The following is a 144,179-nucleotide window of genomic DNA, read 5'->3' as shown; positions in this document are numbered from 1 at the left end:
CTTCAGGATTTACATAATTTCCAGAAACCACATGGTCTAATTTGTGAAATTTCTATATGGCCTTTTAATTTTCTACTTCGACCCTTTCATATTCTTTCTAACCGGCCCATCTCTTTTCTATTTTCTTATTCCAGCCGATTTTCTTCCTTTATTGGGCCGACCTGCTAGCATTGGATCGGCCTAGCCCATTCTAGCCCACGAACCTCAATTCTTTTTCTTGGTTGTGAATGGGATATTGGCCCAATCCACCCAGGGGTTAGGATTTCCACCTGGTGGTGGCTGCTGGGCCCATCCCGTATGGGTGGCGATGTGCTGCTCAGGGAGCATGCGTGTGATGGCGGCTTCCGGTCGGGTGAACAACAGCACGGGCTACACCCTTTTCCATCTGTGCCGTGATTATCAGCAAGAGCGCGCGGTTGGGGCCTCTGCATAGCGAGGTCTTCGGCCGGCTTCCCTCTCCCCCGCATCGTGAATAGCGACGAGCCTTGCTACGTGCGTTAGGCCTCTGCAAGAGATAGCACGGCCATGCACAACAATGAGTGGTCAGGCCTTGAACAGCACAACGACACACATAACGAGGCTCAACGGTGCATTCCACGGCTAGGGCACACGGCAAGACAGCGCAGCAAGGCTTTGGCCTGATTGTTCTTTGGTTTGCTCAAAGCAGCAGTGGGGCGGCATCACTACAGGGCTGCATGGTAGGTTCGTGGAGGCGATGCGACAGCATTGCAGGGGCACGACAGTAGGCCTGATCGGAACAAGATGCATGCAATCATCCAGATTGAGACGTGGTTAGTGCCTGGATGTATGTCCTTCACGTCAAACAAGATTTGGTGGACAGAGGTGCGTGTCCTTCATGTGCAGATACCAGCACAGAGGTGCATGTCCTTCACGTGCAACAAGATTCGGTGGACTGCAGTAGGGGCACCAGCTTACAGGGCGGTACAGCGCAGCAAATCAGCGGTGTGCATGACAGCCTGCAGCAGCACCACGGCTGGGGGCGCAACAGTCAAGGGCATGTCGGCCTGCAGGGCAGTTGGCCGGCCTGGTCATCATCGGTGGCGGATAGATCGACTTTGGGCTGGTGGAGTGTCAAGACCGGTTCAAGAAAACAAACCAATTTCATCTATGCGCTGAGCCTAGGAGTCAATCCCAACACATAGTGACTTCATTAATGATAATCATTATAATATCCATACTTAATTGAATTAACCATCTTACAAAAGTGACCTTCAAGGGTCGAAGAACAAAATAAACTGCAGCGGAACTAACTAAACTACGAAGACTCTAATCCTTTATGACTCTCCCACAGGCATCATCGACGTAGTAAGCATCTTAGAATGATCCACCTTCAGCGTACTCTTCAATACCTTCTCCAACTGAGTGTTTGGTGATAGCAAGAGTGAACACTTATCGTACTAAGCAAGTTGTGAAGGAAATAGTACGCATATGAAGGCTTTAACAAGAATATGGCTAAAGGGCTATTTTGCAAAAAACAACATTTCAGTAAAAACATTTAAAAAGCAATAGTAATTAAATGAATAACAAACCACCTCAAGATTTCATCCATCCTAACTTAACAAACTAACCAACACCTCAACCAAAGTTCCATCCACTAAGGTTGAACCCTCAATCATAGTTTCCACCACTATAATTGACCACTCTCAACTATGATTCCCACCATCACAGTTGACCCGACTAACCAAAACATCCAATTATAATCATGGTAGGTTTTCAGTGCCGCTCATGATTGTGAGCATGGCTGAATATTCAGTTTTAACTCTGCAGAGGTTGTACTTTACCCACAAGACGTATCATCCCATTTTGCCGAGTATCCGTTGGCCGACGGACAACTCTTACACACTACAGAGGTGTGCGCTAGGAATCCACTACAAAGTCTTTACAATACCCCTTCTCAGCACATGTTTACCTGCTAAGGTTTCACTGCCACGTGATTCCACCTCAACAACGGAAGCCCCCTCTTGCGCCTTTCGGATCCTAAGACATCGTTCATTCACCGCTCTTCTACTTGGTCTACACTATGCTGAGAGTAAGCAAATTACTTGGCTAGGACTGACCCATTCCAGACTTGTGGTTGTACTGTAAACACAGAAAGGTCACTCCATGAATCGGTCCTTAGATTTGAGCCCTTAGATTTGAGCAAGACTACCACTTTCCCATCACACACCATCCTCAACATACCACTTGCTCAAATCCCTATGCCATGTTGCTAGAAAAATTATTCCATCATATTTTTATCATTGTTGCATATGACCATTATCAATTTCGTAGAGCATTAATCATGATTACCATCCCAAAGCAAGGCTAAGCATCATCTACCCTTCCATAACCCAAAACCATACTATGGTGACAAGGATGATAAGAAAAAACTAGGGTAAAATCTAACTCTTGGGATTCCCAATAAATTATTAGCATGCATATTTATAAAACAATTTGCCTTCACTGAACTCAGTTATGTCTTCAAAATCTTGATCCTGCAGACCTTCTAGCTCCTCCAAAATATTGGCGTCTACTCGCAACATACGTAGAAAAACAACAACACATAAACACCAAGATCCAAAAAGAACCAAATATAACTCAACAAACATCATCACATACAAGATCACACTAATCCTGACAATCTGGCGAAAGAATGGGTCAAAATAGAGCTACAGTTTACAAGTTTTGATTTTCTATAGATTAAAACTAGACTAAAAAGACAATCTACAGATGAAATTATGTTGCTAGGAATTTTTTAGGATTTTCCAAAGCCATCTATGATTTTTTGCTATTTTTCTGGAATTTTCTAGCATTTATTTGAATTATAAAACTATTAAACAGAATTAAATAAACCTATAAAACATTTTTAGAAATTAATGACCTAATTATTATTATTTTTTAGAATTATTTTTCTACTGAAAACTATTTATTGCACAATATTTAACTATTATAATGTCATCAAACAATTTAAAAAGAAAAACAAATGCTGACTGGGCTACTAGCGCTGACGTGGCATCGGCTGACTGGGATTATGAGCTGACACGTGGCACTCTCGGATAGGATCTTGAAGGGGTACGAGGGGGTTCTAATCTCAGCTCTTGATCTCGGATCGGACAGCTCACACGAAAGGCTCTTATCTCCGGCAGACCAGAGGCGGCGGCGGCGGCGATTCCCGCAGCGGCGCAGCACCGGAAACCCACCGGAACAGCGCTCCGGTGGTCTAACTACTCCGACGAGTGAAGGAAAACGATCGGGGAGGCATGGGGATCATACCTTGGGTACATGTCGGCGTCGGCGAAGCTCCAGGGATGCGGGCGAGGGCACACGGCGGCAAACCTCCTCGGAGCTTGTCGGAACTAGGCGACGATTGGCGGTCGGGATCGCGTCGGGAAGCTTTCTTGCACCCTTGCGATGCTGGAGAACTCCTCGATGGCGGCTTTTGGGCTACGGTGGTCAAGATCGACGGCGGCAGCTTCCTCTTCACCGGCGCGGTGGCGAACTTGCTTCTCTCGGCGACTTGGGGCTCTAGACCGAAAGCTTGCTCTGGGATGATCTAGGGGAGGGGTTTAGGATACTATTTATACCCGGGAGAGATAGGATTCGAGTGCGACTCAACTTCGATTTGAACAGCGGTGGAAGCTCTCGGACTCTGATTTGAACTCGCATCCGATTGGAGATAAGGTGGAAGCTTGGCTGGGATTCTTGTTTAACCGCGTGCTAGCAAGCTTCTAGATAACCTCCTCCATCGTTTGCGCATCGAACTTCCTTCTTGGCCCGTGGTCGGCTCGGTCTTCCCCGGCGGCACAACTCTGTGGCGTGAGAGAGTTGGATAATTCTTCTCATGAGTCCTCAACTGTCTCGAAGTGTATGCTACCACTTGTCCTTGCATCAAAACACATCCAAGACCTTGTCGAGATGCATCGCAGTATATGTCGAAGTTCTTCTGGATATTCGGCAACACTAGTACTGGGGTTGTAGTTAACTTCTTCTTAAGCTCATTGAAACTCGCTTCACAAGCGCTTGTCCAATCATACCTCTTTTCCTTTTTGTAGCAATTCTGTGAGTGGCTTGGCTATCTTCGAGAATCCTTCTATGAAACGACGATAATAGCCTGCTAAACCAAGAAAACTTCTCACTTCTGTAACGCTGGTAGGTGATTTCCAATTCAACACATCTTTCGCCTTACTTGGGTCTACTGCAACTCCTCCGGCATATAGAATGTGTCCAAGAAATGGCACTTCTGTTAACCAAAACTCACACTTGCTAAGCTTAGCATACAATTGATGTTCTCTAATTTCCCTAGAACCATTCTTAGATGTTCCTCGTGTTCTTCTTTACTTTTAGAGTAAACCAGTATATCATCAATGAAGACTACCACGAACTTATCCAGATACTCCATGAAAACTTTATTCATGAGGTACATGAAATAAGCCAGGGCATTAGTTAAACCGAACGACATGACTGTGAACTCATACAATCCGTATCGGGTGATGAATGTTGTCTTCGGTATATCTGACTTCCGAATCTTTAGCTGATGGTATCCTGATCTTAAGTCTACCTTCAAAAGCACTTGAGCTCCAGTAAGTTGGTCGAACAGATCTTCGATTCTGGGTAAGGGATACTTATTCTTTATGGTGACCTCATTGAGTGCTCGGTTGTCTACGCATCCTTTGACTTCCATCTTTCTTTTGCACAAAGAGCACAGGTGCTCCCCAAGGCGAGATACTAGGGCGAACATAACCCTTCTCTAACAACTCTTGTATTTGCTTCCTTAGTTCAGCTAGGTCATTAGCGGGCATCCTATAGGGTCTCTTAGCTATAGGCGCAATTCAGGCACAAGATCAATTACAAACTCAATGTCTCGGTTTGGTGGCATACCTGGTAATTCATCTGGGAACACATATAGAAACTCACAGACTATCCGTATCTGGTCCACTGTCGATCCTTCAAGATGGTTCAACTTGCATTGCTCTGCTGACGATGTCTCTGCCACGAACTCTATCTTGACGCCTTCTCCATTTTCCAAGGTTATCTTGACGTCTAGCACACACTATCACTCCTTTGAACTTTGCTAACCAATCCATTCCCAGGATCACTTCGATCCCATCTGATTCCAAGACGATAAGGCGTACTCAGCTGGGATTCTTGCTTAACCACGTGCTAGCAAGCTTCTAGATGACCTCCTCCATCGTTTGGGCATCGAACTTCCTTCTTGGCCCGTGGTCGGCTCGGTCTTCCCCGGCGGCGCAGCTCCGCGGCGTGAGAGAGCAGGAGAGAGCTGAGGATGGAGGTTGGGGATGACCTGGTGGGCTAGGGGGTTGAACTGGGCTGGGCCGGACAAAGAGGAAAAAGGAGAGGGATATGTGCTTCGGCCTTTTTCATTTAAAAAGTTTTTTCTAATTTCTTTTCTATACCTGTTGTCTATATACACATGTATACATATAAATACAGTGTATATACCACATATTTTATTAGCACATATAATCAAACAAGCAATCAAATATACACATATATATCTACAAACATTCTTTTTATAGAAAAATAGCCCTCAATGTATATATGTATGTATACACATAACACACATATTTGCATATATGTGTATACATGTATAAAGCACATATACACACTTAGGGTTTTATTCAAATTTGCAAATTCTTGTATTTCTTTTTGAAAAGTTTTTATTTTCTAGGGTTTTTTTTAGAATTTGTGTTGTTACATGGAGCTATGACAAAGAATTGATCTACTACATATAGAATAGATTGAAAACAGTAGCCTATTCATGGTAGCAACAACAAACTGTAGTTTTGATGTTGTGGCAAAATTCATGCCGCGTAGGGCATATAGGCTAGGCCATGACCAGCCCACTTGACGACGATGTCGATACAGTGTAGATTCGTTCCGCTAGCTTGGTCTCCGGTAGAGCTTCATGCTGATAACGTGTTGAGAAACTACTGCTACTCAGTATAGTCCAGCAATCCATCGAGAGAACAATTGCAAAAGGATATACAATGTAGTGAAAATGCTATCTATTCTTTATTCATCTATGTTTACAATGAGGGGTTTTGCTCCATATATATAGTGCCAAAACCCCCTAAGAGATAAAATCAAATCTTTCAAGAGATCAAGATGGGCCCACATTCGGTTGTGAAATTCCAGGTTTCCTAACATGGGTCACTAACAATGGGTGCCACTGAGTCTCGAACAGCCATAGTGGGTCACTGACAATGGGTCATTGCCAAGATGGCGCGGAGCGAGTCATATGTGGTCTCCTGTCTAGGCCCCGCACGACGAGCTTGTGGAGGGCTGGGTTGTGGTTGGCAGCCAGCCTCTCCCATTCCCCTCACGCCTCTCCACACCCGTTGGCAGCCGACCACTCCATTTCCCCCATCAGCACCCTCCTAATCTGGTGGCCTCATCTCATCCCTCTTCGCCCGCTCCGCTTTACACGTTGCTCGCCACCGCTCCCCTCCCATCGTCCAGATCCAAAAGAGGGGCAATGGTGCCAGCGCTGGGCTCGAGAACAAGAGCGTTTGTGTTATCTAGAAGAGAAATATGGAGAAAGAGAGACAGGTGAGCAGGGGAATCACACATGGTGGACCCCGCGAGCATCAATGCGCACGCTACCGATATACACTCCTGTTTGTTTAGGTGCATATGCCTCAACCAGGCTCACAAAATGTAGCATCTTGGTGTTTGATTGCCTATACCACCTCCAGAGTCTAGCTCACAGGATGCAAAATCACTGTGCGAGCCTAGCTCTCGGGAAACAGATTTCAATTGTATTTCTCTAGATCCAGACTCGCGAGATGCAGGCCTCACTTAGCTAATGATAGTATTAGCATATAATTAGTTTGTATTAACTCGTATTAATACATTTCAAATTAAATTAAGGCTTAATATAATAAATTAAGTATTATAGAGTGTATTTATACAAAATAAACGTCATGTTAACATTTGCTTTTTTATTTCAATTTCATACAATACATACTCATGCAAGCAAACAAACATAATATCTTCTCAGTCAAGCTGAGCACATACAACCAAGCAAGCAAATTATTACTGCATGCACTCAGCCTGACTGAGGTGATCCTGGCTCGCATATACGAGTTAGGCTCAGGCATGCGAGTAACCAAATGCCCCCTAGAAGAAGCGATAGCTCTTCTCTTTCCTCACCCCTTATCTCCCCCACCTCATCACATAATTCGACATGGATCGCTTATAACTAGCTGATGTTGGACTATTGGGGACGCCTGATGGGCCTTCCCGACAGGTGCTTCTTCTCCCACCCTCCATCTATGTTGTGGTGGCTTAGAGGCTTCAAGCTGTACACATCGCCTGGTCCTGCTCATAGATGGCGATGTCTTCGTTTGGAGCGCTGGTGTTGGAGCCTTGGACGTTACCCGTCTCTTCACGTGGGGAGCTTTGCGGCGCGTGTGGATTCATATTGTCATTAGTGTCAGCGTTCCCTTGAGAACTCTGTTGTAATTTTTATTTACTTTTATGTCCTCCTAGTCATTTCAAGGACCTATGCATAATTTCTTATTTTTTGTAAGGGCCTTTATGTCAAATGGCTAATATAATATCTCGCTTAGGGATGGAAACGGGCACAAAATTCGCAGGTAGGGGCTATACAAACCAATGCCCATGAGCTAGATCCCACCCATTGTCTGTCACGGGTAAGAAATGACATCCACACCTACCACCCGTGGGCACACCGATATGCTCGCCTGTAAGATAACATGAAGCATATATGGATTTCACCAATTAAATTGCATCACATATAATTGACATGCATTTTAGATATTTTTTTGCGAATTGAGAAGAGATTTTATTAGCTCAAAATTAGGTTACAATCGTCACTCACAAGTTGTGAGATAATGGACAGAGTATGTCGTAACCATATGGTAGACGACATCTCTTTACACACACATTGCGCAAGAAAGTGAGCAACCCCATTTTGATTTCTAGAACAATGGATAATCTCAACCTCATGGAGCTCATCAGGGAGCATTTGACCTCCTTCAAAAGCATCAACAATCGACTTCTCATTTCTTCCTTGGACTTCAGTGCATTGCATATAGAGAGACAGTTTGACTCAATAATGAGGGGTGGACACAACCTTTGAAGAGCCAATTGTAGTCCTTCGCGACAGGCAAGGAGCCTCCTCACCATATGAGAAATTGATGTAGACACATTTAGAGGATAATACAACTTCTCCCTTCTCATTTCGTGCAAACGACATCAAAACCAGCTGAATTTGTCTCCTTAAAGAAAGCTACATCCACATTGATTTTAATTCATCTAAGCCTCGGCAGATTTCAGCGAGGCATGACATGCATCTAGCGCACCTGGTTGCTTCATCTTGGCATGGCAACTGCCTTCCTTTTTCTATACTGCATCACCCTGGTTGTAGAAGTTCTCACAATGTATGATAGTAACCCCTTAGGAAGTGCATTGAGTGTTCCACTGAGTCCTTTGGTCCTACATGAGTGATCTGATTCCTGATAAACTACGTTCTCCACAACAACTGAGTTTTCTGATCTGATTCACATCAATATAGCAACAATAGTAGCCAATCGCGGCCAGAGAACTAGAAACAACTATCATATGATAATTCCTAATACTTCCTCATGGCACTCATCAGATAACCCACAAAAGAACATGTGACCAGAGCATGGTACTCCGTCTCCTCCATATCGTAGACATCACATATACCCGTTGACTCTAGTGACCAGTGAAACTTATTCTTCTTTGTAGGTAGACCCCCTAAACACAACCTTCCATGCAAAATCTTGACCTTTGGTGGAGCTGCAGACTGACATAATCCCTTTCACAAAGCACGATCACCGTTTGGTGATGAGCTTGAAGCATCAGTTCCTTTCCCATATTTCAATTGGAAACCTAACTAGTACGCACTTCTGACTGAGAACATCCCTGATTTCTCACAATGCCATGCTACTCAATCACTACAGCCTTTGGATGGTATTAAGATCTTTATCTCCTCCACATTCGGTGCAAAAAAATGCCAAATTGACTCGCTCCACGTCCCAGCATTGATTTCTTGTGTCAATTAGCTTAGACACCCAACATAGTCTGCTTCTGCTCTTCTTTCCTATGACTGAGAGAGATGTTTCTCTAGGAATCCAATTATCATGCCAAATATGCGTACTCGTACCATCGCAAATTCTCTAGATAATCGCAAATAGTACCAAGTTTTCAACACCCATGCCACAAACTTTCCAGGGAGTGCACTAATCGCCATGCTTGCCTTGCTAGCAATGCTTGGTTAAAAACTCTAAGATCCCTAAAGCCCAGATCACCTCTTGATTTGCATCTCAACATATGTTACCAAGTAGCCCAATGTGTCTTACATTCTCCATCCTCCGCTCCCCACCAATACCACTTGATCTTGCAAGTAAGTTCATCGCAAAGACCAGTCAATAGCTTAAAAATTCCCACAAATAAGTTGGAGAGAATGTGCCACTGCTTTGATATTTACCTCCTTTCCAACACAAGAAATGAATCTTTCACTCCTATCAGTGAATATTTTAGCAAACCTCTCTTCTAAGGATTGGATCGCCTCTCGTTTCATTCTACCATTAGGTGTCGGTAGCCCTAAATATCGAGGCTCAAATGCTTCCTTCTCTACTTCAAGGTCTATCTGATTCCCCCCTTTACTGCATTATTAACAATTCCAGAGAACATTATAGAGCACTTGGGCTCACTCACTAGTTGGCCAGTTCCCTTTTGAAACTCGTCAATGAGTTGTCATACTGTTGTGGTCTGTTTCTCCTTGGTTTTGGAGAAAAAGCAATGCATCATCCATGAACATCAAGTGATAAATTGCTTGAGCTCTCCGATAAACCTTCAGTCCTTCAATATTTTCTCTTTTTTGTGGGGATCACTGCAGTGCTATTTGACTCCACAATTATCGGTGTTGTTGTGTGTTGTCATGCCAACTCAATTCCTTCCTTGCAGGCAATTAGTTCTGCTTCCATGGCATATATGCAACGTATCAGTGGCCTACATGAGGTGACAACCTCCCGACCTTGGCTATCCATAGAACCATGCCAACCCCTCCATCCTGAGTGGCAAAAGACCCATCAATATTCAGTTTATGCCAACCAGGAGGGGGATGAGACCAGTGTTTCAGCACTGGAGACCTCAAAGTTTTGTCTCGTTGCTGATGTCGCATCTCTTCCAAAGAGTAGCCAACAACCTGCTTGCCCTTAGCCACGTCTCGATATAGATCCTACTTGATAATTAACAAGGATTGCACATAACTTTCCAAGAAGCGCTGAGAAGCCTCTACTGGTGGGACCGATTTATAATGCTGAAAGTGCATCTGGCCCTTATATGTGATTTTGGTAATTAATGACAATACCTATAGATTAACTATGTTGTTGAGAATTGTTAGTGGGATATTCTATAGGTGATGCATGGAGGGGAGATATTCATCAAGATCAATAAGCTCTAGGTGATGCTCGGGTAAGTGATGACAATACCTATGGACTAACAATGATATTGGGAATTGTTATTAGGTTATTCCATAGGAGATGCATAAGAAATGAATTATGGATTCATTGAGAAATGCCATGAGTTCAAAGAATTGCGTCAAAGTCATTGAGATCTTAGTGATGTTCATAAGAAGAAGAAGAAGTTTGAAGAATGAAGGCTAAGTTACTTGTGGAGGTCAAGTAACTAAATGTATGCCATTGTTAACTCATGTGCTTTGTGCTTGAGAGTGAGTTGGGGTTAGGATCCATAAGAAGACATAAATTAAATTGAAATCATATATGCCAAGAGTGAAGAACAAGATTAGACTCCATATATGATAAAGTGAATTTATTGAAGATATCGGATACAAAATAGTTTTCTATGGCAAGACGGTGAAGGGTAAGCAAGACTCGGCTGCGATGGACCATCCGGTGGTGAAGGACAAGCAAATGGTTTGGCGTCGAAGGACTAAGACGATGGTGAAGAGCGAGTGAAGGCTTTGCTCCAATGGACCATGTGAGGCCATGGGAAGGTATGAGTGACTCACATCAATCATATGAAGAATCAAGAAGAGATGGAGTGAAAATTATATGGAACTTGGTAACCCTCAAGGTTTGAAAGAAAGCAGTACTTGAAGGTATTCAAAGGTTCAAATTGATTTAAACGAGTTTTACATTTGAATTTGAGTATAGGTATGCCACGCTATTAAGAGGGATGCAACGTATAGCTAATTGTCGTGTCTCGGTGCTCAAGAGTTTTCTAATCAACCCAAAGTAAGAGTTAGCTTAAGGAGATGGGTGCAGAAAGTGTGGAAGTATCTGAATTGGGTTTCAAAGTGTTCCTAGTTTGATCCAATGTGTTTGAGGTCATGAATTCAGTTGGGATATATAGCCCTCTGAATAAGATTTCCATAGAGTCTAAATCGTCAAAAATTAGACTTCGGGATCAAAAGTTATCGTTGTTTTTAGAGGATTAGTTGCGCTAAACTCAGACACTCTGGGTTGACCCAGATACTCTGGGTTGGCTAGAGTCTCCGGGTTTAGCTCCAAGCAAGGTGGTCTGTTAGGGTCTGAGTGTTTCATCTGGATACTTTGGGTTGACCCTGATACTCCGGGTGGCCAGAGTCTCTAGACTTTACTCCGATCAGAGCTCTCAGTTATGCATTCTAGTGCCAACCCAGAGACTTCGGCTGGCTGGAGTCACTGAACTTTACTCCAGTTAGAGCTCTCAGTTATGCGTTCTAGTACCAACCCAGAGACTCTAAGTTGACCTGGATACTCTGGGTGGCCGGAGTCTCTAGACTTTACTCTAGCCAGAGCTCTCGGTTATACGATCTAGTACCAACCTAGAGACTCCAGGTTAGTAAAAAAAGTTATGTAATGGCTAATTTTTTAGGGGTGGATATATATACCCTCTCATCATCATTCTTTATTGCTGTTGCTTGGGCACAAAAGAAAAAACCTTCTAGAGCCAAAAGAACTCCCTCCCACTCCAATCTAGTGTGTGATTTGAGAAGAAAAGTGAGTTGAGTTGAGAGATTGCAAGTTTGAGTGCAAGTGAGCGTATCTCCCATCTTAAGCACTCGAGTTTATCAACAAGAAGTTCGTGAAGCGTTTGTTACACTTGGAGCTTTGAGCTCCTAGGCATCACTGACAAGCACCCAAGGTTGTGGTGTGCCGTGGGAAGTCTGTTGTCAGGACCCCGAACCCAAGTTCCCCTATGCCTCCTGGATCAAGTGTTGATACGCACAGAATTCAACAGAATGATATCAAATACATACTTCGAATAAAGCAAAGTAAAATAAATACCTAAAAAGCGAAAAGATGGTCTGATGGATAAGAATCCACAACAGACCAGCCAAGCAGAAGAGCCTAATAGCACATTGGATCAAAATGACGATGCAACCCAATGCCACAGGCAACTCGGGTGCGGATGCGACCTTAGACTTCTTTTCTTTGACTTCATCTGGGTTGAGGCTGATCTCCAACTCAACAATCTGAAAGCAACAAGTCTGAGTACGAAAGGTACTCAACAAGTCCTATACTACTTCAAGGGGTTAATAGATGCATAATGGATATTTCAAGGATAAGGCTTTACGACATAGTTTTGAGTGTAAAGCAGGTTTTATGCAAGTATCCAGTTATATTCTCCATAATTATCCTTTTTAAATATATGTAACAAAGTTTTTGAAAACAGTTTTAAAAGTAACAATTGCAGGCATCTTCTGTTGGTACTGAGTATCACCTCAAGTCCCCGACGTATGAGAAGGTATCCTGGTAACAAAGCTGTCGAAACATTTTTAAAACCAGAAACAGGGTAACAAGTTATATCTGGGGTTTTTCGGTCTTAGGAGGGGCTACACCTCACTCCGCAGTCCCTATTATCACATCTGGTGTATCTCTAGTACCACATAGCTTCTGGTGAATTGAGCCAGGAACCTCACTACACGGACATCTAGTCCACACACTCACTCATCAAGACACACGCAGCCTGAGTCTAGTCATATGGGGTCATGCTTCGCATGTCCATGAACGTGGACACGACTATTCGAATAGATTTACACTCTATAGAGGTTGGACAACTTTACCCATGGTCTCCAACCGTTGCAAGCGGAGGAGCGAATCATAGCGAGACCCTCTAAACACCTTTCCTGCCAGGCTTTTCTACAAGATACCTCAAGCCCCAGAGGCCATGTACTGAAGGCCAGTCACCTTTTTAAGCTTAAGCCAGTTCTAGCAACCTTCAAACAGAGGGACAGATGGGCACTTGGCCTCTCACTGCTCTCAGCCTCCTAGTATTATGCCCAACTCAATTCGGTGAAAAGAAAGTCAAGTCCTACCCATTTAGAACACATGGTTGCACGGGGGTGGCTAAGCATGTCAAAGCAATTGATTCAGTCCTTAAACGGCCAGGGCAGGCATCTTCTGGCAATGAACACCACAAATGTGACTCAAGCCCCCAGGAGCATCCTCGTACAGAGTACTACTCCACATGCCCCCGCCAAACAATCTTCACCCATTTTTACACATCTCCCACCGTATCCCACACAACATCAAGGATTTCCCAACCATCACGGAATTCATAACCATCAAGAATTCATGGTATATGAGTTATTATTGATAACAGTAAATCTTGTCTCTGAGGAGACGTATTCCATCCTAAGCATGCTAGATATCATGGCGTCGTCCGACGTTAATATAGATAACGACAGGTAATCCTAGGGTGATATGTATTCTGGATGATAATATTCAAGACATGACATGTGTTTGATAGGATTAACTATTACAAGTAGTTTTGTGAAAGCGTAATACATAGCACATGCGATAATAGGTCCGATTTTAGTTGATCATGTATATTATTTGAAAATATAGGCTCAATATGATCAAGGAGATAGGACTTGCCTTCCTGAAGGGTCAATTCACGATTGGTCTTGTTGTTCAAGTTTCCTAGGTTCTTCTTCATCGTTGGACCTTGCCTTCAGTTCCTTCTTCGCGTTCTTGCTTAGAACCTTGACTTCGAGCCTACGCAGATTAACGACAAAAAGCGCACAACGACTAAGCAAATGAACACCAGAACAAAACCAAATAAAACACCAAAGCGGAAGAAGAATGATGAAGAAAACGACGAAAGCTAACCTAGCGAAAAGACGATCGGCAACTCTAAGCAATACAAAGTTAATACATAGAGAATAATGGATCATCTAGTGAAGCTAGGTTAAGCTGTTAACCTAGTTATTTTATTAACCTAAGAGAAGGTCTAAACAAATCACGATTAACTAGATGAGCATTTATTAGCTTAACTGTCGGAAGGTGACAATTAAGATTCCTACGTTTAGGTGAGTGCACGTGTATCGACATAAACGTATGAGTTACTTACGTCTATATGTATGTGAGCATGTATACATAAGTATAACTCTATGTGATTATATTTACTTAAGTGTCGGATTAATATTCTAATCTATAGCACTAAACTAAGTTTATCTAGTAACCAACTTAATTACCTAGTGTTGTTTAATTGTCACACTAATTAAGTTATATTTATTGATATCATAAAAGCATGCATGAAATTAATTAACTAGGATAATTTACTATGTTAATCTAATTAATTAATTATTAAAGGGATAATTAATTAATTATTTTCCAACCTTAATTACAACTATTGTATTCTCATGACAGGTATTTATCACATAAGCAGCTACACTTGTTAATCTTATTACATTAATTATGCTAAGATGAAAACTTATGGATTAAAGTATAAAATATCAATCTATTATAAACATTAGATTAAAATATTAACCTTTAGTTATTCTAGAAACTATTCTTTAATTAACATGATGATTAAATCTACTCTTAAGCTAGATTAACATAAGCAACTAATCTATCATTATAACCTAAGCATAAATATGAATTATCTAACATCAACTTTATTTACTAAAGGCAATATCTAATTCCAGGTTAAATAGCACGACACAAATAAAATACCAGATGAGAAAATTAAATGAACTCCAAAAATTACAAGATTTGTTCGGGAGATAGATTATGATTTTAGAGCAATATCGACGAAAGAATCGCTGAAATCGGAGTTGAAACGGAGGATATATGGCTACTGGAAGTTTTGTCGGAAAAGAAGTCCTAAAAATAGAAAAGGGGTACTATTTCATGGACTTGGTCTACGGGTTTTGTGAACCGGGGGAGTTTGTGAGAGGGTCCATGGTGCACCAGACTTGGTGGACTCGGTATACGGGTCTGTGGACTGGGATTTGGGCACAGAGGGTGGTCCATGGTGGACCAAGGCTATGGAACGAGCCGATCCAGTGGGGTCCACCAGTCGGTGGGAGGCCGAAGGGATAAGGCCGGTAGGCCCATGCGTGTGGAGCTCAGGGAAGGGGAGAGAGATTGAGGGAGAGGGAGGCGCCTGGGGACGGTGGCGCTGGAGGGAGCCAGAGAGAGAGGGAGAGGAGGGAGCCGGAGAGGGGTGAGCCGAGGTGGGACAGCTCGCACAGCGAAAGGGAGTCTGGCTGGGGCAACGGGATGGCTGGCCGGGGATAAGAGCTTGGCAGTAGGCTCGGGCTTAGGCGGCATGAGCCAGCGGCGCAGAACCAGCAGCGCAAGCCAGTGACGGCGCACCCGGGCAGCTTGGCGCACACGGGAGGCGCAGGACGGCGCACGGGAGGCACGAACGGTGCACATGGATGGCGCACGGGCGGCACGAACGACACGCGCTGGGGGGTGCGGCAGAGCAGCGGCGCAAGGGGACAGCGCGAGCCGGCTGGCCGAGGGAGTGAAGGTATCTTCGGGCGGCGGGGCTGGAGAGAGGAGACCCAGCACAACGCGCATGACGGCTCGACGCGGCGCGGGCCAAGCTGCGGCGCGGAGGCGCATGCGGCTGAGCGCGTGAGTGGGCAGTGCGACAAAGCACGCCAGAGGTAGGCACTGCGGGGTAGCAGCCGGCAGACTGGGCAGCCGGGTTGCGCGGCGCTTGCGGCTGCGTACGTGGACATGGCATGCGAGCGGGAAGCGCAGCGCGACGGCGCAGAGGGGTTGCGGCGCGGAGGACGCACGGCAGAGCTGCTGTGTGGGCTGGGCGTGTGCGAGCGATGGTGTGGCGGCAGCTGCATGGGCCTAGCAGCGGTATGAAACGACGGTGTGACCGGCTGAGCTGAGCAGGGAGAGAGGGTGAGCAGAGCAAGGAGCTCACCATGGACGAATGGCGACGGCACGGTTGGGTCGGCGCGTCGAGCAAAGGAAGGCCGGCGGTGCAGAGCACCACTAGGGTGGTCGGGACAGTGCACACGATGGTACGCATGGCGGCGGTGCAGAGGAGCTACAGGCCAACTATGTTGCTGCTGCTGCTACGAGGTGCTCAGTGGAGCAGAGGACGGTGCGACGCTGTAGCTATGTTTGCATTTTGATTGTGTATGCATGTGTGGATGAATGCAATTGGGTAATTGAATTATAGAGTTTTGTTGGATTGAAAGATCGATTTTCATAGATTGATTTGGATTAGGAAATTACCATGGAATTGAAACGAATTTCAATTTGAGAGATGTTCAAATTTAAATCGCCACACAAGGAACCATAAGAACAACTAAACCAACAATGCATATGACTAATTTAATGCATCGATTAAATTAGAAATTACTTTAGTGCTCTTTGGAATACTTAGCCAAAATAATATATTTAAATATATGCATATGAGTATATATACATTCAAATATATATTTCCTCGATTTTATACTCGTTTAATAATTAGAAAAAAGTTTTAATTTAGAGCAAATTTTGTAATTTTCTAAAATACTAAAACTCAGGGTGTTACATCTGTGTAGGCTTCGATTTCGCCTCTAGAAGGGAAGAAATCAAGAGTGAAAAGCCAAGCTTAAGTGTGGCCGAGCTTGGAGAGAAAAATAGTTGAGGGAGACCCAGTTCAAGTGTGATTGAGCCCCTCAACGGAGATGTAGGAACCTCTAGAGGAGGTGTCCGAACTTCAGGAAACAAATCTTATGTCTCCTTCCTTGTTTCCTTGTTCTGGTATTCTTGCTCAATATTTATGTATATTGCTCAATCTACTTGTTCTTGTAAAATTGATTGTAAGTACTCCATAGATCTGCTTGGAATCATTACTTGGAACACACGATTTTATTTGGTTTGAGCTAGAACTCTTTGGACATATTTTTAATTTCAGTTTCATGTTCCTTCTATGCTAAACTCGGAGTATCCGAGTCAACCCGTAAACTCCAAATTCTGTACAATCAGATCTGAACCCAAAGTATTCGGGTCAACCCAGATTATTCAGTGAACAATGTTTTCAGGGTTTTTCAATTAGAGTTTTCTTGCATATATCTTGCTAGAATTGAATAATCTTTGTCACTCTAGGATTGTAATTTTCACATCTTTTTAAGGTGATTGTGCACTAGTTGAGTCTAGCATATTTAAGATTTTCACTTGTGAAAAATTCATTAGTTTATTTTTCATTGCAAGTTTAGACCAACGGTAAAAGGGGACGATTTTTTTTTTGTAAAAATGCCTATTCACCCCCTTTAGGCGATATCATTGTCCTTTCAGGTGCACCACCTCATTCCGCACATGCCAAACCCGCCACAACAGCATAAGCAACAACATACGATATGTATATGAAATATTATCCAAGAGATGTAACAACCACTGTGTATCTTCAATTTGAAGTTTTTCGGCCAATGGCAAGCACCATACTTATTGCATAGCATTCCACAAAGCTTTGGCATTTGGACAACGATAGAGGGCATGTTATACATCTTTTTTTTTTTCAGTTTCACAGACACAACATACATCATCCAATTCTAGGCGATGGTGTCATTTGTTATCTCAAGTTGCCAAACTATTTGTGACCGCTCTCCAGGCAAAAATGCGTACTTTTTTGGAACAAGGCACTTCCAAATACAATCCAAAACCGGATTACACCCATTTGGGTGTACAGTGCTGCCACACCACCCGCTTCCTGAAGCTGAATGTCCACGACCAACCTATATGTATTTTTAACAGTGAATAAGCCATTCTTCTCGAGGTGAGAGACCAAAAAATCATTGACATTCCATGTTGCATTCTTGATTTTTACAATGTCATTTACATCAACCAACAAAAAAACTTGATTGAGTTTTTGTATTTCCCATGCACCATTTTCATCCAGGAGATCTAAAACATGTTTAATACTGCAACTTCCTTGAGTGCTTATGACCCTCCGTGAATTATCCCTTGGAATCCAGGGATCCCTCCATATTCTAATATGCATTCCGTTTCCTACCCGCCATATCATGCCCTGCTTTAGAAGCTCCAAGCCATATTCAATGGCGCCTCAAAATGATGAGGCATACCCCGCAAAAACAGTATCTCCCAGGTAGCCATTTGGGTAGTAATGTTCCTTTAGCACCTTTGCACAGAGGTTACCTGGCTTGAATAAGCCTCCATGCCCCCACCGGAAATTTTGGGTCAGCTTTGTAAGATCTTTTAGCACCGATTCAGGGAGTTTGAACACCCCCATGACGTATACCATAATTGCTTGTGCCACATCCTTAACCATAATTTCCTTACGCCCACTGGATAAGTGATTAGCATCCCACTGCAAGACCCTTTTGCTAAGCTGTGCTTGGAGGCTCTGAAATTTCCCTTTCTTCATGTGTCCCTCGAGCGTTGGCAATCCCAAATATTTTACCTTGAACATTCCTTGTTCAATCTCTAAAATTGACTTGACTGCACTCTGATCAACGTCTGAGCAAGACTCCCCAAATAAGATAGAGCATTTAGCCAGGTTAATCAATTGCCCTGCCCCCTTTGCATAGGTCTCCAATATTATCTTTACATTTGACGCCTAATAGTTGGTTGCCTTGAAGAACATCAACGTGTCATCAGCGAATAAGAGATGGGACACTCCCGGTGCGTGGCGGTAGACGCGAACATGGGATAAATTGCCACTCTCCACTACAACCTTAATCAAAGACGACAAACCATGAGCCACAAAAAGGAAAAGAAACATGGATAACAGATCACCTTGTCAGAGGCCACGTGTCGGAACAAATGCATCCAATAGAGCTCCATTGAATTTTACAGAGTATCTCACCAAGGTCACACATGTCATAATCCACTTGACCCATCGGTGAGCGAAGCCTATTTTCAGCATTGCTTCTCCAGAAAAGATTAGTCCACTCGATCATATGCCTTCGACAAGTCCAACTTGTACGCGCAATAAGATCTCTTCGGTTTCTTTGTATGCTGGATATTATATGCATTCAAAGGCAACCAAGGCATTATCAGTGATCATGCATCCCTACACAAATGCTCCTTGATTTGGCAAGATGATCTCATCAAGTATAGACCTCAATCTATTAACCAAACAATTGGAGACAATTTGTAAACAACATTATGGAGACTTATTGGGCAAAAATCTTTCAAAACAACCGAGTTATTAACTTTTGGAATTAAAACAATAGAAGTGTTATTAACACCCTCCAGCATTACCCCTGTCTCAAAGAAGCATCAAACAAAGTCTATTATATCATGTTTCGCAATTTGCCAATTCCTTTGATAAAACCGTGCTAGAAAACCATCCAACCTCGGGGCCTTGGTTGGTCCTATTTCAAACACCGCATTCGATATCTCCTCTTTAGACACCTCCTTGCATAGCGATGCATTCATGTCATCTGTTATCTGCATATCAATTAATTGGGCAATAGCATTTTAATCGAGGAATCTTTAGAGTAAAGCTCCTTAAAGTATGAAGTAGCCATCTCTTCCATCATAGATGAGCTATTTGGAAGTTCCCATTGCCACCTTTTAATTTAGAAATTGTGTTCTTCTTGGCTCTCCAGATAGTCGTATTATGGAACAATCTTGTATTTCTATCCCCTTCCTTTAGCCAATTAATTCTGGACCTTTGCAGTCAAAGTATCTCTTCTCTATATAGCAACTCATTTATCCTGTCTTGCACCTTTCTAATTTCTCTTCTATCCGCTTGTTCATCCCTGAGCTCACCCAATTCCTTTCTCAGTTATTCTATGTTCCTCACAACATTGCCAAATTTCCCTTTTTCCCCATGCCTGCAATGTTCTCATGATCAGCCATTGCGCTATTTATTTTTCTCAGGCCTAGTTTGTCCCCTGACTCTCGCCATGCATTCACAATAATTTCTGGTAACTCAGCTTCTCTCTCCCGCATTATTTCATAATGCTGACACTTACTTCGATTCTAAGCTTGTCTTTCCTTCTGCAACCACACTAATATAGGACAGTGATCAGAATAAGGGAAGAAAAGATGTACCACACCTGCACTGAACAGATCCCTCCAAGAATCTTCGGCCACAACTCTGTCTAAGAGCACCTTCACATTCCTTCTTCCTTCTCTGTTATTATCATACGTCTATGATAGTTCCTCAAACCCCAAATCCTTCAAAGCACACACATGCAACACATCCCTGAACGCTTGTATATGCCCCTCCAGCCTTAGCGTATGCGAAATATGTTCAAACTGCCATAAAGCTTCATTAAAAACACCCAACACCAACCAAGGTAAATTTGAGTTTTATTTAAGATCTCTTAACAGTGACCATATAAGATAGCGATTCTCAGTTCTTGGTTCACCATAAACACAGGTGAGATGCCAAAGTGGCTCATCCTAGGACACATACGCATACGCATCAATCCTTCAATGTTTTTATCTCTTCTTGATGGGATAGCATCTGGGACAGACTATCCATCATAAACAGGAACAAATATGATGATAAAGGATCGTCTTGGCGCAGAATCTCATGATTGTAAAAAAGGTTGTGTTTTAGATAATTAACAAACACCTTTTCAAGTAATTCACATATACGATAGTATCCCACATAATTCACACATCCCTAAGAATTGTTGCCTTCTGTTTATATAGCTAGTGAATTAGATTAATATGTTAGCTATTTGGAATGGGTACATAGCAAAACGGGCATGGGTAACACTTTTCATGTCCGTGTTTATCTGCCTGTTGGGTACAAAGTCAAGTCCGCGTATGTACCCATGAGCAAATACTACAGCCCAAACACGTGCGTCACACTATTGCACATAACTATTTTTCATTGCCTAGAATTATGCGATGGAGTTGACTGACTGACCGAGTTAGTGGCTTTACACGGTCGGTTTCTAGGCGTCTGCCTCAGCAGACCAGATGCCTCCGAGTCATCTGGCCATGGCTCCACGCGCACAGCACCACTTGATCATGCTGACAGGTCGCACATGACCAGGAAAAAAATTATCGCCGATAGAGATGTCGATAAACCTGATTTTTTTCGTTTACCGGTGAGGCCCGATTATTTTGGATGCCGATCAAAAATTTCGGAATTTTTCGAATTGCCACCGGCTCATCACCACGCCTCTACCTTTCAGTTTCAGCCTGGCCCACAGTCCCACACTGCACCTCCACTCCAAGTCTCCAACAACCCTAGCTCTCTCAATCCCCAATTCGTCATCCGCATGACCCTCTGTTAGACCGGCCGCCGGCGCTACCGCTCTGGCCTCTGGTTGCCTGGCCGCCGGCCCTCATCCCCCTCCCGTCACAGGCTCGCGGCTCGATTGAAGGGCGGCCAACGGAGGGCACCGCCGCGCGGGCTTGCGGGCGGCGTCTGCTGCACGCGACGTGAGTGGCTGAGCGCCCGACGCCCGAGCGGAGGCGAAGCTCTGGACTCTAGTGTCTGGTTGCGGCCTGCGTGCTTGCGGCGCAGGCGCGCACGGCTGGGCGAGTGTGCATAGAGAGAGCAAAAAGAACTAGCCAGATTAGAGTGGTGGTTCCACATATGATTGAGGATGGACTATCCATCCTTTAATATGCGGATGACGCAATTCTATTTATAGGTCTTACTTCAATATAAAAGATGGCTCACAAATTAGATTATAGGAAGACATGTGGTGAGAGAACTCACCTCTGAGGAATCAATACCCAAGTCTATACAATACAGTATGACATAGAGAAAATTAGTAGCCCAAGTGATACACTCACCTCATGAGACCATTACGTTCCGTCGGAATCTAACAGTGCAAGGTTGTTTACATGGATTGACCTATTAACAAAACATGATGCTATTACCATCACACAAGAACGGGATGAATTCAACTAGAATTTGACCAAAAACAGTCAGTTCTCGGTAAACTCCCTATACAAGGCATTAAAACGTATCGATAGACCAAATATAAATAAACATATATGGAGTTGAAATTACCCACAAAAGATCAAAATATATATTCATCTGGTACATTTGTCAAGGAGTTCTCCTAATCAAGGATAATCTAGTTAAAAGAAGATGGAAAGATAGTCAGAAGTGTTGCTTTTGTTACAAAAATGAGACAATTAAACATCTCTTTTTTCATTGTCAATTTACCTGTTTCGCATGGTTCATCATCCAGGTAGCTACAAATATTTATCCGCCCCACAACACATCTCATATGATGGGAAATTGGCTTAGAGGCATTAGTAAAAGATTAAAAGCTCATATACTGGTTGGAGCAGCAACGCTTTGTTGGGTAATATAGCTATGCAGAAATGATATTATCTTTTTAAAAAATCACCTTCTTTGCAGGTTACACATACTAGCTTTGTACTTGTGCTTCAGCAGTCAGGCTCTCAAGAGACAATAGCAACAACATGTACGTGACTGGAGCAAACGGTCAGAGCTATCTTAATCGGACATAGATGGAGTTCTTGGCTTCGGATCATGCATCCACCTCCATAATGTCACTTGTTTCAAGTCTACTCTTGCATTTGAGATTGTCTTTTTGTGCTCGATGGTTTCCTTTTTTTTGTCTTTTCGGTTATGAGCATCTTAGTCATGTAAAGGCCGGAAGCAGTGATCTTGTTATAATGATAAGAGTTAATAAATCTTTCATTATAAAAAAAAGATGTTGATTGTCGACAGTGGTATGCGCGGGAGCTAGGTAAGAGGGGAGTTAGATCGAGAGGGGTAAAATTGTCATTTTTCTCTCCTCTTACCCAAACACTGGCGGGTGGAAATGAAACTAGCTTATCACCCATGACAGATTAAGGGCAGCTGCTGAAAAAGGAGCCAGGCACATTTGGTTAAAATGTATAATAGAGTTCCCATCAGGGGCAAAAGGTACATTTTCTCTCAAAGGAGTGTCGATATGAAATCCTCCCTCGCGCATCTCTCTATATATGATTATGAGCCATCTCCATAACATGTGACCTGGCCTGCAACTAGTTGCTCAGGTGCTGGTCGTCGTGTCTCAATGGCATTCTTGGCTTTATTCTTTTTGCTATTAGCCCCAGCTGTTCATGTTGTCGGTCAGCAAGGTCCCTCACTTTGATGCATCGAGAATCATGTGCATACACGCGAAATTGTGGATATACTGATAATCTCCGGAACTGGTCACGTATTGCAGGGTTCTTGAGCATCGACTGCGGCCTGGACGCCAACACCAGCGGCTACACGGATACGTCCACCGGCATCGTCTACGTCTCCGACGGCCCCTACGTCGACGCTGGCGTGAACCTCAAGGTGGCTGCCGAGTACGATAGCCAGTGGATGCGCAGGTTCCTGACGGTCAGGAGCTTCCCGTCTGGCGCGCGGAACTGTTATGCGCTGCCCACGGAGGTCGGCGCAAAGTACCTGGTGAGGCTGCTGGCCGTGTACGGCAACTAGGACGGCAGGAACGACAGCTCGTCGCTGGAGTTCGACCTTCACCTTGGACCCAACTACTGGGACACGGTGTACGGCTCCGGCAGCGACGTGTTTGAGGCGTTGTTCGTTGCGTGGGTGAGCTGGGCGCAGGGAAAAAATTATCGCAGATAGAGATGCCGATAAATCCGATTTTTCCGTTTACCGGTAGGGCCGATTAATTTGGATGTTGGCCAAAAATTTCGGAATTTTTTGAATTGCCACCGGCTCACTACCGCGCATCTGCCTTTCAGTTTCAGCCCGGCCCACAGTCTCACACCCCGCCTCCACTCCAAGTCTCCAACAACCCTAGCTCTCTCAATCCCCAATTCCCCATCCGCATGACCCTCTGTTAGACCGGCCGCCGATGCCGCTGCTCTGGCCTCTGGTTGCCTGGCCGCCGGCCCTCATCCCCCTCCAATCGCGGGCTCGCAGCTCGATTAAAGGGTGGTGAAAGTGCATCTAGTCCCTCTAAGTGGGTTTTGGTTTATTGATGATAAAACGATTAAAGAACTAACATGCTTTTCGAGTGTTGAACAGGTTTAAGCATTAGTTGTGAAGATAAATGATATTTGACACACGCCGAAATAAATGAAGAATCAACGAAGGGTACTAGATCGGGTTTACATTCCTTTTACTTTTGAAAATTGAGTCTAGGATAGACATATTTTTTAGAAGGATGGATTTGATTGCTTGGTTAGTGTCTCAATGCTTAAGAGATCCTTTAAAACCACCCAGTTGAGAGACACATTCACTCACGGACACAAATTTCTTTCTGAAAATCTTCACTGAGTCCGGAGTCTCCGGTGTTCACCGGATACTCCGGTACTCAGTGTTCGGCCGGAGTCTCCGAGGTAGCCTCCGGCAGAGAGTCTCGGTTACGGTTTATTCTTTTTGGAAAAAAGACCGGAGTCTCCGATGTACACCGGATACTCAGGTAAAATATTCAGTGTTCAGCTGGATTCTCCGAGGTAGACTCCGGCAGAGACTTTCGATTAGCATTTAATCTTTTTGATAAAAGAAAAGAAAGACCAGAGTCTCCGGTGTTCACCGGATACTCCGGTACCTGGAGATGTCGGAGGGTCCGGCTAGTCTCCGGACTTAGTCTTTTTGGAAAGTCTATCAGGACCGGAGACTCCGGTGTTCACCGGAGACTCCGGTAATTAAACAGAACTGTAACGGCTAGTTCTGACACGTTCGGTGACCGTTCTGACGCCGTTTTTGGATTTAGGACCAGAGACTCCGGTGTACACCGGATACTCCGGTAAGCTCTGACAAAAATAGTAACGGCTAGTCTATGAGAGAGTGCTATAAATGCCCCCTCTCTCCATAGCATTTAGAGCTTGCTGTGGCTGGTAAACTTGAGACCTCTTGAGCACTTTAAGAGCATTCAAAGCCCCTCTGATCACCTCTAGAGCAAAGTTTGCAAGAATTTGAGAGTGTGTGTTTGGAGAGGGTTCAAGCCACTTGAGCATTGAGTTCTTCATCGAGCATCTACTGCAATCATCTTTCTTGAAGCTTTGGGCTTCTAGAAGGAAAGGAGTCGCCCGAAGAGCACCCAAAACTTGTGGTGTGCCTCGGGAAGTTTGTAAACATCTTCATATTGAGTAAGAATTTCTAGCTTGATCTTGGTGGTCGCTAGAAGAGGATAGGGTTGGAAAAGACCCGGCTCTTTGTGAGCTCCTCAACGGAGACGTAGGCACTTCTTTGTGAGGTGGCCGAACTCCGGGATAAACTCTCGTGTTCTTATTTGCGCAATTTACTTTATCGTGTGAATTTGATAACTTGTCATTTAAATTGCTTTAGTGACAATCTTGCTAGTATTAAGTGTTATTCTAGCTTTGTGATATCTAGTAGACCTAGTGTAATTCTTAGACTCTAGCTGTTATCTTTAGTTCACATTTATTCTGAAAATCCCTGTTAGGCCGGAGACTCCGGACTAGACCGGATACTCCGGACCATACCGGAGTATCCGGACTTCACCGGAATATCCGGCAGTTTTAATCCGCTGTTTTTAGTTTTAATTTTCAGAAAAGCCTATTCACCCCCCCCCCCCTCTAGGCACTTTCAGGTGGCCAACGGAGGGCGCCGCCGCGCGGGCCTGCGGGCGGCGTCTGCTGCGCGCGTCGTGCGTGGTCGAGCGCCCGACGCCCGAGCGGAGGTAGAGCTCTGGACTCTGGTGTCTGGTTGTGGCCTGCGTGCTTGCGACGCGAGCGTGAGCGTGCGCGGCTGGGCGAGTCGGCGCCGAGCTAGCGCCGCTGCGAGCGGGACAGCGAGCGACGCGGGGCGGCGACTACGAGCGGGACGGTGAGCAGGCGGCGCTGCGAGCAGGACGGCGAGCTTGGCTGGGGGACGCTGCGCTGCGAGCGGAGCGGGGCGGGGGCTCGGGGCTGCGCTGTGCCGCTGCAAGCAAGAGGCCAAGACGGCAAGACGCTCGTTGTGCTGCGCTGCGCCGCTGCGCTGCTACGAGCAAGAGGCCAAGAGCGGGACGCGGATCAGCGATTCAGCGCTCTCTGCTCACTGCTCAGCACTCTCCGCTCACTGCTCAGCGCTCTCTGCTCACTGCTTAGTGCCAAGGCAGCGCACCGTGCTCTCTGCTCGCTGCTCAGTGCCTCTACCCTCTGCTGTGCGCTGCTCTACTACACTCGGCCGTCGGAGGAGTCTCTAGTGTGCTGCGATGGCCATAGAAGGTGAGGGAGGGATGGATCGAGGCAAGGGTGCCATCGGCGCATCATCCACCAGTGGCGCTGCTGGTAGGAGCACGGCAACAGACGACGCTGTTGAGGTGGTCACTCAAGGAGATAGTAACTTGTTATTAGCACTTGTAATGTATTGATTGTATTCACGAACAACAAGCACTTAAACATGTTTTGGCCCATTGATCATTTGATGGATATAAGGACGACAAAGGTAGAAAGATATAACCATTCACATTTGTTTGGTAACTATGTTCCATTTTTTGTTTCACATTGGTTCTCTTCCATGTGCATATCATCATATTTGTTAGCGGCTATATTATCTCTTACACAAATGTTTCTATTCTTGTATGGTACTGTAGGGAGACGGGTGAAATTAACAGGAACCATTGAGAACCCTTGGAGCCATGGTGAGCCTCTTGGGAATGGCTTTAGCTACAATTATTGCCCTGCTCGCATTAAGGGTGGAGGTGTGAGCCGTCTCAAGGAGCATTTGGGTGGATTGTCTGGTAATGTGGCGGCCTGCAAAAATGTGCCACTTAATGTTAAGGCATTAATGACGGATGAAGTGGCAATCCGGAGAGTAAGGAGGAAACGAAACAAGGACCTTCGTCTCTATGTTGAAAAGGAGGTTATGCAAGCAAACAGAGATTTTGGGACTTTTGGCAGGACAAGAATTCCTCCTGATGAAGCTGGGCAGATTGAGATGGCGGTGAGAGAGTCATTGAGGGAACATGCCAACACTTTGCCTTTTGGTAAGACTACTGGAAGTAGGTCTGCTAGTTGTTCAGCTAATCAACAAAGTACACTTGACAGGTAAAGGCTTGTATTATTGAGAAATTGATGTTGAATGCAATAGTACTAGTGTATTTACTTTTGTTTTTTGTGCATGATTGTACAGGTTCTATCGAAGTCAAAGTGTTTCACAAGCTCCCTTTGACATAGATTTGGCACACAGCAGGGCACAAGCACAGCCTCGAGTGGACATTATGCTCATGGGGGATGGCAAAGAGAAGCTTGGGAAAGCTTTGGCCAAGTGGTTTCATGCCAATGATATTCCGGGACGGAAAGCAGACTGTCCATACTTTCAATCAGCTATTAAATTAGCCTAACAACTTGGAGAAGGAGTGCACATTCCTAATGGAAGAGAAATAGATGGCCCATTTCTGGATATGAACTATGAAGACATGGAGGCTCACATGGCTGAATTCAAGGATGAATGGGATGACTATGGAGTTACCATCATGTGTGATTCATGGACAGGTATATACTTGTATAATTGAGGAAATAAGATTGAATGCAATTGTATTTATGCACTTTTGGTTTTTTGCATGATTGTACAGGTCCTACTATGATGTGCATTATTAATTTTATGATTTTTGCAATGGACACATGTTCTTCCACAAGTCTATAAATGCAATTGGTTCTATCCATAATGCAGATTTTATTTATGATTGCCTTAGAGAGGTGGTTGTTGAGGAGATTGGGGCTAAGGTTGTCGTTCAGATTGTCACAGATAATGGCTCCAACTACAAGAAAGTATGTCGGCAACTCATTGTTCAGTATCCACATATTACTTGGCAGCTATGTGCATCTCATACTATCAATTTGATGTTGAAGGACATAGGACATTTTCCAGAGGTCACGGAAGTCGTGGACTGTGCAAAGCCAATTTGTAGATTCTTTTATAATCATAACAGGTAAATACTTGTATACTTGAGAAACTGGTGTTGAATACAATTGTACTTGTGTGTTTACTTTGGTTTTTTGTTTTCAGGCTGCATGCTATGATGAGGGAGCAGATTGGTGGAGAGTTGGTTCGGTGGAATGCCACCAGGTTTGGCACAGTTTTCATCTTCCTTGAAAGTTTTTGGGACAGGCAAGATAAGTTTAAAGCATGGATGGTGTCTGATAAGTGGACCAACCGTGCATGGAGGGATGAAGAGGACCATGAATTCACATATGATTGTTTGACAAATAGAAGATGGTGGAGTGACATGGAATTAGTGTTGAAAGCTATCACACCAATATACTCTGTACTTCGCTTTGCTGATCAGCAGAAAAGTGCATCTATATCTGGATTCCTTCCAAAGATGTTGAAAGTCGTAGATGACATACGTGCTACATTAAGCAATAAGGAAGATCTCCGTGATAGGATATTGGAAGTAATCAACACGAGACTTCGATATCTTCTCAATGAAACGCTCATGGCTGCAGGTAACGTCTAAAATAAAATTTATTCATGCATTATATTGGTCAAAGCTACAATATTATTCAACTTGTACCCTTTCCTAGTTGAGTGCTGAACTTGTTTTGAATATTACTGAAGTTGTTTCTTTTTCTAGCTACTGCACTTGATCCCGAAGCACTATATAGGTTGAAGCTTGTGAAAAAATCATCTTCCAAATACGCTGTAACACTAGCCCTCAAGAAGATTGCAAGCTCATCTTCGAAGGCATCTATTGCAATTGATCAATTTGCTTTCTTCAGTGCAAAGAGAGGGTTATTTGGAGGAGAGGAGGCTCGACGATCAGCACTTAGTGGCCGTATGAGTGCAGGTTTTATTTTGATTGCAGCTTTTTAATAGTGTCATTGCAAGTTTTTTTATTACTTCTCTTGTTGTGATAAATGTTTTGTCATTTATTGTAGCTAATTGGTGGGATTCATATGGAGGAGAGCACAAAGAACTACAAAAGCTTGCACGGCGTATTGTTTCACAATGCATGTCCTCAGTGGGTGTGAGCGAAACTAGAGCACATTTGCTATGGTTTATACCAATTTGAGAAATCGGTTGGGTTACGATAAGCTCCATAAGTTGGTTTATGTCCACTACAATTTGAAGTTGCGCATCCAATATTTCAAAACTGACATGCAAAGCCTTCAAGAAATGCAAGGCTCTAAAGAAAGGGAGTCCGATCCTGTAGCATCATGATGGATGTTGCTATGTATGATGAAGGCAATCCAATCATGGATTGGTTGTGCAACTCTAGGAGTGAGTCTGCGCCCATTCTTGATGAATATGTTGACGACGAGCCTGAATCCCTAAGCCCAAGTAGATTTCTCATAGAAGAGTTAGGAATGGATGAAGAAGAAGTGGCTATATTTAAGAGGAAGCTTGATTTTGGTAGAAAGGGCGGTAAGAAGAAAGGGAAGGTAGGATTGGAGGAAGATGAAGAAGGTATTGCGGACAGTTTTGAGTCAGATTCTTCACAAGGTAGCCCAACTTATGCTGAATCAGGGGATAACAGTTCAGATGATGATGCAAGTTGTGGTACAAATGATAACTCAATTGCATATGTCGTATTTAAATTCAAATTGATACATATGTTACTTATATTTAAATTTGTAGATACTAGACATAAGCAACCAATCCCTATCCATCCAAGATCAACAAGGCAAAAGAAACTCTCTATCCAGGACCTCTATCTTAAAAAGGTTTGACAAACCTCTTGTCCTCGTATCTACACATTGAATTTCTGTTTTTTTTAATCGTTTCCTTCCATGATGCTTCAGATTTTGTTTATTGTGGTAACTATGAGTTAGGTATATTATCTACGCCTCTGTCCTGCTTAGTATTGGATGATCATGTACTAAATTAGGCTTTGATCATATAAAACATATTTTTGGTCATAATAAATTGATGAAATAAACATAGTATGCAGTTGTCATTGAGCTTACACATTTGTATATTGTGACCAAATTTGAGTATATATCACTATTTGCAGTGATCCAAGCCGCCAAGGAGTATGGCCGGAGTTAGTGATCAGATCCGAGTATGTCACCATGTTTTGTCCTTTTGGTTTATGTGCTTGTAATATGTGAGACTATGGAGTAATGGCTGATTTAGTGATAAGATATTGAGCCTATGTAGCTCTGTTTTGGTTTATATGCTTGTAACATTTGAGACTACGGACTGATATTTATGTTGTGCATTTTCGTTCAAACTTATAATATTTGGGATTGCGCAAGTGTCACTTGCAATCCACAGACTATGGATTGATGCTAATGTTTTCTACTTTTTTTTTCCAAACATGTAGTATATGAGACTATGTCAGTTGTTATGCTTAAATCTATCTAATGGACTATGTATGTGGAAGGACATGAGTTTATATGATGTTTTGTGGACTTATCAAATGTAACATATTGAATATGTGATATGAAAGTGTGATATTATCTCATTTATATATTATTAAGCGTTATTTTCTATGTCAAATGGTTGGATACAATATATGTGATTTTTTAGAAAAATTGAGTCATTGTTTTCAAATTTTGTCCGAAATTTTTTGTCTATCACCGATAGAATTCCAATAATCCTATTTACCGCTAACCTCCGATATTTTTTTTATCGATAAGTTTTTCCTTGCACATGACACGTGTTAATCTCTTTTCGGTTGATCCGTTCCACTGGTGCATATGCATGCCGTCCGTAGACCGTCTGCTCGCTTCAAGTTACACTCAAACAGATGCCACTAGCTCAGCATAAGAGAAGCCGCCATGCGTGTGGTGACAAATGTATATGTACATATATACGGTCGCGACTGCCATTGCAAAGCAACCATCCCGACTACCAGCAAGTTGAGAGGTGTTTCATCAATGGCGGCGTTCTTGGTTTTGTTTGCTGCGATGTTCGTGTTAGTCCATGCCGTCCATGACGTCGGTCAGCAGCAAGGTTCATTGATTTCTCACTTGAATACATCGATATTATGTATATGTGTATTTGTTAATTCTCAATTTCTCCCGTTTGATTTCGTGTCACATGCATGGTAGTATATATGTTTTTATGTATGTGCATGCAGGGTTCCTAAGCATCGACTGCGGCCTGAACGCCAACGACAGCGGCTACACGGATACGTCCACCGGCATCGTCTACGTCTCCGACGTTCCGTACGTCGACGGCGGCGAGAACCAGAAAGTGGCCGCCCAGCACCAGCAGGAAACGCCCCGTTACAATACGCTCCGGAGCTTCCCGTCCGGCGAGCGGAACTGCTACGCGCTCCCCACGGTGGCCGGGGCCAAGTACCTCGCCCGGACGGAGATATTCTACGGCAACTACGACGGCCGGAACATCTCGTCGTCGTCGCAGGTGGAGTACAAGTTCGACCTGTACCTGGGGACCGACTACTGGAACACGCTGAAAGTCGGCACCAATGTGACGTACGAGGCGGTCTTCGTTGCGTGGGCGAACTGGACGCATGTGTGCTTGGTGAACACCGGCAACGGCACGCCGTTCGTGTCCGTGGTGGAGCTCAGGCCGCTCGGGGGCGCGCTCTACCCGCCCGTCACGCCCGACCTGTCCATGGCCATGTATGATCGGATTATCATGGGGGCAGACACGTCATTTACCCGGTATGTTCTCGCGTGGCAGGAGGTGCGCCTAGGGCAGGGTTCGAAAATGTGAAGAAAACCGAGCGAAATTCGTGAATTACGAACTTCCGAGTCGCATCGCATTCATAAATAGACCAAATTTTAAAAATAAAAAAATCACAAAAATGCACAACAATTTCTAAAAATACTATAGACAATTCTAACACCTTCTGTTAATTTTGTTTTAAAAAATAATGTCGTTAGCATCATATTTTATATGGAAGAAGTTTGAAAAAAAAAGAAAAATACTGAAATAAACCATATGAACAGGATGATTGGCCCATCACGTTAAGGAAAAACTTAACATGCAAACACATATTTTTCTTGGGTAGTGTATCTTAAGAGGATCTTTAAAATTTATTTCACTTTATTTAGAGTACTATTAGTTTCTCCATGATTTTTATAAAGTTCACAAGTATAAAATGAACATGTTAAGAAATATCAATGTAATTAACTTTTTCATGTCTACTATTATTTTTCCTACTTAAAGCATAGTATAAATAACTGATAAAAGTGGTTTAACTAATTTTGGAGGTGTGATGAGTTAGTTATGAATTAATCTAATTGCAACACATTTACACAATCCTGCATGTTACAATAACTCCTTAATGAGTTCATATATTTTTAAAAGACATGGCATCATGTAAGAAGACTAAAAAAATTGATTTCATGATTTTTGGATTAGCAAAGAATTAACTATACATTTAACTAAGTTTAGTAAATACATATTCTTGTAGAAAATATTCAACTTTTTCATGAATATAAATATTTTTATCATGTAGATCATGTTACAAGGAAACCAAAAAAATTTGTTTCACTTTTATTTGAAGCTCAAATGAATTAGTTATTGATTTTACAAGGTTAAGCTATTGTTTGGTTTCTTTTTTGACCTTCACTGAAATTCGAGAAATGCGCTCAGTAAATCGGAAAAACCGAATGGTTTTCGAAGAGTTCGAGTGATTTTCGACATTGATCAAAGTGCAAAAAATGCGATTGAATATCGACAAAACCGATCGAATTATCGAGAAAACCGGTCGCATTTCGAGAACCCAATTCAAGCATTTTTTGCCTCGGTCAACCGGCTTTGACCACACAAATCCATTTGAATTTTTTGAATTTTCGCTCTAATTTCTCGCATAGTTGTAATGCGAGGGGGACGCATGTCAACCCCATCGCACTTGTGAACCCTGGCGTAGGGGTCCTTATAATATATTTTTACTGATATAAGTTAATATAAAGTCATAAAAAATGATATATGTTATCAAAATTAAATATCAGAGACCATAAAGTGAAACTTAAAAATAAGAAATAGGACTACCATAGTGTTATTAAATGAAATTTCAATGATGCAATGTTTTTTCCTTGGATTTTGTTAAGGTATCAGCAGGATCGATACGATCGTTTCTGGTATCCGATGGATGAAGCTAGCCCACAGTGGGCAAGCATGTCAACCAATTTGACAATCCAGCCGGCCCCCAACTTCATGGAGCCCTTGCATGTTCTCCAGACAGCAATTGCAGCGGCGGGGAATGGCACGGTGCTCATCCCCTGGACATGGGAAGCGTCGGACTCCTTTATGGGGTTCGCCTTTATGGTGTTCCTTCATTTCGCCGACTTCCAAAGCTCCCAGCTCCGGCAGTTTAACATATACTTGAACGGCAACCAGCTAGGGAGCTCGTACAGCCCCTCGTCCCTGGTTGCTTCGTGCGTCTACAACTCCGTCCCATACAACGCCACCGACGGCAACAAGTACAACATCACTCTCGTTGCCACCGCCAAGTCCGTGCTGCCCCCGATGATCAACGCTCTCGAGATTTATTATCCCATCCCACGCAACAGTCCGGCGACATTCTCTACTGACAGTGAGTCCTCTCCCCGCCTTCTCCCTCACACTTTTACAACGGAGATTAATTCGATCTATATCCATTTGTGTTGTAAATTGGGGTGTCTTATTTTTTATGCGACCAAAAGGGTTAATGCCAGAGCTTTTGTCTATATTACATGATGATCAATGGAAAAATAAATCCAACGTAGATAGGAAATACATGCCTTAGAAAATATACCATGTTTCAGTAGACATGCATTATAACAATCCACGTGGATTGATAGGGTCCGATTGGATTGCATCTAATCCCCTTCGCTGAGTTGTACTTTTAATCCATATTTCTTGTTTAGCTTATGATGGGAGTAAAAGAGAGGGAGTTTGGTAGGAGAGGGAATACTTTTTTCATCGTTTGGTTGATGGATTTAGGAGTGGAGAGTTAAAATATCAGTCACGAAGAACAATATTATTTCCTATTAAACATACAACTTCTATCCAATAGCCATCATACTTTAAAGAGAGTTTGGTGGGATTTCGTTGACAAACTCCCGTTCCCTATCCCAATGAAACTCCCCTCCCACGAAACAAACAGAAGAATTTTAAGCCTCGCCTCTAAACTCCCATTTGCTATCACCCGTTACCCCCAATGCCCAACCAAATGCACCATGCACAGCTCGGAGCCTTGGAGTTGGAGCACCGCCTCCCTGCTACCTCAGCCATATCGGTTTGTCTAGCACATCGCGGAGAGAGGAGCGCAACACTTTTTTTTTAAGAACAGGGCCCCTTTTCGGGGATGTTTTGAGTGGACGAATTATAAGAGAAACACACAGGAATTTTAGGTAGGTTCGGACCTATTTGAGGATAATAACCCTACGTTATGTTTGTCTTGTATTGATCTGAGACTGTTACAAGAAGATGTAGCTAGTTTAGATGGATCTAAATTTAGTCGACGGTTTCTTTCTTGGCTTCAGTTGGCTTGTATGAGCTTGTGGAACTCGTATCGTTTGAGACGATTCGATCTGGCTTCTCCTCGGCAGGGCCCCTCCGTTCCGCATATATATGGGGGTGCCATATGTCCCTTGAACTCTCCCTTTCTATTTTTAGAAATAGACATTCTCTTATACGGGACGTCTTTGAAAGTCCTTGATGTCGATTAGAGGGGGGGTGTTTGAATAGTTATTTCTGAAATTTAAAACTCAGCAGCAGATTAAACAGTGTCCGGAGACTCCGACTCAATCCGGATACTCCGGGTTCCAGAGTATCTGAGTTCACTCGGATTATCCGGACTATACAGGAACTCAAAATCAAAGCAAGTTTAAGAGAATCTACTAGAGACTATGAGGTACCACTGTATCTCTAAGATAGATATGTTCTTCTCAACAATAATCCTACACTCAAATACTCGCAAGCAATAATATTGAGGCAAATCCTCAAATAACAATTTGAAAGAATAACTTGCAAGAAATTAAATGGAGACAAGATTTAAATCCGAAGTTCGGCCGCCTCATAAAGAAGTACCTACATCTTCATTGAGGAGCTTACAAAGAGCCGGGCCTTTTCCAACCCTATCCTCACACAAGCGACCATAAAGATCGAGCTAGGGTTCTTACTCAATTCGCGGGTGATACAAACTCCTAGTGGCACTCCACAATAATTGGGTGCTCTACGGGTGACCTCTTGCCGTCTAGAAGCACGAAACTTCAAGAGAAAAAGATTGCAAATCGCAGCTTGGCAAGAACTCAAAATACTCAAAGACTTTCTTTTTTTTCTCTCTTGCTCCAAATCTCACTCCCCAAACCAAACTCACAAATCTTAGCAAAGATCGGGCACTAGAGGGGTTTAGGAGGACTATTGAATACTCTAGAGAGAGTGTATGCATAGGTGGTTCAGCAAGCATTAAATGAGAGGGGTGAAGAGGTATTTATACTCTTTCCTCAAAAACTAGCCACTACTGTGCTATTCAGACAGACTTGAAGTATTCGGGTTCACTCAGAGTCTCCGTGTAGCACAGAAAACCACGCACCTAACCTGTCAGAACTAGCCGTTACATTGACCTAGAGTATCCGGGTTCACCCGGAGTCTCCAGGTAACACTTTGAGAAAAACCAGCTAGAACACTAGTTCAGAGGATGCCCGGAAGATTCGGAAACATCAGGACTTGGAGACTCCGGACCAACTTGGAGATTATGACTAAAAAATCTTAGCTAACTGAGAGCCTTTTTCGGAGTCTCACTCGGAGACTCTGGGACTTAACAGCATCTGGAGTATCCGAACTAACACGGAGACTCCGGGCTTAAAATTAAATCGAAACCTAGAGCTCTTCTCGGAGTCTCACTCGGAGGCTCTGGAACATTTGCACAGTCCGGAGTATCTGGGCTATCCTGGAGACTCCGGGCTCAAAATTAAAACCAAACCAAGAGCTCTTCACGGAGAATCCGGAACACCTAACAGAGTCCAGAGTTTCCAGACCAACCCAGAGACTCCGGAAGCAAACAACTCTGCCATATTGTCTTGGTGTTCGTGAGTGATGGTGTCTCTCAAAAATTGGTTTTCACAAAATACTTTGAGCACTGAGACACTACCAAAACTACAAAAAGCATCTCTCTTAATAGTACGACATTCCTAAAACTCAAATTCAAAATAAAACTGAGTTGAACACTAACAGTTTCTTCATGTCGCTTCTCCTTTCTTTTTGAGGGTCATTGACTTCTTTTAACCTTTTTCAACGGGACTAAAACCTATTCATACACTTGATAAAAGCATTAGGCTCTTAATCATTTGTCATCAATTAGCCAAAACCCACAAGGGGCCTAGATGCACTTTTAATCTCCCCTTTTTGGTGATTGATGACAACCCGATTAAAGCTTATAAAAGATAATAGAATTTAAAGGTTTTGAATTTTAAGGTATTTGGTAAGCTCCCCCTAAATATGTGCATTGTCTTGAAATTAGAGTTTAAGAGCAAATGTATATATTTAAAGAAAATTTGTGAGAGCTCCCTCTATATCTTAGAATTCGTGGGGTGCAAAGTGAGTGAACTTGAACATTTATATACGTGATGCTATGACATGACATTTCACAAAATCTAAGAAAGAGAGAAACAAACATTTCATTAACCAATTCATTGCATCACACTAGCACAAATTTAGTCTTACGAATTTAAAAGTTCTACTACAAGCACACCACATAGTTCAATACAATTATTACATATGTCTCAATTAACCCGCGAAAACGATGAAGGGATTAAGAAAGAAGATAGACATGACACATCGGATTTCTTTCCCCCTATGGCATCAAGCACCAAAAAGAAAGAGAAGCAGAATAAGAAATTAGCCGCTGTCTTCCTCATAGTCATCATTGACACCGTCATCGGATCCATCTTCATTGCCATTTTCCGAAGAGCTTGCTTCGGCTTCTTCTATCTCCTCGTTGTCATCGGTCTCCTCATCATATTGAGCATGGGAGGGACCCTCAGCGGCTCTTTGGACTTCATCATACCAAGCCCAAGGGTTCTTGAACTCTGGCTCACTCGCTTCTTCTTTATGAATGATTGGAGAGCAAGGTGGCTGAATACCAAGGTGAGTGTGAATTTTCTTCTGCCTTGCTTCAATTTTCCTCATCCTAATTTTGGTCTCTCGAATGTGAGCAAATGTTTTATTTGAAATTCTATATTTCTCTCCTTCAATCATCCAGAACATGGACTGATTCTCCTCATGATCATAAGAAAGTATAGCATAGAATTGGGCAATCACTTCAACACTCCAATCACATTTCAGACTCATAAAATTCTTAATTTTCTTTTCTTCACATGCAGCAAAGACAACCTTAAATGTTTGATCATTCTCTTGCTCCATGTACTCTCAATCAATCTACTACATTGGAGTGACAAGGTTCTTCTTGGTTAGGATCACGCTTTCATAAAAGTTAGCGTGAAACTCGTCCCAAAAGCATGGGTCTGCCACGCTCTTCTCATATTCATAAGGATCTTCACCTCTATCCTTCTTGTATTTAGCAGCTTTCTTCATATAATCGATCATCTTTTTTGGAATTTCATGTGCTTGATGAGCTCTATAGGGCCTGTGTAGTTTTAGGGGTGCTAACACAATATTCTCTTCCTCTGTCTCATCATCCTCCCCGTGGATGCTAAAAGCGGCATCCACGGCTTTTCCTTTTCCACGGCCTTCTGTAACAGGAGTTGTTCCCCTTGGCTTGAAAGTGCTTCTTCCTCTTATGGCTTGTAACTTAGTCGATCCTCGAGGCACATTTTCTGATTGTGCCGACTCCTCAATCCGAATTCCTCTTGATTTAACACGCTGAGGAGGAGCATCGCTTTGGCCTTGAGCGTGAGAATCACTTTTCTGTTTCTTCCTCCTCTCATACCCATATCCCTTGTTTCTATCCATCTCAAAAGACCTCAGATATACATGAAAGATATATAAGAGAAGGCACAAGGGTTGGTTGAGAAAGAATTTTGAATTGAAGGAATGCTAAAAATTCTGACAGACCCAGAGTATCCGGGCCAACCCGGATACTCCGGGTAGCCTGACACCGGGGCAAGAATTTGGGGATTTCATGATTCTTCTTCCACATTGCAAAAACCCTTCTAGGGATTGATTCTAGGGACCATAAGGGACATCTTCACCGAAGGAATTTGATTCTAGACCAAGATATTTGGAGATCAGGTGAAAAGTACCTTTTAGGGCTAGATGAAGCACGAAGATTCAATCTGGAGGAAAGGTTGGAGATTCCGAGCTAGGGACGATGAACAATCCAAGAACTTCGCGAAAAATCCTTGGATGAAGCTTGAAATCATCGGAGCTCTCTTCTTGTGGAGAGGGGAAGGAAAAGGAAGTGAAAGGATGGAAAAAAGAGGAAAAACGAAGGGGTTTGCTGTATAAGCTGGGTAACCCGGAGACTCCGGCCTGGCCTAGAGACTCCGGGTGGAGTCTGGAGTCCGAACCGAAAGCTCGTCCCGGAGGGTGACCCGGACCCTCCAGGTTGAGTAACAGAATCCGGATACTCCGGGTGAACCCGGAGACTCCGGGTTCTGTCAAATTCACAGAACCAGAAGCTCACGAAACAGTGTCAGATTCCGGATACTCCAGCATAGACCGGACATTTCGGGATCTATAGATTTTGCAGATTGAGCAAGAAGCTGAGATTCGATGAGGAGAAGATTATTGGACAATTGAGACATATATATTTACCACTTATGATCAGCCAACAAACATCATTACATAACTATGATCACAAATAGCAAATTATGATCCAAAGATCAAAGATCCAAAATTTTCAAATGTTGCACACACGAGTTTTGAAAAACCCTATCTATAAAACTACAAATCTATAACAATCAATTGTATGCAATATGTCAAGTCACGTTGTGACAATCTAGGATATTGAGCTCACATCTCAACTCACAAAACCTTCGCTCATCTAATGGCTTTATGAGGATATCAGCTAGTTGTTTTTCGGTTCTCACATGGCGAATATCGATATCCCCTTTGGTAGAGTGGTCTCTCAAGAAGTGGTGACGTATATCTATGTTTTTAGTTCTTTAGTGTTGTACGGGGTTATTGGCTATTTTGATGGCACTCTCATTATCACACAAAAGTGAAACTTTGGTCATGTTATAGCCGTAATATCTCAAGGTTGGCCTCATCCAAAGTAGTTGAGCACAACAAGCGCCCGCTGCAACATACTCAGCTTCGGCGGTGGATAGAGCTACGGAATTTTATTTCTTAGATGACCAAGACACCAAAGAGCTACGGATTTTTATTTCTTAGATGACCAAGACACCAAAGACCTACCTAAGAATTGGCAAGTCCTGGATATACTCTTACTATCCACTTTACAACCGGTATAATCGGAGTCCGAATAGCCAATAAGTTTGAAGGATGAACCTTTGGGTACCATAAGCCAAGGTATGTAGTATGAACTAAATATTTAAGAATTCTCTTAACGGCCATTAAATGACACTCTTTTGAAGCAGCTTGAAATCTTGCACATATGCACACACTAAGCATAATATCGGGCCTAGAAGCACAAAGGTAAAGTAAAGAACCAATCATAGAACGATATACCTTTTGATCCATAGCATTGCCTTCTTCATTTAGGTCGAGATGCCCATTTAATTGCATTGGAGTCTTGATGGGCTTTGCATTCTCCATATCAAACTTCTTAAGCATGTTCTTGATATACTTCGTTTGACAAATAAATGTTCATTCCTTGAGTTGTTTGATTTGAAATCCTAGGAAGAACTTTAATTCACCTATCATTGACATCTCGAACCTCTTGGTCATAATCCTACTAAACTCTTTACAAAATATCTTGTTAGTAGAATCAAATATAATATCATTGACATATATTTGGCAAACAAATAAATCATTATCAACATTTGTAGTAAAAAGAGTAGAATTGGCTTTGCCTATTTCAAAGTATTTTTTAATGAGAAAATCCCTAAGACATTCATACCATACTCTAGGTGCTTGTTTAAACCCATAGAGCGCCTTATGAAGTTTATACACATGGTGAGGATATTTGGGATCTTCAAACCCGGGAGGTTGTTCTACGTATACCAATTCGGAGATTGGTCCATTTAGGAAAGCACTCTTCACGTCCATTTGATATAGCTTGAAATCATGGTGAGTAGCATAGGCAAGTAATATACGAATTGACTCAAGCCTAGCTACGGGAGCATAAGTCTCACCAAAATCCAAACCTTCTATTTGCGTGAAGCCCTGAGCAACCAACCTTTCTTTGTTTCTTCTTAGGATCCCGTTTTCATCTTGTTTGTTACGGAAGACCCATTTAGTGCCAATTATATTTTGGTTTGGTCTTTCCACCAATGTCCAAACTTCATTCCTCTTGATATTGTTCAACTCTTCTTGCATAGCCATCACTCAATCCGGATCTCCAAGTGCGTGTTTCACCTTCAATGGTTCTGAAGAGGAAACAAAAGAGTAACATTCACAAAAATTTGCAATTCTAGAATGAGTGGTTACCCCCTTTTGTATATCACCAAGTATGTTGTCCACGGGGTGATCTCTTTGGATGCTTTGATGAACTCTTGGGTGTGGCACTTGAGATTGGGGTTGAATGTCTTCTCCTTCATCATCAAGAAACTTATTGTAATCACCATGAGCTTGATCTTGACCTTATTTTTTATTTTGGTCTTGCATAGGAGTTGATGTCGATGGCTCTACTTGAATTGATGAAGATGGTTGACTTGAGTCATTATTGGCCAAATGTTGCTCTTGTGATTCTTGAGGCTTGGTTTCTCCAATTGCTATCTTCTTAATTGCTTCACTTGGAATTTCTTCATCACTTAGAATATTAGGATCAACTTGCTCCACTTGAGAGCCGTAAGATTCATCAAATATCACGTCCCGTGCAATTTCAACACAACCGGAGATTTTGTTGAAAACACGATAGGCATAGGCATTTGATCCATAACCAAGTCTAAAATCTTCATCTACTTTAGGAGCAAATTTAAAACTTTTTATCTTCTTATTAAGAATAAAACATTTGCTACCAAAAACTCTAAAGTAGGATACATTTGGTTTGTTACCGGTTAGGAGTTCGTAGGCGGTCTTCTTTAAGATCTTGTGGAGATACAAACGGTTGATTGCATGGCAAGCGGTGTTGAAGGCATCCGTCCAAAATTGATCTGATATCTTGTACTCATCAAGTATGGTTCTTGCCGACTCTATGCGAGTCCTATTCTTCCTCTCGATAACCCCATTTTGTTGAGGGGAGTAGGGTGCTGAGAACCCATGCTTTATTCTTTTTTCATCGAGAAATTCTTCAATTTGAGTATTTTTGAATTCGCTTCCATTGTCACTTCTCACTCTCTTGATCTTCACATCGAATTAATTTTGAGCTCTCCTCACAAACTTCTTGAATATGGCTTATGTTTCACTTTTATCATGCAAAAAGAATACCCAAGTGAAATGAGAATAATCATCAACAATTACTAAGCCATATTTGTTACCACCAATGCTTATGTAGGTGATTGGTCCAAATAGATCCATGTGAAGGAGTTCCAAAGGCCTTGTTATCGTCATCACATTTTTGGCGGGGTAAGGAGCTCCAATTTGTTTTCCGCTTGACAAGCACTGCAAATCCTATCTTTCTCAAAAGAAACATTTGGTAGTCCTAGGATATGCTCCCCTTTAGGAGTTTAGACAAATTTCTCATGCCAACATGGGCTAGTCGGCGATGTCATAGCCAACCCATGCTAGACATAGCAATCAAGCAAATTTTAGGCCTTACTTCATCCGTTGAAAAATCAACAAGATAAAGTTTACCCTTTAACTTACTAGTGAAAGCTATTGAGGCATCCTCCCTTCTAAAAACGATCACACCCTCATTAGTAAAAAGATAATTATAACCCATCTCACATAATTGTGATACGGATAACAAATTGTAACTAATATATTTAACTAACAAAACATTAGAGATAGAATGATCACTTGAGATAGCAATTTTACCTAGACCCAATACCTCACCTTTTCCATCATCACCAAAAATGATGTTTTTGTGAGATCCTCCATTTTGTTCAAAAGATGAGAACATACTCTTCTCTCCGGTCATATGATTTGTGCATCCACTATCAATCACCTAACTTGATCCACCGGAGAAGTATGCCTACAAAATAAATTTTAAGCCTTTGCTTTAGGTACACAAATTTGTTTGGGTCCTTTCATGTTAGTCACAAGAATTTTTGGTACCCACACACTCTTTTTCACAATTGTATCCTTTGTGTGGGCACCAACATATAGAGCAACTACTTTACCATGGTGATTCCTCTTGAGCATGTAAGAAGCATAAAAGGAGGATTGAGGCGCATAAACCTTTTGTTGCTTCACTTGAGAGGTGTGATCGGCTTGCTTGCTTCCTTTGATGAATTTTAGGTACTCCTTGCCCTTGATCACAACACACTCATTTGGTTTGCTTGTATGCGTGTCAAAACCGAGACATCTCTTTAGCTTGTTGTCTTTGGCCTCAATGATCTTGTATAGTGCATCCTTTGATTTGTAGGTTTTAATGCATCCATACTTGACCAATGCATTTAGCCTCTCATTCTCTTTTTGTAAAGTCTGCAAGGATTCAATGTTAATAGCACAAGCATTTATATCTATGTTATAGTACCCAGAACAACTATTGCTTGTGGAAACACTGGAGAGCAAGGTTACATCATTAGATTGGGATGAGCTATTTTTGAGGATATTGATTTGTGCTTCAAGAGTTTTATGACTCTCATCTAAACTTGACAATTTTTCTTGAAGCATAGAATTATCATTCTCAAAACAAGCAATTGAGCTATTGGCCAAATTTAGCTCTTTGGTCAATTTCTTAACTTTCTCCCTTTCTTTAGCAAGAAGTTCCTTGAGTTCAAGGTTTCTCTCCTTTTCAAGGATGAGCAAATCTTCTTGCTTCTCGAGGATCTCCTCTTGACCCTCTATTGTTTCCATAAGTTCTTTCAATTTAGACATGTCATTTTTACTAAGACCTTTAAACATACTTTCATTACAACTATCACTATCACTATCACTAAACAGAAGCTTAGGATGTGATTTTACCTTTCCCCCTTTTGCCATGAAGCATGTGGGGGTGTCGTTGTCGCTCATTTCGCAAAATAGTGATTTTGTTGGTGTAGGGGCTCGAATGGTGATGGTGGCGACTCCTTCATCATCGGAGTCAGAGTCAGAGTTTGAATCCCACTCCTCACCAATATGAGCATAACTGAAATATTTCTTCTTGTATGCCTTGCTCTTGTCCTTCTTGAATGGCTTGCCCTTCTTTTCTTCTTTGTCTTTGCCCTTCTTCTTGTTGGGACAATCCGCTATGAAGTGGCCAACTTCGCCACACTCATAGCACGCCCTCTTGGAAGTTATTCTTTTGGACATATCTATTTTATATTTGATATATCCTCCATTTCTCATGAATTTCTTGAATTTCCTCACAAAGAAAGCTATTTCTTCATCATCGGAGCTTTCATCTTCACTTGAACAAGACTCTTCAACTTGTTTGCTCTTGCTTGCCTTGAAAGCTATTTCTTTGTTCTTGGAAGTGGAGATTTGCTTGGACAAGTACTTCACCTCATTTGCTTCTTCTTCCATGAGCTCATGAGAAAGTATTCTCCCAAGAACATCACTTGGGGTGAGCCTTTTGTAATCTCTCCTTTCCCAGATGAGGGTGACCAAAGTTGGATTTCTTGGAGCAAAGGCTCTAAGTAACCTTCTTACAACCTTGTGGTCATCGAGTTCTTCACTCCCAAGTCCCCTTATCTTGTTCACAAGCATCATCATCCGATCATACATGGCTTGTGGAGTCTTATCATCCTCCATGACAAACCTTCCCAATTTGCTTTCAAGTAATTTAATCTTGGATTCCCTCACACTAGTTGTACCCTCATGAGACACTTGAAGTGTATCCCAAATTAACTTAGCCTTCTCAAGACCATCCACCTTGTTGAACTCTTCGAGACGTAAGGCTCTAAGTAGGACACTTGTTGCTTGGGCATTTCTATGTATGGCTTTTTCTTGTTCAGGTGTAAGCTCCATGTATTCGGCCGGAAAATCAATACCTACACACATAATTTTTCAAATGCTCGGATGGAGCGATATTAAATGCATCTTCATCTTGTGCCTCCAAGCGGCGTAGTGAGTACCATCAAAAACTGGTGCACGCCTGGACGACACGGAGATGAAGTTGTTAGAAATGGAATTTAATTTGCTATAATCGAAATTAATTTCAACGCCCTTTCTTTCTTTGGAGCCATCGGCTGTTGAAGCATCTCCCGAATCCATTTGTCTTCTCGAACCACCACCCGAGGTTTCACCTTTAGGACTTCTCGGGCTTTTCTCTCCAGATGCCGACATCTCTAATTCCTCCAAGCGATTAAGCCTTGTAGGAGGTTAGGCTCTGATACTGATCGAAAGTCCTTGATGTCGACTAAAGGGGAGTGAATAGTCATTTCTGAAATTTAAAACTCAGCAGTGGATTAAACAGTGTCCGGAGACTCTGGCTTAATCTGGATACTCCGGGTTCCGGAGTATCCGAGTTCACTCGGATTATCCGGACTATACAGGAACTCGAAATCAAAGCAAGTTTAAGAGAATCTACTAGAGACTATGAGTTACCACTGTATCTTTAAGATGGATATGTTCTTCTCAACAATAATCCTGCACTCAAATACTCGCAAGCAACAATATTGAGGCAAATCCCCAAATAACAATTTAAAATAATAACTTGCAAGAAATTAAATGGAGATAAAATTTGAATCCGAAGTTCAGCCACCTCACAAAGAAGTGCTTACGTCTCCGTTGAGGAGCTCACAAAGAGCTGGGTCTTTTCCAACCCTATCCTCATCCAAGCGACCATAAAGATCGAGCTAGGGTTCTTACTCAATTCGCGGGTGATACAAACTCTCTATGGTACTCCACAACGATTGGGTGCTCTACGGGTGCTCTCTTGGCGTCTAGAAGCACGAAGCTTCAAGAGAAAAAGATTGCAAATTGCAGCTTGACAAGAACTCAAAATACTCAAAGGTTTCTTTTTTTTCTCTTGCTCCAAATCTCACTCCCCAAACCAAACTCACAAATCTTAGCAAAGATTGGGCACTAGAGGGGTTTGTGAGGGCTATTGAATGCTCTAGAGAGAGTGTATGCACTGGTGGTTCAGCAAGCATTAAATGAGAGGAGGTGAAGAGGTATTTATATTTTTTCCCCAAAAATTAGCCGTTATTGTGCTATTCAGACAGACTCAGAGTATTCGGGTTCACCCGAAGTCTCTGGGTAGCACAGAAAACCACGCACCTAACCTGTCAGAACTAGCCGTTACACTGACCCGGAGTATCCGGGTTCACTCGGAATCTCTGGGTAACACTTCGAGAAAAACCGGCTAGAACACTAGTTCGGAGGATGCCTGGAAGATTCAGAAGCATCAGGACTCGGAGACTCCGGACCAACTCGGAGACTCCGGACCAACTCGGAGACTCCGGCTAAAAAACCTTAGTTAACTGAGAGCCTTTCTCGGAGTCTCACTAGGAGACTTTGGAACTTAACAGCATCCGGAGTATTCGAACTAATTCGGAGACTCTGGGCTTAAAATTAAATCAAAACTTAGAGCTCTTCTCGGAGTCTCACTCGGAGGCTCTGGAACATTTGCACAGTTCAAAGTATCCGGGCTATCTCGGAGACTCCGGGCTCAGAATTAAAGCCAAACCGAGAGCTCTTCACGGAGTCTCACTCGGAGACTTTGGAACACCTAACAGAGTCCGGAGTTTTCGGACCAACCCAGAGACTCCGGAACCAAACAACTTCGCCCCTATTGTCCCAATGTTCGTGAGTATTGGTGTCTCTAAAAAATTGGTTTTCACAAAATACTTTGAGCACTGAGACACTACCAAAACTAAAAAAAAACATCCCTCTTAATAGTACGACATTCCTAAAACTCAAATTCAAAATAAAACTGAGTTGAACTCTAAGAGTTTCTTCATGTCGTTTCTTCTTTCTTTTTGAGGATCATTGACTTCTTTTAACTTTTTTCAACGGGACTAAAAGTTGTTCATACACTTGATAAAACAATTAGTTCCTTAATCTTTTGTCATCAATTAGCTAAAACCCACAAGGGGCCTAGATGCACTTTCAGTCTTGGGTACCTGCGAGTAGTTTTCTTTCTTCCAGGGATCGTCGTATCAGAAATAAAGATATGCTCTAAAGATTACGGGACACCCTGAGATATCTGGATATGCTAACTATCTATTATTCATCGTCACATATGCAATTGGCTTGAGAAACCATGAACCTGAACGTTTTTCGCTCAGTTCTCAAACATACATTCTGACCCTACTTTTTCTACGCAGTTGATGCCATCATGGCTATCAAATTCGAGTATGGTGTGAAGAAAAACTGGACGGGTGATCCATGTTATCCAACCATATATGCTTGGAACGGCGTGAAATGCAGCAATACAAGTAACAACACCATGAGGATAACATCATTGTGAGTATCTGTAAGCATATGTTGTGAAGATCTTGCATCTTCATTCTTACAAGTACTAGTAGTCCAGCATATTATTGGTGCGTCTGACTCAATGTTGGAATGAAAATTTTAATGCAGAGATCTCTCCAACAGCAACTTGCAAGGTGCCATATCTACAAATTTTACATTGCTCACAGCACTCCAGAATTTGTAAGTGCTACATAATCAGTTCATGTCCTCTACCTTCTATTACTTTTTTCAGAAACCTCAAATTTCCATGAATGAGCACCCCGTTGTAAATCTAATCATGAGTGAAAAGCACCAACTATATCCAAAAAAGAACACTTGTTTCTGCACATGATTATATCTTTGCGATCTCCAGATACATTTGTTCTACCAAAAATATATATTGCATTTGAGAGTTCTCTTAAGCAAATGATTGAGTCTTTAGAGAACTCGGTGTACTTCATGACATCTTGTTGAGATTATACCGTTGTTCTATATGTTATGTGGCACTTCACTGAACATGAGACCGGGAGAGTGGTGTCCTACTGGTGCAGAAGTGAGCGAGCTGTAGCCTTGAGGAGCAACGAAATGCACACAAACAGCCACAACTCACCTTTTTAGGATAAAGATTCAGTGACACTCCAGATGCCTAAAAAAGTATTATCATAACAAATGTATGGGAATGTGGGACTGGAGGAGACTCTTTTGTATGATCCAGTATTCCAATATGACAAGGGAGGATAGAGAGGTGGTTGTCCTTGCAAGTCTTTGTCTAAGTTCAGATTTCTGTTACTCTTTCCATTGTTGAGTTTTCTGTTTGTTTAGAAAATTTGTGAAACTTTGCAACAATTGTGTTCTGATTAAACTCATGGAAATTTAGAACTAGGGTTGTGTTATGAATTGTGTAAGCTTATTATGTATAAGCAGTTTCTGCAGCTTATATGTTTTGGGCTAAATAAGTTAGTTCATTGAACCACTTTAGGAATTTGTTTCTGTTAGTGCTAAATAAGTTAATTCACTGGACCAGTCTAGGAGTTTGTTTCTGTGAGTCAAAGTCTACTGGCCTTTATAATGTTATGATCCGATAAGCCACCCTCCCCAAGATTAAGCTTTCGTGTCAAGAGACAGGACCTGTGAAAGAAGACCAAATAAGCCATCTGTTGGGCTATAACTTAAGCTCGAAAAATCACAACACATCTAAGTTTAAGCTAGGTTGAACATACTCTATAGTAACATATATAATGCCAAGGTGCATGTCCTGTTAGGTTGCACTATATTAGCTGTCATGAATAGAGGATACTATTATAGGAAGGTGTGTCTTTCGTGATGGCATATTTGCACAACCACATGTTCATTTTCACCAATCTGTAAATTAAATCGTTCTATCTAGTCACATTACTTAATTGTTAACATATATTCCTCTATGATTTTTTACCTAATCCCTACAACAAGTTGGAACGTCACATTGGAATGAGAAAATTCACCGATGAACCATCACACTCGTCATGACTATGCTCCAGGACTCCTCGATGTGGCTTTTATCCCCTATGACTAGCTTAATAATTGGGGAATATGTCTTAAATCATGCTGCAGCTTGATAGAACCCAGATTTTTATCATATTCCATCAATGTAGAGAATGAATTAAGTGTCTATATATTTCTGGGCTTGCTCACAATAGTTCTATAAATATTTCAGGGATTTGTCTTATAACAACTTAAGCGGGTCAATACCTGATTCGCTACCAAGTTTGTCGTCTCTACGTGTTCTGTAAGTGGATATATTCATTTGCAAATTATTACCTAGCCTGGGACTTAATCGATTGCCTTTCACTTTCTACAGAAATTTGTCTAGCAACCATCTGAGTAGCAACTCCCTATGTGGAAATTACACTGGATTACTTATTTTTAGGTTGTGATTTTCTTCTCGATGCTTCTTTTTCCATTAATATGATTGTGAATTTTTTATGGTATCTCTTTCTGTGATCTTCAAATAAGTGACCGTTTAAGATAGTTTTCTCCCATATAGTAAACTCTGACCTGGTTGTCTCATGTATTTCAGACATGATCCTGATGAAAGTATGTGCAACGAAAGGATAAGTCCATCAAGAAAAAGAGCACTGGTCTTAGTTACTGCCGTTGTGGTTTGTGTGCTGGTTGTGGCTGGACTTTTTCTTGTATATTTCATCGGGCGAGCAAAAAGAAAGCCTAATGGTGTGCATCATGTTGCTCTGACTTGTATTACCATGCATCAATATTTTTAGTTTATTATACTTGGTATTTCTGTTATATATCTCATACTTGTGCAACCAGTTTCTATAGATGATCAAGCAAGAAATCTACAACTTGAGAATGCTCCAAGAAGTAGCAATAGTCAAGGGGATTACCTGCAATATATTGAGAATAGGCGGTTCACGTATAAGGAGCTGGAAAAGTTTACTGATAATTTCAAACGGTTCATAGGACAAGGAGGTTTTGGACTCGTCTATTATGGCCGTTTAGAAGATGGTACCGAGGTTGCTGTCAAGATGCGTTCTTGGTCATCATCACATGGGCTAGATGAATTTTTAGCTGAGGTACCAAATTTTCAGTCACCTTGAAAAATTCATGACACACTAGGAATGTAGTTTTGCATAGCATACATGTGAATAAACTGAGTGAGTCACAATACACAAGTAGCTTATATGGCAGTTAATATATCTTTCCTATGTTTCTAATCTTGTTACATAGGTTCAGAGCTTGACAAAGGTGCATCACAGGAATCTAGTTTCTTTGGTTGGTTACTGCTGGGAGAGAGATCATTTAGCACTTGTTTACGAGTACATGTCTCAAGGCAATCTTTATGATCATCTGAGAGGTTTGTCTTATTTTCACTCCGTTCAAGAATATATGACTCTTTGTCTCTAATAAGTAACTCCGACTGTTAGTTTTCATAGTAATATGTTAGTAAAAAGTCTAAACATTTTATTTTGACAGTAGTTCTCATAACAAGCCTAATTGTACTACTTTTATGTGATCAATTTAAATAGGTTTGTGTATATTAGTGGTGAGAAAGTTGGCCACTGAGGTTCTAAAGCTTCATTTATTTCTGAATAAGAGAATATTGATTAAGAAATGACCAACTATGTGACTGTTTTAATATTGCATCTGAAATATCTATGTATGTTTTGAAGTTTGAACCCGGGGCCATCTTGAGTAATTTTATTTATTTATTTCAGTATATGAAAATAGAAACCCTTTTGGGGTATCTACATGTCTTCCTCTAATCCTCAGTGATAGCATGGGCACAAATTTTGTGCCTAGGCGAGACAGCATACCCCTTACCCCGTCCATCAATCTAAAGTTCTAAACATAGGTATGAGGATGACATGACGCTGTCAGCACATTGAGTCACCTCTAACTCGGCCACCAACCTCAGTGCACTTCATGGTTGAATGATTTTTTATGACACTTTGTTTTCCTTCACTACATGACTTCAGCCAATGTGTATATTCATCTTGTCAAAGGGGTTAGTCTCATTTCTAATAAGTGCGAGACAAAACTAGAAACCAGGATAAATTCCTAATTTCCATAAATTTGCTGAACTTGACATGTGAAGTGATCAACACAGTCATGTTCTGTTAATACAATGAAGGTAAAAATGCTGTTGGTGAGACCTTGAATTGGGGAACACGTGTACAAGTAATGCTTGAAGCTGCGCAAGGTATGCTGCAATAAAAAAATATGACCAACTAGATTTTTCGTCAGCATATGATCATCCTTTTAATTTTCTGGCATTCCTGTTATATACACAGGCCTGGATTATTTGCACAAAGGATGCAGCCCGCGGATAATTCATCGGGATGTGAAGAGCAGCAACATTCTCTTGGGTCAAAATCTGCAAGCTAAAATAGCAGATTTGGGACTTAGCAAAACATATCTTAGCGATGATCAGACTCACATATCAACCACTGCAGCTGGCACAGCTGGTTACATAGACCCCGAGTATGTCTATTCATGTGTACACTGTTATACTTTGGTACTTTTTTCCTTGTAGCTTATATTGGAATGAGAAGTAAACCATAACTAGCTGAATTTGCCAAGTACAAGAAAGAAAACTAGCAAAATTGACGCCATTATATACAACATTGTCTCCTTTTCATGTAACCTTTAGATTTAATAACATGAGGCTTGTCTGGTGCTCTCTTTATTTTTAACGTTGTTGGCTACTGTTTTTTTACAGGCACTACCTCACTGGAAGGCTCACAGAGAGGAGCGACGTGTACAGCTTCGGTGTCGTGCTACTGGAGATAGTCACCGGTGAGCCTCCGATAGTGCCAGGCCACGGTCACATTGTCCAGCGTGTTAAACAGAGTATCACTACCGGCGACATCGGCTTGGTCGCCGACCCGCGGCTCGAAGGCGCTTACGACGTTAGCTCCATGTGGAAGGTGGTTGATACCGCTATGATGTGCACAGCGGTTGACGCTGCTGGAAGGTTGACGATGTCCGACGTGGTTGCGCAACTCAAGGATAGCCTGGCGCTGGAGGAAGCTCGCGAGAATGAATTTTAGAGTCCCAGCAAACCTGGCGAGTGATAGCGCGGCTTTGATACCCGCATCTGGTCCATTGGCAAGATGAAGCTGTGCATGTACCTACCTGGGTTTAGTTCATATTTGATGGGTCTCTACGACTGTTTTTTTTTATGATCTTGTATTTGTCATGTGAAGGCACACTAGTGTTTGTTTATACATTGTTTTGAACCTGTAGTTGCTTTTGTGTACGAAGTAATAATTTTGACTAACCTAGCTTCATCAGATACTGTGAATGAATAATACTTATCTTAAAAATCGGATGGTTTATGCTTCATATGTGAGAATTGAGGCATTAACTTTGCCGTAGTCTACTAATTAATACATATGGGAATAGTCTCATATTGATTGTGCAAGAATAATACATCTAACTTAAAAGTGAGAAATTTCTCGTTTTATTATTGGTTTTTAAAGTACAGAAAGATTCTTTTAATATTATAATTGTATCAGAGCTCAGACTATGTAGATTGTAATATTCTTTTTTTTAGAGATAGAATATCTCAGGTTTTTTTAAGAGTACATATCAGGATATACATAGCTCATTTACACTATACTCACGTGCTATGCACTTACACGCATGCATAGAACAACACTAATTAACGGGCGCCCTCAAGCAGCGTAATTCGCGTGCCTTTCCAACAGGAAAACTATGCACACAATTTGGTCAGGAACGCCTCGGATGAGTTTTTTTTTTTTTTGACACCTCTCGACTGGGTACAAATATAGCATCTGTTCGAACAAACAAACATACACAACAACACACACCACCCAACACAAACACACAGACCTACATCTATACGAAGCAAAGCGTCCTTCTAGGAATCGACGAAACCAGCTGGTTCCATAGGTGACGGGCACGTCACGATCCCCTTATAGCTTCACGCACGAGAGGCAGACCTGGAAATAAACGAAAAACACGGTACAAACTCGCGTTGAGCAACGCTCGAACGCGCGCTGGCTCGGGCGCACGCGCCGTCCTTGCCAACCGAGCCGACGCTCGGATGCCGCCTCGGATGAGTTTGTCGGCCTGGCTAGCACGTGGCCCAGGTGGAAACACGTGTCCCAGCTCAGCTTGCTTCGAGAGCATGTCGCAGGGGCGAGGCCCACGTGGTGTGGAGAGCTTGGTGTAGCATGTTGGGCAAGCCTTTTTTTGACTCTAAAGTTAGGAGAAAAAAGTTCGGAAGAATTTTTTTGAAATAAAAGTTTTGAGAAAATATTTTGAGCAAAAGTTTGGAGCAAAAGTTTTTAGAAAAATTTTTGAAGCAAAAATTTTAAGCAAAAAATTTTGAGCAAAAGTTTAGCTTAAAAGTTTATTGGAAAAGTTTAAAGTAAAAGTTTTGCCGCTCAAAAAGTTTTTTAGAACAATTTTGAGAAAAGTTCAGCTCAAAAGCTTGGCTTGGCCCAGGCATCACGCGCGGAGGTCCAGCTAGACTGATGGTGCGGTCCGGATGCCGGGGGGGGGGGGGGGGGGTGCACGAGGCAGGCCGTGATCTAGCTGAGGCCCAGGTAGGCTGGCTAAACACGCACAGGGATCTGAATTCTGAAGGTCGCGTGTTCGACCACGCTCACCGGAACCAATTTTCTTCCTTTTTTTCGCAGTCTACCACTGACATGTCTTTGGACTAATCTACCCCTGACTTCTCTCACCCCGTCACACTGCTCGCCCCCCGCAGCGATTCCCCATTTCTTTCCCGCCGCCTTCTCCCGCCTCTTCCCCACCCCAAAACCCCAAACCCTAGCCCCACCTCCACGCCCCACCGCTCCCGCCTCCACCGGATCGACCGCGAGCATGGCGCTCAAGCAGAAGGGCACCGACCCCGCCGCCGCCGCCGACCCCAAGAAGCGCCGCCGCGTCGGCTTCTCCGGCATCGGTACGAGACTCGACCCACGCCTCCCTCCTCTCCTTTCCGGTCCATTCAGGCTCGATTCGCGTTCCTGGCGACGAGTCCGGTGCCCGCGCAGCTGGGTCGCTTGGCACAAGCTGCATTAGAGCTGCTCTCAGGGTTCGGGGCCGGGGACGAGACCGCGGTTTGCTGATTGATGTGTGTGTGTGTGTGCGCGCGCGCATGTTCTGCTGGGGTTTCGTGTTTGTTTGTTTGGTGGGATTAAGATGGAGTGGCCTTGCGTCGTTGGGTGGTAGCAGGGTGGAAGGATGGGGAGTTCATTCTTGCTTTGGTTAGTCAAAAGGGGTAGCAGAGTGGAAGAATGTGGATTGTCTTGTGGACTGAGCTTGCACAATGTATGCCACTGCGTCGATTGGTTGCCTCTGGAGTTGTCGACCTGGTTGTTCTTGGCTTGGTTAAAAACCTGATGTGCTGATTTTAGAGGTTTTGAATAGTCAAAGGGTTAGAATGCACATTCAACATGGGAAGCACTATTGTTCGTTTGGATAGGAAATGACAAACCATTCCACCTTACGAATGCTGTTGATTCCTGTGGATGTATTTTGCCTATTTTGTTTTTCACGCGGGGCATACTCAACATGGTTCAAATTACCCACTTGGTACTGGCTTCCAGAAACAGGAGAAGACAACACCGTTTTTGTGGTTGTATCAGTCCTATAGAGAATGCTCTGCAAGATACAATTACATTTTTTGTTTGCTCATCTATGCGGATGTGTACATGCTAATTTAATTTCACTTGCTTGTTTCTGTGCTTTGAGGTACTTTATTTCTTTTGTACATGTAGGTTAACTGATTAAGTCACATTCTATTTGCTTTCGTTGTGCAGATGCTGGAGTTGAGGCAAATGAGTGTATGAAAGTGTTTCTAGGTATGAAATTACTTTCAGCAGTCCTCTCCAAAGTGCAACTTTTAGCAGCTATTTCCCCCTTCTTTGTGTATACTTGTACCTTTATCCCACTAGCTTATATAACTCTGATTACACATGTAAGTAAGAAACAAACTTTGAAGCTAACAATAAATCACATTTTTTTATTAGTTTCACAATTCAACTGACTTCAGTAAAATTAGACAATTATTTGTATGATCTGGAACTGACTGAACTCAATTAAATTATAATCCTGTCAATTTGGTCTCTTCAGATTCTTAGTTTCTTTTTTCCTGTTGGTTTTATTACAGTAAGGAATCCTGACGAGGTGGGCTCAGTAGACAGCACTTCTATTCAACCATTTGACCTAAACCATTTTTTTGGTGAAGATGGAAAGATATATGGTTACAAAAATCTAAAGGTAAACAAAGCAAATTATTTTAATGTTATTAGTTTAACTTCAGTTGTTGAAATAGCAGATTATCCAGCCCTTCTCCCACTAGTTCTTTCTCTAAGTTCGACATGCTTGTTATCTGCAATGTGAAATAACCATTTTTGTATCGGACATGTTTGTTTGTTACAGATAAATGTGTGGATAAGTGAGATATCATTCCATGGATATGCTGAGATTTCATTTGAGGAAACATCTGATGTGAGTACTGCTTCATGGAAAAAAAAATCATCAGATTATTTTGTTGTGAGATATCATGAGCCTATTTGATAATAGCATTCCTTCTGTGTCGAATCTTGACTTTGTCATGTGTACAGATAATTTTCTGTTCTCTTAGCATCTGCAGTTGCCATTAATGGTTTGCCACCACTGTATATGTAATCTTGTACTGCTTTAGAATGCTTTCTGCTTCCAACAATATTATTGAGGGTTCTGTCGGTAATATTGTTCATTTCTTGGATTGATTAATGACACCTCCGAGCTAACCATCTCTGATCTTCGACCATAATTCCTCATATTTGCTGTTCTTCTTTGACATTTGACTATATTAGCTACTGTTGTTCAGTCAGCAATGTAATCCAGAATTTGAAATTTCAGTTGACATTTTTTGTAAGTTATAGAAATTTAAGTCCTTTGTGATTTCCTCAAAATATTGACAAACAGTTTTACCGATATCTTCTAGGGAGGGAAAGGAATAACAGATCTGAAGCCTGTTCTTCAGGTATTCTGTTTCATTTACAATGTCTTTATATAAATAAAGAAATAATAAAGGAACCTCCACACATATGGTTTACTATTTATTAAGCTTCGTTCATTTTTTGACAGAACATTTTTGGAGAAAACTTGGTTGAAAAAGAGGAATTTTTGCAAACCTTTTCAAAGGAATGCCAATATATCAGGTACTCGTATGGTTTTATGATGCAGCAGTATTTTTTTTGTTGCTTCAGGAAGCAGGACTTAGTTACTTAAGTTTTCTCATTGCTACAGTAATGTGGTGATAAATGGTAATGTCATTAAACATGATGGCTCAAATGAATCAGATCCAGCAGTTGAGGTAATCTTTTTGTTCATTTGTGTTTGTGATTTTGATTTGCAGCACTTATTTTACTCCCTTCTCTGATTTTCAGCTTACCGAATTGATATTTGTTAAGGTTGCCCTATGAAGTGTTAGTACTTAACTATTTAGGAATTAGGACATTATGTTTTCAATCAATATAAAGTCAAACCGCTTCCATAATATGTATGCTTTTGTATATTCAATTTTCTTTTTTTAATTTGGTCTGTGGTTTGGATCTGCTATTTTCCTGGAAATTTACGTTCAGCCTGCTGTTCAAGTTATAATTATCCTACTCTGGGTTTCCACAAATCTTGAGATTGGTTTATATTTGAATTCCCAGATTGTTCAAGTTGAACTCCAAGGTGCTGCTGCATTTCTTTATTCTCGTCTGGTGCCTCTTGTTTTGCTTCTGGTTGAAGGTAATTTCAGGCTTTGAAATGTAGTGGTCAGTTTTACTTGGAAGTTAGAACTTCTAGTTTCTGAATTCTGATATCATTGCACTCTAGGTTCCACGCCTATAGATATTGGTGAACATGGATGGGAAATGCTTCTGGTGGTGAAGAAGCCAACGCAGGAGTCATCTGTTTCGAAATTTCAATTGCTAGGCTTTGCAGCTGTCCATAACTTTTATCGTTATCCTGAGAGCACTCGCTTGCGAGTCAGCCAGGTTGGATCTCTTACAGCTTTACTTTCTATTTGCTTCATGTATATGTGGTTGTTATCCAATATTTAAGTCAATTTCTTTGAAGTTATTCCATGGTACTGATAGGTTATACTTTCTGTTAATGCACCCATCAGCAGTTTTTTTTTCAGATGTTAAACTGACTTTGACAAAATTGCATATTCAAATGTTTTGGGAAGTAAAACAAGTTTTCGGTCTGGCCGGGTGTTCCTCATATAATTTTGTTTTATTTTCTCAGATACTGGTCTTGCCACCTTATCAGGGTGAAGGCCATGGTCTTTGTCTTCTTGAGGCAATCAATTCTATCGCACAATCTGAGAATATATATGATGTAACCATAGAAGACCCTTCCGATTACCTGCAGTATGTGCGTTCGTCCATTGACTGCCTCCGTCTTCTCACGTTTGATCCAATCAAGTCAGTGCTCTGTGCTACGGTCTCGTCTCTGAAGGAGACCAACCTGTCAAAAAGGACTTGCAGCTTGAGGATGGTTCCACCAGCTGACCTGACCGAGACTGTCCGGCAGAAGCTGAAGATCAACAAGAAACAGTTCCTGCGGTGCTGGGAAATTCTGATCTATCTAAACCTTGATTCTGAGAACCAAAAGAGCATGGACAACTTCAGGGCCTGCATATATGACCGCATTAAGGGTGAAATACTTGGTGGTGCCACTGGAACCAATGGGAAGCGCCTCGTGCAGATTCCAAGTAGTTTCAATGAGGAGGAATCCTTTGCTGTGTACTGGACACACGAGGGTGGGGATGCAGATGACCAAACCGTTGAGCAGCAGTCAGAAGATCTGAAGACCCAGGAGCAGCAGTTGAATGAGCTCGTTGACAATCAAATGGAAGAGATCGTTGAGGTCGCCAAGAATGTTACCTCACGTGGCAAGGATAAGCTGTCAGAGCTGGCTGCTCTGTGAATTCGGGTGATCCCTACTGCATATCATGCTAACTTTGAGATGCTGTGGAAGCTCGCCTGGTGAGATATCATTTTTTATCTCGTGGAAAAGGAAACGTTGGATCTTACTCTGTTGTCAGAGTGGTAGAACCAACACAAGCCTAGGTAGTGAGTAGATTTGTCGCGTTATGTGGAATCTTTGATGAGAATGTTACGTTTTAACTTTCTTGGCAACCACGCCAAATCTGGAATTGTTCTTTGCAGCTTCCTTTGGCGCCTCAAGACATCCATAGTTTTAGAGCGATTGGTAATCTGTTCATGATTTATGTGTAGACAATACCTGTTTCCGTTTCCCTTGACAGCTTATTATGTTTCAAAACATAGGAAACCGAGCAACTTCAGCTCGAACAGAGCTAATGTTGGAAAGCCTGCTCAAGGACACACACATGAGCAGGAAAACCCTGGGGATTTTTGTGCTGGGATACAGTGCAGCTTTTCCTTTGATTGAACAGCAATTTAAAGGGAAATTACAAACTAACAAAGACAGCCATGAAGGCCGAAATAACTACGGCATAAAGGAAGATTGTGTGTCATCCCACACGGTCATTTTACCCTGTCATGCTGTCACTAACCGAACTACTTGATTGTTGAATTAAAAGCTCTTTTACTGACACGTCCATTACTACCATAAAGGGTCCAAAACTAAACATGCAAGGATTAATTATTGTCATTATGCCCCCCCCCCCCCCGGTTCACCTCGAACCTCGACGATGCCGATCTTCGTGCGCTGTTCCAAGAACTTGACACGCCCGAGTGGCTTTGTGAGAACATCCGCGAGCTGATCCTTTGTACAAGTGTGCTTGAGGACGATTTTTTCTCCATCAATGCACTCCACATGAAGTGGAATTGAGTGTCAATGTGCTTGCTCCAGTCGTGGAAGACGGGATTCTTGATCAAAGCAATCGCGGACATGCTGTCCACATTGAGCATTGGGGCGCCGGTCTCTGAGCCGAGGAGGTCGCTCAGCAGTCGCGCTAACCAAACACCCTGATACGCCACGATAGCAGTAGCGATGTACTCCGCCTCGTAGGATGACAGTGCCACCACTCGTTGTTTCTGTGATTGCCAGGTGATGGGGTTGCCTCCAAGGAAGAAGAACACTCCTGTGGTGCTCCTCCTGTTGTCGACGTCCCAAGCCATATCACTATCACTGAAGACGATCAGTACCGGCCCGTCGTCTCCCTTCTTTGTATAGTGAACGCCATAGTTGCGCATCCCGGCGACATACCGTAGTATGTGCTCTATCGCGGTCAGGTGTTCTTCATGCGGTTCCTCCATGAACCGACTAGCGTGGCTCACCGCGTAAGCAATGTTCGGGCGTGTGTTTACCAGGTAGCGAAGACTACCAATGATGCTCCGGTAGAACGTGGCGTCCACCAATGGGCTTGAGCTTGACTTGCTGAGCTTCAACCGAGCCTCCATGGGCGTCAGGCAGCTGTTGCAGTCGGTCATCCTGCTCTTCTCAAGCACCTTGAGTGCATAGGCCGATTGGCACAATGAGATGCCACTCGGTTCTTGCTTCACTTCAATGCCGAGGTAGTAAGACAACAACCCGAGGTCGCTCATCTTGAACTTGTTCATCATCTCGGCCTTGAACACGTGAATGTCGTCGACCTCGGTGCTTGTGATGATAAGATCGTCGACGTACACTCCGATGACCACCCGTCGCGTACCATTGCCGCGAGTGTACACCACATGCTTAGAGGTGCTCCTGGAGAACCCGAGAGTAGCAAGGGTGGCGTCGAGCTTGGCGTTCCACGCCCTAGGTGCCTGACGTAGGCCGTACAACGCCTTGCGGAGTTGAAGCGCCTTGTTCTCGCTGCCGTCGATGATGGACCCAGGTGGCTGAGCCACATACACCTCCTCAGTCAGGGTCCATTCAGGAACGCGCTCTTTACGTCCATGTGATGAACCTACCAGCCCTTGTGCGCCGCCACAGCAAGCAGTGCACGAACCGACTCCATGCGTGCCACTAGATCGAAGATTTCATCAAAATTGATGCTGGCCCACTGCACGTACCCCTTGGCAACGAGTCGTGCCTTGTGCTTGATGATGGCTCCGTGTTCATCACGCTTGACCTTGAAGACCCACTTTAGCCTGATCGATCGATGGCTAGCAGGAGGGTCGACAAGCTCCCATGTGCCATTGTCCTCGATTGATTTCATCTCTTCAAGCATCGCCTTTCTCCAACACTCCTCTTGTTCAGCCTCCTGGAACGAGGTAGGCTCATCTGCCGTGGTGAAGAGCAGCTCGCGCGGTGCAAGCCCACAGGGTGAGACTGGCCCAAGGATGTTGTCGATGGTGCGAAACCGAAGTGGAGCGTCGTCATGGTCGACGTCGAGGTACTCCTCTGGGTTTACCGGTGGCTATGCGAACTTAATTACACTCGACGCCGCATGTGTTTCCGTGTTCACCGCGCTTGGTGTTGTTGCACGCACGTTGCCTGGCGCCTGTGGAGACTCCTGGTGGCTAGCCATGTCATCGATCTCTGCCACCCTTGGTGCATACACCGTAGTGTACTCCATAGTGAATGGCTCCCCTGTGCTCACCGCATCAACCTCACCATGGCCGCTCCAGTCCCACTGTGCCGCCTCATCGAAGATGACATCGCGCGTCATGTGCACGCGCTTGCTGACGGGGTTGTACACCCAGTGAGCCTTGGAGCCACTCTCGTAGCCGACGAAGACCATCAGGCTGTTGCGGGTGTCCAGTTTCTTCAGGTGGGGCTTTGTCGAGGGCAAATCACTGACAGTGATTCTGGGGTATGTTGGACAGTGGATGCGTGATCTTTGTTAGGAATGCGTCTGCTGAATCTAGCTGTGTATGTGCAACTCAAGAACACTAGGGTTTATCTAGATTCAGGCCCCCTCAGGATAATAGCCCTACATCCTGTGTATTCTTTTCTTGTGGTCTAAGTCGGTTACAGATGATGTTCTTGCCAAGTCTTCTTCTTGGCCTCTTTCGCCTCTAGGCCTCTCTTCTTTCCCCTCCTCTTTACGAGCTTGGTACTCCTCCCTTTATATATCAGAGGGAGAGAGGATTTACACGTGAGTCAAGACATAGACCCAGGCCTAGCTAGAGCTTTCCACTAGGCCCATCATTACTAAGAGCGGACGTATCCCATTTGCTCTACGGCGCTACAGAGCCTGTCCCATCGCTCAACCGCTTGCGTCATCCCGGTCACCTGGACTGCCCTGTCTCGTCCCCACGCGCCACTTACGCACTTGCAAAAGAACTCCTGCCATGCATGGCAGGCCGTCCCGTAGTGTTTAATGCTACGGGACGGGTCATAGTCGTTCTGCTCTGACCACGCCATGGACGACCGGAAAGGGGATCTGGGGAAGGGAAATACTCAAGTGAAAAATCATTTATTGTGATTAGATTGCTTAGACACATACCTGCCCCACGACCAGAGGAGACTGGCCGCGGGGTTTGCTCCTTCGACTAGGGACTGGTTCGCGCGGTTGCTGATTGGTTGTGCGGGAGGACCATGGTTCCGGACAAAACGTGGCATGCGGCACCTACTGATATCTTATCGGTGTGGGTTCACCCGCGAGGGGACCCCACTATTCTTTACACCGACAGTAGCCCCCAAGCTCCTTCGCAGATGCGGTGGACGGAATAGTCTGTCAGATGGCCGTGGCTGGACTTAGTCGAACCACTTGGGCCCTAGGTGAACACGAGTTCACCCGGGGGGTGATAAGCGAAACGGTACATTTTCGTGGTCACCCTAGAAAACCGCATCCCGAGGGGAGGTTAATCGTCCATAGAAAAAGGATAGTGGGAGAGAGAAACCTTAATTGGCGCTAGATTTTGAGGGAATTTTGGTTCCCTAGACGGATCCTCAGGAGCCGGGGCGGTGGAACCAAGCTGATCCTATAAATGGGAGGACGGAAAGCCCCAGAAATCTCTCCGCCATCTGAGCTCTTGCGCTAGAGATCCTCGCCTCCAGCCCCCACCAGAGCCTTTCAAACAACCACCACTGCATCCTCATGGTGCCACGCACCGAAAAGGAGGCCGACTTCCCCAAGTCTAAGTGCACCGCTGTGAAGTTGAAGCAGATGTACGAGAATCGTCTACTTCCGCGCCGTTTGTCCTCTGGGTACCGCCCTGGGGGGGATGTTCCTGCTCCCCGCCAGGGGGAGATCGCAATCTTTGCTTCATTTTTCTTGGCGGGTCTCGTTCCCTCTTTCTCCTTGAATGGGAGTGGACCAGTTGTGAACAGGCCCTTTCTTCCATCACAAACAGGTAGTCTTCCGTTCAAGGATTGCTTGTGCAATTTAACGAGCTCATTAACTATCCATCTATTTCTTTCCTGTGATTTCAATTCTGGAGTAATCGACACATGTCCTTGTCGGTGGCGTGGAAACAGCCCCCACTCTCGGCTGCGGAACGGCCACCTCGCGCCATGCCACCGCGATCACCACTGCCGCCTCCCCGACGGTGCCCCGGCCTGATACCCCAGCGCCTCTGCCAGCGTTTGCTTTGCCCCTTGGCGTATCGACGGCGGCTCCAGGCCCCACGGGCTTGGTCAAGGAGTCGGCTTCGACTCCTGACTTTCTCTCGTGGGTCGGCCGTTTCCCGGCCGCCGTCTGCAAGTTGGTTGAAGAGAAGGAGACAGCGACCAGCAGATGCGCTGAGCTGGAGAAGCAGCTGGCTGAGATGTAGAGGAGGTGCGGCGAGTTCTCCCAAGATAAAGCCGCGCTGGCCGCCGAGCGCTCAAGGAGGATGAGCGCACTACCCTCAATATTCTCCGGGAAGCCTTCGGAGCGCTGGCAGATCCTCTAGGTAGCCTCGGGCTTCGGGTGATCGAGCCGAAGGATGACCGCACCACCCAAGCCTGGGCCTATGCCCTCCGGGTCCTCGCGGAGCACTTCTCTGAGCTCCCTGTCACCCTGGCATTGAGGGGTGAGGAGGATGTTTCGCAGGCGGTGAGGGCGACCACAGAGTATATCTTTTGGTGCTATCGCAGCCGTGACCCCAACTTCAACCTACACTAGGTCCAGGAAGGGGCTGCAATTGCCAGACCAGAAGCTGAGGAGAGACTTCAGCGGGAGTGCCAGGGGGCGGTGGACTACGTGATGTCCATCTTCCGGGTGGAGGCCGCTGAGGAGTAAAAAACTCGATTGTAACCTTTGTTATATAACATTTTTTGAATGGAGCCCCCCATGCCTTTGTTTCCTGACAAGATTGTGTCATTGTGCTCGTAGAGTTCCCGGAGTGTCCGAGCCTTCCGCCTAAACCGATCCGCTACCCACGCTGATTGGCCCCCTAGCCCTCATCGAATCCTCGACCATATCCATCGACCAACCTTTCGACCCATAATCCTTGGAGGTGGCGGCCAGACATGTGCGGGGGTTTGTGGCCGAGCGAGCGAATACGTTGAGCGACCTTCAAGGTGCGTCGCACCGACCACTTGCATCACGTGATGGTCCTAGGTTACACAAGTAGGGTTCGACCGGCTGACAACGGTGTGGCTTATGCTCTGTTTTTTGACTAGCCTGCCAGGAGGAGTTACTCGAGGCGCAGAGGGACATGGAGTGGGCGACCAGGGAAAGCGCCCAGTAGAGGGAGGAGTTCTACGACCGCCTTCACCGCTGCCGGGAAGATCTCCATGCGGTGCGAGAAGAACTCGAGCGGCTGACCAAGGAGAGAGACAAGCGGCGAGTGGCGTTCTATGACCAACTCAGCTGAGCTTTTACCCCTTTTGACTCGTTGCTTCGGCCCGCCGGTGTCCAGGTTCGTCCGACCCCTGGGAATACTGTGACCAGCCATATCGAGTGGTTTCTGGCGGCCTCCGAGGAGGCAGGTGGCCTTGAGTAGAGGATTCGTGAGACCATCAGAGACCATCTTTTCGAGGTCGGAGTCTCTAGCGCTTGCCTGGCCCTTGCCTGCGTCAGCGACCACTTCCCCGACCTGGACCTCTTGCCGGCAGTCGGCGTCGGTTTTGAGGGTACTCGGATGACCATGGAAGAACTCGGCACCCGGGCTGATTTATTTTTGTATGCTATTCGTTCTTGTCTTTGGACTACCCGGTTCGATCCTCTCAGGGGTATTTTTGGGTCCTAGGAGGAATGTCGTAGGCTTGTCTGGAACCAGCCCCCGGGCTTTGTAATGACATGCATTGGGCCCTTATGTGGGTCTTATCTGTGTTTGGATGATGAATAGCCTTCGAAGTGCCTGTATCGCTTAGGGAGGATCGCATCAAGCCACTCGCAAGCAACATTCCTGGTGCTGAGGGAGACTCTTAGCACGATGAGCCTTTCGGTGGCGACCATCGCTCGACCCGATTTAGGACTTGCGGCCTTGTGGTCGTTAACCCTCAGGTGCCTTTACCATGTCATCGTGCGAGCGGGTTAGCTTTGGATCTCATCCCATCAATACAAGCGAGCAGGCTAAACAAATCTCGGAACTTGGCGGGAAACCGCGTTTGTCCATGGAGTCCTGCAACATAAAGAGCTTGATTACTTTAATTTGGAAAAACTTACAAGTCATGTCCACGTTTGTCCGGAAGGTCATGCAAAATAGTCAAACAGGCTCGTCTCCGAGCAGCCTCATACATAGAGTTGGCGCACTGCGAGCTGTATGGTCGGTGGTCGACCACCCTGGCCAACTTGACCGCGTGAGGCCCGGAAACTGGAGGTCTTCAGTGACCTGCGACCAGTTTCGCGTGTGGTGGTCACGGTCGTGCCTGAGGTTAGGAATTTAGGGCTGCCTGGGGCTTTAGAGAACAATCCCACGATGTCCAGCCCCAGACAGCGAAAAATCGAGAGAGTGGTGTGGTTTGTAGTGCCTGGGCTAGTAGGTTGGTATTCCGGTCGTGGTGCTGGCACGACTCGCACCTTTTCACCTGCTCGCAAGCATCCTGGAGGGCGGTGGGAGGTCTGGCCTCCACGTCTGCCTCCGAGAATGTTAGGGAGCGCTGTGCTCCCCTCATCCTGAGCGATGTACTTCAGTAAAGGGTCGTTGCTCCCTTGGTGATAGAGGCGTCGCTCTACCAAGGAGGATTCTCGCAATTAGCCCGTGTGACCTTTTCTGCTGACACATCGTCATCAGGGGTTGCTTGATTATGAAGGTAGTCCGATATCTGATCCATCCAGGTCGTACTCGAATCGAGCAGGGCGACCACATAATGGCCACCCGAGGTCGACGACACCGAGGGAGGCATTGCCTCCAAAGGTGTTGCCTCTGGTGCTCCATTTCTAAGTGGAGCATCCCTTCTGCTTCAGCCCGAGACCGCAGCGGGTGGCCATGTGAGTCTTTTTCTCAAAGACTCCGACCGGGACAGGTTCGCAAGAAGAGGTTAGACGGGCTAGCCCATCGGCTAGGGAAGAAATCCTTGCGAGGGACGTGTGTGACTTCCCAGCCGATGGAGCGTTGCTCTAGCTTTCTCACTTCGGAGAGGTATGTCGCCATCATCCGGTCTGAGCACTGAAGACCACTTGGCAACGGGGTTACACTTAGTAGCGAGTCCCTCATTGCTAGTAGGTGTTTCTCCCCGTGTGGGTGATGCTCGTGTTTCGGTTAAGATGCCTTCATACTCCGCTTCGTATTTAATAACTGGAAAAAATGGAATTGAACCATGTACCTGATGATGCATGGTCCTGTGCTTGCTCCTTCCTGGTCGGGGGGAAGCATGCCCCGCTTAGCGACTAGTACCGCGTCCGTGACCCTTTGAAATCTTGCAAGGTAGAACAAGGATTCCCCCTTCTAATCGAAGGGTGGTCAGTATCGAGAAAGGGAGAGGGTTACCTTTCTGAGACTCTGGTAGGCTGCCTTCCTTACTAGTACCATGTGGGGAGTGGTCGTTACTCGTGCCCAAAGTTCGAGGTGTAGACCCTTCTGTTCGTTCTGGGGTTGAACCTGTTGGGAGAAATGACACACGCGATTAGTTCCCCGATATTCTTTTGCCGGATCGAATCATACCTGCTCGATGGCTTCGGTTCACGTCACGGGGCTGGGGGTGATAGTCCTTGCGCGGTGAGCAATCCTCCGGGTGGGGCTACCATCGAAGAAACTCGTTCCCCCAGAGCTTACGGTCCGTGAGCTCCCCTTGCCACCGGAAGCATGGATGCCTTAGTTGCCTCCCGGAGCCTTCGGATCCTGATCCGATGTCCTGAGTTTAAGACATATTGGCTCAGTCTGGGTCGTACCCAACGAAGAGACACCTTACAACAACTTGAATCCCTAACTCAGAAATGCGCCCCCCTACCTGGCGTGCCAAATGTCGAGGGTAAATCCCTGATAGTGATTCCGGGGTATGTTGGACAGTGGGTGCGTGATCTTTGATCAGAATGCGTCTGCTGAATCTGGCTGTGTATGTGCAACTCAAGAACACCGGGGTTTATCCAGGTTCAGGCCTCCCTCAGGGTAATAGTCCTACATCCTGTGTATTCTTTTCATGTGGTCTAAGTCGATTACAGATGATGTTCTTTCCAAGCCTTCTTCTCGGCCTCTTTCGCCTCTAGGCCTCTCTTCTTTCCCCTGCTCTTTACAATCCTAATATTCCTCCCTTCATATATCAGAGCGAGAGAGGATTTACACGTGAGTCAAGACATAGACCCAGGCCTAGCTAGAGCTTTCCACTAGGCCCATCATTACTAAGAGCAGACGTATCCCATTTTCTCTACGACGCTACAGAGCCTGTCCCATCACTCCACCGCCTGCGTCATCCCGGTCACCCGGGCTGCCCTGCCCCGTCCCATGCGCCGCCTGCACACCTACAAAAGAACTCCTGCCACGCCTGTCAGGCCATTCCGTAGCATTAAATGCTACGGGACGGGTCACGGCCGCTCTGCACCGACCACACCGTGGACGACCGGAAAGGGGACCTGGGGAAGGGAAATACTCAAGTGAAAAAGCAGTTATTATGATTAGATTGCTTAGACACATACCTGCCCCACGACCAGAGGAGATTGGTCGTGGGGTTTGCTTCTTCGAGTGGGGACTGGTCGCGAAGCTCGCTCGGAGAGCCTAGTTGTGTGGTCGTTGGCTGGTCGCGCGGTTGCTGACTGGTCATGCAGGAGGACCACAGTTCCAGACAAAATGTGGCACACAGCACCTGCTGATATCTTACCGGCGTCGGTCCGCCTGCGAGGGGACCCCACTATTCTTTACACTGACAGGCTTCATGTTCTTGACATGCGCGATGCATCCAAAAGTGCAAAGGAAGTGCACCATGGGCCGCACGCCATGCTATGCCTCGTATGGAGTCTTGCCATCGATGCTCCGAGTTGGTGCACAATTGAGGATGAAGACGACGGTGGAGACAGCCTCACCCCAAAATGTTTCGGGGAGGCCCTTTGCCTTCAGCATGCTTCGGGCCATGGCGACCACCATCTGATTGTGGCACTCAATGACTCTATTTTGTTGCGGAGAATAGGGAGCCGTGAGCTGTCGTTGCACGCCGTGCTCGGCGCAGTATTCGTCGAATTCCATCGAAGTGAACTCGCCGCCACGGTCGATGCGGAGTACCTTTAGCTTCCTTCCCGACTCCACCTCTGCCATGGCCTGGAACGCTTGATTGCTGCTGGAGCTTGGTCCTTGCTCGCGAGGAGACTGAGCCACATGTTGTGGCTCAAGTCATCCACCAGCAGTAGGAAATAGCGGTTGCCGCTAGGCATCGTTGGCATGATCGGCCCGCAAAGGTCGCCGTGCACAAGGTCGAGGACATGCTCTGCGTGATACTTCGCCAGCTTGGGGAGGATGCTCGCCTCTGGTTCTCGATGAGGCAGCCATCGCAGACTTGATCAATGTGATCAATCCGCGACAGCCCTCTCACCATAGCCTGCTTGGAGAGCTTGCGCAGGGACTGGAAGCTGAGGTGCCCGTACATCGCGTGTCAGTGCCATGTCTCCTCTGAGCCTCTTGCCGACAAACACACCGGTCGTGCAATGTGAAGGTTGAGCATGTACAGCCTGCTGGGGGAGCGCCTCACCCTCGCCAGCAGTCGTCGATCTATGTCCCAGATCTGCAGGACGCCGCCGTCGACCAGCACCTGGCAGCCGTTCTTGTCAAGCTGGCCGATGCTGATGATGTTGGTGGTGAGCCGGGGAATGAAGTACACCCCCGTGAGCGCGTGGTGCTCGCTGGTCTTGCAGGCGAACAAGATTGTGCCGTGCCCGTCGATGTCGATGATGGAGTCATCGTCGAACTTGATGGTTCCTCGGATTCCAGAGTCAATCTCAGAGAAGGCAGCATGCGACCTGGTCATGTAGTTTGTGGCATCGGTGTCGAGGTACCACATCCAATCGTCGCGGTCCTCCTCTCTATCCAGCTGTGCAAATACCTTCGCCTCGACCAGCTGTGGAGTGGATGTGGCAGGCGATGCGACACAAGCCTTGGCCATCAAAAGCATGGGCTCATCGTTAGCGCCCTGTGTCAGGTGGGCCTTAGCCCACTTCGGCTTGCTGCGGCAATCTTTGGCCCAATGGCCAAATTTGCCACAGTTCCGACATTTGTCCCGACCACCTCCTGGGCTGGACGTGATGGCGTTGCCGTCACGCGGCCCGTTGCCGTGGCTGCGCCCACGGTTCTTGCCATGATGATGATGGGAGCCGCCATTGCCGCCGCTACTAGATCCTCCCTCGCCATCGCGCTTCTTCATGCGAGCTAGCCACTCCTCCTCAGTGAGGAGTAGCTTCTGCCTGCCATTGCCGCTCGAAGAGCCGAGCTTGTACCTCTGCTCCACAGCGTGCAAGCGACCGGTCACCTCCTCGATCGAGATCGTGCTCAGATCAAGGAGGGTCTCGATGGAGATGGTGACCTGCTGGAGACGTTCTGGTACGACCTGCAGAAATTTTGCACCACCTCAACATCAGTGACTTCTTCCCCCACTACTCGGAGGTTGTTGGCAAGGCTCGTGATCCTCATGGCGAAGTCGTCGACAGACTCGCCATCTTTGAACTCGATCTCGCCGAGCTCGCATCATAGCTTTTGTGCGTTCGCCTCTCTAACATGCTCGACACTGATGCGCATCGTCTTGATCGCATCCCAGACGTCCTTGGTGGTGTCCTTGACGGTGAGAGTGGACAACATCTCTGATGGCATGACGTGGAGAATGACGGACAACGTCAGCCTATCGTCGCGGTAGTCACCGCAGTCGGGTTCGATTGCCTCCCAAAGGCCTTGCGGCTGCAGGTTCACCCGCATCACGAGCGCCCACTCGGTGTAGTTCGTCCGTGTGAGCGTGGGGTAGACCACCGAGTCCGATGACTCCTTGACGATGTGCTGCACGACCATCTCGCGGCCACCGTCATCATGGTGCCGTGGCCGGTGCGGAGGAGGTGTTCGTGAGCTACGGCGGTCTCGTCGCGTAGGAGTCCTTGATTGCGCGCCCATAGGAGCCCACAGCGACATAGCTGCACTTGGATTGACAACTCAGGCTCTGGTACCAAATGTTGGAAAGCCTGCTCAAGAACACACACGAGCAGGAAAACCCCGGGAATTTTTGTGCTATGACACAGTGCAGCTTTTCCTTTGATTGAACAGCAATTTAAAGGGAAATTACAAACTAACAAAGATAGGCCATGAAGGCTGAAATAACTACGGCATGAAGGCTGAAATAACTATGGCATGAAGGAAGATCGTGTGCCATCCCACACGGCCGTTTTCCCTTGTCATGCTACCACTAACCGAACTACCTGATTGCTGAATTAAAAACTCTTTTACTGACGCGCCCATTACTACTATAAGGGGCCCAAAACTGAACATGCAAGGATTAATTATTTGTCATTATTGTAGATGATACTGACTAGAAACGATTGTAGCTGGATTGTTAACAAAATGGTAGCTATCACAGGCTTAGGTTGGTGCACGATACAAAACATTATGCGGAGGCACAACGAATGAAAGTTCGATCATGGCGAATAAAAGAGATCAAAGGCGAAGCAATAGGAGATGAAAGAAACCTCGAAGATGTAAGCACAACCTTACCAATCCATGCTTCAGATTCGTCAAGCCTTATGTTGTTGTCAAGTAGCTGAGCTCAGTAGCTGAACACACACGCACACAAGCGAACTGATGCAATAATGCACAAACCTGTGCACATTTTGTACAAAAGGACTATACCTGGATTGTGAACATATAACATTACAGTAATTCAACTATACAGCAGCAGGAAGACACAATGGATATAGTTCTAACCATGGTAACAATAGGGGATCAAATTGAAACAACACCGAATCGATATGTAGGGGGACATGGAAAGTCACAACATTTTCAAACCTTGCTTCAGATGAATTAATCCTTTAGGTTGTTGTCTTATTATTACATACAAATAAGCCTTTAGCATTGGATGTAGCTCACAGTACCTGGAGAAGCTGCGAGTTCACCCAAACCTTATTACTCGCACACATAAGCGCGGGTTCTCAAAAATCTTTTGCACACACAAAGGCAGTTGTAGATTTAAACCTATTCACAAACATAGACTGGTGGTCATGAGAGCACCAATTTTAGACTTCCAGAAGAGACCATCAACGATGAACCAAATCCAGGTACAGGCAGTCACAGGTTCATCTTGCCAATTGACTAAATGTGAAAACCGAACCTGCTAGATGACTCCCTGGGTTTGCCCTGGCGCTACTCTCCTTCTCGCGAGCTTCCTCCAACGCCAGGCTCTCCTTCAGCTGTACCACGACTGCGGCCATCGTTGGCCTTTGAGCAGCCGAATCTGCCGTGCACATCATAGCAGTCTCGACGACCTTCCACATAGAACTGACGTTGTAGGCACCTCCGAGCCATGCATCGGCAAAGGAGCAGATGTCACCGGTGTCAATCTTTTGCTTAACACGCTGAACGATGAGGCCGTGGCCTGGCACCATTGGAGGCTCGCCGGTGACTACCTCAAGCAGAACAACTCCGAAGCTGTACACATCGCTGCTCTCGGTAATCCTTCCAGTTTGGTAGTACCTAAAGAAAGAGCAGGTGAGAACGTTCAAGAGAAAAAGAGGACACCAGACAAGCTCCATTTTGTCAGATCTAAAGGTTGCATGAAAATGAAAACATGTTGCATATAATGGTGCCTGTTTTACTTCTCATAAAAAAAAACTACATGAAAAAGAGTACCAAAATGTTATATAGTATACAGAGGGACAGACATACTCAGGGTCCATGTAACCAGTTGTGCCAGCTGCAGTGGCTGATATGTGAGTCTGAGTATCGCTAAGATAAGTTTTGGAAAGTCCAAAATCGGCTATTTTAGCTTGCAGATTGTGACCCAAGAGAATGTTGCTGGTCTTCACATCCCGGTGAATTATTGGCAGGTTGCAACCCTTGTGCAGATAATCCAGGCCTATATATATCGCAGTAAATGCCAGGAAATGAATACAAAAATGAGGAGCATATGGATAATTTACTTAAGAAAAATCTAGTTTTCTTTATGTGCTTTTATTGCAGCTTACCTTGTGCAGCTTCAAACAGTACACGTACACGTGTCCCCCAATTCAACGTTTCAGCAACACCATTTTTACCTTCAATGGTTTAACATAACAGAACTGCTTATCAACTTCACATGTCAATTTCAGCAAATTTATGAAATGTTTATTTATTTCTAGTTTTGTTCTGCTCTGCTTGGAGTTGCACAATTTAATGATCAAAATAGACCGACCCTTTGACAAGTTGAGTATACACATTAGCTGAAATCATACAGTGAAATAAAATAAAGCGTCATCTACATTCACTCAATCATGAAGTAAGTGCACTGAAATTGGTGGTTGGTTTAGAGGTAACTCAGTGTAGCTGACAGCATCAAGTCATCCCTCATCCCAATGTTAAAGAGTTAAGACAGATGGACGGGATAAGGGGGATGCTGGCTCCCCTACGCACAAATTTCTTGACCGTGCTGTCACTTAGGATTAGGCACCTCAGAAGGAAGACATGTAGATACCCCAAAAATAGCTTCTATTTTCAGATACCAGAAGTATATAAAGGTCACACAAGATGACCGCTCAGGTCCAAACCATGCATAGATATTTCTGATGCAATTTTCAAAAAGTCACACAGTTGCTTATGTTTTAATCAATTCTCAATAAGTTTGCAATAGACAAACCTCTTAGATGATCAAAAAGACTTCCCTGAGACATATACTCATAAACCAGTGCCAAGTGATCTTTCTCCCAGCAGTAACCAATCAAAGACACTAGATTCCTGTGATGCACCTTTGTCAAGCTCTGAACCTATGGTCATATACAAAACATAAGAAAAATATATATTCATTACAAAATTAGATTTCGAATGCGTCTTGAACTTTTCTAGGTGGCTGAAATTTGCTACCTCAGCTAAAAATTCATCAAGTCCATGTGATGATGACTCAGAACACATCTTGACAGCAACCTCGGTATCGTCTTCTAAACAGCCATAGTACACAGGCCCAAAACCTCCTTGGCCTATGAACTGTTTGAAATTATTAGTGAACTTTTGTAGCTCTTTGTATGTGAACCAGCGATTATAAGTATTTCGCAGGTGGTCCGCATGAAGTTTTCTACTTCCCAGAGCATTCTCAAGTTGTGGATCTCTTGCGGGGCCATGTGGGAAATTTGGTTGCACTATTATCAGATATTTAACAGAAAAATCAATAAACTGAAAACATTAGTACATGTCAATAACGAAGAGAGCAATAGGATGCACATCGTTAGGCTTTCTTTTCTCTCTCCAGATGAAATATGCAAGAGGAAATACAACCACTGCCAGCACAGGAACCACTACGGAAATAGCTATGATAGCTACTTTGTTTCTTGGCGGGCTTGGTGGTGGTTTGTTGCACATATAACCATCAGAGTCATAGCTGAAGTTACATAAGACAATCAGGTCCGGGTTCACTTTCCAAGAGAAAATGTCTGAAACAGTCACTTGTTTGAAGATCACAGCAAGAGATACAATCTAAAATTCAGAAGCACATTAATGGAAAAGGAAACATTGAGAAGAAATCAAAACCTGAAAACAAGTCCGGTGTAGTTTTTACATAGGGACTCGCCACTCAGATGGTTGCCAGACAAATTTCTGTAGATAGTGAAAGGCGATTGTTGAAGTCCCTGGCAAGGTAATAACTTGCAACAAGTATATCCACTTACAGAACATGTAGGGAGGGCAAACTTAGTAGGGAATCAGGTATTGACCCGTTTAAGTTGTTGTAAGACAAATCCCTGAAATATTTCACAACTATAGTGAGCTAGCCCGGAAATATATAGGCACTTAAAACTCTACATGAATGGAATATGATAAAATCTATGTTCTGTCAAGCTGCAGATGATTTATGACATATCCCAATTATTAAGATAATCATAGGGACTAAAAGCCACATAGATGAGTCCTTGGGAACATAGCCATGACAAGTATATGCTGCTTAATCAATTAATTTTCTCATCCCAATATGCCATTCAAATTTACTGGATGCACTTGGTCAAAACTATAGAGGAATATATGTTGAGAAATATAACTGTAGGTATAGCTTAATTTGCGAATTGGAACAGATTACCACACGGTTATGTCAAAGATGCCATCACAAAAGAAGAGCTCTCCTACGATAATCTTATCTATCCAATAGGCAACTAAAGATTTTGCAACTGAACAAGACATGCACCTAAATGACGTGTGATGCATGTTACCTTAGAGTATGTGTAACCTATGTGTAGACTTGTGGTGACTTGCAAGCAGAAGTTATGGGCAAACAGATGGCTATTCGATCTTCTTTCACAAGTCTAAGTCCTATCTGTTCAAGATCAAACCTTAAGCTTGGTAGAGTGGCTTATGGGATTGTGACATCCGGCCTAATTTGGATTGAGCTCATGAGTGGCCCATGAGTGTATGAGTACAATGTTTAGTACCACCTTGCTAGTTGAGCAAGGATGAAACAAACTTATAAGACCATTAGAGTCTATGCCACCAACCCCGGGTTAACCCTTTTACGCGAAGCAAAGACGAAAGCGTAAGCGGGTTGGTGGAGTGTGTGGTTTGCCTGATGTGCGGGTAGGCCTAAGCCAGTTTGGACTCTGGACTGTTACAAATGGTATCAGAGCCTATCCTCGCGGTTACATAGATGCGTGCAGGCTAGGGGCATGGACATATGATGCATGACGCGTGTGGACCCTAATTGATCACACAACATGGCATATGTGCCGGCACTGACACACATATGTGTGCTAAAAGGGAACGTTCCTGGTCATCTGCCCAAGTGTGGGTATGTTGGTCTGACGAGGACGTCAGGTCCTTTAAGGAGGGGTGTATGTGACATCCGACCTAATTTGGATAGAGCCCATGAGTGACCCATAAGTGTATGAGTACACATGTTTAGTACCACATTGCTAGTTGATCAAGGATGAAACCAACTTATAAGGCCACTAAAGTCCATGCCATAACCTCGGGTTAACCCTTTTACACGAAGTAATGATGAAAGCGTAAGTGTGGTGGAGTGTGTGGTTTGCCCGATGTGCGGGTAGGCCTAAGCCAGTTTGGACTTTAGGCTGTTACAATAACTTTACAGAGAGGCCTGTAAATTGGATTCACTAAAACAAATTCCTAGACTGATTCAACAAACATTGTATCTCTAGTATCATATGTGATCTCGTATGGTTCGTTTCAGTAGATCCATGTCGCTGCACAAGCTAATTTCCTAACGGAGATCATATCTACAAGATCTCAATCCCTTAAGGGTAAAGTTATTAGGTTGCTTGGGGGGGTCAAGAAGTGACATGCCTTTGTATATAAAGAGAGTAGCCGTACCTAATTTAATTAAGAAGGAAAAAGTGGTTCATCATCATCAGCTCTCTCTCTCCCGCCTCCCCTTCCTTGTCCTAGCATCGTCGCTGCCTTCCCCTGTGCATGCTGTTTCCCTGCACCTTTCAACGATCGGCAACCACGGGTCACCAGCAAAACACTCCACAACCTCTCCCAACCACTCACCACGATTACGTCCTCTGCATGATCCCTTGCTCCAACATCGACCCTAATAGCCTGGTATCAGAGTCATGCCCTTCTTTGGCTGCCATGGCTAGTAATGACAACATTCCCGATCTCCCAGCTTTCTGGCAGCACTTCACGTCCTTCCAGGAATCGCTCACTGACTAGCGGTATGAGGTGATTACTTAGATGGCAGCCATGAACAGCCACATGACTTTGCAAGATGGCCATCCAACGATCATCGAGAAGATCAAGCAAGAGGAGATCCTCCTTGACCACACTTTTGATGACATCACTGCCTGCACGGTTCGGGTGGTGGTCGCGGCCGATGACCAACACATTCCTTGGAGAATTGATGTCCAGGGTAGGTGACTCCACCATCCTCGACATCATCAACCACGTGGCTCACACCATGATCTCGCCATTCTTCGGCGCATCTTCGACGCTGACTACTCACACGTTCTCGACGCTGGATGGTGCCACCAATACAGCCGTGCAGCCTGTCAAAAGCTTCTCTATTCCTCGCTACCATGATCTCTCTTGTCCTACATATGATGGTAGGGAAGATCCGCTTCCCTGGATTAAGAGATATGAGTAGTTTTTTTTATTGAGCAACATATTCCTGATGGAAAAAACTTTTGGTACACATCATACCACATGACGGGCTTGGCACAACAATGGTATATGAGGCTCACATGGGAGAAGAACGTCATCCACTAGCCTTACTTTGCCAAGGTGGTAAATGAATGATTCGCCCCCACTCACAGCAGTCCTTTGTGTGAACTGCCTTTTTTTTTTGCAGCACACCGAGACAATCGACGAGTACATGGAGAACTTCCTCGCACTAGGGGGCTATGTGGGCAACTTGGGTGAGCTTCAATAAGTTAATATCTATAGTGCTGGTCTTATGGAGACGTTGAAAATTGATGTCTAGTTGCTTAATCCATAGGATATGGAGGCAGCCATGAGCTTAGCCCATGCTTACAATTATTGTGCTAATGTAATGGCTGACATGGCTCATCAAGTAGGCGCCACCAACACTGCACCACATATCACTTGTTCACGCTCTGTCATCGTTCCTAGCTACCAAGGGCACCGGGGGCACCGCTGTGGCCTCTGGAGGAGGCGCCCCATCTGGGGGTGCCGCAAAAACCCAATCTACATGGGTGTTCAAATACTTCACGGCAGAGGAGATGGCGGAAAGGTGACGCTTGAACCTTTGTTTTAACTTTGATGAAAAATTTACTAGAGGCCACAAGTGCAAGCACCTCTTCTCCATCGAGGTGATCAACGATGCCATCGACAACAACAACAAGGATGACACATCTCTCATGGTGCTCACTAGCGACCAGGAGGGTCACCTGCCAGGTGGACGCACTATGCGCATGCTTGGGGTGCTAATTGCAGGCGACACTCACATCTCATTGACACCGACGCCACTCAAAACATTGAAGAAGCGTACACACATGTGCATCACCATCGACAATGGTACGAGCTTTACAAGCCGCAACATCTGCCGTGGCTTACCCCTTCTCATTGCGCGGGAATTGTTCCCCATCGACGCTGACACCGTGCTGCTAGATGGCAATGCCAACGTCATCCTCGGCACTGTTGGTGATGTGCCCTACAGATAATCATAGAGATAATTATATCACGTCTATGTTAATGTACTTTTGAATAATATATTATTTGGTTCCTTGGATAATTATCATTTACATTGATTAGCAAGTATGTGACTTGTTTGTGAAGCTCTTTATTTTATTGTGATGTTATCCTAAATGATCCCTAGTCTTATATCATTATTTGAGACAATAATGATTCACAGACTAGTACATGTATTGATTGATGATAATGTTTCATATATTATATATATAGAGATATCAAATTAATAATGTGGACACATTTTAGAGAATATGGTGTTAGATAGACCCACCTTGAGATACTTCTAGGATTGCTATATGATGTGCCATCAGTTGTAATGTCAAATAGTGTACCTGCAAGTTTCTTAGACCTGAGATCGTCATTGATTCGTAGAATGTGTAATGGCATACTTAGGGATTGTCAAACGCTACTCCGTGACTGGGTAGTTATAAAGGTAGTTTTCAGGTTTACCATGAAACATATCTTGGGGTGTGAGCGATCAAGATGGAATTTGCTCCTTCTATATAACAAGAGAGATATCTCCGGACCCCTTAATGTGGTTGGATTAGAAAGTGCATGACCATACCAATGTGATTAAAGAGTTAATCACGAGTTGAGTAATCCGCTACAAGATTGAGTGAATGGTTGAGCTATCACAAGGATAACACATGCCTCGCTTTAAGCTTGACTGGTACCGTGAGGCAAAGGGATTGGTGCATGTGTATATCAAGGTTCAACTAATATGATCTTTATGTATATTTGGAGTCAATAAGCCCTGTTAGGGACCATTGTTGATTTCGGTTTGAAAAGGATTTTCGAGTCGTAGCTATTTATACATGAACCTAACGGGTCACACACTTAATAGGTTTGACCAAGACACATGGATTTGATCCATAAGAGGGTTTAAACAGATTATGATTCGTGAGGGACCAGAGCCCCAATGGGATTCAAATGTGAGAGTCAATGGTAGGATCTATATAAGAGGAGGCAAGGGGAGAGGCGGACATGATTGAGCCACTCCAAAACCTTAGCCACGTCCTTTCCACCTGACCTCTCGAAATCCTAATTGTGCGTGTGGTGCTAGTACATTGGCTTTCGACGTTCAAGCCCAGTATGTGTGGATACCGTAGAGACACTACTACTATTACGACGCTAATCGGCTCGACGTCATTTTTGACAAGGCAATCACAACTAGTCAGAACCATCCCGACTAGGTAGTCGGAATGCTCCCGATATGGAGTCGAACCTGTAAGTTGATCCCAACTAGGAGGTCGATCATCTACGACAACCCTGCTAAGTTTGACTACTTCCTCTGTATTGATGTGAACGACGTTGGACTAGTCTGCTCTAACTCTTCTTCCACTGCACTGCACGTTTAGTGGTAATGATCCATGATCCTCTACTCGCTTGATTTCCTAGTTGAACGCAGTAGACGTTTTTATTTTGTGCTAGCGTAGCCTACCCATTTCCTAACTTTATCTACGTCTCATCACTTCATCATGCGTGGCTTCATCAAGGACCTCTGTTACAAGTTCCAACTCTTCCTTGACAGGACCCATCCCATTACAATCCGCTTACAAACATCATTCTTGGTGAACTTTATGTTTCTATTTGATGACGTATAGCAGTAGCGGCAACACTTCTCGTAGACTTTCCAGGATTGAACATACCCCTACGTGCCCCGAGGATACACTGGAAGTTGAAGGGGTGGGGATGTGATGGGCCTAATCCCCATGGCCCAGCCTGAACTAAAGGCAATGATAGCTAGGGTTAAGGCTGCCGCTTCCCTGCCCTGCTATAGGAGGGATGTTTAGCATAGGGTGTGGTCGCACCGCACCCTGCCCTCCTCTGCAAGTTGGTCCCGACAGCAATAATCTTTTATTTTAAGTATTAGAGACCATGTAATTTAGATTTTTGGAAGGATGAGATCACATCTATAAGATTTCAATCCTTTAGGGGTCAAGTTATTAGGTTGCTTGGGGGTCAAGAAGTGTCATGGCTCTCTAAGGTGTTCTAACCAATTGAATTAAGGAGGAAAAAGATGCTCTCTCTCTCTCTCCCCTACCTTAGCGTTGCTGCCACCACCACCATCCCCTGCGCATGCTATTGCACTCTCCCTCCCCATGGCCGCGACTGCTTTGCCCAACCACTCACAATGGTTACACCCTTCGCGTGATCCCTCCCTCCAACATTGACCCTAACAATGTCCATTAATGAAGCAATGTTTCTCATATTCTTACATAGCCAAAACATGATTCACTACCATATAAACAGTGAAAGCAGACAGATTATCATAGAAAGCTTCCTAGGACCCATCACCGACAAAGTACTAAGAGACGGTTGCTAAAATAGATATGTCTGTAACATGATCGACCGTCTCGATGTGCCAGAAGTCACAGACGGACATAAGATATGTCAGTGATGTGTCATAAGATATGGATGGATATTAAGAAAAACCGTTTGTGATATATCATAAGACATAGACGGGTATTAAGAAAACCGTCTGTGATGTGAAGACACAGATTAACATTAAGAAAAACCGTTTGCGATATGTCATAAGACATAAACGAACATTAACAAAAAGCATCAGTGATATATCATAAGACACAAATTGACATTAAAAAAAATCATATGTGATGTATCGTAAGACAAAGATGCACATTAAGAAAACTGTATGTAATGTGTCATAAGGCGCAGATAGATATTAAGAAAAAATGTTTGTGTCTGTAGGGTAAATATTTTATGAATTTCTAAATGGCGTCTAATGAAGAAATATTTTATATAAAATTTCTAAAATGGCGTCTAATCAAGATCTACAGCTTTGAATTTATATATTTTTTATTTAAAGTCATTTAGATGCCTAAATAATTATCCAAAATTTTGGACAACAAGGGTCAAAAGGATAAAATATCCTATCGTCTATGATGTGTCATAAGATATAGACGGACATTAACAAAAACCATCTGTATGTAGCTATGTTATAGACAGAGTGCTACCCGTCTGTGACAAGTTTAATATCATAGATATTTTTGCAAAGACGGAAAATCAAATCCATCTATAATAAGGTTTAACAACTTTCTGTGATAACTAGTTTTGAGGTAGAAATTTTGAATTTGGACAAAGAATTGCAAGGACATCCATTCAATCATCCCTCATCATACTGGATTGTCATACAACAGTGTGTCCTCCAATCCCCACCTTTGCAGTCATTCTTTTAAGATAGTATTCTTCTTAGGCATATGGAATATAACTGACTCTTTCTCCTGAAGGGGACGCAAGTTATACTTCTTTGTGTGCATTTATTACTCCTCTATGCTAAAGCTCACTCATGCACTGTTCAGTGAAGAGTGCCATAGCGTACAGAACAATGATGCGCTCTTAAAGATGTTGCGAAGTACCCAAAAAAAAATGTTGCGAAGTATCCACGAGTTCTCTAACTACAGAATCGCTTCTTTCAAAGAAATCTGAAACGTAATATATTCTTTGTATAAAAATATATCTCGATAACACAAAAATACAACCATCCGCAGTGTGAAGAGTTCTTGTTTGGATCTAGTTGGTGCTTGCTCACTCATGATTAGAGGAATTAGAACGGGATTCTCACATGGAAAATGGAACTTTTCGATGTCAATGATAGAAGGCAGTGGACATTAACCTATTTTGGAGCACTTACAAATTCTCGAGTGCCGTGAGCAATGTAAATTTTTTGGATATTGCGCCATGCAAGTTGCTGTTGGAGAGATCTCTACATTAGAATTTTCAATCCAACATAAGTCAAATGCATCTATAATATACTGGATCACTAGTACAGGTAAGAATCACAATGTAAGACCTAAATAATGTTTACAGATACTCACATTGATGTTATCCTCACAACGTTATCACTTGTATTGCTGCATTTCACGCCGTCCCAAGCATATTTGGTTGGAAAACATGGATCACCTATCCAGTTTTTCTTCACTCCATACTCGAGTTTGATAACCATGATGGCGTCAACTAGCATAGGAAAAAAAATCTGATCAGGAATATGTTTGGTCACTGAAAGCAACCATTCAGGTTCATGACTTGTCAGGCCAATTGCATATCCACGAGAGAATCAACAACTACATAGATTGAAGGAAAAAAAAATCAATTCAACGCAGATTCTTCGGCAAAACATTTCAATCTACCTACTTATGTGCGTAATCCAATGTAACCTGCCAAGGTGGGACCCACTTCGGTGAGGTAGTCTTAAACGTCACTTGATCGAGCACCTTGAGCACAAGGGCAGGCGGCGCAAGGTATGGCTCTTCAGGTGGTTCCACTTTGATTCAAAAGTTTTCAATTGAAAATCAAAATGTTCCACTCGGACTAAAAACTTCAAACTCAAGTCAATGTTCGAACCTAAAAAAGAACAATTCAAGTAAAAAAGTAGGGTTACGGCAAAGCGCACGCGCAGACACATTTCTGTCCGGACACGGCGGGGGCCCTTTTCTCCCTGTAGCCGGGTGGGGTGGCAGTGAGGCAGCTTGATGGTGAACAATGCTACATTTGCTATTCATGTGTGTCTAAAAGATTGATGACCCTAGCATATGGTTAGTATATTTTAGTGATTAATATCAATATAATTAATAGGGTTAACAAGGTTTGCTAGTTTACAAAGATTAAGTCTTATGGATGAAGTAGATAAGCTTGGGGTTCCAAACAGCTCAAATAAGTTAATATCAAGGTCAAAAAAGATCTTTATGAAGATATAAGGACATATTGCTTAGACAAGTGATCATGGTATTGAGAGTATCACTTGTGTAGATATGTTTATTTTCTTTGACCGTACTACACAGAGAGGTTTGAGTTTAGTAGCTTAATCTAGTGTCTTTAGGCTAATAGTCTAGTAGTGATGCACACTAGGTTTATATAGTCCTAAAGAAGCCGGAACAAAATGAAGCGAAAACGGAAAAAAGAGATGATTGAATTAGACTTGTCCTATGAATTTGATTTTGATCAAATAGTTTTGAGGTCAATATTTCAGTATATACATGTAGATCTCTTCACAAGCTTTCCATATAATCTAAGATCATCAAAATCGGAGTTCGGATTGAAGAATTGAAGTAAGAACAAAAAAGGGGAAGCCATGACAAAGAGATGATTGAATTAGAAGCCATGACAAAGAGATGATTGAATTAGACTTATCTCATAAATTTGATTTTTGTCAAATGGTTTTGAGCTCAATACTTCAGTATACACATGTAGATCTCTTCACAAGCTTTTTATAGAGTACAAGATCATCAAAATAAGAGTCCTTATATCCAAAATACGGATGGAAATTTTCTAGAGTTACACCCACTGGATGATTCAATGTGCACATAGGATATCTGCACTAGATATTATGTTATTCACAAATAGTTTGAGCTTAAGATTTTAGTAAATACATGTAGATCTCTTCACAAGTTTTCCATAGAGTCTAAAATCATTAAAATCGGACTTTGGAGTGAAAAGTTAAGCCCAATTTACATACTGCAAATTTCTAGAATTGTACTCAATGGCTGATCTAATGAGTACATCAAAGAATCACACTAGATATTCCGATGTTCAGTAAGAAAATAGAACCGGATGTTCCGGTGATCAAAGGAGGATTTCATTGGAGTACTTTTCCAGAGAGGCTAAGTTTGGGATGTTATGCACACCGGATGTTCTGGTGCTAAGAGTTGAAGAATCAACGGAGCATCGATGCACAGACAATACAAGTAATGGCTAGTTTTGGTACTGTTGAAGTTACACTCATCGGATGATTCGATGTACTTACTAGAGTATTCACTGGAACATTATATGCTCACAATTTATGGGCAACTTCTTCCAACATCTAGTTTTTGGAGTTGGACCTATAAATACTCCACCACCCGACCATTTGAATGGTGCTGAGTTGGAGGGAGTGTTTCTACACATATTTGAGAGTTCTTGCCACCAAAGTAAAGATAGTGAAGATCGAGGAAATTAGCACAAGATTAATAACTTGAATAGTGTTAAATTGACCCTAGTGTGCATCTAGCTAGATGATTATCCTACAGGTGGATCAAGAGAGTGGTCCATGCTTGCTATTCTTGGTTCTTGCCAGCACCTAGATGGCTTGGTAGTGTTGTTGTCTTGCAAGACCCTCCAAGGAGGTTGTAAAGTGACCTTAAGCATTGCGAGTGGTTGGAGTGCACCGGGTGAGCCCTAGCAGGAGACCCATTGATGTGTGTGGAGAGCTCTAACAGCTACAACCTTGAAACAACTGATTGGGGAGCTTGACCCTTGCGAGGGGCTTCAACGTGAACTAAGGTGAGCGTCAACTCACTGATACCACGTGAAAAATTCATCGTGCCGACTTTACATCCTCTTTATCCTTTACATTCCACATTTACCTGTTGCATTTACTATTCTGCATTTACCTTTTCTAGAGTTGCCATATGTAGTTTGTATGTTTGGTTCATAGGATACAAAATTTTATTGTGGTAGAATAGCCATACTAGATAAACCTAGAGTATATTTAGATATAATTGACTTAGGTTTATCTTGCTAAATTGAGCCATTAGTTTTAGAATCGATAATTCACTCCCTGCTGAAGGTTGGTAAGTAGATATAGGCAAATATTTGTATTGAAACGGGGATACCTGGCATCTAACTACTCAAATCGCAGAGAGCTCAATGAGCATGAAGTTTATACAGGTTTGTGCCCTTTATCATTACGTTCTGTTATTGCTTTCGTCTTGTATTATCTCAAGAATCACATATTACAATGGAGATGTCTTGATCTATTCCTATTCTACTCGACGAGTTCTTCCGTTCTTTGAAGTCTTGCACAGGGTTGCGTTGTTGGTTTCTCGTGTATTATTGGACACATGCCTGTTGTTTCAAATTACATTTTAGCAACTTTCCGAATGAATTGATTCTGAATGTACAAGAATATATAAAAACATAACTGACAACATTTTTCATATAGATAAACATGAGCATTTCAAAAGCATATATGAAAACACATAAGCTACTCATGAATACAAATGAAACAAGACTGTCAGAGAGGCAATATAACTCATGAACATATATTGAAACAAAGTCATGGCTCTCAGAGCGAGTTGCCGACTTAACGGCCATCAACACATACTAAGATGTTACCGATTAGTGTATCAAATCTCCTCTAAAGCTAGGCCAAGCTACACAAGTCTTATGATCAAGAGAACTCCTCTAGAAAGCACAGTACCAGTCGGCAATCAGAGAATGACAGCCGAACACAGAACACACCAGGGCGCCCAAACCATCAAGATCAGACAATATCAAATACAGCCAACTACAACTGGTCAGAACAGAATGCCACAAAGTGACACCAGATCAAGGGTAACATGCAAAGGGCGCCCAAGCCAACCGAACCAGACAGCACCAAAGCTTTCTAGAGTTCTCTTTTCAACACAGAACCACTGAGCAGAGGGTGGCAAAGCCACACCACAGTGGACACAGAGACTAATAACAGGATTTCAGCTAGATCAATAACCGGCAACTACGGCCCAGCAAAAGAGCTCAAATGATACACTAATCGCACTTAGCTCGCATTCATCACAGAGCAGAATATTGCCAATTCTAGTATGCATATACAAAGTATATGAATATGAATCAAAATTGCACGCTAGAATGTAAAGATAGGATTGGAACGGGCTTACTGTCCGGGAGGATGAAGATGGCAAGGCACGCAAATGCGCTGACCCAGAAAACTGAGATTCCCCCTCTATGCCGAGGTCAACTGGGAATTGCTTTCAGAGATACAATGCCACAAAGCCGGCTGCGAGGCACACCACAACCAACTCGCAAGAAGCAGAGAAACCACAACAACCGAAGTCCAATCACTGGGCCAAGGTGGATCCGCCGAACACTGCAAGCAATGGCGTGCTCGAAGGCACAGCGCAGAAAATACCAATCACCACACCACAGATCTCCTCGCACACACGTGCAGCCAGTCACCGAATCAGCCGAGCACCAAACAAGCAGAAGGTGCGGCTCCAAAAAATCCCGCACGAGGCCAGCGACTCAGAGCCGACGGGAACTCACCCAGTGGAGAGCTCAACCGGGTCGGTCTACGCCCCACCGGAGAAAGCCGGCACAGCCTCGCGCAAGAAGAAACGGAGAGAGAGCTGTAGATCAGAGCAAGAGGGAAAAGCTCGCAGAAGGAAAGACTTCAGGGGTTGAAGAACAGGTGAGAGCCCCTGCCTTTTTAGAGAGAGGAAGAAGCACGGCCGCCACCCCATCACGCCTCAACGGCGCGCCGAAATCGCTGGGCGACGAACGGAGAAGCCGAGAAGGGCGGAGCCCCCTCCCAGCACGCCTCTGTGGCGGCTGCTCTCTAGCACACGCGCAGCTAGGCACCCTATTAGGGCAGGCAGCTGGCCGGGTGGGCTGCTCGGCTTTTAGGCCTTGAAGCGGCCCATTCGGTCAGGCCAATTCCTCTCTTTTTTTTTTCTTTTTCTTTTTTCTTTTTCACGGAATTTTACTCAATTCAAATTTGACTCCAACTCAAATTCGAATTTTAAAGGAAAAACCTCTTCAAATTCCAACAATGCCTTGAGCCAACTTGTCGAAGCCCAACTGCCCAAATTGAGTAAAAAAGAGCCACATGGTATGACATCGATCCATGACGACAAAACCAAACCACTCCGGGCAAAAACCGATGTTATAAGATTAAGGGTTAAATAAGCCAAATTTAAGTCCTAGGGCACTCCTCATCTCGAGACTTTCATCTTATTAGCAAAATTCAATATATGCTAGGGAGAGGGGCAGAGTGTGAGCTCACAGTCTTTAGGGAATGTTGTTGGACTGTCATGTGTGATGACAGTGTAGATCTCGAGTGCATTGAGCATCGGCGGCAGCACGGAGCTGGCGGTGGCGGCGAGAGTGATGTTGTAACTGCCGTCAGGGGACCTGTACATGCCAGAGCTATACACGCATGAAGCAACCACGGAGGAGGGGCTGTGCGGCTTATCGCTCGCTCCCAGACGATCGCCGTTCAAGTAGATATCAAACTGTCGGAGCTGGGTGTTTTGGAAGTCAGCGAAGTGTAGGAACACCATAACGGAGTACGACTTCCTGTTCTCTTGCCACAAGACGGTGAGCGTTGTGTCGTTGCCGGCCGCTGTGACAGCCGTCTGGAGAATGAGCGAGGGCTGGATGAAGCTAGGGTCCGGCTGGATAGGCCCTGTGGTCGATAGGTTCACCCAGCGTGGATCGGTCACCACCGGCCACCAATAACGGTCGTATGTATCATCCGGATACCTGTATGAATACAAGAAAAAGGTCACGTGATTACAAATTAGTTTGTTCTGCACCACACGTATGTACTCTCTTAACTTTTTCTTTACGATGATTTTCACTTTTCTACAACTTTGAGATGTAAATTTGACCTGTTAGCTATAGTATGTGCGGCAAAACTATATGAAAAAGAGACATATATAATAGGTGGATTTTTTTTTTCGAGAAAGAAACCATGTACACACAAATATGAGAATCACTATATGATGGGAGTTTACAAGCAAGGGTATTGTAATGACTCTCTAATTTGCTCCTCTAGTGCTGTCTCTCCCCGCGCTCTACATAGGGCATATATGTAAAGGGGAAATAGAACCCATTCTAAGAGTAGGTTTAGTCGTGCTATGGATGACTAGAATTTGGATCATATTATAACATAACCGTTAGTTTTCATAACTTTACATAAACTTTTGATAAAAAATATACTATTACAATGATGATAAATCTAAAAGGGCGAAATTTTAACAACACGGAATAATTAGGAACGTCAAATAGAAAGGACGGATGGGCGAAGCCGTGAAGGCTACGTAGCTCGATCGATCTGCTGTACGTCACGGGAAGAACATATATACCGGGTATATGAAGCGTTTGGCCCCATGTTTTGCCGTGTATACAGTGACATGGAGAAGCCGGGCGTGACGGGCGGGTAGAGGGCGTCGAGCGGCCTGAGCTCCACCACGGACACGAACGGCGTGCCGTGGCCGGTGTTCACCAGGCACACCGGCACCGAGCTCGCCCACGCCACGAAGAGCGCCTCGTACACGTAGCCGGAGTAGGCGGTGACCCAGTAGTTGGGCCCCAGGTGCAGGTCGAAGTCCACCGACGAGCTGTTCTTGCCGTCGTAGTCGCCGTAAAAAAAATCCATCCGGGCGATGTACTTGGCCCCAGCCTTGGTGGGGAGCGTGTAGCAATTCCGCACGCCGGAAGGGAAGCTCCGGAGCGTTTGGAGGTGACGGTTACGCCACCCCTGGTACTGGGCGGCCACCATGTGGTTCTCCCCGGTGTCGACGTACGGCCCGTCGGAGACGTAGAAGATGCCGGTGTTGGGGTCCTTGTAGCCGCTGTAATTGGCGTCCAGGCCGCAGTCGATGCTTAGGAAACCTGCTTGTGCACCACTGATCAATTCTGCTGTGTTTGTATCCAAATTTCGCATGGACGGCGGGAATAATGATGTACATGATCGATGCATGGTTGAAGTGAGACACCTGGCTGTTGACCGACGACACAAACCGCCGGGGCTAATAGCAAGAATGAAACCAGGAACGACGACGCCATATTTCAGACACGACGAGCAGCACCGGTAGCTCAACTAGCTACCGGCCGGCCGTGTCACTTGCACATTGCAACGGCCATGGCTCCCTATATATATTCCTGATAGAGAAAACTTCTTTTTGCATCTGTAGGAACATTATTGATCTCCATTTTATCCTAAATGTGCTCTCGGCTCTATTGTCATTGCGCGTTTTTATTTCATTTTTGCCCGCTGTCGTAATGGTTAACACTGATTAATGGGAAAAAGGATACGTTCCCGGAAAAGTTAATGAGAAAAGGACAATTTTACCCCTCTAATTAGTTATAGCGCCCAGTTCTCACCGGTTGATGGGAACTAACTCCGGTTTCTTTGCAACTGTATCTCGATGGTAACCTCGGACGCAACCACATCCATATACAGTGCAAGGTGTTTGGCCATGAGTGCCTATGGAGAGAGAATATTGCCACATCATTAAGCACTTGTATAAAAGTTATTCTCTCCCATATAAGCTGGTGCTTAAATGAGCTCAACTATCTTGTTAGCACATACTAAACACTTGGAGCAAACTATAAACACCACTTCCTTCCTATAAGCACTTGGCTTATCTGATGTCACTATTACAGAAAACGTGTTCAATGTCGGTTTATAACTGGCTTTACTACCGGTTTTTGAACCGATAATGATTACTCGATAGTGATAATCCTATCGGATCGAGGGTTGAACCGGTAGTAATATGTTGACTATTATTGCCGGTTTGCATGAACCATCAATGATAATTCGACGCCCCAATATGCATAATTTCCATTTCTAGGTAGCCCCAAATAGCACACAACAATATATAAGTATTTCATTCACACATATACACACAGAAAAATCAAAGTCTTATTCAAGCATATATAAACATACATTCACATCTCATTCAAGCATACACACACAAGTACATCCTTGTTCTCATTCACCAAAGTTCATACAAGGTTCATAATATACAAGACAAGCTTGCAAGTATGCAAGATAACCAAGAACTATTAGGGAAGTCATGAGTATCAAATAAAGGAGTCTACGACTAATCTTAGTAGGATAATGCGCCCTATCATCGATAACCTCTTTCAAGAGGAACCCGGTGAGATGTTCTTGAACGACAATGATTTTATGGAGTAAAATTACACTTGTGCTCAACTTGAAGCGCTGTTATTAAAGAATCGAAGAACTTAATCCATGTACACGTACATATAGAAGCTGTAAAAAATGCATGAATACGACATCATTTTGGTCAACTTCATTTGAGGTGAATCCATGTATGAATGTATATATATAGAATCTACATAAATTGTTGCCATGTAACCGCCTCATACACTGAAAAAAAGAAATAAAACTTTAGGGTTATGGAACCAATCACTTAGTAGGAATTGTAAGACATTTATTTCGTATGTACCGGAAAGTTGGTTCGGATCATATTCTGTATGTACTGGAAAGTCGGTTCGGACAAAAAATTCCTTCTTGAATGAGGCATGTTGAACACCCTTTCTAAAGTATCGTTCGAATGCCCTACACATTATTATAAGTAGTAATTAAATATATATCTATCTTCGGTGCATCTATAATTTTTTATTGTCACAATGTTTTATTTATTATTTTAAATCCATTGAATTAATAAACCCCAATAAGATTATAATGCAATTTGGAAAATTTAATCTATCTAAATTCATATGAACAATTTAAATTCACAAACTAATGTTAGTAAATAATAATTGATCACACGATAATTTTATAATCAATTAAAAGTTAGCTTGGTTAATTAATATAATGCTAATCAACCTTCAATTGGAGCTACCTTATATCTATACATTGTACATACATTTCTAAAGAGGTGATTGAAATCTAATTCTTAAATCAGGGCTTAAAATTGGAGCTCTACCTCTATAAATATGCATCTAAATAAACATGCAAATTTTCAATATGTAGAGAAAATTAACAAGTAAAACAAGGGATCAAAATAATTCTAGATAAAACTACTAACCTTGTAGTGCTTACATGAAGTGGATGGACAAGATATCTCCCAATTTTGAAGCCTCCAATCACAAAATCACCTCCAATGGGTGCCGAAGGCCAAAAAGCCAAGCAACTCCTCTGCTCAGCTCGGCCTCTGGGAGAAGACCGAAGCCAATATATGCATGGGAGTATTATTGCCTATTCATAACAAAAAACCAACAGTGATACTCCCATATTAGTGCCGGTTTTTGTTACAAACCGACAGTAATACATCATTGCGGTTTGTAATATGAATCGATACTAATATTTAAATTATTACTGCCAGTTTATAACAAGAACTGTCAGTAATACGTATTGTCACTACTGGTTCATAAGACATCAATAATTAATCAGTCGTTGGAGGTTATGAACCGGTAGTGATAAGCTATCAATGCTGATTCTAGCCAAACCGACAGTGATAGCCGGTCACATATGACATTTTTGTTGTTGTTGTAGTACATGGTGAAAAGAATAACCAGTTTTCTTACACAAGCACCATGCCATAGCACCTCGATCGTGTATGCCCTTAGCCTCCAAACCTCATCCTTAAAATGGTCAATGCTGTCGACCATGGACTTCCATCACACTTTAGATTTATTCGTCACCATTGTCTTGTTAGCCATCGAGTTTACTCCCCACCACTACTACAAAACATGTATAGCGGACGATTTTGCAACCATCTGCCCAGAAGTGTTGGGAATAAACAGAATAATGCAGATGGTTCAACAACTGTTACTATGTGAAAAATGATAAAGGAGATATACATAAGTGATGAGTCATTATACGACCGGTCACTTATGTCGTCTCAGGTCGGGACCAAGTATTTACCCATTACAGATAACAAACAATAGGTGATGAGTCGTAATAATACCCGTCACCTATAACATGAATGAAGAGTAATAACTAAACCCATCACTTATGACTTAGTCATAAGTGACGGATTTTCCTGCATTAGTCATAAGTGACGGGTCATGTTACGACCCGTCACTTATGACTTGGCAAATGTGACAGGTCTCTCTAGGCCAGTTATAAGTGACATGTAATATTATCACCCGTCATCTATTACTTAGCTCTATTTAAAGAGTTGGCCAGTCACTGTGTGGGTGAATAGTTACTCAACAGTTCCGCTCGTACAGTGTTGGCAATTTTCACCGGCTCCGGTAGAGATTTTCTAATATCTTGTTGATTTGAAATTTGAATTGGTGCTAGGTCTTTCAATGTTGGCATCCCCCTTTTCTCCTCCTTTCCTTCTCTTCTAATCCCTATTTGGTAGATTTGTTGTGCTTTGAGTTGTAATCGGCTATTTTGCATCTTTATTCCAAAATCTTAGTACAAGTGAGTTGTATTTATGTTAGATTTGATACTAGGCTTGCCCAATCTACAACGAGATGCCACAGATCTAGTGTATTTGTATGGAATTTTTAATCGCATGCTTAACCACGAAATTAAGGTAATTGTTAATGAAGAATGAATGTTTTTATATTAATTGTAGATGATGGACATAAGTTGAATGTACCTTGAGACCCGAACTTGTTCGGAGTACCTGAGTAGGGTGAAGCATTTCAATAGTGTTGCCTTGGTGGATATGAAAGATCATGGTAAAATGACAATGTATTATCCATATCGTAACTGCAAGAATGATAAGAAGTTACTGAAATCATACAATATCCATGCACACTTGGTCATGTGTGGATTTAAAGAGAATTATACATGTTGAAACAATCATGGTGAGGAAGGCCTTAACGAGGGAGAGTTGGTTTGGGCCCTCCATGCCGACAGTGTGGATCAAGGACTTACACACGGTGAAATGGATCATGATCTCAGGGATGAGGACATATTAGGTTTCAATGATAATGATCTCGGAGACACCAGATGGTGCGGGATGTCGAGTGGCACAACGAGTATAACAATGGTTAGTTTGCTAAATTCCAGGACTTTGTGCGGGATTCCAAGACGCCCCTTTATTCCAACAGTAAGGAGAAGTACACGCGGATATTTGGGAACCTAAAGCTTTTAGAGCTGAAGGCAACCCATGGTTGGACTGACAAGAGTTTCGAAGCATTGCTGGATCTGATAAGGGACATGCTACTGGAGGAGAACTTAGTGACCGAGGGCGTCTAGTACGTGAAGAAGATAATTTCTCCTTTAGGACTGGAAATAGAAAAAATACATGCATGTAAGCAAGATTGTATCTTATTTTGTGGAGAGTATGCAGAGTTGTATCAATGCCCCGTTTGTGGAACCCATTGATATAAGCGTAGAAATGACGGTGGTGACGGGGATGGGGGCAAGAAAAGTAAAGGTGGTCTTAGGAAGGTGATGTGGTATTTTCCTGTAATTCCCTATCTGAAGCATTTGTTTGCCAACAGAAATGAGGCACAATTGGTGCGTTGGCAGAAGGAGAGTCGTAAGAACGACACAATGATACGACACTCGGTGGATTCCGCTCAGTGGTGAATCGTTGATTCCACATTTGGTTGGTTTGCCGAAGAATTGAGAAATATTAGGTTTGCTATGAGTACAGATGACATGAATCCATTCGGTAATGTGAGTACCTCACATAGCACCTAGCCTGTTGTATTGTCGATCTACAACCTTTCACCCTAGCTTTGTAACAAGCAGAAATACATTATGTTGTTGATCTTGAATCAAGACCGAAACAACCTGAGAACGATATCGATGTGTACCTTAGACCTTTAGTTGATGATCTTAAGAAACTTCGATCGGAAGGCGTCGAGGTTTGGGATCAGTACAATCAAGAGTACTTTACCTTGCATGCCATGTTGTTCGTCACCATCAATGATCTGCCAACACTTCGTAACTTGTCAGGTCAGAGCAAAAGAAAAGGTGAAGCTTGCCCACATTGCTTAGATGACACATACAGTTTGAGGTTGAACAACTCAAAGAAAATACTGTACATGTGGCATCAACGTTTCCTTCCCAGGAAGCACCCATACCAAAACATGGATAAGCAGTTTGTTAGAACAAGGGAGAAAGCATTACATCTGAGGCATTTCAACGGGGAAGATGTCCACAATCAGGTTAAGAATATCAATGTTGTCCTTGGCAAGCGAAAACAATCCTCCAAGGATGATGAACAGTTAGGAATGTGAAACAAGAAATCAATACTATTCGAGCTAGAGTATTGGGAAAAATTAGATGTTTGCCACTCTATTGACAACATACATGTAAAGAAGAATATCTGCGAGAGTCTGATTGGTATATTGCTCCAAATGAAGGGAAAAGGAAAAGATCATGAGAACGCATGAGCTGACCTTGAAGAAATGGGCTTAAGGCCAAAGCTCCATGCACATGATACGAACAAAGGAAAACACCTACCCCAGCAGCTATCACTCTCTCCAAGAAGGAGAAAAAAGAATTTTGTGAGTTCTTGTATAGTGTGAAAGTTCCCTCCGGTTACTCGTCCAACATTGCAAAACTTGTTTTGGTGAAAGAGATGAAAATGAATTTCGCCTTGATGAAGTCCCATGATTGCCATGTGATGATGATGTCACTGCTTGTGGTAGCTATTAGGAACATCCTCCCAATTAAGGTTCACGAGGCTATCCTGAGCCTGTGCTTTTTCTTGAATGCAATTGAACAAAAGGTGCTCGATCTAGACTCGCTCGAGGAACTAGAAAAAAAAGACACTTTGAGACTATGTATTCTTGAGGTGTATTTCTCACCATCCTTTTTCGATATCATGGTACATCTCACTGCTCACCTTGTGAAGGAGATACACTTCCTTGGCCCCATGTTCCTGCATCACATGTTTCCATATGAGAGATATATGAGTGTTCTCAAGTCGTACGTAAGGAATCGAGCCTTTCCCAAGGGATATATCGTGCAGGGTTACGCGACGGAGGAGGCATTAGAGTGATCTATTAATTACATTGACCCAAATAACCTAATTAGTGTGCCTAAGTCTCACCATGATGTGAGGCTTGCAGGTGTAGGGGTCCTAGGGAAGATGGCAATAACTCCTTATCAGAAGGTATACGACCAAGATCATTTCCTCGTGCTGCAACAATTGAGCGAAGTGTGCCCATATGTCGATAAGCACAAGTAGATGCTACTTGAAGAGAATCCAGGGCAGACCGAAGCTTGGGTTGCGAGACAACATATGCAAAGGTTTGTGACTTGGTTTTGAGAGCGAATCAAACAATCGAGTACTCCTATAAGTGCTCTGATAAAAAACTGGCATCGGGCCCTATATACACAATTATGACATATCAAGGGTACGATATAAATGGATACACATTTTACACGGTTGCCCAAGATGAGAAGAGTATATACCAGAACAATGGTGTTCGTATAGATTCTTATGACAACGGCATGCAGAGGGGCACATACTACGGTCAAATAGAGGAGATCTGAGTGTTGATGAAATCCCCCTTTTGCTACTGCAATCGTGCCAAACCTTTCACCGACCGAGAAAACTCTATACCTATGCTCTGACCATAACGAAGGGATCTATGTCAAGAAAGCACGAAAATGGTGAATTTGAATTTGAGTATGAAATATTAATGTCAAATTTGAATTTTTGGTTTCAAGTAATTTGAATTTGTAATATTAATGCCAAATTTGGATTTTAGGTTTCAAGTTATTTGAATTTGTAATATTAATGTCAAATTTGAATATTAGGTTTCAAGTTATTTGAATTTGTAATATTAATTTAAAATTTGAATTTTCTATTTTAAGTTATTTGAATTTATAAATTGTGACGGGTGATATTATTAACGCGTCACTTTTATAACTAATAGGTAACGAGTAAATAACATGATCCGTCACCTATGACTTATATGTAAGGGCCGAGTCGAAGTAAAATGTGACGGTGATATTCTTAACCCGTCACCTATAACTTATACGAAGTAAAAGGTGATGGGTGATATTCTTAACCCGTCACCTATTACTTACAATAAGTGACGGGTGACATTTATTACCTGTCACCTATGACTTGTTTGCATATAACCCTAGTTAGTCCCTGTGCGCGCACTCTCGTTTTGTCTAAGACTTTTTGCCTGCTCGAGCTAGGGTTCGCCGTCGCCGTCGGCCTCCACCCGCCGCCATGAGCCGTTGCCCCCCGACCCGCGGCCGTCGACCTCCTCCAGTTGCCATCGTCCCCCGACCCACTGTCATCGCCGTAGTCGCCCTGTCGCCCTCCACCTGTCACCGTCGCCCTCCACCCATTGCGATCGCATTCCACCCGTCGCCCTCCACCCGTCGCCGTCGCCCCATCACCCCCAACCCATCGCTGTCGTCGCTGCCATAGCGCCGTCGCCCATCGTTGTCGCCACCATCTCCCCCGAGCCCGTGAGGTGAAAGCTGCTTTAGCTGAAGAAAGATCCTCCCAGCTGATCACTAGAGGCTATAGTATTGCAGCATCCATCCTCATACATATTTGCATTTGGGAATGAAATAATTTAGCTTTCATTTTTTCTTCAAACCAGGCTTTCTTTTATTTTTTCATTTGCTTGGTAATTTATTAGTAACACATTTTACTTCAGTTGCGCAGAAATCAAAACTATCTGATCCTCTCCTTGCGTAGTCATGTTTGCCTTTGATTAGGAAACCGATGATCTTTGGCTGTACAAGGCTATGGAAAACATTATGTTGCTAGTTCATCATCTCTATTCCCTTGTAGTTTTACACTCTCTGGACTCTTTGGCATGTGCTACACGCTTGCTCGAGAAGAAACTTCCTCTACTAATCATTCAACGCACCTTAACATTGCTAGATAGCTAGATAATGCTAATTATTCGCTGCGTCGTTGGCACTTATAATTCATGATTGGCTTAAACTAGACGCTACAAACAAGAAAGCCCAAATTATATATTAACCTTGATTGATACATCAAGCACAAATACAGTTAAGCTATTGTGTTCCCTCTCTTTCCTCCATATAGGACAAATACTACTATGGACTAGCTTATAGCTAGGTGATGTGACCTAGTTGGAGATGACCTAAGTAGTTTATGTCAATAACTCTCTCGAACTCTGTGCTCGGAATTTATCTCATTGCAGGGTATGGTTTAGCCTAGCTTCGGCTAAGTTTTAAGATAAGGGCAAAAGATAAGTTGGAACCAATTGTTTTCTCTAAAAAATGTAAGGGGTTATGAAACAACTTGATGGAACAATCTTGTGCGGCCCATAGATATGCTCGAGTCACTACTACAAAACCATATAGTGCATATGGTTCAGAGACCATGATCGCAGTCAATTTTGGAAAATTGACTGTGACTATGGTCATCACCGTAGGTTCTTTGCTCCATGGCATCCGAAGAATTTTCCAATCGGTTTTTAAGCACACATTAAAGTCTGTTCCAGCCCCGAATCAACCATTATTTCTAGTTGATGGAAGGATTATATCTGAAGCTCAAAATAATTAAATTGGTTTGTTAGAAAATAAGCTGTCAAATCATTTCTCCTAATTTGAGCTCTTCATCACGAAAATTTAATTTCCCTAACGTGCCAGCCGTCTCAAAAAACAACTTTATGAGATGCAGAGTTTGAGAACACTATTCTTTGGCATACTTGGACTCATTGCCACCTTTAGTATGTGAAACCGGAAGGTGGGCTGTCCGGAGAGTTTGTAGTAATATGAGCAGATTGGTCTGTTTATTTTAGTAGGTTATCGCATCTACCACTATCTAGAGAACACTCATTTCAACACAGATTTCTTAACCTTGATTCCTTTTCTTTCCTCTATTGAGAACAAAATATACTACACTTGATTTCCATGAGGAAGAAGAGGACTGCCACTTCTGAGAAACCAAAAGCACAAAGGATGCTAGCGCTTGAGGCCGCCCCAACACAAGAAGGGGTGGATAGGAGATCAAGCCCGCACGTGTCATCCTCCTCCGGTAGCAGCGAAAGCCAGTATCGCAGCCCTAGCCCTGACCCGTCACCGATGCGGGAGAGCCGATGTTGGGCAAGTGACGAAGAGTACAATCCCGCTGAAGATGTATTGATATGAGTCAACACATTTTATACTTGTTGAATGGAGTAATATTTTTTTATTTATGTCAACTCCCCTTGTTTTCTCTCTAGATGGCAAAAGCACAGTCTCCAAGCCAGACAGCTGGTAGTGGTGCACGAGCCTGAAAGGTAAGGTCACAAACACAGTGGCTGACGAATAAGGTTACCGTCACGAGAATCAATGTTGACGTGCTGCCTACGGATGAAAAGGCCCTGAATAGATTCCAGAGGGTCACAAGGCTCATTGCTCGGGATAGGGTGCCGATAACGACTAAGTTCAATGACCTCAGTGACAAGTGAAGAGGGTGTTGTTCGATAATGTCATCAAGGAGTATCTAGAGTACCCTGGCAACATGAGCGGGCGTCAAACGATCACTGTGGTCAATACAGCAATGAAAGCGATCCCAAAACTTCACCGAAGCTTTAAGAGCAAGCTTGTGAATCGGTACTTGGCTAAAGGGGTGGCGCCATTCGAGAGCTACAAGCACTTGAAAGAGGAAGATTGGGATGCTTTTGTGTAGATGAAGAAATCAGAGCAGTTCAAAAAGGAGAGCGAGGATAAGAAGCAGCTTCGAGCTAGGAACAAGCACAACCATAGGACCGGTGCAACTAGGTACGTTGGGAAAGGCCGAAATTGCAGGCAGAGGATGAAATGTTAGCCAAAGAAGGCCATGAGAATCCTTGGTTGCAATTCCCGGGACGATCATGGTCATATTTGCTTGCAAGTGGTGAGCTGTTCTAAAGCGGGGAATCACATTCAGAAATAGCGAAACCTAGATAGTCGCAGAAAAAGTTAAAGAAAAGGCAGCCGAAGCCAGCCAAGGTTCTTTCACTGGGGTCAGGGAACATGATGTTCTCTCAGCGGCGCTGGGAAACCCAGAGCACCCATGTCGAGTGCGGGGTGTATCAAGTTCCCTGGGCTGGAAATATGGATTTCCCGAAGACCTCAGGATGTACAAGAAGAGGAAGAGGTCTGCAGTGGATGTGGATTCATTGACAAAGGACATCACCCGAAAGGTTTACGCAAACATCATGGAGCAGCTTGCATCACGGGAAATACAAATTTCCATGCCAACGGAAGCTAGCCCTAGAGCTGCAGGGAAGAGTAGTTGCGCCTCCAAGGAGGTCGAGCAACAAGTAACTATTGCTGTGACTGAGCCAGATACGATTGACTTGCTAGAAGGGCCCACACCTTGCAGCCTTGTAATCAGGCATGGCGGGTATCACATCGAGGTTGCAAGGGGCCAGGTGCTTCTATGAGTCTCTATCTTACATACGATCCTGATACGTACAGGCTATGCCGTGGTTACGGTGGACATGGTACATAACATTGCCATCAATCACGTGTTGGAGCTCCCACCCAATGATGAAGTCACAACTCTGGGTGAAGCGCTTCATCAAAGGATCCAGTGGAAGAGGGGCGACATCGTGGTCTCTAGCGCATCCCAGTCTGGACGATCTCCAAGTGCACCGCCGCCGCGCCCCCATCTTCCAGAGAAGGAAGCTGCCTTCTCCTCCTCCAGAGAAGCTGGCTCCACTGCCTTCTCCTTCGCATCCGGCAACCTCACTTCCAGATCCAATTCTGCCTCCCCCGGAGAGTCCAAAGAAGAAGAAAAAAAGGAGGCAGAGAAGAAAGTCTCTAAGAAGCACCTGCTGAAGAAGTCGATGACCATTGTACCAGTAAAGAAGCCCACAAACATTGGAGCAGCATGGACTAGTGCCGACATGAAATTCGAATATGGGAAGCCCATGATGACGGTAGATGGCCTAACAAGGCTGAAAAAAGCATGTGTCGACCTGCATAATTACTACATGCAACCTTCTAGAGACAGCAATGCCACATCTATAGTCATACAGTACAAACAATGACACCTCTTAAGTAATGCAGATAACTACTTCGTTTTGGGTTTCAATGACTTATACGACCTCTTCAACCTTGATGTCCTGGACGTTTCATTATTATGAATCTTCACATTGTAAGTCCCTTGGAACTAAATATTCATTAATTAATACCACTAAGTCTTGAATTTAACTATGTTCTTATTTGCAGACACATGATGAAAGAAACGAAGAAGAACAAGGAGCCCATCACATGTCTTGACCCTGAGGCCATTTCAATAGCGATCATCCAACTTCACCCCAACTACGCTATGGACTATGTGACCAGGGCAATGCAACAACATTCCAAAATGCAGTACCTGATGGGTGCCCACAACACCGGTGGCCATTGGATCTTACTGGTCATTTGCCTCAAGTGGAACTTGGTGTGGTACCTCAACTCGTCAAGACCAGTAGGACGAAAAGGCAAACCTGGAGAGTGTGATTACAGCGCTGTAAAAGGACTCCTCGATGCGTAAGTTCTGCCTGACTTAGTTTACATATTTAACTTTTCTAACATTCAAATGCTCCCTAATTGATCCATCTTTATGCAGGGCTTTTGACAAGTATATTCGAGCTCAACCTGACTACAACGAGAAAGACGGCTGCAGACTGACACACAAAACTGTCTTCGCGGTAAGTGCTACCAAACATATTACTAAATACTCTCTGTTGTTGCTTTTTTCCTTTTGATCTAGCATTAAAATTTCTTTCCAGCAGTGCCACCACCAACCACCAGGCAACTAATGCAGATTCTATGTTACGTGGAACATGATCCTCACAATCCGAACAAAGGATATCAAATCCCCCGATGTAAGTTCAATACAAGATTATTCGTAACTAACAGTAATTAGTTTAATTTCATGATAACATGACATTGCTTATGCATCAAATTATGTAGGAATTGAACGCTATTTTTTTAAATGATGGTGCACTCCTGGAGATTTGACGATGGATCACCGAGTTCTTGGTGTCTAAAGTCATCAACCCACACGGCGAGTTCCACTATAGGACCCCTAGGTTGTTAGGTCTTTTGTAATATGAGTTGATAAGAACTTTGTAACATTTGTGATTCTGTAATGAATTATTAAAACTTTGTAACCTTTGCAATTCTGTGATGAAGCGAGTTCTTATCTAACTGTGTTTGTCGATATGGATTTGGATACACTGTTGTTGTTTGCAGGGAGAAGATGGCTACCAAATCCTAGTTACGCTCCAAGATGCAGCCTGGAAGAAGTACATTCCTGCCGAGCAATATACACATCAGTGATGAGTAACCCAGGTTACCCGTCACTTATGTATTCCTCCCAGCACATGGGTGACAGACATAAGTGATGGGTAACTAGGTTATCCATCTCTTATATTAGGATATAAGTGATGGATGAAGAGATTAGCCGTCACTTATGTCTGCCACCAAAGCACATGGAAGACGCTACCCGTCACCAATAACTAATTATCAGTGACGTGTCCAGGGTGACAGGTACGGGACCCGACACCCATGACGGATATGAACCGTCACTCATAGCTATTTTTCACGTAATGTGTCTGCTATGACGAATAGTTGCAAATGGCTAAGCAGCATAAACTATTTGTATTACTTTCATCCATGCCACTTCATAAAGAGGAAAATGTCTGCAATGAGGTGCATAGGTGGTAGTTGTACTAGTAAATCGTCTGACAAAACAAAGATATTATTGCAGATGGTTCACCTCTGGCTCTAACAGTAATTGGTCCCATAATATAGATGGTTTACGCCTATGCGTCTACATGTCATCCTTATTCCATACGTGCAGAGGGCAGGGCTAGCATTGCTAGGGATGCTAGCCCTACTCTTTGCACACATACAAATATCACAGTGCATGTATCCCATGCACATATATCCCATGCACATCACCATGATACCACTAGTTAGAGAAGTAGTCATTCATGCAGTCTTCAATTCCCATTTTGGGTCAACTTGTAGCACAACATTACAATTATTAGACAAAGGAGAACAATGATATTACTTTTACTATCAATTTTTGTGGTCGTCCTCCTTTACTATTAGAACCCTTGTCACCTAGAGAGAGATCAATTGAGTTGATAAAAATTGAGTTAAACGCTTCCAAAGCATCCAAATGATTTGGATACCTCCTGAAGCAAGCATCCAGGTAACCAAAAACTTGTTCATGACATTTGAGCTAAGTTGAGTAAATTTCAGACTTTTGGTCGTAAAATACGACATACCAAGCCATGAACCGGGGAAGCATATAGAACCTTCCTATGAAAGAACTTCATGAGATCCTGATATAGCCACATATCTTCTGATCCAACGACTGGGCTGAAGAGGGGAGAGAGAAGAGGACACGTGTCATTACAGGAAAGAAGGTCTTTCATAGAACCCGGTCATATATGATCAAGTTCTAATTGACGATTTGCAAAGGCAAACATGTAACATACTAACTAAATTGTGGCAATAGAATGGCATCAGAATTTGGAAAACAACACATACAAAGTGAAAGCAGTTTAATTCCACCCTTTGCAACATAACGGGCCTGAGATTAAGGCATACTCAGAAGTGACTATATTGTGGACATTGAACACCTTCTTTCTCTCTATCTTAAATGATGATGAGATAGAGAGTAAAAAGAAGCATAATGGCCACAATAGTGGTACACACCACGACGTCATCCTTGTTCACCCCTCTCATCATCACATGCCAATACAAAACTGGCAGCCAAAAACCATCACAGGCCCTATAACCAGAGACACATAAGGGTGGAGAAACAAATTGCATAATAAAAATATCACCAACTGTTAAAAATAAACAAAAGATATTCATTTGTATTTCAATTGTATGTCGTAAAATTTGAATGTTATATTATGGGTACCATGGTTTAGGTAATTCGTATAACCTAAATGCAGCTACCATGCACTATCACATTCAAACTTGATTAGACATGGTACCATCATTGGCAGTAAAAAAATACCCACTCAAAGGAAATTCAAGTGTGTCATCATTTGCAAAAAAATATGACAAGAGATGAAGAAGAACGTGAATTGTGCATAAAAAAGTTGAGATAAATATAGGCGACTGCACACTCAACTGGGACAATAAAAACATGTGAAAGATGTATGCATGTGTAATAACCATCCTAGTCGAGCTTTGTAGTCACATATATGAAAAAATAGATCTCCTCTGTCATCTTGCATGTTCAAAGATAAAAGCAATGCAAGGACATAAGAAGGAAGAACAACCAGTTATTTTCTAAGAAGACAAACTCTACATCAGAATGTGAGATACCTATTGGTAGTGCAAACTCTATTGGAAAAGTTCAACACATGTACATCTCTGCATGTTAAAACCATCCCAATAGAGCTTTGCACTTACCAGAGCTGAAAACAGTGGTCTCCTTTTTCATCACTTGCATGTTCAAAGAGGAAAGAAACTACGTTCTATTTGTAATCCTATTTACTGGCAGGGTAAGCATGGCTAGAAAAAAAATGAGGACCTTAGAGTGAACTATATCCTGGAACTATATTTCCCTCCAAGTTCCTCAATTTTCTAGCCAAATTTGCGTATCAGATCTACACAGTTTAAGTAGATTTGGTTGTTGAACATGACTATGGATGCAAATTCAACTTAAATCACATGACCACTCTCTTTGCTCAAAACTAATTTCAATTTCATATCTATTTTACTTCCCAACTAAAACTATGATATGAACTAAATTGCCGCATTGCAATGTCATATATAGCCAAAGGAACTAAAACTACCAGTTCACAACATTATATATGCATTGCAATGTCATATGTCCATTCACCCCTTCATCTATCCCTTCATCTATCCATCCATCTATCTATCCATTCATTTATACATTCATCAATATACATAGAACTGCAAGACACTCATCTATCTATTCATCCATACTGAAATTCAATAGAATTTTAGCGTTTAAGTACCTCGTTGTCAACATCCAGTAGCTCAGGCTCCTACTCCTTCTCGGACTTGGGCTCCAGCGCTATCTCCTTCTCGGGCTTGGGCACAGGCTCATCGGTGTTGGGCATCACCATGGACAACAACGGGTGGCTTCTGCATCGGTGAGGGACGATTAAGGTGTGGTGGCATCTGCGTCTGGGAGGGTCGGATAAGGTGCAATGACATCTGCATCGGTGTCAAGGTGGGCTAGAGAAGGTGTTAGGTGTTGGCATCGGGGTGGGGCTGGAGAAGGTGCGATGGCGCTGGTGTGGACGAGCACTACTACAGAAATGATCACTGCCAGTTAAAAAAATTTCATTACTACCAGTTTTTGAACTTGCAGTGATTAAGCAACATTGATAATCCATTGGAGCTCTAGCTCCAAAATTCATTATCATGGAGCAATCTCGCAAGTAATTCTAAGTACAAATAAAATATAGATTGTCGACGATTGATGAACTGTCGATCTTACAAACTTGTAGGAAAGACAAGGGATACTTCGAGTAGACGAATCAAATAGCACACATGGGTTTTTTTGTAGAGGTTCATGTCTCCCTTAGGATAATAGCCCTACGTCATGTTTGTCTTGTATTGATCTCTGAGTCTGTTACAAAAGAGGGTGTGTGGCTAGCCTAGATATATCTAACCTGGCTGGGCAACTTCTTTGTGTGTATTCGCCAGAGATCTGGCTGCAGGAGACTTGGTGGATACAAAGCTTCCGCAGGCGTATAATGGCTTCTAATTCTCGATCAACTTGTTCTCCATAGGACCCCTATGCTCCATATATATGGGGGGGGGGGAATCATGCATCCTCTGTAGTCTTCCTTCCCATTCTTAGAGATAAATTTCTTTGCTTATGAGATATCCTGAGTGCCTATGGGTAGTTTTCATTCATCCAATGATTCCTTTCCTAGAGATAAAGATATACCCCGAGAAAGACAAAGAATCGTGGGGTATCTAGATATGGTAGTTACATACTAGTCATCGTCATAGATGAACTTGCTAACCTAGATAGCGTATACATAAAATTGATTATCTTAAATTCACTAAGTCAATTGGAGCTCTAGTTCCTTCAAAATTCATCATTATGAAACAAGCACCGATTTTCAAAATCTAAAGCAATCTAGTAAGTACATCTAAGTATAAATAAATATAGATGAACTTACTAGCCTAGATAATATATACCTAAAATCAATTTTCTTAAATTCACTAATTCAATTGGAGCTATAGCTCCTTCAAAATTCATCATCATGGAACAAGCATCGATTTTCATAATCTAGAGTAATCTAGCAAGTAAATCTAAGTACAAATTAAATGTAAATGAACCTACTAACCTTTGAGCACCTAGGTCATGTGGATTTCACCAAAATTTGATGCCTCACCGTGCAAGCTCATCACAAAGAGCTGCCACGCAACGAGTAGAGCCATCGAGCAGAACAAAGCTCCTTTTTTCTGCTCGGGCTTGGGGCCACAAAAATGACTATATACTGTGACACATCACTGCTGGTTTTAGGAACCAAATGGTAGTGATACTTCTTTGTCACTGTTGGTCCATGACACCAACTAGTAGTGATTCATCATTACCGGTTCTTAAAACCACCTGGTAGTGATAACACAAGTATCACTGCCGGTTCATTACATTAACAAGTATTATTGTATCACTACCGGTTTGTAATAAAAACCATCAGTGATAGTGCGTATTACTACCGGTTCTCAATGGCTTAATGATTGATCAGCTGTTGGACCTTGTAAACCTATAGTGATACCTTATCATTGTCGATTGTTTTTGAACTAATAGTGAAGAGGAGGCTTGGATGACTCTTTCTGTAGTAGTGGAGGTGCGGAGGTCAGGGTCGGGCGCGGGAGGAAGAAGCTAGGGTTAGGAAAAGAGACCAAGAGTTGGAGTGTGGAGGCAGCGATTTCTGAAGTTCGTGTATATATAGCAAAATTATTGCGGACAAATGTTGACAAGAACTGTATGATTATATATTTGATACATTCCTGGTGGTTACAAGCAAAAACTGTTGGTAATAAAAATGCATTCTGATTTACACAAAATCCATTGGCGTTAACATTTATTAATATTTCTGATGGTTGCCTTTAGGAATCATCTGCAACATGAATCAAACGACCCAACATCTCGCAAATAAACATCTGAACAAGCATGAGATCTTCAAAATTACAGTACATGAACATCATATATAAATAAAAAATCTTTTCTTGGCAAAGAAATATCTAAAATGTGTACCTCAATGTTGTTGATCATTTGGTCAATCAATTGGTTTATCAGTATGTCATGCAATATGATACATTTAAATATATTCCAATGAACCATGCATATTTTCTCACCAAATCCATATAATTCTTATAATATTAGAATAAATGGTGTCAAAAAAATTGACTCACCAATCTTCACACCAATCAAAATAATCAAAATTTTGAATCTTTGTAGCAGACAGTTGCTTTAGGGAACCGTCTGTATTAATCATTCCTAATGGTTTTAGCGAACGTTCATTGGCAACATGGTATATTTTAGATGGTTCTTTATAGCATTGCAGACAGTGTCCGTACCTAACCATCAGCAATGCGATTATCATTTTTTAAGTGTTTAGCTTCATTGACTAGTTTTTTCACAGATCAAGATATAAACTAGTTCCTCATATAGATAGCATTTACTACATCATCTACTGATCATTCACTACATGCTTGCTTCTACCTACTACATTCTACTAAGTCGGCTTACTCCTCTTTGGTGTCGGGACATCGCGTTGTCTTCCTCATGTCGGATGCGGAGGTGGAAGTCCTCGCCCGTACCCAGTCATGGGCATGCCTAGGCAGGATATTTTGGACATTAAGTGCCTCCTCGTCCTCCTCGAGCACCTCCTCCTCATCTTTGTCCCCATCAATATATTCCTCCTCGTTTCCCCCTCTTCCTTATCATTGTCCTCATCTTCATCCTCGTAGGTGCCCTTCGTCCGTGAGGGCATGTGCTATAGCCTCGTCGTTGGCAGCAGCGGCCTCATCTGTGGCCATGAGATCCTCATGCTAGGAACGCACAATAGTTTTGTTGTTGGCAGTGATGTTTGCATCCTCATTTGTGGCCACTAATTCCTCAAGCAGGGCATGCACAATAGCCTCGTCCTTGCCAATACCGTTAATGTCACACTACTATAGAAAAAGTCATCATTGTCGATTCAAAATTTACATCATTGTCGGTTTTTGAACCAACAATGATTGTGCATATCACTATCGGTTCATAACACAAATTGAGTGATACAAGTTATCACTGCTAGTTCTTGATCTTTCCACTCGATTTGTATACTTATCACTACCGGTTCCAACTACGAACTGACAGTGATGCTCAATCCAGGACAAAAAATAAATAAAAATTAAGCAGTAATAATGATAATAAAACTAGATTAGTATTAATAATTACTATATTAGTAGAGTTCATACTAAACTAATTACATCAAGCCGTCATGCTTACGACAACACTCAAAACCACCATCTTCATCGCCATCGTCGTTGTCGACGTCGCCATCACCATTGCCATCATCATCGTTGTCACCGTTGTTGTCCTCAACATCAATGTCGGCGTCATCGTTGTCCTCCTCCTCCTCATCCTGGCCTTCTTAGCCCTCAGCTCATCGAAGAAATAATCCCACATCTCGTCGTCCACCAAGGGGATCCCGGTGAAATGGCTGAGTCGAAGGTCAGAGATGCCTCATCTGATGACCCGTTCGGTGGGGCCTCATCCTCCCCAGACGAGGTCGTGGGTGTGGGAGGCATCCTCTGAAAAGGTGGTGGAGGCGGCGGTGGAGGTAGAAGCCAACGATGGGAATGAGAGAGAGAGAGAGAGAGAGAGAGAGAGAGAGAGAGAGAGAGAGAGAGAGAGAGAGAGAGTGAGAGAGAGAGAGTGATAGTGTGAACAACGTTGACATTTAAAGTCACTGGGAAGCCGAGCAACTGGGCATCTGAAGCCTGACTGTTGTGCACATGAAGTGAAAGTGCATCTAGGCCCACTAAGTGGGTTTTGGCTTATTGATGACAAACGATTAAGGGACTAATGGTTTGCTGAGTTTATGAATAGGTTTTAAGTTCCATTGGTTAAGATAAGAGTTGTTGGAGTCCCACAAAAAGAAAAGAGAAGCGGCATAGTTACTCAATAGGTTTAAATTTATTTTATTTTGAATTTGAGTTAAGGATAGCCGTACTATCAAGAGGGATGCATGTTGATAGTCTTGAAGATGTCTTAGTGCTCAAAATATCCTTTTAGGACCAAAAGATGAGAGACACAATCACTCACGGACACTGGAAAATAGTTTTTGTTGTCTGAGCCCGGAGTCTCCGAGTGAGACTCCGCCAGAGAGTCTCGATTTGAGTCTAAGAAACTCAACCCGGAGTCTCCAGGTTAGCCCGGATACTCCGGGGTTCTGTTTATGGCCAGAGCCTCCGAGTGAGACTCCGCCAGCAAGTCTCAACCCGGAGTCTCCAGGTTGGCCCGGATACTCTGGTGTTTTGGTTGCGGTGGGAGTCTCCGAGTGAGACTCCGCCAGCGAGTCTCGGGTAAAGCTTTGTGTGCTTAACCCAGAGTCTCTGGGTTAGCCCAGATACTCTGGTGTTCTATTCGTGGCCGGAGTCTCCGAGTGAGACTCCGCTAGAGAGTCTCGGGTATGCCTTAAGTGTGTTACGTGGAGTCTCCGGGTTGGCCTGGATACTCTAGGTCCTGATGTCTCTGGACCCTCCGGAGAGGCTCCGGACAGTGTATTTTGCCTAAGTCTTCGTGTGTTACCCGGAGTCTCCGGGTGAACCCGGATACACCGGGTCAGTTCAAAATAGACTGTAATGGCTAGTTTTTAGAAGTGAGCTATATATATACCCCTCACCCCCTTTGTTGGGGGGCTGCTAAACCAACTCGTGGACATATACTTCCAAAGCCATTCAATAGCCTTCCTAACTCCTCTAGAGCTCAAATTTATGCAAGATTTGGAGATTAGGGTTTGAGAAGTGAGTTTGAGTGCTAGAAAGCAAAAATTCCACTCTTGAGCACTTGAGGTCATCAATGAGCTTTTGATTCGCATTCTTTTCTCTTAGAGCTGTGAGCTCCTAGACGGCAAGGCATCACCTAGAGAGCACCCAAATTTGTGGAGTGCCCCGGGAAGTTTGTATTACCCTCGTTGATTTGAGTAAGAACCCTCGCTTGATCTTTGTGGTCGCTTGGGAGAGGAAAGGGCTGGAAAAGACCCGACTCTTTGTGAGCTCCTCAACGAAGACGTAGGCACCTCTTTGTGAAGTGACCGAACTTCAGGAACAAACTCTTGTCCATTTTATTTTGTTGCACATTAACTTACTGTAGTTAATATTTGGGGATTTTCCCGATCTACATGTTAGTGTGCTTGTGACTGCAGGGTGTTGGTGATAAGGTACTTAGACGTCCTCTAGAACCTGTGGTAACCCTTGGAATCACTTAGATTTACTCAATAGTTCTTTAGTTTCATTTTCCTGTATAATCTGGAGTATCCGAATAAGGCAGGAGTATCCAGGTTCTATATAACACGGAGGCTCTGGATTAACCTATAGTATCCGGATCCAGTTATCCGATGTCAAGTTTTTAAATTGCAGGAATCGCCTATTCAGCCCCCTCTAGGCGACATCTCGTACATTTGAATTGGTATCAGAGCCTAACCTTCTACAAGGCTTCACTGCTTGAAGGATTTGAAGATGTCGGCATCCGGGGAGAAAAGCCTGAGGAGTTCGAAAGGTGAGACTTCGGGTGGTGGCTCAAGAAGGCCAATGGATTCGGGCGATGCTTCAACAGCTGGTGGCTCCAAAGATAGAAGGGAGTCGAATTTAATTTTGATTATAGTAAATTGAATTCTCCATCTAACAACTTCATCTCCGTGCCTTCCGGGCATGCACCGTTCTTTGATGGCACACATTACGCCGCTTGGAGGCGCAAGATGAAGATGCATTTAATCTCGCTCCATCCGAGCATTTGGAAGATCGTGTGTGTAGGTCTCGACTTTCCGGCGGAAGACATTGAACTCACACCCGAATAAGAGCAAGCAATCCATCGAAATGCTTAAGCAACAAGCGTTCTCCTTAGTGCCTTAAGCCCCGAGGAATTCAACAAGGTGGATGGGCTTGAGGAGGCTAAAGCAATTTGGGATACACTCCAAGTCTCCCATGAAGGCACCACTAGTGTGAGAGAGTCCAAGATAGAATTGCTTGAAGGAAAGTTGGGAAGATTTGTTATGGTGGACGATGAAACCCCCCAAGCCATGTATGACCGAATGATGGTGTTGGTAAACAATATTAGAGTGCTTGGAAGTGAAGAGCTCGATGATCACAAGGTGGTGAGGAGGTTTCTTAGAGCCTTTGCACCAAGAAATCCCACCTTGGTCACACTCATCCGAGAAAGAAGGGACTACAAGAGGCTCACACCAAGTGACGTACTTGGAAGCATCCTTGCTCATGAGCTTATGGAGGAGGAAGCCAATGAAGTAAAAAATCTTACAAAGCAAAGCTCAGCCTCCAAGAACAAAGAAGTAGCATTCAAAGCAAAGAAGAGGAAGCAAATCGAACAATCAAGTTCAAATGAGGATGAAGACTCGGATGATGAAGAAATAGCATTCTTCATAAGAAAATTCAAAAAATTTATAAAGAAGGGTGGCTATAGCAAGTACAAGAAAGACATGCCCAAGAAAAGAACATCCAAGAGGGCATGCTATGAGTGTGGTGAAGTTGGTCACTTCATCGCTGAGTGTCCTAACAAGAAGAACAAGGACAAGGAAGAAAAGAAGAACAATACCTTTAAGAAGGACAAATACAAGACCCATAAGAAGAAATACTCTGGTCAAGCTCATATTGGAGAGGAGTAGGATTCCAACTCCGACTTCGACTCCAATGATGAAGGAGTCGCCACCATCGCCATTCGTGCCCCTACACCGACAAAGTCACTTTTTGGTGACATGAGCGACAACGACACACCCAAGTGTCTAATGGTGAAAGGGTGCAAGGTAAAATCATAACCTAAGCTCCTAGATAGTGATAGTGATACTGATAGTGACAGTGGTAGTGAAAGCATGTTTAAAGGTCTTAGCAAAAATGCCATGTTTAAATTAAAAGAGCTCATGAAAACAATAGAGAGTCAAGAGGAGATCCTCGAAAAGCAAGAGGACTTGCTCATCCTTGAAAAGGAGAGAAACCTTGAACTTGAGAAGGAAAAGGTTGATAAATTGACTAAATGTCTTGATTTGTCCAATGTCTCTATTACTAGTCTTGAGAGTAAAAATTCTACACTTCAAGAGAAACTATCATGTTTGGATGAAACTCATAAGACTCTTGAAATGTAAATTGATACTCTTAAGAATAGCACATCCATCTCTAATGATGCAAACTTACTCTTTAGTGCCTCCACTAGTAATTGTTGCTCTCGGTGCTATAATGTTGATATAAATGCTTGTATTACTAATGTCAAATCTTACAAGCGTTACAAAAGGAAAATAAAAGGCTAAATGCTTTGGTTAAATATGGATGCATCAAAACTTGCAAATCCAAAGATGCACTATACAAGACCATTAAGACCAAAGACAACAATAAAAAGAGAGGCCTTGGGTTTGACATGCATACAAGTAAGATAAATGAGCGTGTAGTGATCAATGACAAGGAGTGTCTCAAATTCATCAAGGGAGGCAAGCAAGTTGATCATATCTCTCAAGCAAAGCAACCGAAGACCCATGCTCCACAATCTACTTTCTATGCTTCTTATATGCTCAAGAGGAACCATCGTGGTAAAGTGGTTGCTCTATATATTGGTGCCCGCACAAAAGATATAGTTGTGAAAAGGAGTGTGTGGGTACCAAAAGTACTTATCACTAACATGAAAGGACCCAAAACAAATTTGGGTACCTAAAGCAAGAGCTTAAAATTGTTTTGTAGGCATACTCATCCGGTGGATCAAGTTGGGTGCTTAATAGCGGTTGCAAAAATCATATGACCGAAGAAAAGAGTATGTTCTCATCATTTGAAGAAGATGGAGGACCACATGAAAATATCATATTTGGTGATGATGGGAAAGGAGAGGTAATTAGTTTAGGTAAAATTGCCATCTCAATTGATCATTCCATTTCAAATGTTTTGCTAGTTAAATCTCTTAGTTACAATTTGTTGTCCATATCACAACTTTGTGAAATGTGATATAATTGTCTTTTTACTAATGAGGGTGTGACTGTCTCTAGAAGGGATGACGCATCAAAAGCTTTCACCGGTAGGTTGAAGGGTAAACTTTATCTTGTTGATTTTTTAACGGATGAGGTGAGGCTTAAAACTTGCTTGATTGCTAAGTCTAGCATGAGTTGGCTTTGGCATTGCCGACTAGTCCATGTTGGCATGAGAATTTTGTCTAAACTTCTAAAGGGGGAGCACATCGTAGGACTAACAAATGTTTCTTTTGAGAAAGATAGAATTTGCAGCGCTTGTCAAGCGGGTAAGCAAATTGGAGCTCCTCACCCTGCCAAGAATGTAATGACAACCACAAGGGCATTGGAACTTCTACACATGGATTTATTTGGACCAATCGCCTACATAAGTATTGGTGTTAACAAATATGGCTTAGTTATTGTTGATGACTATTCTCGTTTCACTTGGGTATTCTTTTTGCATGATAAGAGTGAAACACAAGCCATATTCAAGAAATTCGTGAGAAGAGCTCAAAACGAGTTTGACATGAAGATAAAAATAGTGAGAAGCGACAACGGTAGTGAATTCAAGAACACGTAAGTTGAAGAATTTCTCGATGAAGAAGGGATAAGGCATGAGTTCTCGGCACCCTACTCCCCTCAATAAAATGGGGTTGTCGAGAGGAAGAATAGGACTCTCATAGAGTCGGTAAGGACAATGCTTGACGAATACAAGATCTCAGATCAATTTTGGGCGGAAGCCGTCAACACCGCATTCCATGCCATCAACCGTTTATACCTTCACAAGATTTTGAAGAAGACCGCCTACGAGTTTTTAACCGGTAACAAACCTAATGTATCTTACTTTAGAATCTTTGGTAGCAAATGCTTTATTCTAAATAAAAAGGCTAAAAGTTCTAAATTTGCTCCTAAATTAGATGAAGGTTTTATGCTTGGTTATGGATCAAATGCTCCGGTTGCATTAAAATCGCGCGTGATGTGACATTTGATGAATCTAACGGCTCCTAAGTGGAGCAAGTTGATCATAATATTTTAGGTGATGAAGAAATTCCAAGCAAAGCAATTAAGAAGATGATAATTGGTGAAATCAAGCCTCAAGAACTCCAAAAGCAACAAATGGATCACAATGATCAAGCTCAACCATCTTCATCAACTCGAGTAGAGCCATCAACATCGATTCAGGATCAAGATCAAATTAATGATGATTCTAACAAGTTTCTTGATGATGATGAAGTGGAAGAAATTCAACCTCAATCCGAAGTGCCACATCCAAGAGTTCATCAAAGTATCCAAAGAGATCACCCGATGGATAATATTCTTGGTGATATACAAAAGGGGGTAACTACTCGTTCTAGAATTCAATTTTTTTGTGAATACTACTCTTTTGTTTCCTCTTTGGAATCATTGAAGGTGGAAGAAGCACTTGGTGATCCGGATTGGGTAATGGCCATGCAAGAAGAACTAAACAACTTCAAAATAAATGAAGTACGATCATTGGTGGAAAGACCCAATCAAAATGTGATTGGCACCAAATAGGTCTTTCGCAATAAGCAAGATGAGAATGGGATCGTAACAATAAATAAGGTAAGGTTGGTTGCTCAATGCTTCACACAAATCGAAGGTTTGGATTTTGGTAAGACTTATGCTCCTGTAGCTAGGCTTGAATCTATTCGAATATTACTTGCCTATGCTACACATCATGATTTCATGTTGTATCAAATGGATGTGAAAAGTGCCTTTCTTAATGGACCAATATCCAAAATGATGTATGTGGAGCAACCACCCGGGTTTGAAGATCCCTAACATCCGCATCATGTGTTTAAATTCCATAAGGCGCTCTACGGGCTTAAGCAAGCACCTAAAGCATGGTATGAGTGCCTTAGAAATTTTCTTGTCAAAAGGGGATTTGAAATAGGCAAAGCCGCACCTAAAGCATGGTATGAGTGCCTTAGAAATTTTCTTGTCAAAAGGGGATTTGAAATAGGCAAAGCCGATTCTACTCTCTTTACTAAAATGTAGATAATGATTTATTTGTTTGCCAAATATATGTTGATGATATTATATTTGGTTCTACTAATAAAAGTTTTTGTGAAGAATTTAGTAGGATTATGACAAAGAGTTTTGAGATGTCAATGATGGGAGAGTTGAAGTTCTTCTTAGGATTTCAAAATAAACAACTTAAGGAATGAACCTTCATATGTCAAACGAAGTATATCAAAGACATGCTGTCGAAGGATTAACTCCTGTCGCAGGGATCCCGAGAGACCCCTTTTTAGAGATTCGGCCGGGGGGATGATCCTGAATAAGTTCGTCGGAGAAATGAATGACATTAAATGCAACGGTCGGTGGTGGGGGATGATGACCTAGTGCAAAAGGAAGTAAATGCACCGAAGTTTTGACAGGTTCGGGCTGCACGGGGGCGTAATACCCTACTCCTGTATGGATGCAATAACTGTCCTGAGGGAGATCCCTCAAGGATGTAGCTGGTTACAAGAAATATGATCTAACTAAGAGCTTGAGGCTCTCTCTTCCTCTGCTAGAACTACGCTCTGGTCTTGTGCTTTGTGTTCGTCTGTGGTTCGGCTTCTGATGCTCGGATGCTTGTGGCTCGTCTTGCTTGTTCTCTGGTTCTGTCTTTGTTGTCTCTGTTTGCCTTCTTTGTTTATCCTTTACTTGTCCCTGTTCCTCTGTGCCACCGGCTCTTTTAAGCACTTGCCGGCTGCGACATGCCCCGAACGGGAAGGAGGGGGGGCACAAGTTCCAAGATGCCATCACTGGGAAAGGCGTCATCATTTCTTCTGGGCGAAGTGACCGGAGGGTGGAAAAAAGCCGCCCGCCTGGTCACCTATCACTGTGAACGCCCTGGCAACGGGCGCCATTGAGGGGGGCCCACCGGGCAGCCGCAGAGCAACCCAGCGTGCCCGCCCTATCTTGTTCCTCTGCCACAGCAGGGCGGCAGACGGAACGCGATCCTTGCGATGATACCGACGATACGGGACGGGACCCGTGCGATTAATAGCCCCACGCCCCTTTGCCAAAGCATGGCAGTAACTGACGTTGCGGCGGGAGCAGTTCGAGGTGTCAGGCTACGCACGCTCATTAAATGCGGCCTCGAACCTCTGACTGGCGGACACCTCATCGGTGGGCCCCTCGGGGGCCTTTCTGGGTCGTCGGGGAACCGAGTGCTCAGGGGTACTGTTCACCTCCCCGAGCACTCTCTCCCGGGAATGCCTATCTTTGTCTTCGGGGTACCGGGTGCTCGGGGGTACTGTTCACCTCCCCGAGCACTCTTGCACGATCCTTCGGGGAACCGAATGCTCGGAGGCCGCCACGTGCAGCCCCGAGCACTCTCTCCCAAGCACTCTTTGTGTGGAACCTTAGGGAACCGAGCGCTCGGGGGCTGCTGCTCGCAGCCCTGAGCACTCTCTCCCAGAACTTTAGCTCTTCTGGTCATCGGGGGACTAGGATGCTCGGGGGTGACCTGGCACCAGCCCGAGCACTTTTCTTCCCGGTACTTAGACTCCACGGATCATCGGGGAACTGGGGTGCTCAGGGACCAATGACTGTGGCCCCGAGCACCTTCTCCCGGGACTCGAACTCTCCTTACCCCGCGGGAGAGACCTCGTGGGATGGCGACACGTGGCGGATGGCTGGCCTGGCCTCGGGACTCAGGGACCCCCGGTTCTTGATACACCGACACATGCTCAAGAAGTTTGAGATGGAGAATACCAAACCCATCAAGACTCCTATGTAAGCAAATGGACATCTTGATATAAATGAAGATGGCAAGGCCATGGATCAAAAGGTATATCACTCCATGATTGGTTCTTTACTTTACCTTTATACATTTAGGCCCGATATTATGCTTAGTGTGTGCATGTGTGCAAGATTTCATGCCGCTCTTACAGAGTGCCATTTGGTGACCGTTAAGAGGATTCCTAGATATTTGGTTCATACCCCTTACCTTGGCTTATGGTATCCTAAAGGTTCATCCTTTGACCATTACGGCTATTCGGATTCCAATTATGCTGGTTGCAAGGTGGATAGGAATAGCACCTCAGGACTTGCCAATTCTTGGATAGGTCCTTGGTGTCTTGGTCTTCAAAGAAACAAAATTCCGTAGCCCTATCCACCGCCGAAGCCGAATATGTTGCCGCCAGTGCTTGTTGTGCGCAACTCCTTTGGATGAGACAAACATTGAAAGATTATGGCTACAACATGTCTAAAGTCCTACTTTTGTGTGACAATGAGAGTGCCATGAAAATAGCCAATAATCCCGTGCAACACTCAAGAACCAAACACATAGACATCTGTCACCACTTCCTAAGAGATCACTCAACAAAAGGGGATATCGATATTCACCATGTGAGAACCAAAAAACAACTAGCCAATATCCTCACAAAGCCACTTGATGAGCAAAGGTTTTGCGAGTTGAGAAATGAGCTAAATATCCTTGATTCTCGCAATGTGGCTTGCTTTGTTGCATGCAATTGACTGTTCTAGCTTTATAGTTTTGGTAGCTAGATTTTTTTGAAAATCTCCTTGTTTGCTATTTTCGAAAATCATTTGATTCTTGATCTTTTGATCATAGCTTGCTACTTGTGATCATTGTTATGTACTGTTGTTTGTTGGCTAATCACAAGTGGTAAGAAGTTCTTATATGTCCAACAATCTTTCTCTCAAAATTCTCCGTCAAATCTTAGCTCAAAATTCTATCCTGTCAAAGTTCTAGAACCCGGAGTATCCGGATAGATCCGGAGTGTCCGGATTCCGAACAACCATTCTTTCTGTTGAGTTGACAGAACCCAGAGTCTCCGGTTTCACCCGGATACTCTAGGTCACCCTCCGGCATGGAGCCTCTGTCTCGTGCCTAACTCTAACCCGGAGTCTCCGGGTCAGGCTGGATACTCCGGGTCATCCAGGCTTTTTAGCCTTCCCCGAGCAGCACATCTCCTATTCAACTCCATAATACCTCTTTCACATCTCTCTCTCTCTCTCTCTCTCTCTCTCTCTCTCTCTCTCTCTCTCTCTCTCTCTCTCTCTCTCTCTCTCTCTCTCTCTCTCTCTCCCTCCATGGAAAGCCTCCTCCGGTGATTTCAAGCACCCTCCAAGGATTTTGCAAGATTTTCTTCAATTCTACCTCAACTCTAGGCCGGATTCCCTGGGCTTCCCTTCGAATCGATCGTTAGTGATATTTTTGCCCTAAAAAGGTACTTCAAGAACTCTTTCACCCGATCTCTCAAATCCTCGATCTAGAGTCCGACTCCTTTGCTAGATATACTTCATTTACATCATAGTATCACATACTCAAAGATATTGCAAAGATATTGCTAGATATGCTAGATATCCAATCGCTCATACCCTAGAATTTTGCTCCGGAGTCGGGTTACCCGAAGTATCCGGGGGTAAATCCGGATACTCCAAGTCAGTGATTTTTTTTTTGCAAAGCCTATTTCATCAATTCCTTTGTGAGCAATCATTCTAGTATCTCAATTTGTTCATCCTCTGGTGTGTCTCGGGATTTGTAAAGATGGGACGAGACAAGGGCAACGCTTATCAAAGAAGAACTAAAGCGAAGTTTGATCTGCTTGCCTAATCTTCTCCACATCAACCAGAAGGAAGTGAGAGTAGAAATGGCAGTGGCCATGGGAGTGGTCTTGGTCGCTCTCGATCAGTTGTTCGGAAAGTGCCTCACTCATCAACAGGGATCCATATTAATGAGCTCGTTCCCACAACAACTGCAACTTGGGGGAGAACAAAAATACAAGCTACGAGAGGTAGAGGAAGAGGTGCAGCAAAAGACAGAGGAAAAGGGAAAGCTATTGCTTCTGGCTCTTGGAGTCAACATCATGAGGAAATCGAAGAAGAAGAAGCTCCAATGATGAGTCCTTTGAAGCTTCATCGACCCCTTAGACTACACACAACAAATGCCATGCCAAAGCAAGTTGTCAATTACATGAAGAGGGCAAATAGAGTCAAGAAAGAGAGATATGAGGATCCTTTTTACTTTGTGAAGAATGTAGCTGATCACCATTTCTGGAGTAACTTCCAAGAAGATTTTTATGAAACGGTGATCCTTACAAAGAAGAAGCCAATCACTCCTATGCAATGGATTGATTGGGATTACATGGCCAACAAAAATGATCCAACTTTCAATAAGGTGATTTCAGCTTGTGAACACAAAAGAATCAAGTCCATCATGGGTCTGAGATATGACTGGAGTGAAGAAGTAATTGCTCAATTCTACACTACACACTGGTATGACTGTAAAGAGAACCAATCCATGTTTTGGACTATCGAAGGAGAAAAGTATGAGATCTCGTATCGAGCCTTCGCTCATATTTTTGGTTTTGACATCTGTGACACTCAAAAGACTAAGATCCATATTGAAAATCAACTCTCAGCAGAAGACATGGATTTCATATATTCGGATCATGGAAGAGTAGTTCATGGCATGGTCACCGGCTTGAGGCCTTTCTATAAATGCATGAACTCATTGTTTGGGGTCACCTTGGATACTAAAAGTGGAGATGCCACCGCTATACAAGGGATCCCAAGAAATCTCCTTGCTAGGATGTCCAATGAGGGAGATCCCTTCAGTGTGATTGATTTTGTTTGGGAAGAAATTCACACAGCATCACACACTTCTAGCAGAAGCTGCCCATATGCTCCCTATATCATGTTCATGATTGAGAGAATCTCCCAGAAAATCTTCTTCAAGGAAGTGAAGCACGAGCCTTACAGAATGAGCTTGGTGAGCAATCGATCAGCTACACCTCCACCTTCACCTCCTCCTACAGCTCCAAGTGCTCAAAGGCAAGCTTCACAACATATGTCTTCCTCGCATAGCTCTCCATCTTTCATAAAAAGAGCTCTTAAGGCAATTTTCAAAGTGTGCACTCACAATGCCATCAAGATCAAAGAGCACAAGGACAAAAGAAATATGAGATTGAGGAAGATACAAGAGAGGCAGAAAGCTATTTATGCCAACTTGAGGATTGAGCCTCCTTGCTCTCTACTTGCCTCAGAAGAAGACGTGAATGAACCAGAAGTGTTTGAAAACCCTTGGCATGGTATGATGAAGCACAAACAGCTGCAGCCGGGACTTCTCATGTCCAAGATGATGATGATGAGGAGACAGAAGAAGAAAATGTGCAAGGAGCCGAGGACAGTTCTCCGGACAACAATGACGGCTCCGATGATGATGGCGATGAGGACTTCACAACAGATAACGACTAGTTTCTATTCGATGCTTCTGTTTCTTTTTTGTGCTTGATGCCAAAGGAGGAGAGAATGTAATCTCTTAGGCTGTTCATCTTCTCTTGTTTATCTCTTCGAGTTTCTATCTTTCCGTTGGACATGTAAGACATATGTATCTATTTGTGATGAACTATGTGTGGTGTGGTAGTTGTTAAATTCATATTTATAAGTTAATTAAATTTGTGCTAGTGTGATGCCATGAGATGCTTTGATGGTTGTTTCTCTCTTTGTTTTGTTTGTGATATATATTGTCATATGCATCATGTACTATCATGTTCACACACTTGCACCCCACGGATTCTAAGATATAGGGGGAGCTCTCGCAAAATTTCTTTAAATATGTGCATTTGATCTCAAACTCCAATTTCAAATCAATGCACACATTTAGGGGGAGCTCACCATAGATCTTAAAATTCAAAACTCTTTAATTCAATTATTTTTTGTAAGCTTTAATCGTGTTGTCATCAATCACCAAAAAGGAGGAGATTGAAAGTGCATCTAGGCCCCCTAAGTGGGTTTTGGTTTATTGATGACAAATGATTAAGGGACTCATGGTTTGCTGAGTTTATAAACAGGTTTTAAGTTCCATTGGTTAAGATAAGAGTTGTTGGAGTCCCTCAAAAAGAAAAGAGAAGCGGCATAGTTACTTAATAGGTTTAAATTTATTTTATTTTGAATTTGAGTTAAGGATAGCCGTACTATCAAGAGGGATGCATGTTGATAGTCTTGAAGATGTCTTAGTTTTCAAAATATCCTTTTAGAACCAAAAGATGAGAGACACAATCACTCATGGACACCAAAAAATAGTTTTTGTTGTCTGAGCCCGGAGTATTCGGGTGAACCCGGATACTCCGGACTCTGTCTAGTTGAATAGAGTCTCCGAGTGAGACTCCGCCAGAGAGTCTCAGTTTGAGTCTAAGAAACTCAACCCGGAGTCTCTGGGTTAGCAGCCCGAATACTTTGGGGTTCTGTTTGTGGCCAGAGCCTCCGAGTGAGACTCCGTCAGTGAGTCTCGGGTAAATCCATGTTTGCTCAACCCAGAGTCTTCGGGTTGGCCCAGATACTCCAGTGTTCTGGTTGCGGCCGGAGTCTCCAAGTGAGAATCCGCCAGCGAGTCTCGGGTAAAGCCTTGTGTGCTTAATCCGGAGTCTCCGGGTCAACCCGGATACTCCAGTGTTTTGTTCGTGGCCGGAGTCTTCGAGTGAGACTTCGGCAGAGAGTCTTGGGTAGGCCTTAAGTGTGTTACCCATAGTCTTCGGGTTGGCCCGGATACTCCGGGTCCTGATGTCTCTGGACCCTGCGGAGAGGCTCCGGACACTGTATTTTGCCTAAGCCTTCGTGTGTTACCCGGAGTCTCTGGATGAACCCCGATACTCCGGGTCAGTTCAAAATAGACTGTAACGGCTACTTTTTTGAAGTGAGCTATATATATACCCCTCACCCCCTTTGTTGGGGGGCTGCTGAACCAACTCATGGACATATACTTCGAAAGCCATTAAATAGCCTTCCTAACTCCTCTAGAGCTCAAATTGGTGCAAGATTTAGAGATTAGGGTTTGGGAAGTGAGTTTGAGTGTTAGAAAGCAAAAATTCCACTCTTGAGCACTTGAGGTCATCATCGAGCTTTTGATTCGCATTCTTTTCTCTTGAAGTTGTGATCTCCTAGACGGCAAGGCGTTACTCGGAGAGCACCCAAATTTGTGGAGTGCCCCGGAAAGTTTGTATTACCCTCGTTGATTTAAGTAAGAACCCCTCGCTTGATCTTGGTGGTCGCTTGGGAGAGGAAAGGGTTAGAAAAGACCTGGCTCTTTGTGAGCTCCTCAACGAAGTCGTAGGCACCTCTTTGTGAAGTGGCCGAACTTTGGGAACAAACTCTTGTCCATGTCATTTTGTTGCACATTAACTTGCTTTAGTTAATATTTGGGGATTTTCCCGGTCTACTTGTTAGTGTGCTTGTGACTGCAGGGTGTTGGTGATAAGGTACTTAGACGTCCTCTAGAACCTGTGGTAACCCTTGGAATCACTTAGATTTACTCAATAGTTCTTTAGTTTCATTTTCCTGTATAATCCGGAGTATCCGAATAAGGCCGGAGTATCCAGGTTCTGTATAACCCGGAGGCTCTGGATTAACCCGTAGTATCCGGATCCAGTTATCCATTGTCAAGTTTTTAAATTGCAGGAATCGCCTATTCACCCCCTCCATGCGACATCTCGTACATTTCATGAAGACGTACAAATTTTTGAGTATCACTATCGGTTTGTAAACACAACCAACTGTGATAGCCATTATCACTCCTGGTTATAAAAGGCACGTCTTTTGATGAGCTAATATCATTGCTGGTTCGTTTTATGAACCAATAATGATAGTTTGAATATCACTGTCAGTTTGTGTTACTAACTAGCAGAGTTAATCTTTGTCACTGCTAGTTCTCACTGGGTCGGCTTTTTATGTGCGACTGAAGCTTCTGAATCAGCATTGATATGTTATCACTGTTGGTTATTTTTAAACTGGTAGTGATAAAGGGGCGCGGATGACCCTTTCTGTGGTAGTGTTTGTGACCTCTTCCTTGGCCTCCTTCTCCTCCCCTTCATCGCCACTGTGGTAGCCGATATCCTCCTCATTGATTTTGTTTTTGAGAGCCTCTTAATCGATCAGGTCGATCACAAAAACCAGCAATGACCACTTCTTCAGAGAGGGAGGCTACTTGAAAGATGAAGCCATTGGCCGTTGAAATTGAAAATCAGTGAGAGGAAACAATATTGGCAATTGAAAGTGGAAGGTGAGAAGAGGAAGCAAGAATATAAAGACAAGAAAGACTAAGAGGAAGGGACATTCCCCGTGTGAACAAAAAACTACCGCCGATACATATTCTAGATGGTGTTATGGGAATCTGTTTGATGTTATGTTAGGGTTAAAGTTTTCAAGGCACAACTTAAGACCAAATTGCAGACGGTTGCTAGGTGAAAATAATCTCCATTAACATGTATATCCAACAGTTATTACTCTAAATTGTTTGAAATATATATTATGTTTGGGTAATTATAGTTTTTTTGTGTGAAGCTTATAATCGAACACTATGATTAAATCTTTCTCATTTCGGATGAGGGAAATGAGGGCATGTAGATTTAGACATTCCAAATATAGTATATATAGGTTCTTATACATATCAAATGTCTGAACAGGCATCCGATCCACACTTCACTACTCCGTGCATTTCTAACCAAAGTGAAGCAAAAGTCAGAACATCTACTACATTCTTGCACTAGCTAGTAAGAGTTCTTACTACTACTTTTTACTACTCCTAGATAATACTATACTACAACTACTCTATCTAGCTACCCTGTCTTCTGATGCTTAGATGCCGGACCACCAATGTTGTCATTGGTAGACAGATCTGAATACCCTATGCAGGTAGGGCCACTCTCTTCTTCACTGCTACAGGTGCCATCCTCGTTGTCATCGCTGTCCTCATCACCGCTATTGTCTTGCTCCTAACACTCCTCCAGCTCCTCGACTCCTCCTCTTGGGGCACCTCTAGCTCCTTAGTCTCCTCCTCCTCTCCGGGCCCCTCGTTATTGTTGCTAACATTGTCTTCCTTCTTGGGCTCCTCCTCCTCTTTGGGATACTCATCATTGTCATCATCATCCTTGGGCTTCTCATTGTCGTCACTGTCGTGCTCATTGTTGACATTGCCCTTTCCCATATCCTTGTCATCCTCCTCCTATGGCTCCTCCTCTTTGGGATCCTCCTCGGGTTCCTCATCGGGCTTATCATCCCCTACGGCCTCCTCATCATCGGGCACTAACGCCTCTTCCTCGCATATCCCAGCTTGGCAAAGAGAGCCACTGACCAATCGTTGTTTGGCTCCTCATCGCAATCAGAGGACAACGTAGGTGAGGGTCAGCTGAATGGTGATGGAGGAGGTGATGTCAGCAGATATGGTGATGATGAGGAAGAGGATGCCATGGCAAAGTGATTGAAGTGTTAGAAAACTCTGATAGCACATATGTTGACTCTGGTTCCCCCATGAATATATTACTCCTGCCGAAACATATTCCGTTTAAAGAAAAGGAGTTTGCATTTACATGAAGTTTCACCTTCCACATATATTGCAGGCAGTGTAGGTAAAAAGATGACTCTAACATAGAACAATTATAGACAGCTATGATAAAGCCATCTGCAATATGTTTTCATAATATAGCTGGCTTCTTGACTAATATGTTTGCAATGGCTCTAGCATAGCCTTATGCTTTGTCATCCTCATTTGCAGACGGTTTTCATGTGAGGCCATATGTTATGTGTTCATGTGTCAATTATTGTAGACAGTTTATTCTAACAACCATCTGCATTTTGTTTCCAGATGGTTATGTTGTCCAGCCTATTTCTTGCTTGATTCTTCTCTAACGGTCTCCTGTGGAATCATTCTTTTATCACATCAGTTATGACCCTTTGTGTAGTAGTGCATGCTTGCAAGTTCCTTCTCATTGATCCTATGTTGCCCATAGAACATGCTTTCCATGCCTCTGGCTATATTCTTCCTCCTCGTTGACATTCTGGCCATTAAATCTTCTCCCATGCTTTGGACGGAGCAGAGTGTAATAAGGGCCAACCTAGGCCATGGTCCCCCTTAGTGTTGTACACCTTTGGAGATCATGTATTAAGTAATAAGTCTACTGCTACTTAAACATGAAAATGAAACATCCTTTTTATGCGTTGACCCCACCAAATGATGACCCCTTCACTACTACAAAAACCTTAAATGCAGTCGGTTCAAAATCTATCATCGCAGCCAATTTCCAAAAACTGCATGTGAAAACAGTTATCCCAGTCGATTTTCTACTCAACAGACCTCTAGAATATTGCAGGCCATTGAAAAGATATTATCTCAGTTAGTTGGTGTAAACTAACGACTAGGATAATACAATGCATTATCCTAGTCAGTTATTGTCCTCAACCAACTAGGATAATTACTTTTTCACTTACAAATCGACTAGGATAATGAATGGCATTATCACAGTCGGTTGTTTAAACAAACCGACTATTATAATGCCAATCCTATTTATTAGTGGGAGCTTCTTCCCTAAGAAACCACTATTCATACAGAGCAGCTGCAGTCTAAACAATGGCTGCTCGGAGTGCTCCTTCATTCTACTACAAGAGGGTGCTACAGAAGCAAATTTTGGAGGAGATGGAGGAGGATTAAAATAAGTGATCTACCAAACTTATTGATTACTTAGTTTGGATCTAGATTCAGGTTAGTTTTCCCTAGATTGATTCTAGGTTGTCATAGATTCATGGTTAATTTGCTCTAGGGCTTGAAATTTAAATATAATTATTGATCCATAGAAGAGATCCACTAGAATATAGCAATCTCTTCATGTAGAGATCCCAAATCTTGCTCCAATTTGAGTTTTAATTCATTAGATGTAGATGGGATCTAAGGAGCTTCATGAATAGGGAATTTAATTATTTAGGTCAATATATATACCAAGGTTGCTAGTAATTGAAGTATAATTCTTGATGGATGGAAGAGATCCATTTGAACTTAGGTATAATTCTTGATAAGTAGTAGATGAGAAATTTAATTTCCATCTTATTTAGATGCATTTTTGTAAATTATACGCCATATTTAGTTAAAAATTAATTAAAAATAATAATTGACATATATTTTTTACTTAAATTTATAGATGTGCAGAGGATGGATGTATGCTCAAATATATGCTCAAATTAATTTTCCCAAAAATCTAAAACCTTTCCTTCTCTTCCTGGGCCAAATCCATCCCTCTTTTCCTTTTATCCCGGCTCGGCTTCCCTTTTCCTTTTCTCTCCCGGCCCGGCCTCCTTCTTTCTTCTGGCCCATCTCCCTCTCTCTTTTTTTTCTTTCCCTCTCTGGGCTGCTCTCTTTCCCCGGCCCAGCTCGCCTCTCCCTTCTCCCTTCTCTCCCGCGCCATGCGCCAGCCCATCCCATGCCACTCCTTCTCCTTCCTCGCACTCATGTCCGCGCCAGAGCTCGCGCGCACCCGAGCATGCGCGCTGGACCCCGCCGCCCAATCGCCAACCACTGACACTTAACTCCACTCTCCTGTCGTGCGACGTGCGTTCTCACCGTCATGCTCCCTCTACCCCTTCCCTCTCTGACAATCACCACGTGCAGAGCTGGCGACGACCGTAGGGTAAGGCCGATCGCTGGTCTTTTCTAACCACCGCCGTGTCACTCTCTCTCTGCCTCTCTCTCCCGCTCCCGCTGTACCTGCATGTGCACATATGAAGCCACTATGGCGAGTTAATCGCTGGTAGCTGCATTCACGTTGCATGAGCTTGCGCTCAGGAAAATGAGGGAAATGAGGCGGGGAGGCTAGGGGTGCTCAAGGGGGTTTCGGTTGGGGATTTATAGGCTGAGGAGCGCAAATTCGAAGCGAGCTAGGGTTTCGGGGCCGGCAGCAATTTCGCAAGCGATTTCCATGCAAGGAGCTTCAATTTCATCGTGCGATTGGCCTCCTTTTGTTCTTCTCAATCGCGATTTCCATTCATGCGGTTGCACGGTGATTTCTTCCAAAACTCGCTTATGAAATCTAAGAGGGTGTGTCGGTGAGCAGTAGAGAGGAGATAAGGAAGGAGGGTGAGAGGAGGGAGACAATCCTGACGAGCGGGCCCGCTGCGACAGTGGGAGAGAGCGGGCGGGTAGGCACGAGAGCATGCATGAGGGTGGGCGGGCTGGCACGAGTGTGGCCTAGGGGCGGGATTACACGCGTAGGAGGAGGTAGTAGTCAGGGTGGCCTGGCCCAAAGGCGGCGCACACGCGTGTAGAGAGGGAGGGGAGTGGGCTGGGCTGATGTGGAGCGTGCGCAGGCATGGGAGGGGAGGTGGGTTGCACACGAGACTGGGCCAGGGAGGGGAGAATAGAGGAAGGTCAAGGGAAGAGGAAGGGGCAGGTGGGTCGGGCCACAAAGAGGAAAAGAGAGAGAGAGGGCCCAGAGAGGGAGATATTTGTTTTTCTTTTTGATTCCCTTTCTTTTTTCTATGCATTTTCTTTTATTCCTTTATTTTGTTTATTTTCTTAGTGAAATTCTTCGGTTACAAATTTTGGGCTGTTACAATCATGTGGTATTTTCCCGTTATTCCTCGCTTACAACGTTTATTCGCGAACCCAATGGACTCTAAATTGTTATATTGGCACTCCGAAAAGCTATGACACCTTGACGATGCTATCCAATGGAGAAATATCGATGATATCTACCTAGCATTCGGTGTGGAACAAAGGAGTATAAAGTTTGGGACGAGTACTGATGGAATGAAACTATTAGGTGACATGAGCAACACACATAGAACCTGGCTCGTGGTTCTCTGTATCTACAAACTTGCTCTTTGGTTATGCATGAAACATAAGTACATTATGATGATTATACATATGCTAGGGCTAAAGCAAAATCTGGTAATGATATAGATGTGTTCCTATGACCACTCATGGAAAATCTTGCAACATTGTGGAAAGAAGGTGTTCGTGTGTGGGTTGAGAACAACGAGAGTACTTCAACCTAGGTATTTTGTTGTTCGTGACCATCAATGATTGGCCGGCCCATGGAAACCTATCTGGACAGAATATCAAGGATTCCAGGCTTGTACATAGTGCTACAATGAAACTGTGACCCTATGGCTGAATAAGTCATGCAAAACGATATACCTACGTCACTGGTGATTCTTACACAAGGGTCACATATACCGCAAGCTGAAGAAACAAATTCTTGGGAAAAGGAGGAGGGTTTTGCTCCAAAAACTCGTAGCGGGCAACAGGTCTATAATATGGTTAAGGGTGTCCAAGTTATTCTTGGGAAGAGGAAGGGTGCACCAAGGAGCATTGAGAAGGTGATGTGGAAAAATAAATCAATATTTTGGGGGCTTGTCTTATTGGAAGGATCTAGATGTTCGACATTGCATCGTTGTCATGCACGTAGAGAAGAATGTGTGTGATAGTATTGTTGGTATTTTACTGAACCTTCCTGGGTAAACAAAGGATGTAATTAATAAAAAAATGGAAGGATTATGTAGATTTGAATATCATACCAGAGTTGCACCCTCAAGATAGAGGCAATGGACGAAGATACCTTCCCCCATCTTACTAATTTCTGAAGAAGGTTGAAAAATCCCAAGTCTACTAGTGCTTCTATGGTGTGAAAGTTCTTACGGGCCACTCAGCGAATTAGAAGAAAAAAGTTCCGATGAAGGATTTGGCATGAAGTCTCATGATTGCCACATGTTGATGACATAGTTCCTTCCTATTGCAAAAAGAAATATTAAGCCAAGAAAGGTTTGAGTGGTAATAACACGTCTCTGTAACTCCTTTAACGCAATTGCACAGAAGGTCATCGATCTCGAACTAGTTGCTATGCATACTATGTGGTAGAGACTATGTCTATTGGAGATGTGTTTTCCTCCATCATTCTTCGAAATCATGGTGTATCTCGGTGTTCACCTTGTACATTAGATAAAATTACTTGACCCCGTGTTCCTACATCTGATATACCCGTTCGAGAGATATATGGACGTTCTCATATGTACGGAATCATTCTCAGCCAGAGGGAAGCATCAAGAAAGGTTATCACACCAAAGAAAAAACATTTTTGTTCTAGTGCTTCTTAGTTAGTGTCCAACCTCTTCCATTCCCTCGGACTACTCACTATTGCGCTGCCATGAAATTTGCTGCCCGCACCCTTGATTGTTCACCTAAGGGTATTTTGGTCCTAAATGTCTTACCAGCATATATAGTGTTAACAAATGTTTGATGCGATGGTGATGTCAAACAATATGAAATTAGTGGCATAACAAGTGGTAAAAGAAAATCCATCCCTTGCTTAAGTGATTATCCATCTACGACAATTGGTAGTTCATTCGTGTCTGACGAAAGGGACGCATCTCCCATTGACCCTTGTAAGATATAAGTAAATACAAGTACAATGAGCTACCTTGACCAATTACTAATGGTGACTAATGTATTATGATTATGATGCAGTGAATTCAATTTGATCTCTTATGTGCTAGCAAACACCAGACCTATTAAGTTGACTGACCAGTTCTTCCCTGGCTAGCGGTGCCAGTTTTATATTTTTCTGAGTGCTGGGTCAACCCAAACTCACTCAATTAAACTTAAGATTCACTTTCACCTAATTAACTTAATAAAAAATAAACTAAATAGTGATCGAGAACTATCTATTAGATACCCACTTACATTCCATTAGATAATCACTCAATTGCATTGTTAATTAGCAACGAATCATACCCTAATAATTCTGGCTTGAGTTGACATTAGTGCACTCTGAACCTTTCTTGATCAGACTTTATTCATTGTACGGAGGGGACAGCCAAACAAGGCTCCTCATTCGCCTTATAAGAAATAAGGGACCATTTTTTGTAGCCTCAACTTGCTCATTTAAATGTGGAAAATTTAAAAGATGGCAACACAATTCACAAATACTATGAATTCGATAGCAATGTTTTGGACCGAGTACTTAGGGTTGGGAAGGAAAATAGGGTTTTGAACAGATTTCTACCATGCACATCATTTCCCTTTTTTTTTTTTGTCTTGGTGGTGGTGACGTTCGGCTGTTTAAACTTCTACATATCCCAAGACCAATAAAATATGTTCCATCTGTTTCTCCCATGCTCCATCTTCTTCTTGTTGTGCTCTATGTTCCTCTTCCTTTCTTCGCTACTCTGCTTTCTCTATTACATTCAAGTATATAGATTTTGCTTCGATAGATTCGCACAACATTTGGGTGGTGTAATCTAGTAAGCAATGTGCGCAGTTATATTCTATGAGGATGAGCGACCAATCCTCCCCAAAATTAATCCCTCTTTCAGGTTCAATTTAAGGACCCCAATTCCTTAACTGGATACACTGAAGCATTCAATTGGGAATCCCTTTATTCCAAACATCGATAAGGGATTTGGAGTAAATTTGATATACAGCTCAAACTGTTAACTAAAAAAAATCATAAACTTAGAACTAGAGAACTTTATCTTGGGGTTTATGGAAATTTCAGTTTGGCGTTGATACTTTCAATTGGTGGAAAAAAGATCACTAGAAATGCTAATGTTCAATGGAAAAATTGATGGAACTTTCAAATTAAAAATGCAGCTATGAGCCAAAGTCACGAAGCGGCTTCACCTGGATTCCGGAATCCCAAGTTTGTGGCAAGCCTTGTTGCCAAGTGAGGGAACTTGGAGTTTGGTGTCGCCTAAACCGTAACAAATAGTACTGCAGAAACTCGGGTAGTGTACAGCATAACAACACTAAGCGAAGTCAACAGATGAAGTCTAATCTTCACGACAATAACTGATCAGAAGAAAAGCAATTGTAGATTCAAAACAATGCACAGCCATACACTAGTGTGCCTTCACATGATAAGCAGTTCATGAAAAGGCCCATTGCAGACTTGTAGATGAGACCCATCATCGATGACCAAATCCAGGTACACACATACAGCTTCATCTTGCCAATGAACCAAATGTGGACACCATAGCTGCTATATCACTCCCTCGGCTTGCCCTAAGGCTACTGTCCTTCTCGCGAGTTTCATCCAACGCCAGGCTTTCCTTCAGCTGTACCACGACAGAGGCCATCGTTGGCCTTTCAGCAGCAGAATCCACCGTGCACATCATAGCAGTGTCAACCACCTTCCACATGGAGCTGTTGTCGTAGGCACCTCGAAGCCGCACATCGGCAACCGAGCTGATGTCACCGGTGGCAGTCTTCTGTTTAACACGCTGAACGATGTGGCCATGGCCTGGAAGTAGTGGAGTCTCGCCCATGGCTACCTCAAGCAGAACAACTCCGAAGCTGTACACATCGCTGCTCTTGGTAATCCTTCCAGTGAGGTAGCACCTAAAGAAAGAGCTGGTCAGAACGTTCAAGAAAAAAGAGGACACCAGACAAGCTCCATTTTGTCAAATCTAATGGTCGCACGAAAATGAAAACATGTTGCACATAACGGGTGCCAGTTTTACTAGTTTTTTTTTCATGTACTTGGCAGATTCAGCTAGTTATGATTTATTCCTCATTCGAGTATAAACACCATGAAAAGAAGTACCAAAATGTTATAGTATGGAGAAACATACTCAGGGTCCATGTAACCAGCTGTACCAGCTGAAGTGGCTGATATGTAAGTCTGAGTATCACTAAGATAAGTTTTGAAAAGTCCAAAATCGGTTATCTTAACTTGCATATTTTGACCCAAGAGAATGTTGCTGCTTAGATTGCAGTTTATATATACAAACAAGTTAATCTTTTTTCAATGTTCAAGCATTGAATATATTATCATTTTCACTGTGTTATTACTATTTTTATCCTTTTTCATGTTGTTTAGGAGTGCTAGGTACTCCCATGAGTGAACCACAACAAAAGAAGTCGGCCTCAATAAGTTACAGATGCCAAATTGATTGTGGGCTAGATTTGGGCATTTAGATAACTTCAAATAATAATATGTCAGCTACAAAATTATAGATCTTGTCGAGAGGTACAATTTTCATACAAAATTTATCTCCATCCAACTCCGTATAAAAAGTTATTAATTTCTGAAGACGAGCTATTATACATTATCACTGTTGGTTCATAACAAGAACTACTACCACTACCGGTTCATGTCAAAAACCGACAATAATAGTATTAGTGCCAGTACTTGATATAAACCGGCAATGATAATTGTTTTAACTGCCGGTTCTTTCGAATGACCTATTAGTGCCAACTTTTTACAAGAACTGGTAGTGATAGCCAACCAAGGAAAGGTGTTTATGTGGGAGTGTAGGTCATGGTCCGAGCACGTGGTTTCTTAGGCAGATGGGGGTATCAGTGACTCTTTATCTTGAACAGGATGCAAGCTACTGTTGTTGTGTGCATTTTATACCCCTCTACGATAAAGCTTACTCCTGGGCACCCCTCTCCTCTTCGCTCAAGAGTGTCATAGCTTAACACAACGATAGACTCTAAAAAGATGTTCTGAACTATCCGAGTTCTCTAACAAGTGAAAAACATGTTTGAGGGAAATCAGACGTGTTACATACATTCTTTATAGAAAAAATATATCTTGATATTGCAAGAATACAATCAGGCTACCAACCAGGACTCGAACACTGGTTCTCGCAAAAAACAAACCCCTCGCTGTGTTTTCCCCGTGGTCATGGTGCAGTCACTCAACGATAGCGTGCAGGTCTTTTCTTGACCTTAAATGCAATTCCTTGGGGGTGTCTCTCCCCTTGGGTCGGGGCTTTTTTTTTTTTTTTTTTTTTTTACAATCATGTGTGAAATGAAGTGTTCTCATTTTGATCTAGTTAGTGCCTGTTCACTCAATGATTAGAGGTATTATAACAGGATCCTCTCTCGTGGAAAATGGAGGTTTCTTATACTAGTAATAGAAGGCAGAGGACATTAACATGTTATGGAACACTTACAAATTCTCGAGTGCAGTGAGCAATATAAAATCCTTGGATATTACACCATTCAAGTAGCTGTTGGAGAGATCTCTGGACCAATAAGAGGTATTATGCTAGAATTTCAGTCCAACATAAGTCAAATGCACCAATAGTATACTGGACTACAAGTACATATGACAATCAAGATGCAAGACATTCAAAATAACGCTTAGTGTAATCACAATGATGTTACCTCGTACTGTTATCACTTGTATTGTTGCATTTCACGCTGTCCCAAGCATATTTGGTTGGAGAACATGGATCACCCATCCAGTTTTTCTTCATTCCATACTCGAATTTGATAGCCATGATGGCATCAACTAGTGTAGGAAAAACAGTATGGTCGGTATATGTTTGATCACTGGATGCAGCAATACAGGTTCATGGTTCAACAGGCCAATTGCATGTACAACGGAGGAAAAGCAAAGGAATTCAAAGCAGAATCTTTGGCAAAACATCTGAACCTCCCCTTCTTATTTAATCCTGTGCGCAATACAGTTTAGGCTAACAAGGATTGACCCACTTCAGTAAAATAACCGTAAGCGGCATTTCGTCGAGCACCTTGAACGCAGGTAGGGGTGGCAACAGATATGAGTCCAGGCGCGTCAGGTGGGCGTCTGTTGCTCAAGACGCACTGCGCTGGGAAAGGGGATTAATGGCCCAGCCCGTCGGGCGCCGTCGTCGTGTGCCGGAGAGGACGCTCATGCCGTTCCTGGTATCGAGGGGGGGGGGGGGCGATGGTTGGTGTTAGAAATAACCGCGCCGAAGCGATTGATCGAGACGATGCGGGCGAGATCACAGACGAAAGCGGAGATATGTTCATCTGACCGTCATCCTCTTCCTGCGCGTCATCTACCTCAGACAGCAGGGAACGCAAAAAATACGGATAGGCGGTTCTATTATTTAGACCATCTTCGACATATATTTAAAAATTTATATTTTATAATATTATTATAGTATCTTAATATTATTATAGTATCTTTTATTTTTTAAAATATTATAATATTATTTGCTGGAGCCTGTTGCTGGCTGCCCCTATTAGCAAATATGCTACAATGATGCTAGTACAGTGCTTTGAGGCCCTTGCTGGAGTCGGTCTAAGAGGTTTGTGTACTATTGTTTTTTTTTTTTCCACTTGCCTCTCTTCTAGGCGTGGGCTCATTGGTTGAAAAAAAGGATGGAAGTCTCAAACTAAAACTGCTAATACGAGCCAAATTCTCGAAACGGCTCCACCTTGATTTTGGAGTCCGAAGTTTGTAGCCAAGGGAGGGAATATGGAGTCTAATATCGATCATGGAGTTTGGTGTTGCCCAAAGTCCAAATCAAATAATACTGCAAAAAATTGAGTGTTACATGAATTTGCACCATTTTCACAAAAAAGTGTTGTTGCGCGTGATTAAAAAAATCATGATCGGAAAGGAACAACCACCTTTTCAAACCTTGCTTCAGATTAATAAAACCTTTCAGTTAAAAAAAATCAAACCTTTAAGTTTCCATCACGTTATTGCATACAAATATGTAAAATGTTTCGAGAAAAAGGTACATGTAAGCATGAGATGTAGCTCACAGCACCTGGACAAACTGAGAGTTTACCAAACCTTATTACTGGCACACACAAGTGTGGGTTCTCAAGAACCTTTTGCACACTCAAGCAATACAATTGTAGATTCAAACCTATTCACAAACATACACTAGTGTGCCTCCACACGACAATTTAGACTTCCAGTAGAGACCATCAAAGACCAACCAAATCCAGGTACAGGCACAGTTACAGGTTCATCTTGCCAATGGACTATATGCAAAAACCGAACCTGTTATATCGCTCCCTGGGTTTGCCCTGGCGCAACTATCCTCGCGAGCTTCCTCCAACGCCAGGCTCTCCTTCAGCTGCACCACAACTGCGGCCATCGTGGGCCTTTGAGCAGCAGAATTCGACGTGCACATCATGGCGATGTCGACCACCTTCCACATGGAGCTGATGTCGTAGGCACCTCCGAGCCGCGCATCGGCAACCAAACTGATGTCACCGGTGGTAATCTTCTGCTTAACACGCTGAATAATGTGACCATGGCCTGGCACTATTGGAGGCTCACCAGTGACTACCTCAAACAGAACAACTCCGAAGCTGTACACATCGTTGCTCTCGGTGATCCTTCCAGTGAGGTAACACCTGATGAGAGAGCAGGCAAGAACGTTCAAGGAAAAGAGGACACCAGACAAGCCTCATTTTATCAAATGGAAAGGTTGTATAAATAGGAAAACATGTTGGATATAATTTCACCTGTTTTACCAGTTTTCTTTCATGTGCTTGGTAAATTCAGCTGGTTATGATTTACTAATTAAAAAATAAGCTACATGGAAAAAAGTACCAAAATGTTATAGTATACATAGGGAGAGACATACTCAGGGTCCATGTAGCCAGCTGTGCCAGCTGCAGTGCCTGATATGTGAGTCTGAGTATCGCTAAAAAAAGTTTTGCAAAGTCCAAAATCTGCTATTTTAGCTTGCAGATTGTGACCCAAGAGAATGTTGCTGGTCTTCACATCACGGTGAACTATTGGCAGGTTGCAACCTTTGTGAAGATAATCCAGGCCTATATAGAATCACAAGAAATGCCATAAAATGAATACAAAATGATGAGCATATGGAGGATTTGCTTAATAAAAATCTAGTTTCCTTTATATGTTTTTGTTGCAGCATACCTTGTGCAGCGTTAAGCACTACTCGCACACGTGTCCCCCAATTCATTGTTTCAGCAACACCATTTTTACCTTCAATGTTTTAACAGAACAGAACTGTTTAACAACTTCACATGTCAACTTCAACAAATTTATGGAATGTTTCTTTATTCCTTTCTAATTTTGTTGTGCTCTTCATGGACTTGCACAACTTAATAGTCATAATAAGACCGACCGTTTGACAAGTTGAGTATACACATAAGCTGAAGTCATACAGTAAAATAAAGCAAAGGTTCATCCAAAATTCCACATCCATTCGATCATGAAGTAAGTGCACTGATGTTGGTTGTTGGTTTAGAGTTTACTCGGTGCAGCTGACAGCGTCAAGTTATCCCTTATCCAAATGTTAAGACGGATGGACAGGATAAGGGGGATGCTGGCTCCCCTAGGCACAAATTTTCTTGACAATGCTGTCACTTAGGATTAGGCACCTCAGAAGGAAGACATGTAGATGCCCCAAAAAGGGCTTCTATTTTTAAGATACCAGAAGTATATAAAAGTCACTCAAGATGACTGCTCGGGCCCAAACCATGCATAGGTATTTCTGATGCAATTTTAAAAATGTCACACAGTTGCTTATGTCTTAATCTATACTCAATAAGTTTGCAATAGACAAACCTCTCAGATGATCAAAAAGACTGCCCTGAGTCATATACTCATAAACCAGTGCCAAGTGATCTTTCTCCATGCAGTAACCAACCAAAGACACTAGATTCTTGTGATGCACCTTTGTCAAGCTCTGAACCTATGTAACAATACACAAAACATAGGAAAATAGATTAATTACAAAATTAGATTTATAGTGCCTCTTGAACTTTTCTAGGTGACAGAAATTTGGTACCTCAGCTAAAAATTCACCAAGTCCATGTGATGATGACTCAGAACGCATCTTGACAGCAACCTCGGTATCATCTTCTAAACGGCCATAGTACACAGGCCCAAAACCACCTTGCCCTAAGAATCGTTTGAAATTATTAGTGAACTTCTCTAGCTCTTTGTACGTGAACAGGCGATTCTCTGTATTTTGCAGGTGGCCCTCATGACCTTGTCTGCTCCCTGGAGTGTTCTCAAGTTGTGGGTCTCTTGCTGTTGCTGGGTCATGCGTGGAAACTGGTTGCACTAGTATCAGATATTTAACAGAAAAGTCAAGTATTATAAACTGAAAACATTAGTACATGTCAATAACGAAGAGAGCAATAGGATGCACACCATTAGGCTTTCTTTTCTCTCTCCAGATGAAATATGCAAGAAGTACAACTACTACCAGCACAGGAACCACTACTGAAATAGTTATGATAGCTACTTTGTTTCTTGGCGGGCTTGGCGGTGGTTTGTTGCACATATTACCGTCAGAGTCATATCTGAAATTACATAAGACAATCAGGTTGGGGTTTACTTTCGAGGAGAAAGCATCTTAAACAGTCACTTGTTTTAAGGTCACAGGGAGAGATACAATAAAAAGTTCAGAAGCATATTAATGGAAAAGGAGACTTTGAGAAGAAAATCAAAACCTGAAAACAAGTGATCCAGTGTAATTTTTACATACGGAGTCGCCACTCAAATGGTTGCCAGACAAATTTCTGTAGAAAGTGAAGAGAGTGAAAGGCAATTGATGAAGTCAATGGCTTGGTAATAATTTGCAACAGATGTATCCACTTACAGAACTCGTAGGGAGGGCACACTTGTTAGGGAATTAGGTATTGGCCCACTTAAGTTGTTGTAAGACAAATCCCTGAAATATTTGCACGACTACAGTGAGCAAAACCAAACATATATAGATAGTTGATTCAAACTCTACACGAAAGGAATTTGGAAAAAAATCTAGGTTCTATCATGCTGCAGCATGATCTATGATATATGACCCATTTGTTAAGCAGGTCTTAGGGGATAAAAACCTTATACATGAGTCCTTGGGAATATAGTCATGACAAGTATGCTGTGGTTATCAATTAATTTTCTCACTCCATTATGCCCATTTAAATTTGTTGGAGGCATATGGTCAAAACCATAGACGAAGATACAATAATTTTTGAGAGATGTAACCAGAAAGAATGATCCAATTTATAAATTGGAAAAGATGACGACACAGTTATGCCAAATATGCTGTCACAAAAGAAATGCTCTCCTACAATAGTCTCATCTATTCAATTGGCAACTGCAGATTTTGAAACCAAACAAAACATGCACCAAAATGTGGTGTGTTGCGTGTTACCTGAATAGAACCTACATAAGTAGGTCATAAGCAGATTGCTGGATTGTTACAATCTGGTGGAAAGCAGATTGCTGGATTGTTACAATCTGTGTGTTGGATTGTAACAATCCAGCTTTTCCAACTAGGTGTTTGTTTCAGTTTTTGGATTGTGATCAGAATCCAGCTTTTACAATCCAACTGTTTGTTTCAGTTTTTGAATTTTGATCACAATCTAACTTTTATAATCTGAAATAAACAGGACCTTAACATGACCACATATAGTAGAATGGGATTGTCGCTCATGCATGGAACGTGGAAGCTGGGGACATATATAAATAATGAAAGAAGAGGACATTAGTCTGTCATCTAACACTTACAAATTCTCGAGTGCCGTGAGCAGTGTAAAATTCTTAGATATTGCTCCATGCAAATTGCTGTTGGAGAGATCTCTGCATGAGAATTTGTAGTTCAACATAAATCAAATGCACCAATAATATATGTAGGACCTTCTAAATAATGTTTCAGATACTCACAGTGATGTAATCCTCATAGCACTATAACTTGTATTGCTGCATTTCACGCCCTCCCAAGCGTATTTGGTTGGGAAACATGGATCACCCATCCAGTTTTTCTTCACTCCATACTCGAGTTTGATAGCCATGATGGCATCAACTGGGGCACAAAAAATATGGTCAGGACTACGTTTGAGAACTAAGTGTAATCGCCCACATACACGATTTCTCAAACCGATTGCATATACAAGAGAGGAAAAGAAAAAAAATCAACTCAATGTATAATCTTTGGCAAACCATTTTAACATCCCTGTTTCAAGATCCAGTTAAGTGCGATAACCTTAAGCGACATTTGATCGACCATGTTGGGCGCATCAGGTGGGCGTCTGCAGTCTGATGCTCAAGATGAAGGGTGCGCAGCTCGTCGCCACCGCTGTGTGCAGGAGGGTGAGGCTCTTGTCGCTCCTCGCCGCCGGAGGTGTCAGGCGGCACATCGAGAGGGTCCACCGTTCACTGGCAATCTGGCATCACGTTTGTGTTCTCTTTTGCTGGTACATATGCAGGAAGGAAAGGTTGATGTGCCGGCCACCGGGAAAAACAGCTGACATGGATGGAAGCCTCTCCATGGATTTTATGCCGCAGGCATGTTAGTGCCGGCCATGGACAATTTGTACCGTCCACTTAATTTGTCTATTTAGGCCATGTTTGGAATGCAGGAAATCCACAGGAATGTTGCAAAAACTTCACATCAAACGGTGTAATTTTGTGTTCCAAACGAGTCGAGTGCTTATTGATCTGTGAACATTTGTTGTTAAATGTAACATTGGCTGATCGTTGTTCACGTCTTGGCGGATATATCAGCATGCCCACCGGGAGCGTCCATGGGCAAAGATCTTGAATTGTCGTGAGGGGTGGTCATGGACAGCAGGGTTTTGTTTACCAGTAAACAAAATTTACGAGAGGTAACCAATAAATAGGATATATCGAATATATCGGACAAAATTCAAATATAATTCAAACAAAATACCGGTAAATATGGTAATTTTTTTTTACCGAGGTCCACTGGTAAACTAGATATACCGGGTCAATTTTTTTTTTCTATGATAGACATGCCTGGAAATTTCCGGGCGGGCCGGATATGGTAGGCACTACTTTGCCCATAAAGTCTCATTGCCATCCTAAACCGTGGTGCAAAAACTGCTCCTAAATCGCTCTCAATGATGAAGTCGGATATAACAATGTACACCTCTAACTTAAATTGAAAGTAGTGAAGTACACCTCTATCTTTTTCTACAATTCGTATCCAAGAGAAAAGTAATTGCACCCAGCCATTCCTCGTATTGAAGAGAAAAGTAATTGCATCCAGCCATTCACCCTTTTCGTCTCTCAAAGTACGCAGGCACCTGACCATCCCTATTAGAAAGCACGTGTTGGTGTTGGTGTGATGGTAATACTATTCTACCCACCGGAGTATAAATCATGGTGTCTATCATTTACGTGAGTGTTTTGAACAGTAAAATTTATAGACGTGTGATAAATGATACAATCGTAGATGTGTAAGTGTGTTGTGTGTGCGTAATGGTGTGCGTATATGTCCTTGTGATTGAAAAAAGAAGACTAAACATCCCAATATGAAGAAAGATATATAGATTCTCTTTTGAAGGTGTGTGCGAAAGTGAGAGGGAAGACATAGCCAGGGCTTACAATCTTTAGGGAATGTCGTCGAGTTGTCGACTGGAACGACTCTGTAGATCTCCAACGCATTGATCATTGGGGGAAGTATGGAGCTTGCAGTTGCAACGAGAGTTATGTTGTACTTGCCATCGGTAGCCTTATAGGATTCAACGGTGTACTGACAGGAAGCAGTCAGGTACGGGGGGCTGTACAACTTCTTGCTCGGTCCCGATTGAGTCTCGTTGATGTAGTTGATGTAGATGCCAAACTGTCGAAGTTGGCCGTCTTGGAAGTCGGCGAAGTGCAGGAACACCATAAAGGAGGAGTCCGACGTCCTGTAGTCTTGCCATGTCTTGACGGTGAGCACTGTGTCATTGCCAGCTGCCGTGATTGCCGTCTGCAGAACGGACGAGGGCACGGCGAAACTGGTGTCTGGATCTGACTCGATGGGCTTTATGGTCGATAGATTTGCCCACCGTGAGCTAACCTCATCCATCGGCCACCAGAAACGGTCATATGGATCCTCAGGATACCTTAATGAAATCCAAGAAAAAAAGTTATATGATTGAAAGTTAGATCATAACACCACAAAGAAATGTGCTCTCTCCGGTTTTATTTTAAGATTTTGATTTACATGTTGGCGATATATCTTTTGTTTATTTGAGGGAAACTGGTACGCATTTTTCTAAGTTCTGATTACTTTCTAGTAGCAAAATTATAATACTACAAAAGTATTTTAAATGACAAAGCTAGTAATATTTCTTTTGTGGCCAATCCTTTTTCGTTTGAATATGTGGTATTCAATATTTAAGGTTGTGTTTGGTTGTTTGAATGAAGTTAAATGGGATGGGATCGTCTTGGATGGACCGGATGATCTTGGATGAGGTAGTACATGTAGATTATTTGGTTAGTTGTATAGGATGGTACAAGAATGTGTTTAGTTGGATGTATGAGATGATACGAAAATATATTTAATTGCTTAAAAGTCATGTATTATATCCATATATAACTTAATTATTTTACAAAAATAATAATTTTTATATTTATTATTATCAACAAACTATGATAATTAGTACTAATCATTACTAATTCTAGATAATCATAACTTAAGTTGTGAATAATCATCACTAAATACCTATAATAATAATTAGTTATGGTTAATAATATCTAATTGTAACTAATATTTAACTAAAATCCTTAATACTAATTAATAGTCACTTATCATCACCAATCATAAGTGATTAAGAGAGTTGATAGAACTTGTACTAGGTTGTTCGACCGATTTTACCGCACGGCTCGGTACATCATCTTCTCGGTATATTCTAAAAATCTAAACTATCTCATCCTGAACGGAATAGTATGATTCAACGAACTAAACAACTGAACCTTTTCAGATCCCGCACAATTCCATACATATATAAATTGATTCAACCAACTAAAAACAAATTCATAAAAATGAATGCACATGGTATCTGTTGGGCCCAACCACCCTCCATCTCCAATTAGCTCTGGTCCCACAGGAAGATCTAACATACCGGGTAATTGAAGGGCTTGAACCCATGTTCTCCCGTGTCCACGCGGACATGATCAGGTCGGGCGCATCATCGAGGGGCTGATAGAGCTTGTCACCGAGCTGTCTCAGCTCCAGCGCGGACACGAACGGCGTGCCGCTGCCGGTGTTCACCAGGCACACCGGCGCCCAGCTCGCCCACGCCACGAACACCACCTCGGACACGTAGTTGGTGTCGGCTTTCGGGCGGGAAGTGAACCAGAAGTTGCCCCCCAGGTGCAGGTCGAACTGCAGCGTCGAGCTGTTCTTGCCGTCGTAGTTGCCGTACGCGATCTCCACCCGCACCAGGTACTTCGTCCCGGCCACGGTGGGGAGCGAGTAGCAGTTCCGCAGGCCGAACGGGAAGCTCCGCAGCGTTCGGCTTCGGATTTGGTTCGGCCACAAGCTCTCGAGCTCGGAGGCCACCCTGTGATTCTCGCCGCTGTCGACGTACTGGCCGTCGGAGACGTAGAAGATGCCGGTTTTGGCGTCATTGTAACCGCTGTAGTTGGCGTCTAGGCCGCAGTCGATACTCAGGAAGCCTGCATCCATGCATGCACGAGTCATCAATTCTGAGGTTATATGATCAATGCAGTGAAGCGAGAATCATACCTGGCTTCTGACTGACGACGACGTGAACCGCTGGGGCTAATAGCAGGAGTAAAACAAAGAACGCCAAAGCCATTGAGAGTTTGAGAAACCACGAGTAGAACCACTTCAACTAGCTACGATGTCTGAAATCACTTGCAATGGAGATGGCTCCATATTTATAGAACTTTTCATGCCAAAATTCTTTAGAGAGAAAAAATCCCTTATTTGCCCCTGATGGTAACCCTATTCTCCATTTTTATCCAAAATGTGTTTGGCTACTATCTTTCCTTTTCATCATTTCCCCCTACGCCAATAGATTTGTTTTTTAGGAGAAAGAAAAAGGCAAATTTTTACCCCTGTTTATTGAGAATGACAATTTTCACCCCTTTGTAACCCGACCCTGAGTTTCCTTCGTCCTTAGTTTTTTTTTTTCTTCACACCGTTTAGATTGGCTTCTCAGTTTTAACCTTATCCATCCCCCCTCTCTCCCGTTCTTTTTCTTCATCCGACCCGACCACCCAACGCTGCCACCACACACGACCTGGATGCCCGATGCCTCCAGCCACCCCTGTCGTCCATCTTCGGCGACGGCGAAGCCTGTTGGAGTTCCTCCTCTCTCTCTCCCATGGCATGCCTTCTCCCTCATTTTCGCCGGCGTGACCCTTTCTTCTTCAAGTTTAGCGGAGCTCCCTTGCCCTACCATCCTCCTCCGTCTTTGGCCGCCGTCGCTGCTAACTGTCACCTCGCTAACCACAGTGACATGTGACGCCCTCACTGACTTTCACCGTTCACTAGTGGTCCTCCACCACCGTGCCACCTCGCCATCCTACTCGTCACCACCGCTAGTCCAGCAGGCCTTACCTGGCCATCCCTCTTAGGGTCTATTTGTTTGTGCTTTTGCTTCTAGCTTCTCTGAAAAGTTGTGTTTTTGACTTTTTTGAAAAACTGCTTTTGAATTTTAGCTGTTGAATTTTATAATTATTTTTTTGGCTTCTCAGCACACTACTTCTCAAAAAATCTACTTTCAGCTAGCTTCTCAGCTTCTCCAGAAGCCACTTTTCAACAGGCTTCTGGCTTCTCCAGAAACCATTTTTCAGCAAATCAGTTTGTTTGGGCTTCTGGCTTCTGGGCTTCTGACAAAAGCAGAAGACAGAAGCAGCCTAAAACAAACATACCCTAAACTCGTGAGAGCAAGGTAATTTGCACGGTGCCCTAAATCCCCAAATCCTCAACCCAAATCGCTAACTCAAAACCCTAATTCTAGTTCATATTTAGGTGATTGAGAGATTTGGCAAATCTGTTACCAATAATGGCACGACATTGCTCATGGAATGAGGCTCCTTAATTCTCGTTTCTCAGTCAGATTGAACATCGTCGTTGACCACGATTTCCCTGTTCCATAGATTCCACGTCACCTATATATGTTGCTAGCCATGGAATGTCCTACGCCTCATATTCTACTGTTGCTATGCTGCCCATGGAATCCGCTCTTCATATATACCTCGGGTTCCTCCTTGCTATGCTGATCTATATGTTGCTGGCCATGGATTCTGCTCCCATGCCTAGCTTGGGCATGGGGCAGAGCTTAGTAGCTAATGTGGGCCATACATGAACCCCTTCGATATGAAGTCCTTGAAGAAAGTATTGAGCATAATTAAGATGTAATCGTTACTTAAACATGGAAATAGTAATATCTTTCTCATACAATCTGTCCACCTTTTATAATGATGATCCATTTAGTTGTGGGTCTAACATTTTAAGAATAAATGTACATAGCTAAAAAAAATTATTCAATGAGAACCTTTATAGTACACCATGATACTAGATGATAGAGAGTATCATTGTTATGATCCAACCGTCCATTTTAGTAAGTATTATTGTAATTATCTTGATACCCTTAGGGGTAATTACGTCATTGACTGACCGGATTTTGGACCTTCATCACCCATCATCGACCGACCGATGGAAGCTGGAAACTCTAATAAATGAAATGAACAGAATAAGTGAAAGTTTATCCGAAGAATAAACTAACATTTTGATCTTCACTAATTAAACATATAATTTACAAGTTTATCATGATTTTTTTTCAATCCTACCCTTATGATACCCATGATACTCTTTAATGATACCCATGATACTGATAGGTGATAGAGTATTATTGGGCTAATCTAAACCACCGGATGAAGAAAATGGACAGCATGCACTCATTTAGGTGTACTGTAAAAGTCCTCTATTCAATAATCAAGCTACGTTACACATTTGGACCACCAGAAACTAATTGGACTTTGAGATGATGAAGTGCAGTAGTAAGAAAAGGCTACAGAGAGTATAAATGATTTGTTGAGTCATAATACCGTACATAATTCTAAAAGTTTAACAGCTAATAATATCTATAACTATTATATATGATATATAGTCAACTATTTGCAAAATAAATTAGATGTACCGATGTACACTCATGCCCCAAGATAGGCCCACCACTGGATCCATTATTAATTAGTGTTCAACTTTCTCAAGTCTCTAAACTACTCGCTATCGCGTCTTCAGCTGGTCCATGAGATTTTCCTCTTCGCACTTGGATTAATTCCTCCTCAGCATCGCGACAATCACTAACGCTGGAGATTAAGCGAGGTCAAAAAGCCCTGAGACAGAGGTGTCATAATCTGATTTCTTAATATATGAAAAAGATAGAATGTCTCTCTCCTCTCCTCACGGCGCCTCTCTTCCCAACCCCACGACAACGCCTACAGCAGGCCCAGCGGCCACCTCACCGGCCCTGTCCTCCCTGCCGCGGACGGCCAACCACCCTCCCATGGCGCCGGGATCCACCCTCTCCCCCCTCGTCGCGCCGTTCGTGCCGATGAGCCTATCTAGAGGCCGACCCAAGGCTCTCCACTGGCACGACGACAACCCCGCCTATCCTTCATCTGGAGGCTCTGCCTCGGCACTGGCTCGCCATTCCTTCTGTGATGCGTTGAGGACCCCAGCCATTTCGGTTTCGACGCCCATCCCTCCACCTTCCCCAGGTGAGCATAGGGTGCGCTTCCTCCTTTGTTCTGAGGTCCACCGAGTCCCGCAGGTAGTGGACAGCCCGGATGCGGAAGACTGGCGCACAGTGAGCAGCAGACACTCCCGTCGATGTTGCTCCCGCCACCCGCACAGGCCCGTGCCGGCCAGCCTGCACTGCAAGTGTTTCAACTACCTGGGGCTAGGGCACCAGGCTTCACAGTGCTGAAGCCGGATGCGTTGCCTCCGGTGCCTCGCCTTCGGCCACCGCGCGTCGGAGTGTCTGCATCCTTGCTAACACGCAGCCGTCGCGGCTGGGACCCAGCAAGCCCCTCTCAAAGAGCCTTGCCGGTTCGACTGGTCCAGGCTCTCACCGCCGATGGAGCCTATGGCGTGCGCGGCTTCCGGCATGGCCCCTCCTCACAATCCGCATCGGCCAGGCGCCGCCCACCCTCCTGCAAACTCCCGTGACGCAGCTGTTGCCGAAGGTGTGAGTGCGGCGCTTTCTGATGCCGCTGACCAGGGTGCCCCCTCGCATCGTCGCTGCAGGCGTTCGCGCCACCGCCGCCGCTTGCGCATGGTCTCGGCGATGGGCGGGGCCCCACCTGCCTCCGCTCTGGGTATCTCGCACCCGTCCGAGTAGGTACAGCTTGCTCCGGAACCAGCGGCCTCCCACTCACCGGACAAGTCGCTGGCCCAATGGAACAGTTGCGTGATCGACTGCTCAGAGAGTCTACTGTGGGTGGAGGAGGACCTACGCTGCACTGTGTTTGTCTTGATCATCGGTAACAGACCTCCGGTTGCCCCCCGTCAGGTTGCCGATGCCATTGCCGCCCACTTCGCTATCGCCAGCGGCAACCTCGTCATCCACCGTTCAGTGCCGAAGGACTTCCTCCTCTTTCTGCCCAATGAGGCTACGGCGCATCGGGTCCTCAACGGTAGTTGGCCCATCTGCACGCCTTTGTTTAGCACGCTGTTCAAGCTGTGGACGCACCATGCTCACACCTCCGGTCGTTCACTGTTCTACCGCGTTGAACTTTCCTTGAACGAGGTCCCCCTCCACGCCTGGTCGCTTGCGACGACAACACACCTCCTCAGCCTGTTCAGCTGGGTCGAGAGCCTTCACCCTTCCACGGCGGACCGCTCGGACATCTCCGAGTTCTGGCTCACTTTGTGGACCTCGCGGCCTGAGTCCTTCCCACCACAGCTTGAGCTTCTCATCGATGAGCCAGAGCTGTTGCTACCCAACATTCCTACCACCGGCAAGCAGATGCTTGTGTACCCGGTTGACGTCCATCTCACTGGGGTGCAGGATTTCACACCCCCGCCCCCGCCAACCCCGTCGTTCGATTCTGACAACTGCGGTAGTAGTGACAACAACAGATGGCAGCATCGGCTCCAAAGCTTCGATCGCGGGGGCGGATCTCCCGAGGACGGTGATGGCGGCACTTCCAGGGACGTAGGTGACCTGTCCTCTCTGGCACCTCACCTGTTGTCCTACTCCAGTCAACGCCACGTGGTGCATGGGGAGGCTATGGAGGGCCCTCAGCTGGTTCCTGCAGATGGACCCGGGGGATAGCCGCCTAAAATGCCGGGGGACCAGTTCAAACAACGGGAGCTATACGAGGAGGACCAATCAATGCCTACCTGCTACTGGGGCCATCCTTAGACGCGCAGCTGAGGGAGAGGAGGACCACCTGACTCGGGATATCTCTGAGACGGTTTCACCAACAGTCCCCTGCAATAAAAGCTGGGTTCCCGTGCAGCGCGGTGGACCTCGCAGCAAGCGACGACTACGCTCCTTCCCAAGGTGGATGATACTCTCCCATCGGGGGCACCCTTCTATGGTTCGACCTGGGCCGTCCTGGGCTGCCGTCTCCTACATGTGGGTTGGGCCTCTTTGGTTCAGTTCTGTAGGTAGCAGACCCTGGGCAGGAGCCACCGGTGCACAGCAAGCCTGGCCATAGGGTCATCTCGATCGTCTATTCCAGACGGCGACCGGCCCAGCCTTCTACTACACCCAATGATCTGAAGACACCGACAGAGGCCTTTTTGGAGAAGGTCACCAGGCCAACCAATCATCTGCTGCCACGACCTTCAGTTCAAAAGCACCGCCCATGGTGCTCTTCGGCTAGTCTGTGCTGGAGGAGAGATTCCTGGAGTTCCGTGACACAGTGACGATGGTCGTCTCTGTGGACCCTTAGCTAGTTTGTTTCCTTGTCATTGTATCACGCACTTCTTACAATGGTTTTTTCAAATATTTTGATCTGGAACGCTCGGGGACTCAATCAACATGCTCGACGCGTTGCTGTTCGTGATGTGGTCGCAACCTCCTGCACAGACATCGTTTGTATCCAGGAGACGAAGCGTGCCTCCATCTCGCACCGCACTATCATGTCCATGCTCGGTGCCAATTTTGATCAATTCGTCGTGCTCCCAGCCAAAGGTTCCAGAGGAGGCATCCTTGTGGCCTGGAAGGGCAGCCTTTGTTGCGCACTTGTCTTGCGGATTGACACATACTCCGTCTTGGTCCAGTTCGCTCCTGACTCCGGTTCACCATGGTGGTTCACTGGGGTATATGGCGCTCAGGACAACACGACAAAGGTGCTATTCCTCCAGGAGTTGCATGACATCCATTCGGTTTGCTCTGGACCATGGGCTGTGGCGGGTGATTTCAACCTCATCTACGTGTCTGAAGACAAAAACAACGACAACGTTAATCGGGCCCTCATGGGACGCTTTCGGCGGTTCCTCAATGACATGGAGCTCAGGGAGATGGCCTTGCTAGGCCGCAAGTATACTTGGTCCAACCATCGGGCTAAGCCGACGCTCGTTCAACTCGACCGTGTCTTCTGTTCTAACGATTAGGAACACCTGTACTCGGACTGCATCCTCCAAAGCTCTACCACCATGATCTCGGACCACTGTCCCCTCACCTTGGGCTCGAGGGACAACATCCGTGGGAAGTGTTGTTTCCACTTTGAAAGCTACTGGCCGAAGCTAGAGGGCTTTCACGAAGCAGTCGAGCGCTCTTGG

The 144,179-nt window shown here is 43.6% G+C and overlaps 6 protein-coding genes and 1 pseudogene across 9 annotated transcripts; 4 read left to right on the top strand and 3 right to left on the bottom strand.

Annotated features, from left to right (window-relative positions):
* The first annotated feature begins 26,341 nt into the window (after nt 1-26,341).
* Nucleotides 26,342-27,619, top strand: LOC133901471 (uncharacterized). The gene is made up of 3 exons (XM_062342829.1): nt 26,342-26,468; nt 26,723-27,176; nt 27,262-27,619. The coding sequence occupies exons 1-3, from the start codon at nt 26,342-26,344 to the stop codon at nt 27,470-27,472; spliced, it is 792 nt and encodes a 263-aa protein (XP_062198813.1). The 3' UTR covers nt 27,473-27,619.
* Nucleotides 27,548-29,959, top strand: LOC133901470 (uncharacterized; annotated as a pseudogene).
* Nucleotides 29,960-30,866: 907 nt separating this feature from the next.
* On the top strand, nt 30,867-51,284 carry LOC133901734 (probable LRR receptor-like serine/threonine-protein kinase At1g51810). 3 transcript variants are annotated; one of them, XM_062343200.1, is made up of 13 exons: nt 30,867-31,029; nt 31,157-31,706; nt 33,102-33,586; nt 46,416-46,554; nt 46,672-46,743; nt 48,236-48,307; nt 48,380-48,448; nt 48,599-48,750; nt 48,859-49,112; nt 49,267-49,393; nt 50,171-50,239; nt 50,331-50,520; nt 50,759-51,284. In XM_062343200.1, exons 1-13 carry the CDS (start codon nt 30,954-30,956, stop codon nt 51,087-51,089), a joined length of 2,586 nt encoding a protein of 861 aa, XP_062199184.1. In that variant the 5' UTR covers nt 30,867-30,953; the 3' UTR covers nt 51,090-51,284. The 3 variants fall into 3 exon arrangements, with proteins under 3 accessions (XP_062199184.1, XP_062199185.1, XP_062199183.1); XM_062343199.1 differs by having other exon boundaries at nt 30,870-31,029; nt 48,850-49,112; XM_062343201.1 differs by lacking the exons at nt 48,236-48,307; nt 48,380-48,448 and having other exon boundaries at nt 30,869-31,029; nt 48,850-49,112.
* A 1,375-nt stretch (nt 51,285-52,659) lies between these two features.
* Nucleotides 52,660-57,001, top strand: LOC133902140 (probable histone acetyltransferase type B catalytic subunit). The gene is made up of 10 exons (XM_062343733.1): nt 52,660-52,978; nt 53,838-53,879; nt 54,188-54,297; nt 54,460-54,528; nt 55,010-55,048; nt 55,153-55,226; nt 55,315-55,381; nt 55,725-55,803; nt 55,891-56,051; nt 56,305-57,001. Exons 1-10 carry the CDS (start codon nt 52,897-52,899, stop codon nt 56,986-56,988), a joined length of 1,407 nt encoding a protein of 468 aa, XP_062199717.1. The 5' UTR covers nt 52,660-52,896; the 3' UTR covers nt 56,989-57,001.
* A 12,218-nt stretch (nt 57,002-69,219) lies between these two features.
* Nucleotides 69,220-120,123, bottom strand: LOC133901468 (probable LRR receptor-like serine/threonine-protein kinase At1g51810). Its single transcript, XM_062342828.1, has 14 exons — nt 119,896-120,123; nt 86,072-86,175; nt 85,439-85,981; nt 84,355-84,833; nt 79,418-79,556; nt 79,234-79,305; nt 72,095-72,166; nt 71,958-72,023; nt 71,659-71,808; nt 71,298-71,574; nt 71,074-71,200; nt 70,427-70,495; nt 70,128-70,317; nt 69,220-69,935 (listed from the first exon to the last, which is right to left on the bottom strand). Exons 1-14 carry the CDS (start codon nt 120,121-120,123, stop codon nt 69,539-69,541), a joined length of 2,913 nt encoding a protein of 970 aa, XP_062198812.1. The 3' UTR covers nt 69,220-69,538.
* Nucleotides 120,124-126,515: 6,392 nt separating this feature from the next.
* Nucleotides 126,516-129,553, bottom strand: LOC133901194 (putative leucine-rich repeat receptor-like protein kinase At2g19210). Of its 2 annotated transcripts, none has more exons than XM_062342474.1 (4): nt 129,444-129,553; nt 129,076-129,202; nt 128,862-128,933; nt 126,516-127,299 (listed from the first exon to the last, which is right to left on the bottom strand). In XM_062342474.1, exons 2-4 carry the CDS (start codon nt 129,189-129,191, stop codon nt 126,903-126,905), a joined length of 585 nt encoding a protein of 194 aa, XP_062198458.1. In that variant the 5' UTR covers nt 129,192-129,202; nt 129,444-129,553; the 3' UTR covers nt 126,516-126,902. The 2 variants fall into 2 exon arrangements, with proteins under 2 accessions (XP_062198458.1, XP_062198457.1); XM_062342473.1 differs by having other exon boundaries at nt 129,076-129,365; nt 129,444-129,535.
* A 911-nt stretch (nt 129,554-130,464) lies between these two features.
* On the bottom strand, nt 130,465-138,263 carry LOC133901195 (probable LRR receptor-like serine/threonine-protein kinase At1g51810). The gene is made up of 12 exons (XM_062342475.1): nt 138,159-138,263; nt 137,533-138,088; nt 136,028-136,530; nt 134,345-134,483; nt 134,189-134,260; nt 133,132-133,200; nt 132,830-132,981; nt 132,462-132,730; nt 132,239-132,365; nt 131,585-131,653; nt 131,286-131,475; nt 130,465-131,052 (listed from the first exon to the last, which is right to left on the bottom strand). The coding sequence occupies exons 1-12, from the start codon at nt 138,229-138,231 to the stop codon at nt 130,659-130,661; spliced, it is 2,613 nt and encodes an 870-aa protein (XP_062198459.1). The 5' UTR covers nt 138,232-138,263; the 3' UTR covers nt 130,465-130,658.
* Between the last annotated feature and the right edge of the window lie 5,916 nt (nt 138,264-144,179).

This window comes from Phragmites australis, chromosome 20, assembly GCF_958298935.1.
Source record: "Phragmites australis chromosome 20, lpPhrAust1.1, whole genome shotgun sequence".
Classification (NCBI taxonomy): Eukaryota; Viridiplantae; Streptophyta; class Magnoliopsida; order Poales; family Poaceae; genus Phragmites; species Phragmites australis.
Note: the sequence above shows the minus strand (reverse complement) of the source record. Positions and strands in the feature narration are given on the sequence as shown.

Coding starts and splice junctions, on each gene's coding strand:
- LOC133901195 (XM_062342475.1), bottom strand. CDS start 138,231: ATGGCTTTGGCGTTCTTTGTTTTACTCCTGCTATTAGCCCCAGCGGTT. Junction 138,089..138,158: donor CGTCGTCAGTCAGAAGCCAG/GTATGATTCTCG, acceptor GCATGGATGCAG/GCTTCCTGAGTATCGACTGC. Junction 134,261..134,344: donor GCTATGAGGATTACATCACT/GTGAGTATCTGA, acceptor ATTCTCATGCAG/AGATCTCTCCAACAGCAATT.
- LOC133901468 (XM_062342828.1), bottom strand. CDS start 120,123: ATGGGAAAGGGCAATGTCAACAATGAGCACGACAGTGACGACAATGAG. Junction 79,557..84,354: donor AACAACATTCCCTAAAGACT/GTGAGCTCACAC, acceptor TTCCTATGCTAG/TTGACGCCATCATGGTTATC. Junction 69,936..70,127: donor ACTGGTTACATGGACCCTGA/GTATGTCTGTCC, acceptor CTCTTTCTTTAG/GTACTACCAAACTGGAAGGA.
- LOC133901194 (XM_062342474.1), bottom strand. CDS start 129,191: ATGGCTATCAAATTCGAGTATGGAATGAAGAAAAACTGGATGGGTGAT. Junction 128,934..129,075: donor ACAAGTGATAACAGTACGAG/GTAACATCATTG, acceptor TTATTGGTCCAG/AGATCTCTCCAACAGCTACT. Junction 127,300..128,861: donor CTCACTGCACTCGAGAATTT/GTAAGTGTTCCA, acceptor CTCTTTCTTTAG/GTGCTACCTCACTGGAAGGA.
- LOC133902140 (XM_062343733.1), top strand. CDS start 52,897: ATGGCGCTCAAGCAGAAGGGCACCGACCCCGCCGCCGCCGCCGACCCC. Junction 54,298..54,459: donor ATGGTTACAAAAATCTAAAG/GTAAACAAAGCA, acceptor TGTTTGTTACAG/ATAAATGTGTGGATAAGTGA. Junction 56,052..56,304: donor CTCGCTTGCGAGTCAGCCAG/GTTGGATCTCTT, acceptor TTATTTTCTCAG/ATACTGGTCTTGCCACCTTA.
- LOC133901734 (XM_062343199.1), top strand. CDS start 30,954: ATGGCGGCGTTCTTGGTTTTGTTTGCTGCGATGTTCGTGTTAGTCCAT. Junction 31,707..33,101: donor GCAGACACGTCATTTACCCG/GTATGTTCTCGC, acceptor GATTTTGTTAAG/GTATCAGCAGGATCGATACG. Junction 49,113..49,266: donor TAGATGAATTTTTAGCTGAG/GTACCAAATTTT, acceptor CTTGTTACATAG/GTTCAGAGCTTGACAAAGGT.
- LOC133901471 (XM_062342829.1), top strand. CDS start 26,342: ATGGCCATAGAAGGTGAGGGAGGGATGGATCGAGGCAAGGGTGCCATC. Junction 26,469..26,722: donor GGTGGTCACTCAAGGAGATA/GTAACTTGTTAT, acceptor ATGGTACTGTAG/GGAGACGGGTGAAATTAACA. Junction 27,177..27,261: donor CAACAAAGTACACTTGACAG/GTAAAGGCTTGT, acceptor ATGATTGTACAG/GTTCTATCGAAGTCAAAGTG.